Source organism: Corapipo altera, unplaced genomic scaffold, assembly GCF_003945725.1.
Source record: "Corapipo altera isolate COAL_440 unplaced genomic scaffold, ASM394572v1 89, whole genome shotgun sequence".
NCBI classification, from domain to species: domain Eukaryota; kingdom Metazoa; phylum Chordata; class Aves; order Passeriformes; family Pipridae; genus Corapipo; species Corapipo altera.
The window spans coordinates 176,953-321,131 of NW_020884968.1; the positions used below are offsets into that span (position 1 = coordinate 176,953).

The 144,179-nt window shown below is 39.8% G+C and overlaps 3 protein-coding genes across 3 annotated transcripts in view; 1 reads left to right on the plus strand and 2 right to left on the minus strand.

Annotated features, from left to right (window-relative positions):
• STAC (SH3 and cysteine rich domain) overlaps positions 1-9,591 on the plus strand; it is a 73,094-nt gene extending 63,503 nt beyond the window's left edge. The window contains exon 11 of the mRNA XM_027665044.1: positions 6,537-9,591. Coding sequence (XP_027520845.1) covers positions 6,537-6,635 — 99 coding nt within the window. The 3' untranslated portion in view covers positions 6,636-9,591. The remainder of the gene's footprint in view (positions 1-6,536) is intronic.
• A 60,558-nt stretch (positions 9,592-70,149) lies between these two features.
• Positions 70,150-101,429, minus strand: DCLK3 (doublecortin like kinase 3). Its single transcript, XM_027665039.1, has 5 exons — positions 101,279-101,429; positions 86,111-87,993; positions 77,575-77,707; positions 76,506-76,673; positions 70,150-75,550 (listed from the first exon to the last, which is right to left on the minus strand). Exons 1-5 carry the CDS (start codon positions 101,337-101,339, stop codon positions 75,354-75,356), a joined length of 2,442 nt encoding a protein of 813 aa, XP_027520840.1. The 5' UTR covers positions 101,340-101,429; the 3' UTR covers positions 70,150-75,353.
• A 23,814-nt stretch (positions 101,430-125,243) lies between these two features.
• Positions 125,244-144,179, minus strand: part of TRANK1 (tetratricopeptide repeat and ankyrin repeat containing 1) — a 52,627-nt gene continuing 33,691 nt past the window's right edge. Inside the window, 9 exon segments of the mRNA XM_027665036.1 lie at positions 125,244-126,630; positions 127,874-127,975; positions 129,023-132,105; positions 133,899-134,044; positions 134,912-135,044; positions 136,652-136,755; positions 139,576-139,664; positions 140,768-140,924; positions 141,541-141,681. Of these exon segments, the coding sequence (XP_027520837.1) occupies positions 126,518-126,630; positions 127,874-127,975; positions 129,023-132,105; positions 133,899-134,044; positions 134,912-135,044; positions 136,652-136,755; positions 139,576-139,664; positions 140,768-140,924; positions 141,541-141,681 (4,068 nt within the window). The 3' untranslated portion in view covers positions 125,244-126,517.

A 144,179-nucleotide genomic window follows, 5' to 3' on the forward strand; every position in this document is an offset into this window, starting at 1 on the left:
GACCTTCCTATTGTCCCTATTTCATAATAGGCTCACAAGGGAGCTTGAGGTCAAGGGTGCCTCATCATCTCTGGCAGGGCAGGAGGTAAAGAAAGGGATGAATCCATCTTGTCTGTCTATTACCTCCTCATTTGTTGTAAACTTTTTCAGCTCTATTGCAAGCCCAAACAATTTCTGAGGTTGAATGTGCATATTGTCAGGTGCTCTCTCCACATGAGAGAGGTTTCAGAGGAAGAAATAAATAAATATTTGTTGTGAAATATAGGGCAGAGATCAGACTGCACAAACATGTGAACGCAGGGACATGAGAGGAAAGGAGTGCAGCAAAGTAATTCCTCTCCACTCTCACACAACTTATGCAAAACGGATACATTTAAGTAGCTTGAAGGCCATTTTGAGTAATTTCCAGGCAGGATAGTCACAGCAAGGCCACGGGCACTCATCTGCTTCCTGCTGTCCCTCAACACAGTGTAGGATTTTTTTTTTTTTTTTTAACAGAGCAATTCTGCCTTCACTGTGGAAAAACTCTTATTGTGAAAAACATTTTTAATTGTTACTGGGAATTTTTTACTTTAAAAATTTATTTTATATTTCCAAAGCCAAATTTCCTTTCTTCTTTCTTCAGTCATTTCTCTTATTTTCTGTCTTTTATTTCTCCATAAAAGTGCAGCAGGGGAAGGTATAAAAAAAAAGTCATCTGAATGGGACTTGTGAGAAAACTTTAGAAGAATTTTTTTTGTTCATTTTTGTTCTATTGGGAGTTTCTACGGGATGCCATCATCCATTTTACCTGACTCTGGGCAGAGTCCAGAGTGCTATGAATGCAATATATCTACTGTGCACAAAGTACCAACTTGTTCCAGATTAGCAAGAAGGGGAGATTTATTCATTGCTGCCAATTCCTGTCAAGTCTCACTTTACCTAGAAAAACTCATTAAGTGGTCTAATAAATTCTAACTAGAGTATGGCAAATTGTCCCAATTTTATTGTGAATTTATTGAGTCAATTTCTATGTGGTTTGAAAGAGTCTAGAGCCATTCTGACAACAAAGGCAAGCAGGATATGCCGACAGAAAAAATTATCCAGAGAAAATAACGTGAATTTTTGTTGTATTGCTTGATGCCATCCATGGTTTATACTGCAGGTCTCTATTCCCTTTTATCTCATATGAATGTTCCCAGATATACAGTCTATTCTTGTTAGGCTAAAGCAATATGTTCACATCAACAAAGCCACATGACTACCTTAAGAAAAGCTATTTTAGGCAAGTAGAGATATTTTCAAAGTTTGAGGCACAGTGAGACTTTCTCTGAAATCGCTTAGCAGTTTCCTACCTTGGAAATAAAATTTTGAATTTCAGCTTTATCCAAGCCTTTCCGGCAAAGCCAATACTCAGTGGAGGACTGAAGAAAAAAACACAATTTACTCACCTATCTTGAACAATATGCACAAGCTAGTCTTCACAAAGGATCCCTTGAAAATTTCACTATGAAATATGAGAAAAAGTACTGCTTCAGAGACTCAAATATCTTGGATTTCAGGGTTCACTGACGGATTTGTGAGTTCTAAAATCAATTCAGAAGATGACTGGACACGACAGGGCTCAATTGGTAATCTGTGGGAGGGAGGTAGATATAGCCCCTGACATCATTAAAGTAAGACTATTAACAAGGGAAACCAAATCCAGCCAATTTCTGTGGCTTTCCACTCTTTTAAGCTGTCTCACAAACACAATATCCAATATATCATCAATACTTGGAAAAACACCTCTTAAAATATTTTTAACATTTTGGTCATCCTTATTTGTAATGAAGTGACAATAATCTACTGTTTGAATGTCTGCTTTTACTTCTCTTATCCTACTTAAAGAAAGGAAATAATCTTTTAAAAAAAACCTACTCACACCCTTTTCTGGCTGCCTCTGACACCTACAGTCACACTAATACAAACAACTTTAGAGTTGAGCTTTTTGTGATTAAATAACACAGCTGATTTTAATTTGCACGAGTGATCTTGTGCAATAGAAATTACCCCAAACTGTAACGTTTGCAACAAGACTGAGAATCAGAAACTCTTTTCTTTATCCAGGTGTGCACTGTGAGTTTACATAAAAGTCAGTGCAACAGATCCATTTTCTGATAGATATTCATAAATGTCACTGATGTAAACTAGTCCTGCTGGTGAAAGCATGTTCCAGCCAGTTTCTGCAGTGACACCAAACAGGCCACTACTCTTATGATGGCTACAATCTCCAAACCAGGCCTGTCAGCCTTGCTGTCCCCTTGGCACCGCAGTTCAGGGGGCAAACTTCCCTCCTACCCCACCACCTCAACACAGGAATTTCAGAAAGAGTGTTTTTAGGCACATTTATATTAGCAGCTATGTGCAGATATGAGGCAGCCATGAGGAGAGCCTGGGAATTGGCTTAAACATACCCACAAGACTAGGCTTAACAAGGCAGGATTCCAGGCTGGGTCTAGAGATCTGGGGAAAAAGTCTGGATGCTTTCTTGCTACCTGGCTTTTCACCTCATTTACTAGCAGGTACTTTATGTACCCACATTCTTGGGATATTCTAATAGAAGCTGAACTTCTAAGAGCGTGAGTCAGCTGCCTCTGAAAATCAGTTTCATCACAGTGACTTATGCATTAGGATTAAATTACTTAAACTTGGCACCGAAAGTGATGTTGCAGTTCTCTGTGTGCTCCCCAGCTGTAACTGCTGCTAAAAGGGAACAGGGTCTTTTTCCAGCTATCTATGATTTCCATTGACATCAGTCTTGCTGGGCAGGGATGGGCGTTCCCACTCATTCTGAGATACTGAGTGGCACACAAAATTTGCAAGAGTTAAAACAAGTACACAGGCCATTATGCATCTGGTTTAGTCCCGGTCTTCTTTAAAAACAAAGTCTAATGAAACGTCATTGAAGTCTAATAAAACCTGTCATTATCATTTACACAAGGACTGAATGGGTATGAAAACTGAACTGTTTATCATTTCCATCCACAAAGCTCATATAGGCAAGAACTTCAGTGCACTGGCAGTAGTAGATGTAGAAACTCACAGTGTCCCTGTGCAGTCATTCTTACAAAGAGAAGACTTGAACCTACAGATGTCTTGACCTGGCACTTTTTGTGCAGCTGCAGGACAGCTCTTGAAACTGTACTGTCCTCATAATCCTACTTCATAACGTTCCTACTTCATCAGAACCAGTCTGTGACTGACAGATAGCTTAAGTATATGGAAGAAAGAAGAGAAGACAGCTGCAGAAAATTAGGGCAAGTTCAAAATTACCCCCAGACAAAAAGAACTGGCCACTTAAGCTCAAATTCAAAATACAGGCCTTAAAAGAACAGGAAAGTATTAATGACCATGCAACTTAAAGAATCATTTCTTAATTGTTCATATGCCCCACCTGCTCAGGCTGACTGACTGATAAAAAATTCTCAGGACAGATGTTGAAAAGTTCAGACAACAGTCACGATCTGAACAGTTGTTTGGTTTGTTTAGAGTGTTTTAGGTATTTTTTAAGCAAAATGAGATGAAAGAGTGGGGAAGTGACTTTACAATATTAGATCCCACTTTCAAATAGTTCCAAAGATCACTTATTGAGTGAGAAATAGGCCAAGCTCTGGTTTCTTACTCTGTGGCTTATTCCACTACTAATCTCTTGAGCCAGAGTGCAACAGTTTGTCTCCATTTGTTTTCCTACCAAATTCACTGGAGAACGGTTGCTCTGGCTCACTTTTCTTGTCAGGCTAGCAGCCTTCCCCCCAAAACATGTCAGCCTGAGTAGGTGCCATTTTAAGCAGTTTCCAATTTTATGCAGAAAACCATGATCACCTGGCAGTAGCTGTGGTACCTTGTGCCTTCACAACCATAATTTTTGCCATCTGTCATCAGGGCTAATCCTCAACAACAGCTGTTTCGTCAGGTGGAATCCAAAACTCTGGATACTACCAGGCACTTATCTGGGGTTACGTTACCCAAGTAAGAAAGTCAAGAGCCAGATCCCCAGGCTACAACTTGAGGGTGAAATCCTTGGCAGCATTCATAAAAGAGGATGAGAGCAAAAGTGGTCAAAGATGGTGTTGTGTTCACTCTTTTCTGAAACTGCAGAATTTGGAGCAGGTCCAGGTCTTTGCAAAGCTCCAGCAGCTGTCACAGGCCCAGGAGACCTCCTGAGCTGCACATGATTATGACAGTGTGGCATATTGTGTCCAAACTCACTCTGCCCCTGAAACTTCCCCTTCCTTGGAAAGTAGTGGGAAAAAACTCTGCCATCTCGGGTCTGGCACATAGAGAGGTTAGTATCTTAGTGTGAGAGAATTTCAGCTGGAATTCGGGAGAATTCAGACCTATGTATATTAGTATGTAGAGTGAGAGAAGTTCTTACAGAAAGGCATTGTACCCCTCATGCCCAGTGAAGATTTAAAGTTATTACTGTAGCAGAACACTCTCACTGATATCAAGGAGCTCTCGAACCAGGAGCAGAACAAGGGGAAAAAAAGAATGAAAAAAAAAAAAAGAATAAAAACCACCGGAAAAAGAATGAATCTACCATAATTTTTCACTCCAAAAATACAAAAATAAAGAAAATCAGTGTTTGGAAAGATCAGCACTCTGTCCTTGCAATATGTTCTGCACAGAACAAAAGAGGTTAAAGAAAAAAATGCAGCATGGTTAGTGAGCACTGTAGACCTGGAGATGTGATTATTTTGGGGATTCTAGCAAAAAGCTAGATGTCTTTCAGACATCTTCAATTAGGAGAAAAGAACAGTGATGGAGTGAGGTATTTCTTTTTACCATTCAGATCTAGTTATGGACAAGTTGCAAAAGCTCACAGCAGTAGGGATCAGCTGAGAGGGGAATCTTTCCCACACTTGGATAGTCTGCCATACTTGACCATCCTTAGTCTTGTGCTTCTTTGCCAGCTTTTTCTCTCATCGTTGCAGTTTCCATAATCTTTCTCAGAGACAGAGAACAATACATAGCAGTAATCAGAAACTCCTTTTTGTGTTCATGTGCTTTACACCTCTGCTTTGAATGGTAATGTGACTGCAAGGGAAGCAGATGCTGTGCTGGGGATTCATGACATAAATAAGCTTTGCTGTTTTGAAACAGAACCTAAACTAAACAGCATCAGTTCTATACCTCTCCCACGCTTTCCATGTGATTTAGCCCAAACAATAATACATTATTCTTTTTAATTGCATGTCAGCCCTGTTGGTGTGCTCAGTTCTGCCCCAGGGACCTAATTCAGCTAGTGTTGAGTAGGTAGATTAAGTAAGAAAATTAATGAGTCCATTTATTTTCTAAAATTTTGTTTGCAGGTACAGAGATGCACCTCACTATTTCCAAATACTGGAGGTGGCAAATATGAAGCAGCTTCACCTCCTTCTTATGACCTTTCATTTCTCTCTGACAGCATCAGTGTTGTTAATAAATTTTATGTACGTAACAACAGGACAACCTGGCCCAGAGTTCAGATGAGGTATTTAGGTGTCACCCATAGCAATCATGCTGAAATGGATTTACCCAGGAACATTTCAGAGCTAATTTTGTTAATTTCATGCCCTCTGAATTATTCTAAATAAACACTGTAAATACTTACCAGACAGAGATGAGTGCTCATCCAGATAGATAGCTGACACTGACATCATGAGAAATCATTGAGTTGAGTGGTCTCAACAGGACCATTGGTTTTCTAATTATATTTTAACCTTGTTTGACTAATAGGAAATATATGGTTATTTGGCACAGATGTTTGAAAACAACTCTATTTTGTGTGGCACTGTGTTCAAGTTCCCAGTTTAAAGTACCTGTGCCGCTAGGTTTTCAAATGGCTTGACCATTACCAGATGTCTCAGGAAGGGCATTAAGGTGGAAACGCCTTCAGAAAATGAAAACCTTTACCACAGTGTAATATTTGTGCTATTGGAAAGACCATATGATTTCACAACAACTACCTCTGTTTGGAGTGGGTGTAATACAAACACGATCACAGGATTTGGGTCACACATTTTGGTATCCAGAACAGGCATCTGTAAGTGCAAGGCCTGAATAAGTAACATTATCCACTGCTCATCTGAGAAGTACCTGGGCTTCTTAAACTTGCAAAAGGAGAATATGTTTGCATTCAAGTCAGCTGCTACAAGTGACCCACCTTGGCATCATGATTACTTTTCACCACCAATTCCTCTCTCATCACCCATTCCTCTCATACACAGACAACTAAAGCAGAAGGATTACAGTAGGCTGAAGTCATAATTCAAGTTTCAAAATCTTTTATCAACCACAAGTTCTTAATGATATTAATGTCTCTGATATATATGTGCACTTCAGGGAGACGGGAGAAAGTTAACTCTCTAAATATATAAGTCTCAGATTCTTATCAAAGCAGAGTCCAAAAGGGATTGTTCTGCTTATAGAAGTAACTAGCAGGATGTCTAACCTACCTGATAAATACCCTGGAATAATTTGTCTCTTTGATCACAGCAAAGAGTTTAATATTTTCATACCTTCTTTGTATTCAGATTTGTGTGACTTCTGAAAAGGAACAGGATGGCTTTATCAAAGTATACAGCGGGAAGAAGAAAGGCTTTGTCCCCATAGATGTCTTAGAAAACATCTGATTTCAGCAGCCTACTCACTGCAGTAGGAGCCCTTTGTTGGCAATGCCTGTCTGCCTCATCTCACACTGTGTCAACCCAGCTGGGCTGTCTTGCAGATGTTCAGGGAAATAGTGAGAAAACTGCAACAACAAGAAGAAAAAGACATTAGACTGCCACAGCAACACTAAGAAATAGAAAAGTTGAATGTTTGAAAGAAAATATAGTCAGAAACCACCACGGAAATGAGAGGTCCTTGGATACTAACAGAAGTAAGGTAACGAAAAAAAAAAGCCCAGGCTGATTTCTGGTGCAAGATGGCTGCTGCAACCCTGATGGAGACAGACAGCTTGTTCTGAAGGACTAAACTTGTGTCCTGTTCTTGTGTCTTAGAAAATTTTTGGACTGCTTTCTTGTTTGAAGTGTGTATTTTTGGGAGGGGGGGGGGAAGTACCATTCAAACTGTCCTCGTACTACAGTCCAATGCTTGTAGTAAAGTGTGGCTGTAGTTCTACAGTTTTGTCCCCAGTATCAATTAATGAGTTTAAGCGTTTAGTCCTGGTATTCAGTCTCGGAACCAATCAGTTTGGAGACACCATGTGAATGTCAGTTCAAGAAATGCACTGTGCCCTGGAAGTTGGCAATTTTCTCTTTCTGTGCAATCTTCTTATATGAAAGAGTAGCGAATCTGTGTGTCCTTTGTTTTCTCTGTATATGAACAAAAGCTCTCAGCTTATGTTGGGTGTGGTGGCTGCTCTCATAGCTCACAAAAATAGCCAGTCCTCCAATTCACAAGCCTGCTTGGAAGCATCCCTCTGTGTTTCCTTCATCTGGTGAAGTGAGTAAAATGCTGGGAGAGAGCCACAGGCTTGAAACATTTTATATTTTTCTGAGTTTATTGCACTTAAAAAGATTTTATATATTAATCCTATTTATAAAAAATAAAACACTTAACTAACCCCTGGAAGACTGAAAGTGCTAGTAAAAGGACAGGCTGCACATAGGAGTGAAGTCTGTAATTATCAAAATGCGGAACCTGTGACAGAAATGCACTGAGTATCTTAGTTGTGTTCACACACTAAAGCTGTCCTCTTTATTTGCTAAATAGAACGTTTGCAGATTCATCAGTAAACAGACTGACATGAATTTCTCCTTGGCATAAACCACTGTGACCATCCCATGAGTCTTCTCCATCCTAGTGAGACTGTGCAGACATCTCTGTTTTGTCCATATAAACCTCCATCCTGAAACAGGTTTTGGGCACATGAACCTTTTGGTACCTGGATAGTAGTCTGTGGGACCTGTGGGTCTTGGCTGAATTCCACAAGTCAGTCAGTGCCAATCCTGTTGTAGAGCAGGGGTCCTATGATGTTTGAAGACAGGGAACCTAATTTCCAACTACTTAATTGGATGTAATTGCACCAAATACACTTAAGCAGCTTAGCATGTATTATGATGTAGAGATTAAGTCATATCCTAAAGCTCCCTGTTGAATTCATGCCGCCTTTGACTACCTTGAAACTGAATGCCTGTCTTTTCTGTGATTAATCCCAAATTGACGTCCTAAATCCTGATACTGTAAGCCAGGCTAGTATAGGCCTTTGCAAAATTGACACTATTTCTACAAAGGAAGTTACTAGTCCTACTCCCATACATTGAGGCAGTTTGAATCTGTGCTGCACAGCCCAGGTCTCAGTGGCTGAGTTGCCCTATTTGAATAGCTGATCTTGCTTTAAGCCTCATGAAATCCAGGACTACTCTACACTTGGCCAGAATTTCACAGAGCAGTTTAGTCTTCAGCCTTTCACAGATATATTTTGCAGCTCCTATGTACCATTTAACTGCAGAGGAGGAAGTTGCAAGGCTGCTGACTGGGGAAACGTGGCCCTTTGTAATGTAAGCAGTCCATACTGATTATTAACAACCTACTGGCTGATCAAAAGTATCTGATTCCATATCTTCTGTGGGAATATTAGCAATATTTTTCCATTTCAAACAACATTCACTCAGCTCATTTTCCTAAGTAACCAATAAACTCAGTGGGAGAGGATTCTGATAAGATGTAAAGATCAAGAGAAAAAGCAGTAGAGACACATTAATCCACTCTGATTTATAAGATTTTCTTTTATATTCACCCTTTCAAAGGAAAAATTCAAGTGTTTGTAACAATTACAATACTTGCTACTTTTGATCAGGTCTGTCAAGTGGACAAAAGGAAATCTGTATTAATCTGTACATATGTGCTATTGTTTACATGATTGCATCATACTGTGATTCCCTCCTATTTTGGTCTTCTATGACTTTGATTTATCCCTACAATGTGCATCATACTATTCAAAGAATTATATGAATAATACTTACAAATCACAATGGCCTTTAATCAGTGTCAATTTGATTCCTTTTGATACTGAGCAATAAATAATAAAGTGACTGAGTAAAAACAAAACAAGCCTTATGTGGACTGCATTACATCTGAGAAACTATTGCTTCTGAACCAAAGCTTTCATGGTTATCTTTAATTTGTGGAGGTGTTTTTGTTTTTCTGATTTTTTGTTTGCTTGGTTGGGGTTTTTCCTTTGTTTTGTGTTTTTACTGGGCTTTTGCTGCCATTTGATATGTAGATGTAATTTATACCTAATTTAGCAAGAAGCATATACCATACTTGAGTCTTACTTTAAGCATGTGATTCATTGTCTACTTGCATGCTTGAAGCTGAAACACTTTGTTGAATTAAGGTCATTTTACTCAAATTTATTTTGGATGCCTTACTCTGAGTCCAGAAAAGTATCTGATCTTTTTTTTTTCCTGTCATATGCAGTTGCAATAGGTATTGCTTTAGCAAGCAGTTAAAAATCAGACAGAAGATGGAATGGACTTTATCTGACATATGCTCAGAAATTTGAATTTTAGGAGATAAATGCTGTTCATATTTAATTTAATATTCTGCTTAATAAAGACTATGTGATGGTTGAAAGGAGAATAGATGTGTATGTTTCTTGTATTCTTTGTATCAGATTACATAAATTTTCAGGTATCCACCTTCAAGAACAGTCACTAAACCCATCAGCCACAGATGTTACTGAGCATTCCATTTAAAATCTACAGCACTTGCATTTGCTATGATTAGTAAAGCATTTCTAAAGTAGTTCTTTTGTGATGTATGTAGCATGTGTAGACTCAGAGTGAAGTTTAGTTGTCGGGCATCCTGAACATTTGTTTATGAGAGATCAGAATGTCTTTTCAGCCATTCAGCCTCTCATCACAGCATAAAACTGGCTGCAGAATGTTTCCATAAGTGCTAGGAGCAGTTGCTCAACGTAAGTTGAGTACAAGCTGCATGAATCATGATCTCCTCCCAAGGGTAAGTAACACAGCATCCCAGTTTACCATCACCTTTTTCTACACTTGTCCATTTTGACTCAGTGGCTTCTTCTGGAGATGGGTGCTGAAGTGCAACACACAGTCATCTGTGGATTCATTGCCCAAGGGGAACTAACACACTTATTCCTACAAACATTGTATATGTTTAGAATTGCTTACAGGCCTTTTTTTCTAATTATTTGTTGAGATTCAGTTGACTAAATATAGCACTCAGTGCCATCAGAGAAACCTGCACCAGGTCAGCAGACAGTGACATGAGAGATTTAGAAGAGCTGTGACCTTCTAAAGAAGACACTGGAGACCATGTAAGTTGTCTAAAATGGAACTAGACAGATATCTTTGGAAAATGCACCCAGCTCATTTAGTTTAAATATGTGCAGACAAGTCTGATTTATTGAGCACTTAAATTACATCTTTCCATAAAGGATGCTGAATAAATGCAATATGGCATATCAATCTTATCCCATTTAAATACACAGTAAAAAGCATCCTTGACTGCCACAGGGACTAGAGGTCATTATCCTGCAAAAGGCTAGTCAATGTTACTGTTCTCCCAAAGACCTATGATGTAATTTGTCTGATCTAACTGTAAATGTCTACAATTAAACGAGTAAATTAATTTGCTTTCTCCTTTCCCTAGAAAAGAGAGTAACAGGTACTTCAGTACTATGGTTCATCTGACTGACTGAAGTCTTCTGCTTTTGCAGAAGCTAGACTGTGCCTCACAATGCCTGTTTCTACCTATCAACAACCATGGTAGTGTTGGATAGCTGGGACAGATGTAGACCTTCACACACCTAACATCTGTATTACGGCAGAAGAATTCTTAGCCCTAATTTCTGGATGTGTTGGTGTAACATATATATATATATATATATGTATCTTGCACTTTTTACACTGTCTGTGAAATTACTGATTATGGTTATTATTAGAAATGAGAAAAGAGGTGCATTTTTTTCTATTTTTCTTTCTATAGCATTTTCTTTACTGGTTGGTGGGTAGGCGTGGCTTCCTAAGTAGAACATTTGAAATATAAAGAAGGAGGAGTGTGAATGATATTCCCATGCGTATTCCTTCTGTATTCTGCTTTACTACAAATAGGATCAGACCAACACTAGTGTTTAATTTCATATTTGAGACATTTCATAATAAATGTAGTCCCAAATTATCATCCAGATTTTGCACGCTACATTTTGTAAAGCAAGGAGAATAAATATTTCTCCCAGTGGGAATATATGTCATCACAACGTTGAGTTTTCCATGGCTAAAAAGAGCATCTGGATCTAAGAAGTACACGAGAGCTATTTTTAAAACCATTCTTTATATAGAAACCTGTTATGTGCCTGGAGAATGAACACTTGGCAGGGTATGTAAAAAAGAGGCCCAGAAAAGCTATAGTGGAACTGCTGCAGGTCAGCATGTATGTCCAACTCCCAAGTGGTCCAAGGAGCTCTATGAAGCACTTACCTAAATTAATGTCATTTTTTCAATCAAATAAGCTTAAATTAATTTCTTATTTTATTCATGTACATACAAGCAACACATAAACATATGCGAATATGTAGGTATATCTTACATTCATCAACATCCACCCAATTGCAAGAACACATCTTATCTTATTGTGCTCATGACTAGTTACGGTTGTAATTGGTGTCCAATATGTACTGAGACAGGAGCCTAAATGGACAAAGTAGTCTAGAAGTTTTATCTGTGTTAGACATCATCATGGCTAGGCTTCGTGAATGAAGATGATAGACAATGCATATAACATATAAAGCCAGAGTCAAAGCAGTTGAACTGGAGATAATGCAATACATTGAGCACAGTCAAAATGCTCACTGCTCTGAAATGCACGTCACTCATCAGGTAAAGATAGGACGGCATGCCACATACAAAGTGGCAGCCTGAAAGCATTGTCAGAACATCATGTAAATCATACAGCTTTGACCTGGGTGCCTCACAATAATGAGATATGGAAAATAAACAACAGCTTATCCTGAGAGACCTGAAAGAGAAGAAGCCTAGGGGCTTTAAAAAATGCTAGTCAGTTCCACATGCACACCATAAGACACATAAATTTGCCTTCAATTTAAGGAAGTAAATCAACATCTGAGTAATTACTATGCTACCAGTGGTTTGCCAGCTGACAGGATCAGGGACTGACAACACAAAACTGAAAGACCATGAGACTTGTTTCAGCTTTACATTACAAACAGCAAAAAATGACAGATAGCAGTAGGTAAAATTCACTGTTTAATAAAGCAGTGTGCTGTGGCACTGAAGCAAACCATTTAATGTGTGCTGTCTGTTCCATGTAGCCCTCTGTCCTTGGCAAGGCCAGTCTGGGTGGCCGTGGCAGCAGGTCCAACACCATGCTCTCTTCCGAAGGCAGCACTGCAGGTGCATGGGCACAATTGCAAAGCAGACCTCTGGGGTCTTCCCAGACTGCCAACCCTATGCCAGCAGAGCCCCTCTCCAGACGCTCTTCATTCCAGGAGTCATATTGCTTTGGTTGTAGGCTGGCAACTGCTTGCGCTTGTGACTGGCAGAAGAAAATAACCAAAATAATCCCAAGCAAACAGCAGCTGAACAAAGCAGCCAGTGTGTCAGCAGCAGTCCCCAAAACCTTGGAGTTGAGTCTGGTGTCCTGCACACCCCTATGGCATTACAAACAGCACTGTGAAGAGTAGTGGGGTTTTGTGCCTCCTTTGCTCCTGGTCCTTCTCTGATTAGGCAGGCTGCAGCACCTTTCTCACCAGCTATCCTTGTTTTACACTCACTGAGGACCCACACTCTGTCCTGCCAGGAAAAACCTTTCAGGCCCATCCAATGCAGTTACTCTGTTAAATGTTTGCTGTCAAGTAGTTGGCCCAAAAAAGGCAAGGCTGGCACTGACCCTGGCTCAGCAGCCTTCCCACATGGACATCTATGCACTGCTCAGAAAAACCTCTTTCAAAGGTATATGAGGCTGCTGTGAGCCACATCCCTACCAGCACTGGGGATGGAGAGGGTCCACTCCCACATCATCAAGGATGGAAGGGGAAAACTACTTTATTTCGAGCCTTTGGAAGAAGTCTGTGTATCTAGGGCCCTAGTATTACATGAATCATATTAAACATGGGAGAACAACTTTTGGCTCTAGCCCACTCACATTATTCATAACCCCATGTCTCCATATTTTGGCTCAAGAAATGCCAAATGAATGCAAATCTCTCCTACTTTCTCTTTCACTCCACGTCCTAATCAGCTGCTGCCGTGTATCTTTATGCTCAGCCTTACAAAGGTCTCCCCCCCCCAGCTTTTCTCCTCCTGCCATAGGCAATACTTCCTGTATATATTACCCAAAGTACAGTCAGAAATTCCCCCCTGCAGGATGTTGTTGCCAGACTTTTTTAATGTTGACAGTGTTCCCTGGTAAACAGCAGTTCCCTGCAGACACCCTTGTTCATGCCATGGACACCAACACCCAAGCAGAAGGAAGAGAGGGAGGGCAAAGGTCTTCATTAGTGTTTTTGTGGAATGACTTCAACATAAAAACCCTGATCTCCAGCTGGACAGCATCCAGCCCCATTGGTGTACCCGTACCTCTGTCAGAACCAAAGGTGGACAGCACAGCCATCAGGTTTGTAATTCATCCTGCTGCAAGGAAGCATAAGGTCATGTGTTTTTTTAAAAATCCTTAGTAGACCACTTAACCAGAAGTCACTAGCCCCAGATTGGTGCTGGGAAGCTGAATTATTTGATTAGTGGGATTGAGTGTGATAAGGCTCCTAATCAACCACAGCAAACTTGCTTGCCACTCTTCCCTGCTTGCAGGCAGAGCTAAAGTACATCATCCTTCTTTAGCAGGCACAGGGGAGACTAAGCTGACAGTACATGTGATATGTGTTACTGAAATACAGCTATCCACATTGGCTTAATTGACTAAGCCATTTGAAGTTCAGTTCTTCCAGGAATGAGGTATCAGCTGCACAGGTAAGAAACTCAGACCGCTATGGTTACCCCATAAAAATAGTGCCCAGATCCCATATGTTCAGTTTCTTGCTTTACCATGGACAAAGTAATTAATCTAATGGAAATGGAGCTACAATGACAGCTAATACTGTGATGGGACAGTTTAGAAAAGCCTATTGGAGCACATACATGGGGTTTTTTTGTATTTATACAGTTTGCAGCATTTTATCATGTAAATAAAATGGTAAATACACACAAATAATCCAAGACAAAAACAATAGCTTACTCTTAACCTTCATCTTATACATGTAGCTTTTAAATTGTTGTAGTTTTCCTGTAGAGGTGTGAACAGTCCTGTGATTTCTAGAAGTTGTGTAATACAGATTATTAGTACAAATGGCAGGCAAATCTGCTTTACTGACGTCCTGAAACTAACTCACAGGTGCTTTATGGAAGGAACAGAAAATCAGTTTAATTCCTGTACATAAATGTTCATTGGAATTGAGGAATTTCCTGCACTTCCTTAGAAGAGCAAAAGCTCCCACATGCCCAGACTGGAAGAAACAGATTTCTTCCTGAAGACTGTAGCACCAAGACCATTGCTATCCTCCACATTACTTGCAAGGCACTGTCCTTTGAAGACCCCAGAGACACCACAAAGAACCTGTTCTGACCCTCCATCTGAGTACCAGGAGTGTGATGGGACATGAAAACCTACATGCAGTGTTAACTGGGACAATTTCTGTATCCTGAACACTTATATGGGTTTTGTGCAAATAACAGGTGGCAGGTGGGGCATCCCTGTAACTACAACACACTTCATGAAGACATAATGATGTCTTGTTTGTAAGCTAGGTCTCAGATGCCCTGCAGCAGGGGTGGTGAATGCTACCTGTACACAAAGTACCACTTCCCAGTCTGAGGTCAGGCAGCATCTGCCCAGGGGTGGCCATATTGCATTCACAGGTCATGATGCTCTAGCTTGGTTTCTCAAAAATCCCAGTGGCCTTTACGTTGGCTCATGTGACATTAGTAGAAGTTGTAAAAATGAAGTCTGCTTCTCTGGATAATGCACACCCTCCCAATACACAAACCCAATTACCATAGTGCATCAGCTGAGACATCAGATGCTGGAGCAGATATACAGTTCTTCATCTGTCTGCACTGTACTCACTGCTCAGAATTCAGTTACGCAAAGTCTGCTAACTGAGAAGGAAGCTCCTTAATTTCTTGAGTTTCAAGAGCTCTTTAAGAAGTCTTCCTGCTTCAGTGCCCCAATTAAGCCCCTCATAGATTTAGCTCACTAGTCACATTTAATGCTAGCAATTAATGAAACAATCTGCACTAGGCCATAGGCATCAAAGGAGCCTCTTGCCTGAAGCACTGTCTCTGTGACTGAACTCCTCTGCCTGCCAGATCAATGCAGCATTGGGAGGTGAAGGTAATAGGAATGATCACTTTTTCTCTCTTTCCTGTAAGTTTATTCCACTTCCAGACTAAACCCTATCATCTTGAGCCCCAAAGAGTCCTTTTTGCAGGCAGGCATCACAAGATGGTGATCTTGGCATGTTTTAACTAAAAAATCAGTATGACTTGCAGAGTAATACCACTTTCATAGCCAAGTTTCAAAGATGTTGCCCTCTTGTAAGTAAGATTTCACGCTCTTTTAAGCAACATCACCATAGCTTTCGTCTCAGACCAGCCAAGGAAAGACCTGAAAAGTGGATGGAGGTAGCATCTAATGTAATGTTGTAGTCTCTGAGTCTCTCCAAGAAAAGATGAAGATTCAGCACCCACTGAGTGGGAATCCAAGCACAGATGGGGGAAGCGCCATCCCCTCCACTGTCTTGGGAGTAAAGGAAGGAAGAGCTGCCAGTGCTAATGAGATATATAACAGGCAATGTAATTATTCTCTGAAAGCCTGAGTGGGATGAGGCAGATGTTACTTTTAGGGTTCATTGCTTTATTAGTGACACTCGCTAACCAGCTTATGTGATACCCCCATAGGCACACCAGATTCAGACTCATATTAAATGAACTGGTTTGAGTAAAATCAAAACAGCATAGCTGATATCAAAGCCATACTCTAGGCTGCCCTATAACTGTGGGAGTCCCAGCAGGAATTGAAAACAGGGACATAAATTACTCTTAAATAAATATGCCATTCCTGCTTCTTTAGAATCTGTCTCTAATCTTTTACAACACCACAAGTCCCTTGTTGTTGAAACAGGATCATCAGCTTTGCACAGAGCTGTGGAGGAATGGGGACTCTGTACGCAGCTGCAGGCTGAGGAATAAGCTAGTTAACTCAAACCATGGTTTGAGTTTACTGTAGGAAGGAGGGCCCAGCTAACATTCACCCAGCCAGATCCAAGCGGTGCTGAGGAATGGAGACAGATCTCACCATAGTGGGAATGGCACAAAGAGACTTGGAGTTTGTAAAAGCCACAGTTACATGTCAAATTTTAGTCAAGCACTTTCAATAATGTTCAGCATGACAGATCATCACTCAAACAGGTAGGATGTGTTTGGGAACTCTATTTTGCCCTGGGGAAGATGAAGGGAAGCAAGAAGATTTTATGGATCAGTTTAAACCACTGCATCCCTCCCAAGTGAAATATCTCAACAGCAGTTGTATTCTGTTGATACTTGGTGATACTCGGATCTGTGTTCACCCATGCTGCTGAGGGCTGAGAACAAGTGGACAAGGGTGATAAAAACCCATTAAACATGGGACAAGGTAAGTGAGTAAAGACTGTAAAGTACTTTCAATCTTGTACCTCTAGAGCCCAAAGTGTTACCATAAGACAGATATTGGGCACAAACAAGTGTTCTGTAAATCACTATAGACTGAATTAGATTAACTCCAAGGGCACACAGGAGTAGATCTAAAATTGCACCCACAGAATGTGTTGCTCTTGTTCTTAGGCTTGTCTGGATTGTGGGGAGTAACATAAGAGCTTAAGGGGAAATAGTGTTAACAGTGTCAGCAGGCACAGAAGAAATGTATTTTGTGCCACCCATCTAATGTGACCAGAGAAAAGGACTTTTTCTTTGTAACTTGTGTTCCGTCATTTAAATATTTTTCAGGTAATTAACACTGGGCACCAGCAGAACTGATGTTCCTTGAAGAAGAGTGAAACATTTATTGCCCTTCTTGTCTTCCTTCCTGAAATGATTGAGGTGAAAGAAAGGTTAGAAAAGAGTCTTTTCTCAGTTGTCTTATTTCTCTTTCACATTGGTTCCAGGAATGGAAAGTCATTAATCACCTATCAAGACCATAGATAAGAGTTGCCTAGGGGTTAGGGAGGATTGTAGAAGATCATTTAAGCATGGCAATTAAGTGAAATGAGTAAGATTTCAGACTCTTTATTCAAAAGTAAGTAGCAGGTGATAGGTAACAGATTTGGGCTAGTATTAAGAAAAATTGAGTCAGGAATCTTAGCTGACAAAGAGGGAAAGTGGAAAATGAGTTATAAGGTAAAAAGAAAAAGCAGTATAAGAATGGAGAAAAAGGTTTAAAGTGATAATCCCAGTATATTTATTGGTTTAAGTTATTCAGCTGGAAACCTCTGACTCAGCCAGTCTTCCTAATTATATTAGCCATGTCAGTACTACATAGATAAAGCAGTGAGAGCCTAACAGCAGCCACCCTTGAGGCTCCAGAAGAAGAATGCTTCAGGCAGTGATTGCATTATGCACTTCTGTGACAAAGTTTTCTCTCCCAGTTAGACTCTGGGGAGATGCCAAGGATATATCCTGGAATGCTGCAGCCACTAAGTTGCATGAGGTCTCATTTTATCTTTTGCTGGTTTTATGCATCCTGTGCTTTTAGCACAACAAATTCTACCATCCTTCTCCTGACACAAGTTTTCCTCTGTGTGAAGGACTTACTAGGAGGCTCCTGGTGACCACTCACCTCTCTCAGATTTGCCTCAGACTCTCAGTGTTTTGGGTTTTTTTAGTGGGACAGACAATATGACTGAAACACCCACTGCTTATACCTCCTTTCTGAAGGAGGTGCCAAAAACTAAGGAAATAGCCTACTTTGAAGAGCCAACACAACTCAATAAAAACAGCCCACAACCTAAAAATACTGAAAAGATTTAGAGGCCTTTCCTTTGAAAAGTCTTACATTAAGAACAACTGCAGATGAAATGGTTTTTTACTGTGTTCAGCGGTAAAAAGACTGCATTGATAAAAGTCTGGGGGATAGGATTTGACCAACATACAATCATTTAAAAACAATCAGTTTTCACATTGGTTACTTTTACCTCTTTGTTAAGCTCAATATGTTCCCTACTAAATGAATTTGATGTCTCATACCCATGCAAAAAATTTTCTGATAGCATATGCAGAGCTGGAATCTCAAAAATACCAACTTAAGTGTCTGCAAATTGCCATTTCTACAGGAAAAGGTCATTAGAAAAAAGTTTAGCATAGCCATGGGTGTTGCTTTTTAGATGCTGTAAAGATGCAGTAGGGCTACAGGGTTATGTGGTGTCTATTTGTAGGGTCTGCTACTCTTGCTTGTTGAGATTATTTGGATTTTTAGCCAAGGTCTGGTGCAACACAGTGAAAACACACAAGGGAGTGGGCAGAATCCCAGTTTGCCATTGGAGCAGCTACCAAAAGAAAGCTTTGGTCTCAGAGGAAACTTTAGAAAGGAAAAGGTTTCCAAGAGAAAAAATTAATTAAATTCACTGATATTTTCAGCTGGCTACAAATTGTTACTATCTAGAAGGAAGGAGGAAACAGGACTGCAATTGTGTTTCAGAGACAGTCCTATGTTCAGAAGTAAAAATTTTTCTCCTGGCTGTTACCGAGTAACTCACAGTCTTTAAACTGAGGCAGAAGCAACCAAGACTAAGTTTTCAACTTCTCTCTGCCCAGAATGTTCATTTCACAGTGAATCCTTACAAGCAACCACCAAAGGTGAGGGTCTCTTTTGTTCTGGAGTGGTGGTTTCCAGATAAATTAGCAGCCTCTTAGTCATCATCCTCTCTTTCTCCTTCATTTACAAAAAAAAAAAAAACCAAAACCAAAAACCCACAAAACCAAAAACAACAAAAAATCCCACAAACATAACAAACAAAAAAAACCACACCCAAAAAAAAAACCAAACAAAAAAAAACCTGAAAGGATACCTTTTGAGTTGTGAGTTGTGATGGATGGCAAAATAAAAAGGCAACCGCCTCTTGGAACTGACAACTGATGTGTGAGGAATCCACTTATGACTTCTTATTTCCTGCTGAATAAAAGACCAGTATTAATAAATAATTGATTCCTTCTATTCAAACTTCAATATTTGATGTAATAATATTTTTTTGCATAAATATCCTGTTCAGCTGCTAGGCTGGAGCACACAGAGCCAGGTTGATCTAAAGCATCAATCTTAAGGAAATTGGAGAAGTTCATAATAAGCTCTCAGTCATACTTGCAATACAAAAATAAACACTGTTTCTGCATGACTTGACTCAGGCTCAGTCCGGAAAGACTGATAATACCTAGAGCAGCTGTGACTGAAGTTCACACACTGGACTGTCATTTAGTGGACATTATACTAATTACAGTCCTGCTGGCTTCACAGAAGAATTGTTCTGCTGTCTTTTAAGAAGTTTTTAAGGCTGCTGTAATCACATGTAGTGAAAATAAATCTCAAAGAACTGAAAATAGACCTAAAAAAAAAAGTTTGGGTAGCAACTTCATTAACATTGGGAACTTGAAACTAGCTTTAATGCAATATGGCAGATTCCACTTTCTAAAAATTAAGAGAGTTTTAGATATGTTGGCTGGTACAATTCTCTTTGCATGCACTATTACTGCTCAGTATATGGGGCATGACTCATGATACATCACAACACAGAATGATAGCTAGAGAAAATTGGGCTTCTGCAAAGTGAGATTAAAGGGGAAGAGCCACAGGAATAAATAATAAACTAGACAGATAGAGCTGGAGCATACAAATGAGATGTCTCAGAATAAGTTTCAGCCTGTTGCCCAGACCCTCCAGCGGGCTGTGGACATGTTTTATCTTTCTAGCACCCAAAGGAAGAGTCATATAATTATAAATGAAGCACGAAGCCACCTGCTACCCAGACCAGGTATGCTGGCACTTGAGGGTCAAAGACTTGTCCTTTTTTCAGCATCCATTTGTTTTCAGTCTTCTGATAAACAGTCCTAGACCATTAGCTAGCTCTGCCCACCTGCATCCTGCAAGGATGGACACCTGCAGCAACTCCCCTGTGGTTCAGATCTCAGCACTACAGCCCATTCCCACCCATCAAGCCTCCCACTTGCCCTGGATGCAGTGCATCCAAACACAGCCACACACCTCCCCTTGGGAGGAAAGCTGCACTCTAGCTTTGCTCCCTTAGCAGAGACATCTGTGGTACAAGTTTAAGTAAGTACCACAGTTTTTTATGTTTGGGTTTTTTTGTTTGGTTGGTTTTGCTGTTTTTTGGTTGGGGTTTTTTGTTTGTTTGTTTGATTCGCCTTTTTTTTTTTTTTTAACTTAATAATCTGACTTGAAAAGTTGTCTTACAGTTCTTCCTATGAATTTCATATTTTTCAGGTGGGGTCTTGTATGGTGTTATATGAGTTAAAGCACTGCTTATAACTAAGAAATCTTTGTGCCTTGGTTTAATGGAAAAGACTTTGTGTTCCTTTCCAGTATTTCATACTTCTCCATACCTACAAATGCACACACAGAGCACAGTGCATGGGCCAAGCAGAGCACCCCTTATCACCTCTGCTGCTTCCTTTTGGGAACAGAAGAGATGGCAAGTTTGGTAACTGGAAAGAAAACAAAGAGGGGATGGAGAGAGATCAGAGAGCAAAGAGAAGGAACAGTCCTCTCAAATCTCCTGCTGCTGAACAGGCTTTGCAGATAAACACACAAACGTAAGTTAATTATCAGGCCTTTTTTTTCCCCAAATGACTGTCTCTCAGTAGTAAGATGCAGAGGCTGACCTTATAATGGTGATGGTTTTAAATTAAATAAAAATAAGATGATAACTTCATAATGGCTTTTCCAGAACATAAGTGTCCTTCCACCGAAAAAAATAATAGGATGTTATTGTAAGAGCTGATAAGCTTTCACAACCAAATTGCCACAACATTGAAAACTAAATCCAGGCAACTCACGTATTATTTGTTATCCTTAGCTGCATATGCCATTTGCTGGACATGCCATCTGCCCTTTTTTATTGCCTTGTTTTCCATACTCAGAAACAAGCTGCTGAAACTTTTCTCAAAAATGCTAGGATATACATGCCTAGGAAAAACATCTTGTGTTGGCCCACCCACTCACCCTTCTACCTGACAGACGACTTTTGTTAAATTGATATCACAGAAAAGCCAATAGAAAAGATCACATCCTCCTTTGTGCGAGTGCATAGACCACTTCAGCATTGACCACCTTCAAAACAACTGGGAGCAAAATAACTCCAATAATGGTCTCCATTTTTCCGAGGGAAACAGCGGAACCCCAGAAGGGTAAATGAAATATCTATGCTCCATCCTTACTTTTAAATGATGACCTTCATTCCCAGTGAGTCAAAATACCAAAGATACCAGAGGGATTTTGTGTAAGTAAAAGTTTTAACTGTCAAGAACTCATGGCTCAAACTAAAGAGATCCTAATCCTACTTCCAATGAAGTCAGCTAAAAGACTTTCTTGGACAGTATGATCTGACCTCTCATTGCCTGTGTTCATCATTAGAGAGAACTAAAGAGCAGATTAAACAAGATGGATTAAGAATTTATTATTTTAAAACAGGTATGATGGAAGAGGGAGAGAATGAAGAGATGGAGATTGATTGATGCATTTGGGAAAAAGCTTAGAATTTCAAGACAACAGGAGATACATTAATGAAACATCATCATTAATAATTAGAATGTTTAAGGTGAATGCCTCCATATGTACTCCTTAAAGAAAAACATGCTATCCAGTGAAGTTCATATATATCCACCTAAGTAGATGTTACACCTGAGAAGGTGAGGGTGGTGTTGTACAGACTGTCAGTAGAGGAGAATGAGTTTCCAAGTCACTTCTGTTTGAGACGAATCATTCTGGAGAAAAAGGATGTTAGCACAAAGATACCATTTCTGTCTCTGCCTATGGAGGAACTCTAGTGTAACAAGGTAAAGACAATCCTTTGCTAAACACATTCTCTGATTCTCCAATAAAGGATGTACTTGCTGATATTAAAAACATGGAAAAAGTATAAACCATAGAAATCAACATGGAACAAATTTCAACACATAAAAATGGATTTTAGATTTCTCCTTGGTGTCTTTAATTTTCATTTTTTTATGTTCTACACATAAAAACTTTACACTGAAAATTCCAGTGAAAGATCTAGGACTGTCAGAACAGGGAGAAAGGAGTTTTCAGATCAATAGAAATTGTATTAAGAACTGTCAATGTTGATGCTGAAGTTCCAGTTCAGCAATGGGCAAATACAGCTCAGATCTTTTTGGAAAGTCATGGCAAAAGATATTGACAAGGAGCTGAATCACCTGTAATGATGGGGTCATCAAAACCTGCTGTGTGCTGGTGCCCACAGACTCAAGATCTTTCCCAGATGGATGAACAGACACATTTTTTATCTAAGACAGAGAAACTACAGACCTTCTGATCAGGCCTGTCACATGCTGAAACTCACTGAAAAGAACATAAACTCTACAGGTTTCCCACCCAGCACAAAAGAAGCTTCAGCATGATGTTGCAGGGATTTTACAAAAGATCCTAAGGCATTTAAAAAACAAGCAAGCATGTGACCTGCTGTAAGGGAGACGGTGTTATCTGTGCAGGTAACACAGATAAGTTGAACACCAGCTACAGAACTAGTTGCAACTTAAGTTCTGAAAAACCTAGTGCTGGAAAAGGCATAAAAAATTATACCAGACACATCAAAAATTACATTCAGCCAGATAGTCATTCAGAAGCTCATCGAAAGGATGGTTTCTGATTAATTTGTTCGCCTGGTGTTATTGCTTTCAGAGAGCAAGGCCAAGGCTTTTTCGTCCAAGAAAGACATAAAAAGCACCAAGGTCTCAAAGATGAATGAAAAAAATTCAGACCCATGTTTTGAGGAGCAAGGGTAGCTGACTGGTTGGACAAGATGCCAGAAGAACGGCAGAGTCGCAGTTAGAGGTGACTTGGAAAACATTCTTCGTCCAAAACTAAATCTACTAGCCTCAAGAAAGCAGTAACACTGCAAGACCAGGAATAAACCCAGAAATATGGGAGATAGTGTAAAGGTCACATCAGAACTTAACCTCTCTGAACTACTGTTGAAAATTCTTGTTATTAATCTGAAACATAAAATGGGAATGAACCACTGAAAGTCTCTGAGAGGTGTTTCACTATAAGTATCCTTGGACTAAGTTATTCTTCAAAGAAACAAAAAGGAAAAATTTGCCTATCCAGGAACAAGGAGTGGAAATGATTTTAAAAATGGTACTTATTTTTTCCAGAAGTGTTGCTCAATGTTTTCAGCATTAGCCAGAGTTTTCAATTCTCTAATCACAGGTAATCTCAGCTTTGAATCTGGTTAATAGTCAGACAGTCACTGGGAAGGGTAGGGGATTGTTGCGATCTGCTTAAATATTGCAGAAAAAACTTTTAGATTCGAATATTCCCTTGAGCAAAATTAAAACTCATACAAGTTGTCTGTTGATACCAAAACTGTTTTTATTAATTGCTAAGAGATGCAAAGAGAAAGGGGAAAAAATAAGAAAAGGTTAGAAAATGCTAAGATTACTTTTAGAAGCAGAGAAAAGATTACCACCAAAAACTACCTTTGTATCCGAGCTGGTCTGTAGAGTGGGGGGGAGAGAAAGAGAGAAGCAGTTTTTTGCCTTTTTTTTTCTCTGTTCTCTGCCGCCTTCGATGTGATGTTATCTCTTTAGCTGCAGTGGGTCTTAGTTCTCTGGAATGCAGTCAGGATGTGGGCCTCTGCTCACACTGGCTGGCCCCAGGCTGTGCGGGGGTCCAGGTCTACACCTCTCGACCCTCAGAAATATGGTCAGGGTGGAAAAACTCACACAAGTGGCACGGTGGGTCTCGGTCCACTTCAAGGCGGCAGAGGTCCAGTCTCGGGCAGGCAGCTTCCAGGTGGCAGAAGAAAAGGTGAGGGTGAGGCGGAGGGCAAGGGTAAGTTAGCTGTTATAGCCAACTCTCTCTTCCATTCCTCTTTCCCTGTTTTCCCCAAATTTTCCTCATCTTTTATAGTACTCAAGGAGGTTGTGTGTGGTTTCTTGGCACATAGCCCTAATTAGATGTTCACAGAGATATGATAACCATGAACAATACCAGGATCTTTTGGCAGGAAAACTCCAGTGGGAAAATCCTGGTGAGAACTTCTGGTGGAAAACTGACACAGAATTTTTGGTAGGAAGTTTTTGACAGGCAGAAACAATGGCAAAACATAATTTTTGGCATTTGTATGTTATCTGTCTGTTACAAGGATGAGGGGAAAGGTTTGATGCCACAGAGGTGTTAGTGCAGAGCAACCCTAATGAAGCCAGAGAAATCACAATAGTGTAAAACATGTCTGATGTAAAACATACATATATTGTAAAATACACATATTCTAACTCTGGGGATTGCACCCATGCCAACGTGACTGGCACATGAGCGAGCAGCACTGAGAAGCAGCCCTGTGTGCCAAAAGACACCCACTCAGCCAGTCCTGTAATATGAAAAATTTTTCTTCCCCAAAACCCCCTCTCCTAGCTGGTGAATGGCAGTGAGCACTTGCAAGACCAGCATTGAAGGGAAGTACCAGAAACTAATGCAACAGCCGCTTGTGTTCTCCTGTATCTTGAGGCACTGGTTTTGTGGAGGAAAAGATGGTGGGATCAGGCAGGTTCCCTTGGTGACAAGACCTGGCACATAGGGATTGGTCATATGAGTTTATATGTCCGTGGTGTGAGCAGGAGACATGGTGGTGTGTGTCTGTTGGAAATGAATCAGAAAATTCCTCATTAGTACTTTGAAATCAGCTTTTCTCCTGCATTACATAACTGTGTAATCTTTTAATATGGTCCTAGGAACTATCCTTTTTCCAGTACCCCATTTGACTTTGTTGTTGATGTCATGGAAAAAAAGCAGTCAGTTGTTTACCAGAGCATTTGATTTCTTATCAGCAGATCTGGCTATGAATAATTATATCACATATTAATACCATAGTAAGCCAGCTAATGGGCTACAGACGCCTAACAAATAACAGGATGAGAGAAGAAAGGGCAGATTGGCAGGAGGCTGTTTGCCTTTGCGAGGGTTGAATTATAGAACTGGCTGGGCTTCAAAACTATGAATCATTAAGAACATGCACACAGTAGTTTTACATCAGTGAGGTCTATTGACTGTAGAGGAGCTAATATTGATCTACTAAACATATGGGAGTAGGGAAGCAGGTCCCACACAGTTAAAAACGTGTTTTAATGTCTGTCCTTTGGATTGTGTTGGTTCCTTGAAGCACTCACACATTTCTAACATCATGACCAGACCTCTATCCAAAGCCTTTGAAAGGATAGATGTTTCCTTTCAGGTTCAGTGACAGAAATCTTTGAAACATGACTGGAAACAAGATCAATGTGAGTTACCGTGCTTATCATGTCTTGTATCTCCCTTATCACATTAACCCAGTTTGCAGCACCTACACTGATGTTTCAATTAATGGAGATGTTTCTAAATACATAAAAAAATTATAATTACATAACTGACTTGTCTTTTCTTAGTAGTTTAGATTTATCTTCATTTGTGCAAATGGGGCAAAAGTTTTGCTTCGCTAGTCTGCAGACATAACTGTTGTGAACTATGACATCAGCAAGGAGCCTCCTTGCTGAACAACAGACAGCACTTTGTTCTTCACTCCTGAAAGGAGGGAAGAATGAATGTTTTAGACAATGAAGCCATGACGACCCCAGGGAAGGGAAGTCAGACTATGACTGCTTTTCTACCCATAAATACACTCCATTGTCCTTTATAGGAGATAGCACAAATTAGCCCACTGCTATCAGAGGCTATTTCATGGGGTAACAACGAAAAAAAATTAAGCAGAAATTATATTTAGTCTACTTTATTCACAGGACTTAAAGACCCTGGACTAACATCAATTAGACCACGATCATATGGGCTTCCACCTGTGTGTTCTATCACATGTGTGCATACAAATGACATATAAACATTTAGCATGCTGGCAGGTAAACAGTGAATTTGGGAACTTATGTAAACGTTTGAATTTTCTTTATGTTCTCAGTTCATGCCACTGGTGGTACACAGATCTTTAACAGATATTTGCATCTCTCATCAAATCGTAACATTTGCTTGAATTTGTTCATAAAACCTCTCAGCAGCATGGTCTTCCATCCCTAGTGACCTGTTGCTGACACTCTCTTACTTTATTATTCTGAATATCACATCCCTGTCACCATGAGCCATAACACAAGGCTAAAAAGAATGGAAGTTGAACATGGTCCTCTTCTTTCATTCTGACAAGAAGGTGCACATCCATGAACACTTAACTGTCTTGGCAGCCTTCAGTAATAATAATCAGCCCTGCACCCTGTTGAAATACAGAGAAGAATCTTTCTGCAAGGTAGGGTTACCTGAAATACAAGACATTCTTCAATTCAAATGCTAATTTTCCATCTCTTCACTGTAAAGAAGTAGGGAGTATGTGATATGCATCAGTTTCAAGGCAAAGCTGTTTGCAACATGACCTCCAAACACTGTGTCCTGTCCACCGACAAACACACTGAGCATGATGGAAACCTATCATTTCAGGTTCGGCTATTGAAAATCAAGAATAAGTGTGATTTAATTTTCAGCTGTTTACAAAGGGCACAGAGCTTTTTCATTTCTCCTGTTAATCCAACCCGCCTCACTGAGAAACTGAGCCATAGCCCTTTGTGACCCATTTCATTCGCTTTTGTATAAGAGAAAGAGAGGGAGACTAGAGGAAATTAAAAAAGCAAGGGAGATAAAGTGATGTCTCAAATGACCACGATACTGAAAAAAATTCAAAACCAACAGCTTACCTTAAAGTTTCCCAGTCTCCAGTTTCCCAGACCCTCTCAGGAAGCCAAACTTCATACCTTGTTCTGGAGCACAACACAATTGGCCTCTTCTTCAGAGAAAGCACACAAGTTTTTAGACGATGAAGAAAAAAGAAATATTTGCTTTAAGATTAATCTTGCCATGCAAAGTCTCAGGGAAGGACTAATTTTGGGCTGATTTGCCACTTCCTTTGAACAGATGATTTGTATTGTAAAATTTGATCACTTGAAGTCACTCAGTCACAATCAAACTGTAGGTCCAATTGCATCTCTGTTTTCCCTAAAATGCTTTTGGAAACAAGTGAGATCACTGAAAATATAAGTTAATGCAGAATATATTAGACATTTACAGTCTATGTGCAGTCAAGAAATGATTTCACCATAGAGAGGAGAGTGTAAGCTAATGGAAACTGACTGGGCATGGTAAAAGTTTCCATTTAATATCAAGTGCATTTAATACAACTATTTTATACCTCTGAATAAAATGCAATCTTTTTGACTGCAGCAGACTATCATCTGCAGAAATGAGAAGAAATTCTGGCTTACAGAGCAAGTGATAAAAAAAAGATGGAAATCTTTATTTTCCTGAAATAAGATACAAATACTTCACTTAAGGAAACTGAGTAGCTTCCAAGAACTGGAAGTTATTTATGGTACTTATACAATGATCAGATTCACACCTTTTGCTATATGGTATATTTTTTAACATAGTTTTAAACATAGTTTAAGCAGTTCGATTAAAAAACAATCTTCTTTTATAGTGTCAATTCATTTATTTTGCACAGGGCTTCTAGTATTTCTAATTATTGTTGTAATACTCCTAAAACCTCTTAACTGTCCTCCCTTTCAATTTCACATTCTTGAGCTCTGACAAAATCCTGGTAAAACTTTCACATCAACTCTTCTCAAGCATTGTGGCTGTTGGATTTAAACCACTGCGTTGCACTGAACACCCTCAGTTTAACAGGTGTTGCACCTGATGGACCTTGAGCTAACCCTACAGAGGAAGCCAAGCAAGTCCAATAGGAAGGGGAAACTTGAAACCTGCTCTACCTGAGGCTGTGAGACACCTTCTGCCACAGTGCAGCCACTTGGCTTGCTGAAAGGGAAGAACTGACCAGGAATGGTGGGCAGAAACCAGAAGAGACTAGACCTTTCCTGTTTTGCAACACAAGGCAATGCAGCCCTTCAATAACCACAGGGAAAAGACTCACTTTAAAAGGGATAACAGAATTTTGTCTGAAAGAAGAACCAAGAATTTGAGTGGTCATGAAGAAGTGAAAGAAAACAAGACAAGATTCTTGCTCTGCTCCATCTGAGCTCTGGAGACCACGAGGCTACCCCAATTTCCTGTGTTTCTCATGATCAATCCATTTATTCAATGTCTGAAGTAATACAGTCCAGAGAAATAACATATCCTCACTGCTCCTTTTCACACTGATCCTGCACTCTGCTTAGAGCTTGGATTTCAAAGTTTCATATTCATTCCCTGTACATAAAGCTAATTACCTTGGCTAGATGGCAGACCACATTACTTGCAGAGTGACACTGGCAAACCCAGCAAATTAACTGAGGATCACACAACTTCACAAATCCCCTTTGAATAAAATCTTAAAGTGAAAACTCTGAAAAAAGTTGTCATTCTCTGGCCTTTCTCCACCTCCCAAAAGAATTCTGTCCAAGAAGGGAGCTGCAGAACGGAGATTACTATCAATAAAATCAAATTTTCAAAAGAAAGGGCTATAATGCCAGCTTCTTGGTGTGAGACTTTGGTTACCTGCACTGTTCATTTGGGGGTTTTAATAGCGATAAGTATGTGGGATTGGAATAGAGATTTGATCATAAGAAGTAAAATGAAAATAGGAGCCCATACACAGTAAGCATTCATGTGGCATTATTCATAATAGAAGCAGAGATCCTGCTGCTATTTCAATTAATGACCATTAATGGCCAAGAAAACCTGAAACTGATCCCCCAAGGAAAAGGATGTGCAATGCTGTCTCTTCCTGCCCTGATTTTAAGACTCAAACTGGTTCACACTGTTAATGGGATAAATATTCAGCATTTTTCTCTCCTCTACCATCTGCCTCTCCTATTTTTACCTTGGTAGGCATCATTACCATAATATAGTCTCGTTATGTTATGCATTGGACCCAGTTTTGAATGTTTAATAAGACATCCTGCCTTGTCCTGTTGAACCCAAAGGGACTATCTGTGGGGTGATTATTTACATAATTAAGGATTGTGCTGCAAGATGTGGAGTTGACTTAGCAATATGTACTGTGTATTTAATAATTTCTCTTAATATATTTATTAACCAAGTAAATATGTTGAAGCATAACAAAACTGTTATCATTTCACTGTCTTAAAATAAGTGAGGGATGCAGAAGGGAGGGGGAGAGAATCCTACACTTACAATAAACACAAGGAAGGAAGGGAAAGAAGATACCGGGTGAATGGGATACTGAGGAGGATAGACCCAATGAAACCCCAAAAAATTGTATGAAAGAGGGCTAAAGGACAACTATGATATTCAACAATTTTGCATAATGTCTAATACCATTTCACAAAATCCACTGTCATAGCTAGTTTGAGTTGCTTTGGATGTGAACCTGGACAGAAATTTGATCAACCAACTATGAGTTCAGGGTGATGACAGTATGCAGCAACATGTAGCCAAGAGATCACAGAGTCAGAATCATTAAGGTTGGAAAAGACCCCTAAGATCATTGAGTCCAACCATTAACACAGCACTGCCAAGTCCACCACTAAAACATGTCCCTAAGTGCCACATTTAGACATTTTTGGACACTTTCAAGGATGGTGGTTCTACCATTTCCCTGGGGAGCTTGTTCCAATGCCTGACCACCTTTTCAGTGAAGAAATTTTTCCTAATATCCAATCTCAACCTGGTACAACTTGAGCCATTTCCTCAAGTTCCATGTTCTGTTGTCCTGTTGATTGTTACTTGGAAGAAGAGACAGACCCTCACCTCGCTACAACTATTTCAAGTATTTTCAGAGAGCAATAAGGTCCCCCTTGACCCTACTTTTCTCCAGGCTAAACAACCTCAGCTCCCTCAGCTGCAACTCATCACACTTTTTCTCCTTCCCCAGCTTTGTTGCCCTTCTCTAGACACGCTCCAGCACCTCGATGTCTTTCTTGTAGCGAGGGGCCCAGAACTGGACACAGCATTCATGGTGTGGCGTCACCAGTGCCAAGTACAAGGGAACAATCACTGCCCTGGTCCTGCTGTCCTTTTCTGCTATGCAGCTTTCCAGCCACAATGAAGTATATGGTCAGATTCTGCCCATATCTGAAGTTTTAGGAGCCAGGACACTGTGGCAGTGTATTATAGAAATGAATTTAGAAGACTGATTGAAAAAATTGAATGGTAATGACAGATTTAGAAGAAAGGGAAAAGGGATGAAACAGAGTAAATATTACTTAAGGAAAAATACACACACTGGTCAGAATGAAAGCACATGGATTTAGAGCTGTTGCAGTATGTTTATCAGTGGGTATTTTAGTTCTGATAGTATGACATCATTACACATTATTTAGTTCTGTAATTGGAAAAATCAGGATTGATGTGCAAAAAAGTATTTTAGTACACATTTTAACAAAATAACCTTTGCAAAGGGTAAAAGCTCTAACATCAAGAGTATCAAGGAAACAGGTTTCTTAAGCAGATTGTCTAACTACCTTTCCATAGTCTCATGGGGAACCACCTCAGACCCAAAAACCGCACAGACACACTTTGGTGGCAGGAGTTTGTGTCTGCATCCTATCCTGGGTCTGTGCTCACAGGGGCATCTCTTTCCTTTGCAGATCAATGTCACAGCTTTCTACCATGCCTCATTGACATGTTTCTTGCCACCTCTGCTATGCCTTCCCTCTTCATCACCAGAGGTCACGAGGATTGTGTCAGTGCAGGAAAGTTCACCCTCCTCCTTGCCGCAGGATATGCTTGTTGTAGGATGGGGGACAGGGGATGTTGATGAGAGCAGGAGTGCCCCCTTTCCAGCTTCAGTTACTTGCCCTGAAACTGGAAGAAATACCCCTGGCTGGGTCCTTTCACACCTTCCCACTGGAATGGCAAGGAAAGGAAACAGAGACAAAGGAGAAATTAATTCCAGTTTGACTTCGGTGTTAGGACTGCTCCCTTCCTGCCAAATAAAAGCACCATGGTAACAGCAACAAGCAAATTAGTGAATTAGAAAACACTGATCTTTGCAAATTGTAGCTGTAGCCACAAAGCTCCATACAAGGAAAAAACACACATATTCAGAGGCACGTGACACAGATCTCATACAACTGCAGAGTTCCCTTGCCCAGTCAGAGAAGGATGCCAAATCACAGCTAAATGCAGGGGTCTGAAGGATTGATTTCAAATGGGGGACTGGTGTTTTGTCCACTCTGATTTTGTGCTTTTCTTGCCATCAGACTCTTGCCATGGGAGATCTTTGGGGGAAGAATTAATTCTCTTGTTCTGAATTTATAGTAAAAATCATAAGACTGTTCTCCATTACAAATCACACCTGCTTTTACTAGTGCCAGCTTCTTGCTCCAATAGCAATACTAGCAAATTTCAGAAAAAAAATCTGAATAATTTGAGCCTCAGCTTAGGAAAGCAAGCACAAGTAACTTTAGGTATTCATGAGGTTCTTGCCTTTTTTGAGAGATTTTTTGGCCTCCCAGCAGAAATGAGTTCTATTGGGAGATTCAACAGAAGAATAAAGATCGCTTTTCTGGATGCTTAAGGAGTATCTCTCAAATGTGAAGAAGCAAAGGAAAAGCAGAAACTTCCAAATGTTTGGAAAAATACAAGAAATGGGTAACCTAGTAAACAGCAGAGCTGCCCCAAAAGAGGGAGAGATTGTTGATTAACAGCTAAGAGTTGTGATGAAGGATGAACAGCTAAGTTTTAGCTGTCTTGAACTGGAGCTGGGGATGACACATCAAGAGGAAGTACCGGGCAGAGAGGATGAGATTTCATTTGGGCAGAAGCAGATGGGTCTGGAACAGAGAGATTGATCTGAGGCTTATCCATATAAAGACAGTAATTAACTTTGTACTTACAGATGAGTCAGGTACATGAGAAAAGAGAAGAAAACCACAGGTGGACTGCTCTACAAGACTCAAAATGTGAGCTAATATTTTCCTTCCCTGTTTTCATGCCCTTGAGATAATATGTTCACTTTCATGTCACTTGCTTCAGTGATTTCTGAAACACAGAAATCAGATTTTCCAAGCCCTGAGCCTTCAGATGCATCTTGCAGTACTAAAGTAGGGTACTGGAAAGAGCAGACATTTTCAGAAAAACAAGATGTATTTCGGTTTGGGGAATCTAAAGGGTTACTGACATATGTACAAACAGTAAGTTATGTATTAAATATTGCACATGAGTGAGAAACATTTTGTATGAGACTTTGAGAAGAGTAAAATAAGTCTTACTGGTGTAACTTACTGAGAAACCTGGATACTGAAGCTACTGATCTTTCTTTTCACTGACCAGATGTGGACTTCAAGTTATTTCTAGAGCCTAACAAGAGGGTATCAGGCTGGTTCAGGTGACAGAGGATAATTTCAACACAGGTCTTGTGTGGAAATTCTTTGACTCCTATAGATACTCAGGAAACAAGTATCCATCACAAGACAGGGTCTGAAGTGCTCTGTGGTCAGCTCGTCTTCACAGAAATGCAGTTGCTTCAATGTAGTTCCCAATGGACACAAAAGTTGTGGGATGACCCTTTGTAGTAGCAGTAGGAAACCTTGACTGCTACTTGAGCCAAAACCAGCAACCTATTTAGTGAAGTTTCAACACCTCACACTTGCCTCACTCACTGGTCAAAATTAGTCCTGCATAAGACTTTCTTGGAGGGCTTGGAAAAAAGACTGATTTTAGAGTAGTGCTTGGAAATGCAGTCCAGTTACAATACCTCTAAAAATCTGTGTTCTGTCAGAAACAGACACATCCATGCTGACTCCCATCATCTCAGTAAGCATCTGTCTGCCTCATGCTTTTGCCAAAGCCCCAGTGTCCACCAACACATAGCAGCCCTCAGTAGACACCAGCTCATCACCACCAATGAATAATCTCATTGATGTAAATATCTGCACATCCCCTTTGGTGCCTCTTCTTCCTGCAACATCTTCAGGTGAAGGCAACGCTGGTGCCCAGACCCCTGTGAAGATGTGCACAACACACATGCACTGGCTGTTCTCCAGGAAGCACCAGAGCAGCCAAAATGGCTAAGAGGGCACTAAGGCTGTATGATCGAAAAGGGTGTAGGTGTATACCTACACGACAGCTTGAAAGAGAGATTCTGTTGCATGTGAATTTTTCATCGCAGGTCTGTATCTTTTGAATAAACATCAGGTTTACTAGATCCAAATTAAACATATATTGCTAATTTAGTTTTGCCATTAAGCACATTTTACAGTATTCTTTATTAGACCTCTCTTGGCTAAATGTAACTATTTTCACTCAAGTACCAGAAGTTTCCTCAGCTTCTTTGTCTACCCTTTTCTCTTCAGGTCATTTGATGATTGACAGCTCAATGTACAGCGGGAACATTGGAGGCTAAGAGATAACTGTGTGCTGCAGTCAGAAGGTCCATGCTGCATAAAAATATATTCTCCTCATTATTACCTACTTGACAAAGATTTAAGAGGGTTTTGCAGCTAAGAGTCACATATAAAAAGACTACAGATCATTTTCAAAAGACAAATTACAAAAAGTCTGGCTAATTTACAGTGAGATATACTCACCTACATTAAGGAGTGGATGAAAGCACATCTGCAGGGTACACCACCACATCACAGAAAGGAAATTGGAAATAGCAGACAGCAGCACAGCTGGATGAAAATTCTAGGAATTACATATGCTTCCACTGGAAAATGGGAATTTGTTGAACTGGGAAACAGTAAAATCCCCAATATTTGTTTGTTTTTCTGTTTGTTTTACAATTAGCAAAAGGAAAGGCACAGATTGTGTCTGCAGGTGTGTGAAAAGGAAAATCTGCTGTTGTTGAGCTGCTACAGAGCACTGCTGGAGTCACAGTTCGTTTCCCCATTACTATCACTTTTCCCATGTATATTGAGCCCCAGCTGGATCAGATATTCCTGGAGCCACATCAACCTTCACAGAGACACTGCTGAGTAGCACCTACTGCACTACATCTCCCCAGCAAGGCAAGGGAGAAAATGTGTCATTGAAGGCACAGCACATCTGCCACTGGTGCCAAGAGTAAAACACAACCTTCTATCATACTCTTCTCCTCTGTCCTCACCTTAATATCCTGGTACTGGGTCCAAGTGCTTGTAATTTCATGGCAGACATAATCCCACATGGCACAACCTGAGAATCAGTGCTTGGCCAGAGAGCAGAAGTACAGCAGGGAGGAGGGTCAGGGATTTGAAGGTCCCATGAGGGTAGATCAGGTAGATGGATAAACTAATGGCAAACCATAATGCACAAAGCACAGAAGCACTCAAAGAGAAAGCTAGTTTTACATTCTTGTATGTTGATACAGATTATGGGAACCCACAATTATCTCCTATTTAATGTGTGACTTCTCTGTAGGACCAGCCATCAGAACCTCATATGCTCCCTGGTTCATCTGTATAATCTAAAGGTGCTAGTAGTGAACTTTGATGACCTAAGACATCAAAGAGATGCAGTCAATGCAGTAAATCACCTTATATTTTACAGAAAAACTAAAATCGGTTAACGGTCAGATGACAGATACAATTAAGGGCTATTGACAAGCTTTTTAATTCAAGTTGATCCCAGTGACACCTTAGTCAGCAAGCTTCTTTGTAGACCTCCTGTATTTAGATAAGAGATGCCAAACACAGCTTGAATGCTCCATTAAACCAAACTTGCAAGGAGCTGTGCAAGGGCTGTATCACTTCAGCCCATGCTTGCTTTGCTTTTAGTGTTTGGTTTTGAACTGAAAATGTGTGCTTTCCTCTTTGCCACTTTGAAACACCAAAACAAAAATAACTACTATAAATAATACTTTAAATAAACGCAGAAGAAAATAAGCATGCCATTAGTAAATTCCCCCTCTTGCGTAAATGGTAATGATTCCATGCTAGAAGTAATTCCCATGAACAGTGTTTCCAGTATCTCTTTACCTTAGTGACTCACTGATGTCTGTGTAGCACAAGCTTACTGCCTCTCCTCTGTGGATGCACTGTTCTCCTCCACATAGGTACTTTCAAAAACCTTGTAGGACATTTTGATCTTTGAGACAAATACACCTGTGTCAGATATGCCTGATGTTGGCAGAGAATTTGTAGGTAGGACACATCCTCCAAGAGTGTGTTCACACAGCCTCATTACCATAGGCACCAAATTGAAGAGGGTAAATCCTTGTGATGGGAGGCACTTGCAGCCAGGCTGTGATGTGATGCCATCCCATCAACCTAGATACCTGAAGAAGGTGGGCTACTTGGGGAACCTACAAAATAAGCAGTAAAGGGGCAGAAGAGCTGAGAAGACAGGATGAGCAATGATTCAGTTGTTTGCTTTTGCACATGCAAGGAAATCCACAAATCTCCTTATTCACAGCAATCCCAGTGCCTGTACCAACAACACATTTACCTCCTAGACCTTAGCTAACTCATATTCACCTCAAGGTAGCAAAAGGAACTTTTTTAGATAGGCTGCCTGATCCCATTTGCCAGCTTTCCCCATTGTCCTGGCTGGCCAGACTCTGTACAGAAGAAGGTCAGCAGATAGCTGTCAGAGATGACAACACTTCTCTCCCTCTCTGCTTTGCCATGCTGGTGACCTTTTCCAGCCACAGCTAACAAACTGGAAAGAGAACATCTGTTGGGGGACTGGTGGTGAGAGTGGGGCCAATGCAGCACAGCTGTGAGGCCACTAAAGAGCGGGGAGGACAAGCATGACAAGCAAAACGGGCTGTCAGAGGGCAGCTGAGCAGATGGCACAGCCATCAGCTCCGGGAGTGGCATGGTAGGCTGGTGTGCAGGTACTGCCTTGCACATAGATTTGTGAAAGAGTTTCACTTGCCTGGGACCTCATGTTGTTCATCTCTAATTCCAAAAAAGGAAAACCCATGAAGAAAGAAAGAGACAGGGAAAGAAGAGTATCTCTAGTGCGAAGCTCTCACTGAGTAACTTGTGAGGCTACATCCTAAAACAGAGGATCCGTTTCAGCTCCCTCTCAAACCACAGGAAAGGCATTCATGCTCTGATCCATTTCTCCTTGCTCAGCAAGCTACAGCTCTACAGCTGGTTCCAGCTATTTCCATTCTTCAGTTTTTAGAAAATTAGGAGAAATGTATTTTCAAACCTTCTAGAAGTGTTACCTCACAACCCTGTGGTCTTAGGACAGACAAGCATCTATAGGGTCCACTAAGCTGGTTTCTGTCTTTCTCATGTGGTCTGTGTATCTCTGCCTAAGAACGCAATCCTATCCTGCCCTTTCCCCTTCTCAAATAGGTTCAAGTAGACAAAAACAAAATAGTTGTTTTGTCAGTAGTAAGAACGTACATTTTTTCTGTGAGTCACCAAAACAAATGATATTGTACAAAAATTCCCAACAACTCTAAATTTACTAAGTGTCTGAGCATTGCTTATGCATTGCTCAGGGGATGGATGGGGTGCTGAGAGCAAACCAAATGTCAATGCCACTCTGAATACCATCAGCTGAATAAACTACTCATGTCATCAACATCAATAGGCAGTTGAATTAATAACAGCACCTTGCCTTGCTTAAATCAAGTCCAAGCTTTAGTCAAGCAAGGACAGTGAGGGAAACTACAGCCTGTAACTGCTACGGCTTGGAGCCAGAGCCCAATTCAATGGCCTTACAGCATAATGAAGAAGCAGGATGCTAATCTCTTAATTTCATCCCAGGTTCAGTACATCTATGCCCAGATAAAAACCAAAATTATATGATCCCGAGCTGATCTTGACAGGACTATTTCATGCAAGCAAAGGACCACACTAATGCAGCTGTATTTGCTCCATTATTGGAGTGTACAATAGATGTTTTTTAGAAAACAGTCTTGAGTACTCACTGGAACATAAGGAAATCTGGAGTTTTCTCCACACTGACATTACGATTTCTTCTTTTGTATTAACATAGAGTTTGGGAACAGAAAGTAGAAAGACAAGAAATATGGAAACTTATCTGATATCCTTCCTTCTCCACCATCTTTGCTGGATTTGGTTCCATGGAGTTTTCTGTGGTCACATTGTCTTAATGGTTCCTCAGGATGGCCCTTGTTCAGTGCCGCTGGTACCCCAGGTTGGTCACCAAAGGGTTTCAAATGCTTTTGCATTTGAGAGAAATACATCTAACTTTGGATCTCTGGTAGGAATAAGTGAAACAGAAATGCTATGTAAGTCCACACAGTCAGGCTGGAGGGGTGAAACAGTCTCAGGTGTTGTTAGAGCAACAATGTCCTGTCTGGGTTGCTGCACATTGTCATATACTCTTCTGGTTCTACAGCCCAGTCATGCAAGTGGTTTTTGCTATCATTACAAAACAAAAGGGAATCTTGAACTTTAGACTTAGACAGTGAATAAGAATAAAATCAACCAACGCTAAAGAGGAGTCCTACTGACAATCTCAACAGAGGGTGGAGAGTAGGAATTCAAGTCAGTCAAGCAGTGAATTAGGATGCACTGGTGGGAAAGCATAAGTTGTTCACAATACCACAACACATGTTGATGGTACCAAAACAGTCAGAGCGTGTGCTTGACCCAAGACTCATTTCTGGTGCTTTCCTGGAGTGCTCCATTCCTATACAAAAAAAATAAAAAAAAGATTGGACTTTTGGAATAAGATGAAATGAGTACCATGAGATTCACTTAGAGGAAAAAAGAATACAAACACTATCAGAGCAGTGCTCTCCATTACCTAGATGACAGAAAAGTTTTGAGGAGTTTTAAAATTATGTCAGTGACTGTGAATGTCCTGTTCTGTTTGTTAGAAGCCTTCAAGTCTCATCGGGAAACAGTTCATTAGAAATTCCTCTCCAGCTAGTACAAAATGTCTGCTACAATGACTCGAATATTCTTTAACCTTACTGAAAAGCTCCAGTATAAGCGAAGTGTGCCTAGACTTGCAGTGGCAGACATTATAATAGTTATTAAAGTGTATGTATGATCAGCTTCATTACAAGTGCTGTAATTTTAGTAATTAACTGGAGTGCTACTAGTAATGCAGTTCAGACAATGTGATAGTTTTGAGTTCAGTATTTCTAGAGAACAATTTATCCTACTTTTTAATAGACATCTAGGATACCACCAACAAAACAATATACTCGTTGAGTGTTAAATGGTTGTTGTTTTTAATTTTCTTTTTCTTGGTACCAGCATCAAATTCTCTCATTCAAGTCTTTGACACTACAAATCAGATCTTACCCTGGTTTGTTATCCAGTGGAAGGAAGTGGACAGTGTCTAGCAGGCAGTTAAATAGACCACATTCCCAAACACAGGGATGTCAGGCATGTACAGTGTACACCAGGAAGTCTGCTTTGCCAGCTCATCCTTTCATCCTCTTTCCATCTAGCTGTAAAGGGGAATCCAAGTTTCACTGTCTAACATCCTGGTACCCCACTCCACAGAGTAGCTTTATTCCCTTCTTTTACTCCGCTGGAATATCCCAGATGCCTCTGCTACTGGTAAGCAATCTTTGTGACTGGTACAACTGCAAACTTGTACACCTTTGACCTTCCTAGATAGTGTAGAAGAACAGATATCTATTTCTTATTTGTCCTTGGACAGTGAAAGAGGTAGCAGTAACTTTTCACAGGATGTCATTGATTTAATGCTTCTCCAGATTAATTTCAGCCTTATATCACTTTTGGGTTTTCATTTTCATCTTTGTTTTTGGGTTTTTTCCCAGTAAAAATCAGTGGAAGGGCTCACATGCAGATATCTTCATGCATTAGAGCTTACAAAATCAGATCCTGTTGTCATTCATTTTATCTTTCCATTTCAACCAGAAAATGCAAGCAGTAACCAGCTGTGGGTAAGGGTAGAATGGACTGTTATTCCTTGTAAACAGTAGTTTTTACACTATATTTGGAATTCTGGTGGCTGTAATTTCATTAAGTTTTGTAAATACCTGTGTTTCCAATGGAGGTTCATCTCATCCAGCACCAGAAAATTAAATGCATACTTACTACTCAAAGATACGGGTCATAAAGTCAAATATCTTATTTACTCTAGCTAATGGTCTGACAATCAGGAGCCATAGCATCTGGGACTAACACTTTTCGCATACCTCAAACACCCAGTGTTTATTTCCTCCCTGTAGACAGGCAATAACAATATCACACTCTGAGCAGCTTTCGCGCACCCCAGAGTTCAATGAGCTCCTGGAACAGACTGATGCCTATGCAATGAGGTATCAGACATCTACATTTTTTCTTTTTTGGAAGTTTATTCATCCTCCATTACAAATTATCTCTAAGATATGAACATTGCATATTTTACTTTCATCACTCAACATAAACCAATTAGATTATAGGACAGGGGTATATCAAAGATCATTCCTGTAGCATCTACAGACACCACTGGATAAGTTTTGCTCCTAGATGTAAATATTACCACACCCAGAAAATCCAGGAAATAAAATAAAACTCCTGTGAATGACAGCTACATGACAACTATTTAGACCAGGACATGACGAGAAAATTGGATACAGATGAAGCTCCAGGGAACGTTAAATATGGATGGGATAACTTGAAAGAGAAAAGATAAGATGATGTGTCACAATCTTAAAAAATGCAGTAGGTTGAAAAGTCCAGTACAATCAGAAATCTGCTACATTACCTTGTGAAACATACCTTGACAGTCTTTCGACATATTTCAGGCAAGACCTATTCATCTGAAAGGGTGACTCCAAAAAGAGGAGAAAAGAGAAAAAAAAACCTACCTGGAGATCTTTTTTTAGTGCTTGTATTTCAGAATGATGACAGCTAATTATAGCAACTGCTCTCATTATGGGTGACCTCTGCTCACAGTGTGTGGTACCTTGTTACTGGAGCAAGCCAGGGAATGAATTCAGTCACTTCAGTGTAAGTCCTGGAAACTCCAAAGCATACCAGAATCTGGCCCCCGGTTAGCTATGCAGCTGCCCTGTCCCCCAAAATCTCCACTAGAAAGGACTTACTGCTGTAATGGAAAACACTGAATCAGTACATCTCTGTGTGGGCTATCTGAGCCTAGAAAGCTACAAAAGAAACTGTAACAAAAGGGGAGGGGTAAATCAACATACCTCAGGTCTTACTTCGTGTTACTGTCAGGGATACACTCATGACTGATTTTCTGATAATGCACTAACGCTTAAAAGAACATTTGTATTCCTGACTTGTTTTTGTCTCCATGAGGAAATCCATGCCACGGACTCCTCACAGCTCAGTTAGCTGGCTACTCACAGACATCAAAGGAGATGTGAAACTTTGAAGGGAGAGGTTGAGACATCACTGTGGAAAGTGTGCAAGAGATATTTCTCTTGCATATTTGCTAAATGGTCACAGGATTAAAATTAAACCAAGTTATCTCTTTTCTGGACAGATAAGGAAAGTTGTTCCTACCTTTCACTGAGCTAAGGAATCAGAACCTTTCTTTCAGGATGCTGTTTGAGCATTCAAGTACTTCATAAGAAAAAAATCCTTCTAAACTTCAAAATATATTTTTTCTTTGAGAAATATTGAAAAGGTTATTTAGACAACGTGATGTTTCTTTCTTGATTTTTTTTCCAAATTGAATGTTTTCATCTCTGTTACAATTTTGCTACAGTCCAGTTTGGCTTCCATCTTCGTTCCATATGAATCTCCATTGAGCTCCAGGCTTTACTTTCTCATTCTAAGTCAAATTAATTGAATCATGTTGCAGACCTGTAGCTTTTCTTCAATATGGTGAAAGAACTATGATAAAGTTAAAGCCATTTGAATGTCATGTTACTGTACACCAAATTACTTTCCAGCAGAAAGTGGAGTTCAAAGGCTGTTGCAAAAAACTATGTTGAAGCTATTTAAAGTAGAAGAACAAAGATACTGGGTCAGACCAAAAGTCTAGCTAACATAATATCCTGAATCTAAAAATGCCCTCAGGAGATGGTCAGGGACACATGCACAAAAAAAACCCAACCAACCAACCAAACAAACAAATACAGACTCCTTTTTCCTTTTTTTTTACAATATGTGAAAATGCTAAAAAGTTTAATGCAATGTTCAATATGTGTATTTAGTGATAAAATACTCAAATATGATAATGCACATATGGACTTCAAAAGTAGTTTTGAAGCTTTGATGGAGCACTTAAAAGACTTCGCACGCAAGCAATGCAAAGGGTTAAAAACTACCAATTTGACCTAAAAGAGGAACAAATGTGCTTTTGTATTTATTGTGCTGCACAAGAAAGCAACCTCTTCTCTTAAGGCTGATACTAATATGTTCAGAAAACATTAGCAATACTATCAACCCAAAAGGTTAAGAGAAGGATTTACTTATCTGTAATGATTTATTGAACTGACAAGACAGTGTACAAATAGGGCTAGAAATGAATGGCCAGAAAATCTTAGAAGGAAATCATTGTGTCAGGGCACTGAGCAGATAGATCCTTTCAGTAATGAAACAAGTATTCTAATTCATAAATCATGTTTGTCAGGAATAAATAAAAGCAGAATCAGAGTTGGTACCTTCTGTCTTTAACACACATTAAGCAAAAAGGTTCTCTCCCTGGAGCATAACAAAGAAAGCATTACTACTCCAACAAGGCATGTCTCTGTGACATTTTCCACCTTTCCTATCGTGTTTGTGCTGTACATTATCAATATTGGCTGCTGATGCCGAGGTCTCAGTTGTCACCTAAGTCACGCTGCTGTGACTTGGATTTTAAGCAGCAAATTGTCAATGTCCCTCCAAGAGATGGACACTGCAGTAAAACCTGTCATTTATTTTAATGGCCCAGATGTCAGAGAGAAGGTTTTTCATGGCAGATGAAGCTGTTTTTTAATCCTCCCCCTCCACACTGAGACTGATGGGATTGCATGCTTATCCGTCCAGCAAAGCTCCCCACATAAATTAGCCCAAGCAATTTCCCACAAGGTAATAAACAAGTATCAACCCTCAGTAGATGGCATTACAGATGAGATATATCCAAGGATACATTATTTTGGTTCAGCAAATTTAAACCTTGGGGCAAGAGCAATACTTGACACGATGCAAGAACTGACCAGAAATACTTCCCAGATCCACCCAGGATAATTGTAAGTTGAGTGGCGTACTTTTTATTGTTGTATACTACAGCACTGATACAGCTTAGATCTTGGACCAGTGCTGGATCTTCACCTGCCATTAAAACTGAGCAGCTGACAAATATCACTGTAAAAAGGAATCTTCTTCGTTTTATGATTTAAAATTTAGACACCTGTGTTAAGGCAGTGGTCTGGTCACCCTCCATAGCTGACAGTCATCTCCATATTGCAGTTCATGCCACTTCTTTTATGTATTCCTGCCAGAGTGTTCTTCAAAAGTGCATCCCTTTTACTTTTTAAGAGGAAAAAAATTCACATATTCTGTTTGAGGTGATTTAATACAAAAATGCAACTGTTCACTTCAGCAATAGACACATTTTGTTTGCCCAAGACTGCTCACACTCTGGAAGTCTTCTTCAAACAAGAAGTGCAAACAACTATGTTGAAGCTATTTAAAGCAGAGGAACAAAGATATTGGGTCAGACCAAAAGTCTAGCTAACATAATATCCTGAATCTAAAAATGCCCTCAGGAGATGGTCAGAGGGACACACACACACACACACACACACACACACACACACACACACACACAAAAAACCCAAACAACAACAACAACAAAAACAGGGCATAGTTTCATATTTCCCTGAATTGTCTAGCCACCATTTAGCATAATTTTATTCTCAGCACAATCTTACCTCTTCAGGTACCCTTTGTGTCACCAGAATTAAATCAGTGAAGTTTTAACCAAAGCATGTGCAGACTTTCTGTATATCTAATTCATCAATAGTACAATTTCTTGTCTATACATGCACTAGATCCTCAGTGCAGTTACACATTCACATAGATGTGAATGTGAAGACATTTCTAAAAGTCCTTCTTTATGGAAGATGTTTTTATTAATCTCCAAGACCTGACACAAAGCAAAGGTTAAAAAGACTACCTATACACCAGACTACAGGGTAGTATCTTGACCTCCATATATTCAACATAACCAGTCAGTGTGAAAATGGGAAACCAGATCTGACAAAAAATGCTCAAAAATGCAACTATCCTGCAACAGATCTTGGTTTGGAGGAAATGTATTCAAAAGTTAAGTTGTTCACTGTGTGTCACTGTCTCAGATGGGCTCAGCTAATAGAGAGAATGAAAAAAACAAGTCATTCAAAGTGAATCTCAATTTCCAAATGGTTAAAAAAATTGCATATCATATGAGCCATAAGTAACAGGGGAGAGACAGGATTGTGCCATCAAGAATAACCCTTTTACATGAACCTTCTCCCTTTGTAGGACCTGCCTCTCCTAATAGGGATATGTCCTTAAAGCCATAACTTTTCAGGTTTGGGGCTCTATTTCATACACTGCTGTGTGAGACAAGACTGAGAAAACTGAGTCAACATTTCCCTTCATTGAAGAGAAACTTCACAATGACTCTTGTTGCTTTGGAACAGATCTGACAGAGGAGTCACAGAAAACACTGCGAGCACATACAGATGTAGACACAGCTTGAGCTGAAGGTATTGGTGCATTCTGTCTTTGCTCAGGACAAGAATATGTAGAAAAAGGTCACGAGGTTTGCTGCATCACAGAGATACCAACAAATGTCAGAATCTGAACAATGAGAGCTACTAAGGACTGGCACTTTTACAGGCAAGAGACATTAGGCGGAAGAGAAACCACCTCCTTGTAGAGGTGTCCTTGGCCCAGACAGGAGATGTTTGCAAATCAGGGCACTGTCTGCATGCTGTTTCAGCTTTCTTTCTCCAGTACTAGCAAACCAGTTCACAGATCCCCAATGATGTTCCCACAGATGATTTACTGAGCTGTTGACAGGGAGTATGAAAGAGCACACACTACACTTGTCGGTGCAGAGCCATTACAGAGTATCTGTCACCCTCCTGCAAGGCACAGAGCCACGTTCAGCATTTGGGTGAGCAGTTGAGGTAAGTGAGGCTTTTATTGCTTTCCTGCTCTACCTCGTGAACTTCCAGTATTTAGCAAAGTCTGTGAAAACTGACCAGGACCGGTGCTAGGAAGCAGAAATACTTTTGGATGACAGTGTTCAGGGATGTTCTCTGTTAGTCCTGTCACTAATGTGCCACTTCCATTCATTTCAGCTAAGAAATAATGAGCCAAAATACTTTTTGACTATTTTGACTATTTTAAAAAGCTTTCTTTTCCCCAACCACACATTAGTCCACACCACACATCACTGTTTCTCGCTGGCCACTCTATTCCAAAGAGAACAGGCCAATTGCAAGGGTGACTTAGCCTAGTTAAAAACTTTACTCAGACTTAAAGCTAACAGAATACTATACATTCCGCTGGCACTTTAGAGCAAAGCAAATTGATAGATTGGGAGAAAGAAAGACTTCATTGAAGTACCACAGTGTTTTTCTACTTTACTTACATTTCCTGCAACGCTTTGTGTGTAGAGAACTCAAACTGCTTTTCAGATATTAACAAATTATCTTTATTCATCCTATATAACGTGTCTTTCCTGATTTTGCAGAGGTATGAAAACATCACATGAGTTTATCTGATTTCCACTCCTGAAAGAGCTAAGAACAAACTTAGACTATACCAATTCTCAATCCCATCCTTGGGCCACGTGGAACTATTTTTCAAGTAGAGTACCATACAGGATCAACTCCCCTATATTACAACAGATCAAAATGAATCCTTCCCTGCATGTGAGGAGTAGGCTGGAAGATTGCTTTGTTCCTTCTTATCTATCTCACATAAATAGATGAAGGAAGGATAGAAATTGCTCTGTCTAACCTCAAGAAAATGTTTCCAGTTCCTCAGGTTTAACTGTGCTCTGACAAAAGTAGACAAGAAATTCCCTACATCTAAGATATTTGTTATAATTCCCCAATTTTTCTCCTATCCATTTACATGTTACATACACAAGCAGAGAGGGGAAAAGAGGGAACAAAACAGCAAAAAGAAAAAAAACCTTTTTTTTAAGACTTGAAAATTTTAGAATTCAGTTCATAGTTCTCAACTTACAGTGGTTCTCAGTGTAGGTATGGTAGTTCATCCAGTTCTAATCCTGTCTTGTGGACAAGCAGTGGCAGAACTTCCTAACTTTCCATCAGTGCAAAGGGGGAATCAAAATAACAGCTGGCAGTTTGCATCTTATGTGTGCTCTCCTTCAATTTTATGCTTGAACAATTCTAAAAATATAATTTTTATGCACACTTCCTCATAGAAAAACAATCAATTTCTTTATTTGCTTGCTCCCAAACTAATTGAAGAATTACTTTTTCAATTAAAAATCCAGTTCTCAAAAACGCAAAAAAGTACAGACTGCAAAAACACTGAGATGTCTCCAAACCTCCTGTTTTGGCAAGTGGGTGGGGACCTTCTTCCTTCTGTAGAGTTTTCTGAAGCCTTCACTACAGAAAAATTATATTGAATCAAGCTGGAAGATAATAATTGCCCGTTTTTTCCTGGTATCTGCAAAGTACTACAAACATGTTTTTATGGTTTAATTAAGGTAATTCTCCACTAGTACCTCCATATAAAACCACATTCATAGAGCTGAGATAAAACAAAAAACCCAACTAACAAAATAAAATTAAAAGCTCAAACAAACAAAACATAACAAAAAAACCACACAAACCACAAAAACCCCCACCAAGCTAAAAAAGGTCCCTCAGAATGTAGAAAGAAAATTTGTCATACTATCTACATCTCTTCATGAACAGGTCTAAAAAATGATAGTTTGTCCATTTCAAAGTTCACATAAATCTGGCATTATTGCAAAATACTAAGAAAACTATCATTTCTGTCAGAGATTCAGTTACCCCACTTACAATCAGATGCCTTTATGCTTTCGTGTGTGATTTCACTTCCCAACCTGCTGGGACTAGTCACTAATTGACTCTGCCTATCGTTGAACTTAATAGTCAATAATATGACTTTGCCTAATTAAATAGGGCAAATGTTCAAAGGATACATACCCTTCAAAAAACCTCACAGCGGTAAGTACCTTGAGAGCTGTTTTTATAGATTGTCCTCAGAGACAAATCCTTTAAATATTCCTTTAATGGAATATATTTCAACACCCATCTCCTCTCAGAACTTGCTCTCTCACTTTGGTACCCTTCACTGGCAAACCCACAAAAAGGAAAGAGAAGATAAAGTGAGCAACCAAACTAAACCTTGAAGACCCATTGTTCTGATTGGTGATGCACACACGTTGACAAAAATACAGCTGGAAGACGAATAACCTCTGTGAGGGCTGCTAGAGCAGGGAAGGCACATGGCAGCAGCTGCCTGGGACAGGTATTTGGGAAGCCCAAGTGACTGCCACAGCACCAAGGCAAGCACCTCATCCTGGAAATTAAAAGATCACTGTGCACCAACCTCCGATAGCTTCACAGTCCCACAGAGGCTTGACTGCAAGCAAGGTGTGTATGTAATCCATACGTGTGTCAATCCCCAAGCCAAGGGTGAAACACATGAGGTACTCAGCCATCGTGTTGGACTGTTGCTTGGGGATTCTCCACCTCCTGAAACCCTCCTGTTCACCAGCTGTAACTGCAGCACCTCCTCAGCAATCCTCACTGTTTTAAAGAGTTTTGTAGTGCCAGGACTAGGGGAGGCTGGGATTTAACCCTTTACATCATCAGTTGTAAGCTGAGCTCCTGACATCTTGCACTGAAGCAACCTTGCTCATCAACTTTACCCTGACTTTCACCTTCTTCCCACAAAGGGGATCCCAGACCAGAGATTTGGAAAGTGTTGGGTTGTGTGGAAGGGGTAAGTTTCCACTATAAGAAAATGTTAAAAAAGTATTCATGTCAAGGTTAGGGGGACAGAGGAGCATTTGGGGGACAGAGGAGCATTTGGTTTTGTGGTTTTTTTAAACCACCAACTGAAATGCCACATGATGCACAGGAGAAGTTGTGTTTTGGATGCCTTGCATTTTTATTTTCTGTCAGAGCCTGTGCTGGCTGGATCAAGCTACAGCTCCCAAAGTACCCTACAGTATCTCTTGCTGGTCTAGAGGGACTTGAGATTATAACAATTACAAAGCAGCTTTGGGAGACAGAGAAGCACTGTGGTGCTGGAGAGGAGTTTGGAGCTATGACAGCTCTAATGTAGCAAAAAGAAATATTCCATAAATGCTTTGAGTTTAGGCTGAAACATTTCAGTCTGGAAAAAAGAAATGCATGTGCATGATTTTAACTTTCAGTTGCTCCATTTTTTGAGTAAATAAAAGGCACTGAAAGACATACATGGAACATTTCAATCCATCAAGGAGAAAAATGTACAACAGATCTCTATTTTTTAATAATGTACTTTCAATAACCACTGTTCTGTCATAAAAAAAGAAAAAAAAAAAAGAAGGAAAAAAGCAGAAGAAATGGCAGGGTAGGGCTGCTTTACAGAATCCTTTCACAAAGTGGGTTGTGCCCTTTCTCCTCCCCACTGCATCCCATTGCATCAGGAAAGTACAATTGCTGTCAGAGTGACACAACTATCATGCTTAAGAAGGCAAAAGAGGAAGGTATTTTCTTGAACCTGATCCCTTCAGAGCTACTGCCATGCCTGAGCAAACACTCGGTGCTCCCACGGTTAATCCCTGGGAACATTAATCCTGCCTGTGAAGTTTTACCCAGGGAGTTTGTCGATAGGTGACAGTGCCTTTCATTGCAGCTGGATGGGTAGTGCCACCACACTCTGCCCTCCATGCAGCCCACTACCTCCATCCAACCCCAAGGAACCCCCAGGCTTATATCTGGAGTACCACTCCTCATCATTTGAGAAAGAACAACACGCTACCAACCTTAAGCATCGCTGATGCATGGGTGCAATTACCTTGTTTGGTGTTTACATGACAGATCAGTGGTACATCTGGTATTAAAACTCCAGAGTCCTGATTCCTTGACTCCCAGGTGCCTGAAGTAACTCATTCCTAGTGCCAAGCACACCCTTCAAACAAGACAATACTATTCCCCACAGTTTTCACGACACAGAATGCAGTCAGATTACGTTTAACACCAAGTTTCCATTCATGAATTGTTAAAGTCATCTGCAGATCTTCTAAGGGACTATTGTATCAGTAATGTTTATCTGTTATCATTGCACAGTTTTAAGGTAATTTTACAAGCAACACATTGAATAACTAATTTTCATGCCAAACTCTGATTAAACTCTCAGTTACTGACACTTTAGCAATAGAGTTTTCTATGAAGTTATAAAAGTAACCTGTTGGACATAAGGTTTATCTGAGAAAATTCTGGAAATTCTGGTTTTGGAAAAATGATGTTACCATCCTGAGGCTTCAGGACTCAAAAATAATATTTTAAAGGAATATTTCATTAAAATTGAGCTTACTATAGACAATCTAATGGCCCTTCTGACCTTCCAATCTGTGAATCAGGACTGATACTAGCTGAGGAAATCATTGGAAAGGAAGAGGAAATATTTCACATGACTGAAATTGTGCAGCAGTTTAGAAAGTACTATCCTCAATTAAGGTTTTGAACAGTGATGCCGTCATCTCACATTTTTCTAACTGGCTAGGACACTAATGTTTCAAAACATTCCTAACTGTTAATATCCAGAGAAAAAATTAAAACTGAGCCGTCAGGAAATATCCAGGACACACTAGGGAACACTGTGTTTGAAGCAAGTTGCTGTGCTCTCCCTGAGATTCCTGTGAGGGAACAGGAAAGCGGCCCAGCTCAGATTTAATAGAGCAGAATCTTGCTGAATGCAGATATTACAAGTAGAGTAAATCATCCTTCTTTAGCGGGTTATGGTTTTTTGGCCATGGGTAGCATCACTGCACCAGTCTTCAACCTCAAGAACTTGGCATACACCATGTTGCACCCAGGGCAGTGGGGAACTGCACCTGGGGCTGCAGCACGTTCAGTTACCAAAGCTACTTTACTCTTCTTGCTTGACTCATTTTTCCTCCCCTCTTGTCTCTTCTGTCTCTGGTTAGTATCTTTTCACTCCCCACTACAGACTGCAGGGCTGTGCCAGCTCCTTCCTCACAGTTTTTTGGGGGATAACACATCATCACTCCCTTCCACAGGGCAAACTTTTACTGCTGGGGCTAGAGAGCAAGAAAGAGAGAAACTACAGAAACTATACACACATTGAAACAGGCCTTAGACCTGCCCAGTGGTTTAACTGCATTGGTTTGTTAAGAGCTGTGCCTGGTAGAGGCAGGAGCAGCCAAAGAAAACAATGACTAAAGATTTTTTCTAAACATCAGTAAAAATGCATTGGTTTCTTAAACAGGTATTTAGGGAGATTTCGTTGCTCTGCAGCTCATGTGGTAAATACAATTTTGCTGTATAATGCACATATAGACAGCTTGCTGAGAACAGCACCTCTTTTACTGGACGTGAATTAGGTCCTTCCAGAATTTTTCTTTATAACATTTTGTGTTCATTTGAATAATTAAAAAGGTTATAGCCTTTGTAATAATTATCTCAAATAGAGACATCAATGAATCATTCATCAAGTGAAAGGGAGCAAGTGTTATATAAAATGCTTTAGAAAATTTGCCTTTGTTCTAGTAATTTAGCAGCTAGTAGCTACCTCATCTTCACTAACACACACATACACACACAGGGATTAAAACAAAAAGAGAAAAATTGGGCTTAAATCTACCAGAGACAAAGGCTAGAGGGTAAAATTTTCAAAAGAGCCTGTGTGGTTTACACACTCACATCCTACCCAAGAGCACAACTTTTGAATTTCCATGACACTTCTCTTGCAAAACCATTCTGCAGAAATCAAGTTCCCCTGTTGGCACTGCAGCCCCAAGGTACAAAGGCAATGGGGACATGCCCACCCACAACCATATTACGCTGGCCTAGAAGTCTGGACTCTTCTCAGAGATGGGTCCGTATAGAGATAGACCAGTGTGAGCAGAACAAAAGCACCAACACCCCATGCCCACTGTCGTTTCTCCAGGCTGAATGTGAGAGCTCTCTCTGGTGCATTTCAATCCAGTACTGGAGCTGACATGCTTCTTCTGCCAAAGGGTCAAATTTGTCCACTTGCACAGTCATATTTCCTTGCTTCATACCTGTGCTTTATCATCCTTAGCTGCTTAAACAGAAGGCAGATTGTTGCTATTGTGCTAGGCTGGGGATTTTTCCATTTCTCTCCTTAGCATGATGGGTAGCATGTTATTGAATAAACAGACAAGACAGATCCTGGGAAAGGTCAGGATTCATTACGAGTAAGAGGAAACAACTTATCCCCCACATGCATATAATTGGGCCTGACTTCCATTAACACGAGGCAAGCAGGCAGTTTCCGACTGGGTACCTCTAGGGAGTGTTATAAAAATAGCTGCAGGCTCAATCAAGCTTTATCCAGACGGGAGTGAAGGCTAGCACAATAGCTAGCAGGGAACCATAGAGGAGATTAGGAAGAGGTGCAAAGCAGACTGCAGGTGATTGCTTGCACCCCAGACAAGTGTTTGTTAAGACCCCCATTCATAGTTAAGACCCCCAACTTATTCTAGAAGGAACAAAACATGCAATCTTTCCAATTATTTTTGCGGCATCTTTTGTGAAGGTCTGATACTAAAGCAGTACTGCTTTTTCTTGCTAATACTCACATGTTTTTGACATTATTCTTTCCCTGCTATTAGTTTTCAGCCAGACAGAGTAGTCAATAACTCAGAAGGATTGGCTGGTCAGATGCCTGTTGGCTTTAGGAAGACAAAGGCAGTGTCACGATTGATGCTACAACCAATCTTCCACTTTGGTTGGATAAAGGCAATTGTAACCAGTGCTCCAAAAAATTAGCTGAAGTTTTTTGATGACCCTGGAAAAGATAGGCAATAGCAGTGTTTCACCAGTATGTTTCTGCTTTAAACTGAGACAAAAGACATAGAAACTCAGGCACAGTCTGCCACAGACAGTCCGAATCAATGTGCCCAAATCCAGCACAGATCAGGCTAATTGCACTGTTGTAACTCCCAGGATAAACAGCTGCACCTGCTTAAGATGCTTTAATTTAAGTTTGCTCAGCAGATGTTTCAAAACAGTGCAAGCACTTGGTATAGTCAGCACAGCCTGGCTTTGTACCAACACATCAGAACTGGTCTTGCTGAGAGAATCATTCATGAGAGGACAGGGCAACTCAGTGTCAAAGGCCTGGGCTTTTCCTGGCATCCTCAAAAGCTTATGTGCCTCTCCACTGACTTAATTTTGATAAGGACAAAAGCAGAAAACTGGATTTTACTCTGCACAGGTAAGAGGGACTGCAGCTATTGTGGTGTGATATTGTGGGAGTTGCAGGTACTCTGAGCTCACACACTTCCCTGGGCATAGAAGTGACATCAATGGAAAGTGGACACACCAATTAATTGGCAAGGCTGGTAAATGGGTGATAAAATTATAGGAGTGAAGAACATCACTAGCATGACTAAAACTTGTAAGCTACTGTGGGTAAGGTCCTCCAAAATGATGGTGGCTACGACTAGTGTGGTTTGGACAGGGAGGAAACACCATTTGCTCCTGCCAATTTAGCAGAGAAAGGGATTAAAAGGCTGTTTATACCTTTTATGTAGTTTCTTGTGTGTTGCTAATGCTTTCAAATGAACTGGAACAACTCTGAAATGCAGTAAAAGCCCTGACTCCTAGTTTAGCTACTGCAGAGAAGATTCTCAACCTTGAGAAATCCAGGTGAGATTTTCCTGCAGGTCTCTAACAACAAAATTGGTAGGAAAATATATATACACACACACACATCTGTCTTACAAATATCATAAGAAATGCAACACAGTATTTTGCCAATGACAATTGATTGGAGACATTGCTCTGCCCTCCAAAACACTCAGGTGGCTTTCCCAAGAGAGATGTGATTTATTTTTTTTAAATCTTTAATGACTCTCTAGTCACACAACAGGCAGTTCATGTAATTCATTAAGCTACATTGCTGCTTGCCTTGCCAGCAGCAAGTAGAAAAACAGAGACTTGCCCTTGCACCATTTTTGTGCCTATTGATTGTATCATTAGGCAAGAAAATTGGTTACCTCACTTCAGACTCGGTGCTAAATTATAGTCACTAAGGTTTGTCATCACCTTAATAGGGTATTGACTGCCACGAAAAGACTGTTGAAAATTCCTGTGTCCCAGGAGAAGTGATCATGAAGGAGCATTCCCAGCTCAGATATACTCTCAAAACTGACACACATTGTAATAAATTGTCATTTATACCAAGGTCAAAATTCAAGTCATTGTATGTGCTGCAAGTACTCATTTTAACAGATCAAGTAAGCTACCTGTCACGTACAGATTTCCCTAAGAGTTGAATTACTCTGCCAATGGGCAGCATACCAGCCTCCTTGCAGACAGAAGAGCACACAACGTGTTCACAACGGCTGAACATCCTAGGAGACAGAGATATTGCAGATTTACAGGAGCCTCCATTGCAGGGATGCTTCTCTGGTCCTGCAGTTCTGACTTCTGGGTTTTATCTCTGGCTCTGCCACTCCCTTTACTGAGGACTTTGGGCTCTGCTTACCTCTGCCCTGGTGAGAAATGGGGATTGTACTACTTTCACCCACCTGCAAAACAGTCCCAATTAAGGGAAAAATTGGTCAAACTCACTAAACCTCACCAGGCACAGGAGTAGCCTAACCTCAGGTCTGACTCATCCTACTCACAAAATGCATGCTTTGAGCTAGAAATACAACCAGCGAATAATCTACTCCAACCTGCTCTCAGACCCAATTTTCACCTTATAGCACAGTTACAATGGGAGTGGTTTTTTGGGGTTTTTTTTCTAGGCAGGTCAGCTTAAGATCCTTTAGCAGCCTCAGAAGGATATAGTGAGTCTGGGCTGACAGCACATTCGGACTTCAGCCTCAGGGAAAGCACATTATCACTGCTCTGCAAAATGTCCCAGCCTGCATTAAAGGAACAAAGCCACAAGGCAAATTGTGAAAGCAGAAAGATGGGCAAAGATGGCTCTTGCTCTGGTCAGGAAGATATCAGGCAGCCCAGAGGTAACATCTGTATCCTGCAACACCCCATGCAAACACACACCCTACTTCTGCTGGGCTACCAGTCAGTGAAAAAGTAGATACAGTCTTCTCAAAGGATCTCTCTGTTAAGAAAACATTCATCGATTTCTATCAGCTTCTGTATTAGGCTCTTAATTACTATTAACTTCAGCTGGGGGTTGCAAAGCAACTTAGCAGCAAAAAGGCTGGTAAATACCTCAACTGCTCAGTCACTCCACCAAGTCCATGTTTAGGCTCAGCTCAAGTTTGGGGTAGACATACAGGTTCTCACCTACTTAATCTAGAGAAAACAGATTGTCTGCTTTCTGGTTTTATCGCGCATCTAACAAATTAATATTTTTTTTCCACATCCATGTAAATTTTTCATGGGTTTTGCTGTATGAGAAAGTTAGCCAGTGAGTTGTTTGTATTTTCCAAGAAGCACTGTTAACAGTATATGACACCCCTGCCTGCATCGCTGCAATTAAAGTGCACCCCAGAAGGCCACAGAAGCTGGTCATATGCCACGAACCCCACAATGGAAGAAGAGCAAGACGTGGGGGAAAGAGGTGGATATGAGGACTCTGCACAGATGCAGTGCTAGGGCTGGAGGAAAACAACCTCTTTTCTCTAGGATTTCAGCTTCATTTTACCTAAGAAGCAAAGCTGTGCATTGTGCAATGAGAAAAATTGGTGGAAGACAAAGCACAATTAGCTCCCACCACGGGAGAGGCCACAAGTCCAAGGCAGGATGATAAAACGCTGAGACAGGAGAAGTTTCTCATCCCCTGAAGCTTCCCTCTGAGCTCCAACAGACATTAGGAGAAACCATTAAGAAAGGGCCTTATCTAAACTATATAACCTCTGAGTAGTTTATTGCAGGATAAATATAGCCTTGGCTCTCTGAACCACAGTAACTGGATGATTTTAGTATAGTTTCTTTGTAAAAATATTAAGAAAGCTTATCACCATTGCAGGCATTGAATTCAATGAAAGATTCACTCAAGCACAAACAGAATTCTAAGCAGCTTCAAGAAAAATAGATAACTTAGAAGACCTGAACTGTACCACAGGAATTAAAGAGTTTGAGGCATATTTATTAATGGAACATATACTCCCATTAGAACGATCCAATGTTTATTGAATTGGTGTCTAATAGCTTTATCAATACTGGGTCTATTTAATGGATAACTTTTATGATTTCTCTAGAGTAGAAATATTAGATTTCCAGGCAAGGACCCATGGATACTGTCAGAAAACAATTCTGCATGGCAAGCTGACACATATCTAATGTCCTCATTTCCCTGACATTTGAATTTCAAAGGAGATTCATTTTTTATGCTCCTCATTTTGTTTGTTTCCATATTCCCAAGAAGTTGCAAAGCTCAGTGCTGTTTCTGGCAGGGCATCCTCACCCCAGAGCAGGGAGAGTTTCCTGTATGCTGTCTTGAAATGAAAATGCAAACAAGCACACCTCCACACACAGTCTGCAAACTAACTTCTGTCTCAAAAATACAGCAGAAGAGAGTGATTGTAAGGAGAACAGTGTTGCTGCCCAGGGACCTGATTGTTCTTCCAGGTTTGTTAACACCTGCGTGCCTGAGCGCATGGTTTTGTAAAGAAGTCATTTCACTGACAGGTCCTTGCTTCACTGGAAACGGTGCATGGACAGTTAATGCACTAACTGGGCACCAACACAAGGAATCTATCCCTGCTGGGATGTGGGCCAAGGCTCCCTGTGTCTGTGAGTCATTCTACCACCCAAAACACAAGAGGTTTACATGAGTCATTGCTTGCAGTGAGGCAGCTCCTTCCCCAGCTCCAGCCACAGGACAATGCACATGGACACTACATCACTTCTACTAACCACAAACTAGCAGCACTCTGGTCAGTAGGAGTTGTTTGTCTTCTGAGGGGAACACACCTCTTTACATCCCTCTGTAAGATGCTCTAGGATACCATGCGTAGGATGGATGAATGGTCTTCCAGCTGAGGCTGTAAAACTTGAAACTGCACACTCTCCATATATGCTGAAGAGCTCACAGCATTTTTCACTCAAGGTGCTATTTGCTGGAAGAATCCTCAAAAAAAAAAATCACAGTAAGCAGCTTTTTCAATAGCACCTTGGGATTCTGAGTCCCAGTTTCACAAAGTGACATGATTTGGTTTGTCTAGACCACTCAGGTGCTTTAAAATCCTCCATCAACAGATCTTTTTTTACTTCCAATTGTAGGAGGAAGCAGAAATTACAACAGCATGGAGGTAACTGCACCAGGATAACAAGGTATGATGCGAGAGGGATGTAGGAGTCAACAGTGCTTGCAAATAAAGTTCCGAGAACTCTGTGCTGAGAGGGTGCCTGCCTCAAAATTCCCATTACCAGGAGAAAACTAAGAATGACAGTTTGCCTAAGAAAATTATCAGATTGATCAAATAGAATGGATGGGGAATTCCCAAGAGACTTGAGGAAAAGCATTGGCTTGGAATCAAATTGAAAGACACAGGAAAATTTGCAGCAGTGGGGAGACAAGTGGTAACAGCAGCAGGCAAAGCTCAGTCCAGCATTGCCAGAAAGTTAGAAAGGTTAGTCATAAGAGGAAATTTAGGCATTTATAGACACTAATTAACATCTTGAAAGTATCTAGACCTATGGTATTTCTATTGTGTTGCTAATACTGATGTTCTCCAATCGTTGGTTTACTAGGTGCCCATAAGTGCTTTGATCCAGATTTGTTTTAAACCATGTGAGTCAAGTAGTTGTTCCCTGCAATACACCAGGAATTTTCCTGACTCTAGGGGAGAATGTAAGAGGAGGATCTGGCTTATGGCTCCAAATCCCAAATCCTTTGCTCATCTCTGAAAACATGACTCACCCAGCAGTAATCATCCCTATCATCTGGAAGTTTAGAGCACCATTTCAGTGCTTCATGGAGTGCCTTGAGAGAAAAGATACCATATAAAAATATTTTATGTTTAACATTTTGGCATTCCATCTCATAAAGGATAATCAGACTTATATACAGGATAACACACTACAACATTATCTTATGAATCAACCTCATCAGAATTTAAGTGCTTCTCTAGCAAATAGGACAGAGCAAAACCAGAAGCCACCCAGATGATTTTTTTTTAATGCTATATTTGATTCCTTTTCAAACCTAATTTGTTTTATTATTTTTTTAAGAGCTGAAAGAAGTCAGTTTAGATATTTAGACTCAGGTGCCTTTCAAATGGGAGCAGATATACTCAGAGATCAAATTTTAAAGCCTACATAAACCTTAGGGGTTTCTGGAGATTCAAGCAGAACCATATTGCCATTTATGTTCCATTCAAGGCAAGACAGATGCAGTCCCAAATCCAAATATGCCTGGATATTACAGACTGCTTTAAGTCAGGCATTTTCCAAACATGCAATCAGCTGATTCTCTAACAGACGCTATTTGGCAGCCTTTTTTTTTCCCCCACAACAGCTTTATATAAAAGAGAATAAATGATCCTGTCCTGAAGTTTTGAATTCTTGTAAACTTGTGAGTATTGTTGATAACCCTCATAAATATGTGTTGAGATTTTTTTCCTTCGGTAAGTTTGTTATGCTCACTGGTCTTTAGGGTTTCTTTGTTTGTTTTTCCCAGGGGATTTATAAAGCTAACATTAAAAAAAAAAAAAAAAAGGAAGAGATAAATTTGTACACATAGGCTAGTGTATCAATTAAGTATCCATCAAGATTTGAAATACGATGGGAATTAGTAAAATTTGGTGGGGGTTTTATGTAGGAAACAAACTGCAGGAGAAATATAGCTCAAAACAGTGCCTGTAGCACAGGGACAGGGAGAGATGCTGAGAAGGCAGAGTTGCCTCTGAAGATTCTCAATGTTTTCCAAGGATGTAACCAGGCTCCAGGTAATGGACAGCAACGAAATTTGTTTATTGCCAGGATTCTTTATTACGCTAAGGTCTAAAGCTCCACAGTCTTGGATGAACTTGAATCAAAAAAAAAGTCTCTCCAAAAGGCTTCCCTCCAAAATGTATTCCTCGTAACCAGCTGAATGCTCTGCACAGTCTATAAGGCAGGATATCAAATCCACCTTTCAGTGGTAAACAAAAGGAGCAGACCACCTACCTGCTCACAGGTGACGTATGCACACAAATGTTCAACAAATTGCCAAGCTCACTCCGGACACAGGGTCATGGCCTGACACCTGGAAGCTACTAACAAACTTTCAGGTGCTGCAATGACCTACTTTTAAATGAAATCTTCACAGTAGGTGTAGCAAATTCACCTGTATGCTCTTGGCCTGAACATCCAGACCAGGTACTCATCACCTATAGGACAAATACATATTTTGTTCATAGTTTCATAGAGTTCTGGCCTTGTTTTACCTCAAGATGTACACAGCAAATTTTGTTTCATATGTAGCTTTTTTCTTCAAGCTATGCATGTAAACAGCTTCCATAACTCTTTCAAGAACACCTTGAGAACATAATTTCTTACTAAAAGCACATTCCAGACAGAAAATTCATTTTAATGCAAACCACTTACCAACAACTCAAATCAGCCCATTTAGTGTCCATGACACCGAATCAGTGCAATTATGATTTTTTCAGTACCCATATATCCTTTTACTTATACCAGTACTACACTGGTGTATCCCTCACCTGTGAACACACAGGCTCCCACCTCCAGAGGCAGCTTTTAGTGTCTAACACAGGATTTCTCAGACCACATCCTGTTTAGACATATCAAGATCTTGTGCCTTTTACCAAGAAACAGCCAGCAGTGCCAAATAAAACCAACAAGATGCTGCAGAACTCACAGCAGGGAAGAGAAAGAAAGAAGTGCTAGCCCAGAGAAAAGCCCCCTGCCAGCTCAGTGACAACCTCAGGTGGGAGGTCACCCCAAGGGCCTGGGGTATAAGCACTCCCCAGTGTCAGATGTCCACAGGACTCTATCCTTCAGGCACTGCCAGCACAGGAAGGGCTCCAACTTCCTACAGCTGAGAAAAGAAAACATAAAGAAAATTAATTTCCATTCTACTTGTTACCTTCACAGAATTTTGTCTTCCCTTGCTTACACCTTATTTTTGAGACAAGCCTTACAGCTCATAATCCACCTCAGGTCACAAATCACTGCCTCTGACATCTTCACTCCCACAACAGACCCCTTCTGGTGCAGGGTCTCCATCAGAAATGCTGACGCTTCAGTGTCCTGGGTCCTGCTTTTGGGCACACACTACAGCTAGTAGCAAAGTCCAGGGAAGAGACACACAGAAAGAGCAAGAAGTATATTCACAACTGTTTAAAAACCAAACTAGCTACAACTGCTGCAGAGCCAGCAACACCATTTTTTTGGTAGTTCAAGTTTCTTGGAATAAGAAAAATATATAAGATTAATTTTTTTTCATTGAAACTGAACAGTACATTTAAACTCAAGAACTGGAAAGTCTTGATCTACTCTAAGAACAGGAACTAGTAGATCCCATAACTGATTTCTTTCCCAAGTATGATCACTTTCATTTCATTTGATTTTAAAATCCAAAAATTCTAACAATATATGTTGCTAAAAGGGATTGTCTACCAAAAAAAAAAAAGGTAAGAGAGGTGTACAACACATATCCTGTCACAGTCTGGCACAATTTTATGTACCAAAAACATTTTTAAAAAATAATAATAATCTGCAGAGGGGCTGCCTCATAGCTGGACTTTTTATTAGCAAATTCATTTCTCCTGAGCTTTGGAAGATGGCAGAGAGACCTCTTGGGACAGAACGATGTACTGCAAGTACACACACCACATTACAGTGCTTTCTTGGTACCATCCCAGTCTTTTCCCTCTTTCCATACTTATGGGCTCTTTACATTAACATCCCCACCAGTTTTGTCCTCAAATAACAGAAGGAAACAACCTCAGAGGACCTATTATGCCCGTTTAGTAAGACAGCCCTAAAGGAGGGTCAATTTAAGCAAGAAGGAAAATGGATTTCCATCCATCATAAAAATTTATATTTATTTCAACAGACTTGAAGTCAGACCCCAGGTACATTTTCAAATTGTTTTACAAGCACCTGAATGTTTGTGGTTTATATTTTTTGTCTCTTGAAGAAGGAAGGAAGTGAGAATATAAGCAAGTCAGAGCTGGTGGAGGAAAACAAAACTTTTGTACCAAACAATAGGCACAAAAAAGCCAAAGTATGGAAATTTCCAAAGTATGGAAATTTATTGTCTCTAAAATGAGAAGCTTTTCTGCGTATTAAGGAGCTTGGCCTCCATTTGGACGGTTGCAGAACTGGGTGTATCACACACCAACAGTGAAGGTGGTTGACACAGAGTGCAAGTGTATTTGTAAATCTGTGAGGGATCTCTACATAACACACACTTAGCAAACAGGAATCAGTGATATCATCAGGTGAGCTGTTTGCATATCAGTGGTCAAAGTGCTCATGTACTCTGACTCAGATCTAAGAACAGCTTCATTGTTACCACAGTCTTCCTCATCAGAATGCTTTTATACACTGCAAGGCTAATTCGACAAGACTTGCGAAACAAATCTCAGTGATGGCCATTTCTGCCACAGGTTTAAATCCCAGATTCAAGAGTGCAACTCCCACAGTCAGTATGGGACAAGGACCTGCAGTCAGTGCCTCAGTGCTGCCTCACAGCAGTCGTCGGTGGCAGTAACAGTGGAATGGCTGAAATCCATGACTTGAGACATCAGGTCTCAAAACTTGGGCTGAAATAACCCAGAATAATACCTGTCATGACCCGAAGAATCAGGAACCAGAGGGGGCTGCAATTGTTTTACTGGATATTATAAGGGAAATATAAATATCTGAGGCTCCTCAAATACAAAAATAAAGGAAGAAATAAATTTGCTGTCAGACACTGGCTGTTTATCAGTCAAGAGCAGTGATGAGCCATTAAAGGATAACTGCACACGGACACTCCAGTGTTTTGTTCTGGTGTCTGGTTTGGTCTTTTTTGGTATCACCCATTACAACAGTAGCACCGGTGGTCAGTGTCTTCTGTATTGTGACAGACAACAATTTGGAAAGGCCAGTACTGTTACTGCACCTATGCCATACCCAAAATGAATGCTAATGACTCTGTACTGGGCTGTCATCTTCTGCAGCAGGGAGAGAAATGCTCCACCAGAACCTCAAAGGCCTTTTCTCTGCCAGATGCCTCACCTTCTCTTGAAGATGCTGGAGGCTGTCAGGAGAATCTGAGTGTAGGAACTTAAAGAAGAAGAGTACAATAAAAACTCAGTATTTGCTTCTAGCAGAAGTAAAACATCAGAAAAAAAGTTGAGGAAAGGGAGGTTGCTGAGATCCTAAGTCCTGCTCTCAGACTCTGCCTAGCAACAGCTCCCGCTTTCAGCAGATTCCTACCTATCCCAGTAATTTCAGTCGGTTGGAAATGGCTGGTTCAGGACCACAGTATCTAAGCTGCAGCAGCACAGGTCAGCCTTAGCATAACACTAGGACAAATCTCCTCAACTCTGACTCAGAGGAAAGCAAACAGCCCACAGAGCTTAGTAAGACAGAGAACAAAATAACACATTTTATCTCCAGCATCTCCATCCATTCTCAATCTATTTATCACTCAGGGACATGACTTACAAGATCGTTCCCTGTTCACCTCTGTCTGGATCCTTCTTTGTATCTGATAGTGTCAGATGGCACATCACTGACAATTGTTCTGTTCATCTCAGCAGTGGGAACAAATCTTGTATTTTGTCTCCAAAACAGACAAGCTGAATGGGAGGTGAGGGTAAAACAGTGGCCAAAACAGCCAAGTCTTCAAATTGTAAAAATCACAAGGTGTCATTCGCTGCCAAAGGGTGACTGCAAAAGGCATGTTTTTTTACCAGGGAAACCATGCCAGGAAAAGCAGGGTGTTGAGTTTCCCAACAGGGAAACTTAGAGGGATTCTCAGTAGGAGAAGGAAAGAAGACTGTCTTTGCAACCACATTAAAGCCTTTTTTCCCCCTCAGGAGACACTGTAAGGAGATGTCTATATTTAAAATGCTTTTTCTGGACTAATTTCAAAGTCAGGGGACTTTTGTGCATCCTGGAAAGGAACAGCTCTTCGTGTTAAAGTTCATTCGCAAATTATTGCTGCAAAAACCTCGTCTTGGAGCTAATTTCCGTGCCCTGCAGTGCCCCAGTCTCCCCATTTCTGTGCCAAGAGCACCACCCGGTGGCCTTCCCTGCCACGGTTCTCTTCCCCTAGTAACCATAATAAAACTGAAATACTTAAAGAGGAAGGAAAAATTAGAAGCCTAAAGATGTGCACAGAGCTGTACTGATAAGCTGGGCATAAACCCCTGTGTGCTTGTTGTATGAAACCCAGCCAATATCCTGAATTACAGGTGTCTTGTAGAAGAGGGAAGAGTCGCAGAGTGTGTTTTGCTGGGATCAGTTGAATGTGCAGGGCTGCAGAGGCTTTGAGAAAGCAAGTTATGGTCCTACTATGGCAGGCACTTGCCTTTTCCTCCTCCAGCACCTCACTTTCCAGGACAGTAAGTCTGCTGCCCACAGGAGGCAAGTACCACCGCGCCAAAGGTGCTGCATTGCACAGCAGCATGTCCCTGCTCAATGCACAGCTCCCTACACCCTCAGGCAGCCAAGACAGGTCTGGTGCTGCTGGTGTGGGCAGTGATGGGCAACCATCTCCCCTTTTTTACCCTCCCTTCACGATCAGTTTACCTCTACCCAGTGTGTTCCACAGGTTTACCACAAGTTTTTCTGAAGCTGTGAAGATCCTGAGGCCTAAAACTGAGAGTTTAATACGTGGTCATCAGTAGTTTTCCATATGCAGCTCCCAGGCTTTGGCTGGAATTGCACACTCGTTAGCTTCCCTGGGGCACGCTCACCAAAGAAGACCTTCCCGAGCACCGTGGGGTTTCTGTGTGCATCCTCCTGCTGCCTGAAGCAGGAATACATTAAATGATTCAGTCTTGGCAAGGGAGACAGCCCTGTGGGAAACAATTTATACAAGTGTTATTGACTGTTAATGGAAATCTTTGGGAGGAAAAAGAAAATGTACACTTCTCTTAAGATGAGAAAGGAGTATGTCCATATAACAAATAATTCCCAGTAGCTATGCCTCGAGGCCCATATATAAAGCATAAGAAAGGCCCCGTGCTTTTAAGTATACTGCTCTGAAAAGTTAATATAAGAGCTGAATGGATCAGAGGGTAAATTGAAAAGGGTTGAAGAAAGTCATGCTCTGCCTGGCATGGGAGACCTTATCAAGCAGGTAAGTGAACTCATCAGTTACCTGAAGTACTAATAAATGAAAAGACCTCACAACAACATGAGCAGGAAGGAGGCAAGGGTCAGACAGGGCTAAGTTGGGAGTTAGTAGCCTACACCAAACACCTGTGAGCCCAGCCTGGCAGAACGTGCAAGTTCAGGTCACCCAAGGCACCTTTAGCTTGCTAGGTCATGGGAACCACAGCAAAAGCATTCAGTCAGCTTATACAGTCCTTCACCCCTCTTTTTCTCCCCTCATTTCTTTTTGCTTTCCTTCCTTTCCACTTTCATTTTCCTTATGAATTTAGGAAGAACGCTTCCTATCATCTACAAATAGACCAGCTGGCTGGTCACACAGCTGTACCTATGACAAATACTACAAATGTGTGATAAATACATCCAGCATGTACTTGTCCTGTTTATCTTCTGGATGTCACTTTGTCTAAATACAGTCACATGATGAGAGGTGGTTTTTTGCTAAAATATCAAAGCCGCTTTAATAAAGACAGAATTACCTGAAAGGCTCTTCACTTCAAGAGACACTTCAAGACACCACAGTGCTATAAACCTTTATCATTTTAGTTAATAGAAAAATCCTCTCGAGTGTTTTGTACTGCGAGCAGTATAGTTTCTGGGGCAAGTCAGCATCATTGGAAAAAAACGAGATAAGTACACGTGCAAGCACGTGTTGTGTAACAAAATGTAGTGTAGCTTTTGTTTCCTAATATTGCAGGGGCCCAATTTTACAGGGTGACACTGAAAAGACAAGACCACACTAATTAGAATTGATTAATGGTATCACAGAAATTTCATCAGAATACAAAAAAAAAAAAAAAAGGCAGTATTTACTTTTAAAACATGGTAACTTTTTCAACAGGTTAATACATCTTCCTAAGCCATATCCTTTCCTAAACATGCTTTTACAAACTGCCTTTTTTTCCCCTCTGAAATTCATTTCATGTTGCAACATTTGTCATCTTGAATCTACAGCCATATGTCTTTTTCAAAGCCAAGCTTGCAGATTGTAGAAAAGGATGCAGGCAAGAAGATGGTTTCTCTGCAGCAGGTGCAAAGATATTACCTGTCGCCTACTTTCACTGTGAATTTCCATGAGGGTTGCTTTTGAAGCGAAATTTTGAAGAATGGCATTAGGATTTTTTTTTTTCTAAGCTGCTCTTTACACTCTCCTTTGCCTCCACTACCACAACAAGAGAGTCTCCGCATGCTGCTCCACAGCATATTTAAAATAGTCTTTGTAGACCTCCTTCTTCTTAAACCTCATAGTGCTCATCTAAGCAAAGTATTTAAAATCTTTATATAAAATGCCACTAAAATTCAGTTCTCAAATATATTTCTCCAGCAGTGTTGTCTCAGGCTATACAGGTTTGCATGTGCTGAAGCCACCCATAAAGAAATGAGACTGGTGCAAAGAGGGAGGCAAGACCCAATCTGGAAGTGTTTGTAGCTTACACACAGCACTGAAATGAGGTATAGACAGGGATGTAAGATTCCACTGTAGGGTTGATTTTGTCAGATATTTGTTAATACCTAAGAAAAGGACAGTAAACCTACTGGAGAACAGACCTGAAGATGTCAAAACTTCAACCCATCTCCCAATTATTTTCTAGCTGAAGGCATGAGCCAGCCCCATCCCATCTCCAGAGAGGTGACTGTGGGAAGAACAACCCTCAGATGCAGAAGGAGAAATGAAATAACATGTTCTCCAAACCCATTCTGGCCACGAGCAGAAGTAACAGAGCTAAGGTCTTGGCAAGAGAGATTCATTTCACAAGAGAAAAATTAGGAAACTCTTTCTAACAGTAAGAAGAGCAAAATACTCACACAGATTGCCTGAAAAACATACAAAATATTTTTCATCACACTCAGCATCCTTTTCCTTAAGCTTTTAAAGAATAGGCTAGCCAGTGTCCATAAGGAATACCACAAGAATCTTACCTTGGAAGAAGATGCAGTGGTGACTTCCTGAAATGCTTTCTAGGCCCCTATAGAGTCACAGAAAACATCCAGGGGACCACAACAGCAAAAAGAGCTCTCAGCTACCCCCTTTGAGCCTGGGGTTTTCCCTTGGCAATACCTGCCAGCTCAGGTCTCCCGTTTGCAACCTTTCTCCCCTCCTCCACACCCCATGGTAGACAACATGGACCTGTGGCAAATGGGTGCACAGCTCACAGTGCTGCACCGTATGAGTGTGCTGTGTACTGCTTAGGCTGCAGGAAGCACAAAGCAGCGAGTTGAGTACCCAAGTCCCACATTTGTTGCACAAAGTGGATTGGTTCAGTAAAGAAGTCCTACGGCCTGAGCTCATCACTGTACCTGGCTGGCTAGAAAAACTGAGTAGTAATTATACCAGTTTCCTATATCCATCATACACATAATGGTTATAATATTCATTACTATATGTGGTTATAACTGAAAATTGCTGCTTAGTTTTCCAGCTCCAACTGTCCTTAAACTCATGTATCCCAGACAAAAGATATTTAATCTTTTGAGTATCATCTACTGGCACCTTAGATACTAACCACCATTCAATACCACAGTAAGAAGAGTTTATGTTAGAATCATAGAATGATTTTGGTTGGAAGGAACTTAAATATCACTTAGTTTTAACATGCCAGCCTCCTGCAAGATGTAAAAGGCAGCTGTCATTCTCTAGCAAAAGAAAAGTGGAGATGAGACAGTCTGAACCCATGTTTATGCACAGAGCAGCCTCCATCAGTCCCTTGCTGCTCTCCTTGCTAGTACTGCTACTACTAGGGATTTTCTCTTTGCATTTCTTGGATTGAAACAGACTTGGATACAAAGAATGACTGTTTAACTTCAGGTTAATTCAAGCCTCTTTGACAAAAGAGTCAAGCAGTGACAAAATAGCTGGCTGTTTTAAAACCATCACTGACAGTCTTCCTTGCCTTTCCTTGGCTGAGGATTTCTTCTTGCAATTCATTTTTCTCTACCGCATAATTCTCCTTCCCAGGCTAACCTTTCTTAAACAGAATTTGCTTGGAGGAATCTACCCAATTAGACATTTAAATCAATTAGGCTGATTGACAGCAGGATTACGTCTAGCATACTCTTGATTGTGGATACAAACACTCAGCTGGAATAAATACCTGCCTCATAAGGAATTGCTGATGCTTAATTAGTTAACATTTGTGAAGTGCTTTGAACACGTGAAGTGCTGTACGTGCACTGTTATTCTCACTGTTCCTTTCAGTGAAGGCTTCAAATTTGGACATGGTAAAGACAAGAAGACAGACAGATTTTGAGGACAGAAGGGGACCTTGTCCCTGACCCAAGGCCACTGGGGACCGCAGCTGCAGGAGCAAGAGGACAGGCAGGGCTTTGCTCTGACTAGAGATCACTGGTCCTCTGTGCTCATGAAGCCTCTCTCATTCCTCAGCAGCAGCCCCTGACCTCCAGACCTCCACACCAGGACTTTTCCCCACACTGGAGCCACATCAGCATCAGTTCAGCAGGCTGAGTGAATCCTGGATGCCAGTCGTTCTGCACCCTGTCCTCCAGCATTCCTCCCAGGAAGGAATTCAGGTTGTCTGTGCTTTTATAGAAGTGTCATTCACTGAGGTATCAAGGCAATGATGCCTAATAAATAAACAGGAACTAAAGTTCATGAAAGCCTTTGAGGCTGCCCAAAAGCAACACTTTTATTATTACTAGCTGATACACATGTAGGAAAACTTCACAGTAACAAAAAAAAAAATATCCACACACCTCAGCAATACAAAGGATCTCTTTTCAAAGAGGCACACACCAAGTGTCACCTTGAAAACCTAAATATCTGTGGTTATATGGGGCTAAATATAGATCCAGTTTTGCAAGTTTTATTTTCCACCAAAAAAGACCACACCTGAAAGTCAGTAAACTAATTATAATAGCTAATATACCAATGAAAATAATTTCTTTTTCAGCCCACACAGAACTGTCCTATTCAAATTGCAGATGTATACATATACGTGAACTGAAAAACTTACAGTTTTTCAAAATATAGTTTGGACTGGCATAAAAAAAAAAAAATCCTCAGAATCCAAACAATTGTAGAATGCCAATAAGGAGGCTTCCAACCAAAAAACAAAGCTTATCATATCCTTACCCTTCCTCTAACAGTCCATTTAACATTGAAAAGAAACTGACAGTCAGTCCTGGCGATTACCTTGCCAGAATGAAGCTGTTGAATTCTTTGTCAATTCTCTTCCCAGAATCTCTTGTACATAGATTCATTAAAACAATCATCTGAATACACTGGTTTTGACAGCACATTTTGAATAACGTATTCTTTCTTTTCTGCCATGTGGAAAAATAGTAATACTGGCAGACAGCCCCAAGAACTAACACAACAGAAGAGCTGGCACAGAATACAGCATTTATACCATTAAAACACATGCACGTGCACATACACACACACATCTCCCCTCTCCAGAAGCTTCAAACCTGAAAATCTCAAGCAATAATTACTTGCAACTAAGGGACAAAAGTCTCCATCACCAGCTCTAATCCTTTGGGATACACAGGAATGCTCCCAGAAATACCAGGAGATCTTTTAATTTCAAAATATACATTTTGGAAGATGTTCATATTCAAGAATCTTTGCCAATGGCAAGTACATAGTAGCCAAGTTTAGTGTCATGGAAATATGACACTAAATGTTTCTGTTTTCCTTAAAACCTAGATTAATAACCAGCAGAAAATATTGTAAGCAAAGGTGGGATTTTCAAAGCAAAAGTATAAATTCTAGTATTATTTCATAAAAACTGATAATCTAAACCCCACATTTGTGGCTTTTAGAATTCCCACCATTGAAGCTTTAAAAAAATACTAAAAGAAATATTTCATCTTAAAAGAAATGCAGGTTCATTTTCAGCAACCATCACATTCAGTGGTCTGTTTTGGCAATTAGAGAACCAAGTCATTTTCCTTTCCATTAAGGGACCTATCTGCACATCCTTTTTCCAATTTTCCTTATATATCCTGCTGCCTTTTCCCATGTGAACTCTGTACCCATACAAACACAGGGTTTGGAATATTTTGATATAACCTTTTCAGTCATTTGCCACTAATTTATCTCAGAATCACAGAACATGCTGAGTTGGAAGGGACCCACAAAGATCATTGAGTCAAACTCTTAGCCCTGAACAGGACCATCCCCAATAGTCACACCACGTACGGTTTCATCTGTTGGGAGGGGTTTATTACTGTCACATTCTAACATCCAGCTCTGACTTTTGTCCCTTGAACATTAACTGCGTGAGTTACAAAAGCACATAAACTTCCATAAAATTCTTGTCTGCATGAATAATTGCTCAGTTATTTACACGGTGGAGCAGTTTTGGTTTTATTTCTTTTAAGGGATTCTTCTCCTGCCCTGTCATTAGAAAATTATTATCCAGGTGGGATAGTGCTAGTGGTTGTTATAGTATTTGCTTGGAATTAGCTATTCCTAGACACACAGAAGTAACTGGGGAGCCACCACAGGAATGTTATACACCAGCAAGGGAAAAGACATTTTTTACTTCACCCATAAAGCTTTGTTAGATTTGTCTACAGCATTGATTTACTTAAGAAAATAAAACATTTAGGAAAAAGTTACGTTTTCCTTCAGCTTTTCCTCCTCTTGGTTTTTTTTCCCCACTTTTTTCTTTCAGAATCTTTTTTTGTTTCAAATCATGAGGGAATATTTAACATGGTGTCCCTCTCTCCATCTTTATTTGAAGAAATAATACCTTACCAGGACACATGCTGGCTTTTAGCCCAACAGCTAACATGTTCACCTTTTCAAGGAATATTGGAAATACTTGTCAATAATATATTTTTCACCCGTCAGTCAGCATGTGAACAATATTTTGGCCAGTCTATTTTCAGCCAAACTGAAATGAATAAGATGCATTTGACCCATTTAGTTCCATCCTTACACTAGGCACAAAAGTTTCTTCTGCACCTGGTAAATAAGAAATTTATATACTGTAGTATTGCAATGTCATTGAAACTGTCAACATTGCAAGCTGGGTAGCTACAAATGCTTAGCATCACAAAATTGCACTCTTTTTGAAAATCTAGCAATAAAGTTTTCTTGACAACTTACCACAGTGGTTAACAATCATACACTTCCATTTTCTAAGAAAATTTTCTTCATTGCTGAAATCCTTTATGTTAAACATTATCTAAAATGTTTTATGCTGAAGTTCTTCATTAGAAATTCCTTGTTACAACACAGTGGTTGTCACTGAAATCTAGAAAGCTTCACTAAGACAGTAATGACAACACAGGAATAAGTTTTTGCTTATGATGCAATATATTTTTCCATTGATTAGAAGGAGCAGCACTTTTTCAGACCTGCACTCCTTATCCAGTATAGCAATCTCAAACAGTTCCTGCTGCAGCCTCTGCTTAGCCCTAGTAATGTACTTCATGGCTCAAATATTCTTATTGCTTGAATTGCTGAAACACTACAGGAATCATCTTGCATTTCTCTAATTTTTTTAAATGCTTCCAGCTCTTCAGATTCTGAATTCAGAAAACAAAATATACTTCTGGTGACAATTAAAGGTTATTAGCTCTACTTCTTTTGTTTTTCAGCTGCTACATTATGAAAACCATTCTAATTTCAAAAGATAAAATTCTGTGGGAATACAACATCTGACTTTTATGATAATCACCCAAAATTACTGCACTGCTGGACACTGTCTTCAACTACTTCTGACACAGGAAACACTTCTGAATCCCACTTGTAACAGCAAAGCATTAAATCAGATTTAATTAGCTGCCTATACAAATTTTCAAAACGCAGTGCAATAAATTTGTGTGATTATCATAAAAGTCAGTCATTCCAAAGAGTTTACAGCTATTCTTAGAGTAGTGAAGAGGCTGTGATGTCTTTTAAGGACCAACATGCAATAAGCGATTCTCACTGGCAGCCACTTTGTCACACGTGCTCACATGAGGAGGAGGTAACTTCTTCAAAAACACCATCAATATAATAGATACAGTTATATTTCCACTGCTTCAGATGATACTGCAGGTCTGCAGGAAAATAACATTTTTAATAACAGAACTGAAATATACACAAGGTACTAAGAAACCATGTCCTTTGAAAAAGCCACATTTGCAAGCAACTCAAATTCAACTAGAAAGTCTGTTTCCACAAAGAAAGCAAATTTTTTCTAAATAAACTTGCGTTTTACAGAACAAGAATAAATGATGGGAGAAATCAGTTCTGTGTGCATTAAGCCTCGATGAAATCAGATCTGCTTGCCATGACTGCTTTAACATCATAGCAAATATGATTAATGCAGTATAGGGGGTAAAAATGGTGGGAGAATGAATCTTAGCCCCAGTTCTGCAAAGATTTGTGTTGTTTTTAATGAGATTACATGCAGCAGTAAAGAAAAGCACATCTGTAAGTATTCAAAGGACTGCAGCATTAGAATGGGTTCTTTGACTTATAAAGGACGTTACACACAATACTTACTGAAATTGCAAACCTTTTAAAATAAGCATTTCCCAAAGAGAGAGTCAGAATAAAAAGTAAAAAACAAAACAAAACAAATCACACAAAACCCAAAATCAAACAAACTAACAAACAAACATAACCCAAAATAAGTAAATAAAAAACCCAAACCACAACTTGACCACACAATTGTTTCCCAATTTATTGGAAAGAATTGAAACATACATCCACTATATATTTTGTCTTTATTAGGGGAGCAAGGGAGGGAAGAACAACAACTTTTCTGCTGAAATCTATAATGTATTTTAATTTAGAAAATTACACATTCAGCCTAGTTACAAATAAACCATATTGCAGAACAAACAGTGGCAATATGCACTGTCAGCCCAGTTAAAGTGCCCGTATTCCTTTCAGGAGCAAGAATGTCAACAGTAAAGTATTACTGGTGGACTTAGAGAGGATGGAAAAATGCATGCACAGCAACATAAAAAACATTTTCCATACACTGTTTAAACTAAAAGAAATCCAGCTGACAGAAGAAATTATAGGAAAAAGATTTCAGAGTGATACTTACAGGTCTTTGGGAAGATCAGTTTATAAGTACAGCAAATTTACTATATCGTCAAGCAGACCGAATAATTCCCCAATCTGGACACTTGCAGAAAAGTAAGCAGTTGACTTCAGAAAGTTCATTTACGACAGGACCATAACCCAAAAGGCCCAAGCTCAGAGAAAACATCCCACTATCCTTCTTTCACCCTACAGCCGAAAACTGCAGTAACGGAGATATGGGAAATCCACCTGTAACACCAGTCAGAACAGAGGTGGCAGATTTAATGGTATTTGAATCCAGCTATTCCACACAGCAGCTAAACAATCTCAGATGAAGAAGAAGGTCCTTGACTAAAAGAAGTTAAAGTATCTGTGTCTCAGAGGAAACCGTTTCTGCTGTACTGCCAAGCTTCAATCACAAGTCTCTTGGGCAGACATTTCTAAAGAATAGGTGACTGAAGATATGAGCAACAACCAAATTCCCACTGTTCATTTTCAGATGGTTATGCACTATGCACTGTGAAATGCCAGTCTTTTGCACAGCTTTAGATGCCTAAACACTTTAAAAAAATTTTGATCATTCCCATTTCTAAGGCCAGAATTTCCTGAAGAAAAACATTAATGTGCAGATTTCACCATCTTTCAGTAATGGGAGTCATCCAAGAGGATAAGAAGTAGATGACAGTAGGTAGATAATAGGTGATAGAAAATAGGTAGGTGAGGTCTAGGATCAATGAAATGTAACAACATACGGGAAAGTGAAGAAGTAGACCTTGATGGACAAATGGAGGAGATATCCAGGGACAACTTTATCTTCTGACAGTGGAGAGCACACCACTGGAGAGAGTTACTACTTAGTTTGTCAGTCACAGGCAGTCATTAAAAGCCTGGATTTAATGTTCAGAGGCTTCTAACACAGTCAAAGAAAGTTTATGATGCACAAAGCTAGTAACACTGGCTTTTAAGGATACTCAAAGTGCTTCACAGGACCCTTTGGCTGACCCCTGGGAGTAGCACATCCTTACCAAAACCCCAACTATCCCTTAGTGACCCTTTTTGTTACTATTGTAGTTGAAAGACTTGACTGTGATTTTAAGTTCTGACCCATTAATAAAATAAAAAATCAAAAAATTTCAAAGGAAAAAAAAGCAACTCTATGAGGAATATGTGTCACTATGAAATGAAATACTGATGACTCAATTCTATGTGTTTGGATCTTTGTGTTTCACAAATCTGAGACATATTACAGTTAGGGTACGAAAATATGCAAGTATGCTTAAAAGCTGCAACCAACTAGAGAATAGCCAAATCAATGGTTATAAATGATGGAGAGCCTCTGGTTTGCAAAGAGAGAAAAATTTTTGAATAGTCAATACCAGATAGCAAAGAAATAACCCTGGAACAACTAGAACTCAATCAACCAACACCTTTAAGAGGCATGAAAGGATTCCTACTCAGCTGATCTGCAAAAGCTTGTAGGAAACAAACAAGTTCTTCCCTTCTATTGCCTTAGATCTAGCAAATCCTCTGGAAGTGGAACTTTCCTATTGAGGTCTGCAATACTAATTCATACTTTGCACTTAGCTTTTTCAGGTTTTTTCCTTTTCTTGGTGGTATATTCAAACTTTCTTCATTGTTAGCATTCAAAGATCTGGGGACAACATAACTTATTTTACTTTCAGTGGACTATAAAGCCAAAGGAGAGTCTAATCCACAAAGATTTAAGGAAAGGCAAGGAGGGATATTTCTTCTTCCTAACAAATCAGCAAGAACTTGCTCTCTTTGAGACTTTAATGTCCCCCAGCTTTGACCTTCCTCAGACTTCCCACAGACAGAGGAACCAATCAAGAAGTGCAAGCATAAAGGGAAGATGACTCCAGAACCCAAGGAGACAATATACATTAGAAAAATCATGGGAAAGGAGGAACAGTGATATTCCTCAATCCTAAAGTGTGAACTTGGTTTATGTATTAGAAACTGTCTTACAGAGCATGACGATGAGGTCTGCACTGAAATGTCACACAGTGGGAAGAGAAAAGCCTGAGAAAAGTCAATATGAGATGAGGGGACATTGAAGATTTTTGAGACGGGTAAAGGGTTTTCACACTTTTTTGTCTGAGTCCTGTCTAATATTATTTACTTTCAACATCAGTAAGCAATGCTCGAGGCTGAGCTCTCCAAAATCATATGGGTTCTCATTGTTACAAGTAACTTAAACCATAATATTTGGGGACCTGAATTCCCTACAACAGCACAGAAGCAGAGCAAGAACATCAGAAGCAATGAGAGAAAAGAAGGAGTATCTAAGTAGGAGAGAGAAAGAAAGAGATAAAAACCCTGAGAAGCACCTGGAAGCTTTTTCAGCCTCCAACCTGAAGAAGGAGAGCCTAATGCCACATGTCTATTAGCAACACTGACAAACCAGTGCCTTGGTGTCGCCACAACAGCATCTGTATCTAAAGATGCAATGCAGTGACTACCCAGCACAATCCGCATTTAGTCTGTCTAGAACCCAGAGAACTTGAAAGAAAAGCAAAATCATTGAAAAAATACTTATATAATAACAATATATATAATTACAAGCAAATTCTCTATCTTCTGCACTATGAATAAGGCTGTAGACAGGTTCTTAGAGGTGAAAAAGGCAACTTATAACAATCTCCAAACTATCGGATTCATTGCTAATTAAATATTCTTTTTGTCACTTCAAACTTTATTCCTAAACAACTATATTAAAAATAAGATAATTACAAAATATAATATTGCACATCAGAAGCTATTTTTTCCACAGTTTCCTATCAAAATAGACTTAAATAAACAGACGAGACATTATTACTAGTACTTAAAGAACAGGTAATGCGTTTAGAATATTAGGTTACACCATAACCTTAACTCAGGGAAGCACTTAAATCCATTCTTCTTTTCAGAAATAGGAAAAGTCTTCCTGAGTCAGAGACTCCAAAGCAGAAGTATGAAATATCATATAGCTACCACTTGGGCATACAGTAAAGATTTAATTAGTTGGTTTCACTAATTCTTGAACTCCACAGCAAGTCTTATTCCAATAAATATTAGAAATAAGCCAATTCAATTTAAAGCGCAATTCTCCTTTGAGAGTCAAGTGGTCTCTATTTTCATATATAATTCTTGCAGCAGAACAGTACAAGATGAAACAGAAATATGATGACAGCACCCTACACTTTTTGGTTATTCAGAAAGTTCGCACAAAATATTAACACTCACCAAAAAATAATATTCTGGTTCATATAGTTATGAACGTGTTCTACTAATTCTGAAATGCTTCTGACACTTCTCATTATGAAATACATGGGCAGAGCAGCAGGTCTCCAAGTGGAAAATACCCTCACTCCTTTCTCAAAGCTGTGTATTCAATGCTAACACCACTGATATTCTAACATCAATATTATTTTCTAGCATACGGAACTCATGGACAAAGAATTATTAAATGGACAACTCAAGTGCTTTTTGAATTTGATTAGTTAACCAAAAATTCTGAGATTCAAAAGCTGTTCCAGGTCCCGGGCCCTTCTCTGGACTGTATTTTTCCTCTCAGGATTTCTTTAAAATTACATCCAATAAAAATATAAAAAACCTACATGCAATAGAACATCTGACACTTTCCCTGGGAGACCTTTCCATAGCCAACAAGTTGCTTTTCCTCAAGTTGGACTTTGGTGTAATTTCATCCCATTGCCCATTCTCATGGAAGCAAGGAGAAAGAGGCCCCAGGGAGGGTAAGAGGGGGGGGGGGAAACCCCAACAATTGCTAAACTACACTGAAAAAGAGTATAAAAGCAATTCAGCTGTGAAGTGTGTTGATGAAAGGGGAACTGTGAAGGCAAGGGTTAACTTTAGTCATAGTTTCCCAGCTTTTTCTTCTCCATCAGCATGGAAGAGTCACAGACGCACATGGATGGCTCCCAGGAAAAAAACGAATGTGGAAAAATGCTTGAGTTATCATTCCATAATTATGACTTTGGGAAAAGAACCAAAGTGCCCTTTGAAACGCTCATCTTCTTACTTCCCGGAGTAGAAAGAAAAGCCCTCTGAAAGTTGTCATTATCACAGTCTTGAAAAGGTATCAGTCGTGATATCTTCCCACTTCTTGAAAACAAATAAAACTACCCTACTACGCAGCACCATTACCGTTTAACAGAAACATTGTACTATCTGTTACCCTGACCCTGAGAACAACCAGCGAGAGATTTTGCCAAGGCAGATATCATAAAACATCACATTTAGTCTATAAGGATTTTTCTTCTCTCACAACTTAATAGATATAGTATCTGGCTGGTTATTTAATATATTCTACAGCTAAAGAACATATTTACTTTTTATTCTTCTTTCTCTGTGGCTAGAAGGAATTAGTGGAAATATAGTTTAAAGAATTAGTGCAAGATGTATATGCAGACAGTTATTCTGAAAACATTATAAACAAAAAACTCCTGGAACATATCATACAAAAAGGATGAGAGAAGACTCATCACTAGTGTCAGCCACAGAAGCAAACATTTGTCATCTAAAACATATATAAGAGCCCAAATCAGTATTTAAAGAAAAATAATAGACACCCTCCAGGACTTTTCTAGTCCCAACTGCTATCAACAGAGCACCTGGATGTGAATTTGATCTCTGTCCTTAAGAGTCTCAGAATAAAAAAAAAAAAAAAACAGGTATGGAGATAGCCACCAACAGCTATACACTAAAATCCCAATTCATTTAGAAAAGAAAACATAAATGATTTGGTAATCAATAAAAAGAAGACTAAACAAGCTTGAATAGACTTCATGTGTTCTCATCAGCAACTTCCTTTCGGCGCTGGGCCCGGAAATGGCGCTCAATATTTATTGTCACTTCCCTCTGCAAATTCCTGCTGTTAGTTTTTCCAGCTGTTCTGATCCAAGGGTGCTGAAGTACTTGACGTGCTGTGTAGCGCTTCAGGGGATCCACTATCAACAGCCTGGTTATGAGGTCTTTTGCCGCTATTATGAAAAAAAGAAAAGGAGAGAGAGAGGTGAAGTACAGTGATGTGACAGTCCTGTGCAATGTGCTCTAGGATGATCCTGCTTGAGCAGGGTGGTTGATCCATATGGCCACTGTGGTCCCTTCCAGCCTCACCCATTCTGTGATGCTGACAGTTATACCTACACAAAATGTCCTTCTTATTTCTTTTATTGGTTTTACCATAATGACCTTTGCCACTATCCTCAGGGAATATTCTAACAACTGGATTTAGAATTAGTAGCAGAAGATATTAAATCTTCATAACTGATGTCATTCTCCCATTCAGAAAGAGAGCAGGAAGTGAAGGGAATTTAATCTTGAAAGCATGCTGAAGGCATCAGGCTAGGTGATTAACAGAAATCACCTGTGCATTGAGTATCTCATCCCTTAACGATCACAAAAGTTGTAAAATGCTGTGGAATATGTTCTTTAAAAGACTGTACAGGGTGCAAGGGGGTTTTAGAGTTTCTGATTCTGAAGAGTGCACAAAATACACTGTACTAGCCTATGCGAAGGAAAAAGCTATGTGCAGACCCCATTGATGTCAAAAGAAAATCCACACTAGAGGGATGCAGGGCAAGGATTTCATTCTCAGCTTTTGAGATATTTGCATATATCTTTACAATCTAATGTAACTCTTGAGATTATTTTGGTACCTTTTTCTACAGAGACATATAAGCAAGGTGAGGAAAATCCATGTTCTTGCCTAGAAAGGGAGCAATCCATTAAAACATTCAGAGCTAATATTCAGAAACACAGACATTGATAGTACCAGAGGACTAAATTCATATCTAAAGCAAACACAGAATCACACAAGAGAGACCTGTGAGACACCCCATGTTCATTCAGCTCACTGTCCTGAGCAAAAGAGAGATTTCCCCACTCCAGGGAAGAAGACTGTCACTTAGATCTTCTATAAGTGCAGAATCTTACCTGCAGAAATATTGTCCCAGTAAGGGGAAAGGAACTCATAGTGACCCAGCTGTATGATCTGAAACAGCTCATCTTGATCACGGTCCTGACTACGAAAAGGGGGAAAACCGCAGAGCAGAATGTAAAGGATGACACCAGCTGCCCACATATCTACTTCGAGCCCATAGCCTAAAGAAGAAGGGACAAACCATAAATTCTGGTTTAGAAAGAAATCTCACAGTAGGGAACTGTTTCTTAGAAACAGAATGAAAAAGAAACACAGAATCTCTGCTCAGTTCCTCAGAAAGATGAGGTCAACAAAAGAATAAGTGGCTGGTACACCATGCTTACAAGCTGCCTACGATTAACTACGGCTCTCACAAAGTGTCTCTCTTCCTCAACATGTTTCACAAACACTGCCTCACAAGGCCAGTGTCAACTGGAGACTAATTGAGAAAACACAGCATATATTTCTAAAATAGTTCTCCTCAGATTCCCTTCAGAAAAGCACTAAGAGTGCCAAGTTTCCATTGAAACTGGATATAACTGGAGATGTGCAACCCAGCTCCACAGAACAAAAACCAGAAATAGCTTTACTTGAGTCATCAACAAAACTGACTTCTTTCCAGGTCTGAATCTTTCTACATATGAAATCTAAAAAATTCCCTCTGATGAGAAACATGTTTTGGCTTGTTACATAAATTTAACATACATGTTCGCAATGATTTTTTATCATAAGGCGTTTTGGAAATGTTTTTGGGTTACAGTCGTGAAATGGGGCTGGCTACCCCTAACTTACACCATGAACTTTTGGTCACTTCCCCACTTCAGCAACTACCATCTATCATGCTTTATGGCTTATCTGCTTGGAAGTCAGTGCTATATTCACATAGGCAGTAACAATACAAACACGACTGATTTCATGCTTGTGTTTGTTAAAAGCTAAAAGTTTTCCTTTCCCAGATTACACCGCTAACCAACTTCCTACCTTAAAAACATTTATCAGTGGGTTGAAACACTCTAGAATATTTCCATTATTAGAAACTTCAGAATAATTGTATGATTTATGAAAAATTGTATATACACTCACCCTTCTCAGCAAGTATTTCAGGGGCAACATATGTTGGTGTTCCACACACTGTAAATATGGGTTTTGTAACCTGCTTTGCAAGGCCAAAATCTGCTAGTTTCAGTGTAGTAGATTTATCTGCATTGTGCTGAACCTATAGCCAACAAAATATACATATATTTAGTCCAGATGCATTTTAAGACAGTAAAATATAAAGGAAGTAGTTAATAAAACAGGAAGAAGTTCTAATAACAGTACTAATAGTGGAAACAGTCTTCAGAATGTGGGGGTTTTCCCTATATACTAAGAGGTTGCATATATTTTAGAGGATAAGCAATTATCGAAAAAAGAAAACTTCACTCTACAAACTCTGGCACACTGCAATTTCCAAGAAATAAAAAGAAGGAATACAAAAAATAACAAAGAGTCGATTAAATGTTATTATTTCCTCTTGGGAAAGTAAACTGTTCTTTTTCCTAGGGAAAGCAAAGAATGCTGTGGGCATCTTTATGCTTAAGTGCAATAACTTTATACTTAAGCTACTGACTTTATAGTGTCATTTGATGTTGTGTTTTAGCACCAGACAGCAACTAAGTACCATACAGCTGCTTGGTCACTCATCCCCCTTTTCCCCACAGTGCGATGGGGAGGAGAATCTGCAAAAATAGGGGTTGAGGTAAGAACAGTTTAATAATTGAAATAAAGTATAAAAATAATAACAATAGGAATAGTAACAACTGTAATAAGAAGGAAAGAGAGAGAGGGAGAGGAATAAAACCCAAGAGAAACAAGTAATGCGCAACACAATTGCTCACCACCCACTGACCCCCAGTGCAGCCTGCCCCCCAGCAGTGACTAGCAACTCCTGGACAACTCTCTCCAGTTTCCCTCAGTTTATTTACTGACCATAATATTCCGTGGTAAGGAATATCCCTTTGGGTCAGTTCTGGCCATGCTCCTTCTCAGCTTTTGGTGCACCTGCTCCCTGGCAGAGCATGAGACACTGAGAAATCCCTGACTTAGGATAAGCACTGCTCAGCAATGACCAAAACATCACTGTGTTATCAATGCTATTCTCATACTAAATCCAAAGCACAGCAATGTACCAGCTACTAGAGAGAAAAAATAACTCTATCCCAGCCCAAACCAGGATACATGGAAAGCGTACCTCCATCATACTGGTCTAATAATAAAAAATAAAACAAAACAAAACAAAACAAAACAACAAAAACTTTACTTTCTTTCCAAATTACTCTGCTACTCTACCTGCTGTCCTGAAAATAAATTAGCAATGGTCACCACATAGTAAGAGCTGAAGAAAAAAATCCATGCAGAATGACCTCCAAAATAGGTCTTTTCAGTAGTTCTCATCTCCTACATCCACCTGGTAAGTAGTCAAAACATTTTTTCCAATTCTAATTCTGTATGCATGTGTCTTTAGCTTTAATTTGTAATGCAGCTAATGAAATGTTATTTTAAGAAATAAAATATGTTAATGACAGACAGTGGGATCGAGCACAAGCTCAGGAAGCTGGCATACATCACTAAGCTGAGTGATGAGTTTGATACACCTGAAGGACGGGATGCCATCCAGAGGGACCTGGGTAAGCTCAGGAACTGGGCCCATGGGAACCTCATGAGCTTCAACAAGGACAAGTGTAGGGTCCTACACGTGACCTGGGGCAATCGCCAGTATCAGTGCAGACATGGCTGTGAATGGATTTAGAGCAGCCCTGTGGAGAAGGACTTGGGGGGGTTGGTGGATAAAAAATTGGACATGAGCCAGCAATGTGCACTTGCAGCACAGAAAGCCAGTATCCTGGGCTGCATCAAAAACAATGTGACCAGCAGGTAAAAGGAGGTGATTCTGCCCCTCTACTCTTACTCTGATGAGACTCCACCTGGAGTGGTGCATCCAGCTCTGGGGTCCCCAGCACAGGAAGGATACAGACCTCTTGGAGCAGAGTCCAGAGGAGGGGCACTAAAGAGGGATGGAGCACCTTTCCTATGAGGAAAGGCTGAGTTGCAGTTGTTCACTCTGAAGAAAAAGTTCAAGGCAGACCTTATTGTGGTCTTTCAATAGTTAAAGGGGGCTTATAAGTAAGATGGGGACAGGCTTTTTAGTAGGGCCTGCAGCAATAGGACAAGGGACAATAGCTCTAAACTGAAGGAGGGCAGATTAAGACTAGATATTAGGAAGAAATGTTTTATGATGAGGGTGGTGCAACACTGTCACAGGATGCCCAGAGAGGTGGTAGATGCTCTGTCCCTAGGAACATTCAAGATCAGGTTGGACGGGGCTCTGAGCAACCTGATCTAGTTGAAGATGCCGCTGCTCATTGCAGGGGGGTTGGACTAGATGACCTTTAAAAGTCCCTTCCAGCTCAAACTATTCTATTATTCTATATTCAAAGCCCAAGTCATAAACAATGCAGCAGGATAATTAAATACATTAGTATGGTTAATACCAGTGACTGATATTCAAACTCTTTGAGAGGTAAAAAATATCATGAATTTCCTTTAAATGAAAAATTGTTTGTCTCTAGAACCATGGGGAACAGATCAGCAGCTAAAATGCCTGCAAAAAGGCAAAGAAAATATGGACTTTGGTTTTGAATGGACAAACTGGAATATAATGAGACAGGTATACTCCACACTTTAACACCTCATACTTTGCCATCAGACACTGTTTAAGAAAGCCAAAAATTCAAAATGGTCTCTATTATAAGATAACTAAGGAAACAGATGGGACAAAATTTGCTCTTGTACATTACAGATGACAAATCCGTTTATCATCTTTACTGAAACCATAAGCAGTCATCCGATTTTGATTAAGTAAAGCGGTTTGGGGCTTTTTATGTTTTTAAGAATAAAAGTACTACATTACAAAATAATACAATATAGCCTACTAATCCCTTTTTATCATCTTTATAAAAAATGCACAAGTACAGGCTGGGTGCTGATCTGCTGGAAAGCAGCTCTGTGGAGAAGTAGCTGGGGATCCTAGTGGACAACAAGCTGCTGTGAGCCAGCAGTGTGCCCATGGAACCAAGAAAGCGCACAGTGTCCTGGGGTGCATCAGGAAGAGCATTGCCAGCAGGTCGAGGGAGGTGATCCTGCCCCTCTACTCAGTCCTAGGGAGGTCACATCTGGAGTGCTGTGTCCAGTTCTGGGCTCCTCAGTACAACAGAGACATGGAGCTCCTGCAAAGGGTCCAGTGGAGCGCAACAAAGATGATTGGGGGACTGGAGCATCTCTTACAAGGAAAGGCTGAGGGAGTTGGGCCTGTTCAGCCTCAAGAAGAGATGCCTCAGAGGGGACCTTATCAATCTATATCTGAAGTATAGTATCTGAAGGGAGGGTGTCAAGAGGATGGAGCCAGGCTCTGCTCAGTGGTGCCAAGCAACAGGAGAAGAGGCAACAGGCAGAAGCTGAAACACAGGAAGTTCCATCCGAAGATGTGGGAGAACTTCTTTAGTGTGAGGGTGACTGAGTACTGGAACTGGTTGTCCAGAGAGGCTGTGGAGTCTCCTTCTCTAGAGATAATAAGAAAACGTCTACACACAATCCTGAGTAATGTGCTCTTGGTAAACATCCTTGAGTAGGGGGCTTTGATCATGTCCAGTGGTCACTTCCAACCTTAACCATTCTGTGATTCCATGATATTAAGCACTCTTCTAGTTTTGATTAAGCAAAACACTTTGGGCTTTTTTCTTGCTTTTTCAAGAAAAAATATTTTTCTGTATGAAACTGAAAATAAAGTTTACTACAACAATACAGCCAAAATTTCTGCAGGGAAAAGTGAAAATGCCATAGCCATTTTCTCTATTATATTAGGCAACTACATGATGATTTTTTGCCATGATACACTGTGGACACAGATAAAAATGAAAAAAAAATTATAAAGGGAACACTTGCTTCTAGAACAGCATCTATCTACAGAATTTATATTTTAACAATAAGGTTAACAGCGATAGGATGCTACAAAAATTCACAATTTCAATGTTCAATTTTATATGTACTATGAAAATATGAGCATGAATGTATTTTCCTATTGCATACATAATTTTTTTAAAATTATAAATGAAAATTATGTCACATGGAATTTCATGTGACTCCATGCTACTGTACTAAGACAAATAATACTGAAACGTTTATATACATTTTCAGAAACCAGTAGGTGGGTGGGAAGGATGGAGAACGCACTGGTCTTAATCCCAATCCCAGAATCATTAGGAAATTTCTTGCTTTGTAAAATGCACTTTTTCTTTCCTCAGGATGCCTGACTCCTAATCTCCCATCACAGCACAAGGTGGCAACAGTGCACCATCTGTTCTTCCAAGACAAAACAACTGAGAGTTCATTTTACTTAACCAAACAGGTAGGAACAGTATGCACCATGGGTATATTTTCACAGCTTTGTGACAATCACTTCAAAGACAGCATGTAACCTGTCAGTATGCCTGCAAACCCCAGCCCAGAACTCCTCAGCAGCTTCAGTAACACTATGCTCAGAACAAATCAGTCAGCTCAGAGCATTCCCTTCATCCCTAACTTTGTACTCTCCAGTCTACCTTTCTATCACCTGGCATCACCTTGAGCATGCAAATATGCTTCACTGCAGAAACAAAAGCTTCTCAGGTTCCTTTTATTCATTCCTGAGGCCAGACTACTTATTCATAGTAGTATTACAGAAATGTACAACCTGCTCAAGAGAAATCTAGCCTCTGACATCCACAGTATGTATTCCATGAAATGGCGAGTACAAAGCAAAAAGAGTAACATTAAATCACACTAGCCTTTCCAGACACACCTAAAAGATAGCTATTACTCTTTCTGCATTCAAGACTGAAAAGAATTGTTATAAAAGTCCATTTAAAAGTGCTGCCTCCCCATAGAGTTAATTAAAGTAAGAAAGACCAGTATTCAGTGCACTTTCTGAAGACAGCCGATTTAGGCCATACAACTACTTAGGTCTTTCAACTGCAAGGTAAGACAACATCTGGTGGCCTTGGACTAAAGGCAGTCAGAATTGCTCACTACTTTCTCAAATACAAAAGATATGGTAGGATATCAGAATATTGTCTCAGGATTTCTAGCTGTCCCACCCATACAACCAGAAGGTTATAATACAAAGCCAAGTTCATCTTCAAAGGAGGGAAAAAATCATCTTTTCCTTTTCTTCTGTCTGTTGATGATTGTTAGTACTTAATATTCTTGTCTGGTTTCATATCTACCTTATGAAATCCATCAGGGTGTTCAAGATGATAATTTACAGCACTAATATTTCTCTGTATGCATATATATATAATAGCACAGATTCTTCTTATGGAGATCATGAAAGCAAGGTAGCCCATGGGATGTTTGGTATACTGGAAATAGATAGAGCTTAAGAAAAATTACTGCTTACATTTGAGTTTCAGACATCTCTTGCTGCTAGCTAGAAGAATCTCCATGAAAAATCATACAGAAAACTTCCTATGTAGGTTTATCATACTGAAAGTTCTTGACAGGTAAGTGGTTAAACAGGACTTTAACTCACATGCACTCAGACAACTGACAGTGTTTTGTGTGTATGTTAATAGAGTCACAAAGTTAAAGGACAGAAAGACTATACTTGAAGTTCTCACACTTTTATGAAAACTTGAGAGAGAGATACAGGGGTGGGAGAGAAGCCCACATGCATAAAAATCTGTAACACTTATTTACGAAGTTGAGTGTTAAACAATTACAACATTAGTATGGTAGGGAAGTGTACAGGGAGATAAGTACACAATCAGAAATACAGCCCTATCCCTTCCCCCTAAAAGGAGGTGCCTTTGTGGCTGGAAAAACACCACCACACTTTGGCATTAATTTCTCACTCACAAATCAAGAAATGAAGAATTAAGAATCTGTAGAATTAAACAGTCCCTTATCTAAACACGTGGCCAGCAAATCCTGCTCCACCAGGTAGCATTAAAGTGACTTCATTTGTGGGACCAAACACACAACACAGCCCATCCTTGGTAGCAAAGGTTCTCTTGCTGAACACCTAGTCCTAAATGAGGTGATTCTGTTAGCAGATGGGAGGCAGTCGTAGCAGCTGTCTTCACACCAGCCATCAGACAGATTTTGTTTTTGTAGCACAAGTCACAGCTATGCTGCAAAAAGTCTGATCATTGTGGGCAGACACAATAGTGAAAGAGGGAGGAGAAAAAGCAGAAAGGATGATGGCCTGGTACAGAAGTTTATAACTAGAGCATAGTTCCATAAGAGAAAGAAGTACAGTAAATAATTAAATCAGGTTTCCAACTCTCTCCTCTGTCAATAATTTTACAATTTACTAGACATCAAAGTGTATTTCTACCTTTTCTTCTGTAGGGACAGAAAAGGTTTTCCTTCTTTCCCCAGCTGCTTATTTTCGGAAAACTTACGGAAATACTTTTTCCCCAGATTGCTGCTTCTCTGGCAACTCTTATGAAAATTAGCCAGTATGTTCAAAAGTCATTAAGTCAACAGCCTAAAAATACATACCTATTTTTGACCTCTGTGTACAAAGTCTAGGTAGACTTATCCAGAATCAAAAATCTTCAGTGTAGCAATCTGCAGTGAAACAATAGGTATCCCCACAACCAAGGACATCTCTGCAGGCTGCTGGAAACTTAAAGCACTGCACTTCATCTCCAGAAGGGTGCCCCCAGCCCCTGACCCACTAACAGCAGATAAACCCATGAAATTTGCTTCAATACTGTTTGTTACTGTTCAGCACTGGCTTATGTTAAGATTTGTGGCAGCTGTCCTTCCTACTTTGCTTCTACCACTGCTCCAGCCACTCTGAGGAGACAGAGGTAGCACATTGAAAAGTCAGAAAAACCTGAATCTTGCTCAAATGGCCCGTATTTATAAGGATGCTTATTAGACAGCACAGGACCTATCCAACACTATCAAGAAATTATAAACTCATCCGGCTGGTTGAATAGATTAAAAGGATGCTTTAGGTACATGGTATCTAATACTTGTGCTCACACTCAGTTAGCAGCAAGGTGAAACAGGAACAATTTTCTTTCCCGTAGTGTTTAGGTAGCACTGTTCTTGTATGACAAAATACCTACAGTCTGAGAGCTGGTCTGTCCTTGAAAAATATATTCTGGCTGTCAGAATGGGCAACATGATTATTTCAGTGCTACACAACAGCATTCTGTTTTGCAGTTCTGTGAACTAAATGTGAAAACAGCCAGAAGGGACCTGTACCTTGCCCCTCTTTGCTTACCTACATCACAGTACGTATTACAGAGAGAAGTGACGCATCTACTCTCAGGTGTTTCACATGCACTAGCTTGTGTTCAGCAAATAGGAAGGAGCAGAACCTGGTTCATAATGGAAAATCAGCTTATGGGAAAAGCAACTGCAGTTCTAAATGAAGTTTTGTTCTAATGGCAAACAAAACACAAAGGCAGGCCCTACACTTCTTCCTGCAAACCACCCACTTGCACTCACCACCTTATATTTACATTCAGACCCCATAACAAGAATTTTCATCAAACTAAGCAGGACACATAGCAGGACCTAATATAGGTGCTATTGCTTAATTAAAAGATTTGAGACCAAACCATTCCAGCCCAGCCTTGTTCAACCCCTGCACGTCCTAGAAGCTACACTGGTGTTTTTCTCCTCAAATTAATTCTCTTAAAAGCATTGAATGGCACACAGGATTAAATAATCTATTACCTTTTTTGTCTGCCTAACTATGATCTTCCACAAAAGCAGGTCAAATGCTACTTGTTAGAGACTGACAAATATTTGGTATTTATCTGTTCATCATGAAATTTGGAATACAAGAATGTAACACACACTTAGAAAGGGAGAGTTGTTTACTGTTAAGGTTCTTTCTACAAGGGGTATCTTGTGGAACATCAATACTACAAACATTTCTACGCATATTCACATGTGAGTAACTCCATTGACTTCAGTGCTGGATGGAAAGAATGTATCCTCAGAAATGTGATGGAAATAAGAACTTTTCTCTTTGGCATGAAGTTACTATTTGAGCTGACTTTAATGCTGTATTCACCAAACCATTCACATTTTACTGTCAGATTATTTCAATAAACTACATCATACTTCTGCTTCTGAGAAAATAAGTTGCTGCAAGATAGAAATCACTACAGTAGAGGATTAGCACAGCAGTCAGAAAAATATGTAACTGCAGTGGACAAAAAGTCTAACAAATAAAAATGCTAAATTAACAATTTTAATAAATATTGTTCTGCAAGGAAAATGCCTTATGATTCATCCTTGCACACCTAAAAGTAAGATGCTAAGTAACAGGCCTGATTTCAGAAGAATATAAATGCTTGCTACCCCTGAAAGCCTGATAATTTTTACTTAAATTTCTATCTGCAATGCACACTAGATCTATGTAAAGAAAAACTACAACTGTAATTTCACTTCAAAACTGTACCCATTTTTCCAAACAGTCCTGCCACAGCACATTATCTCTGCATAGTATTTGCTTAAAAATGTTCAAAGAAGGAAAATAAATTCTGCATATATGCAATTGTTTGACAACACTTACCAAAAGATTTTCTGGTTTGAGGTCCCTGTGGACAATGTTCTTGCTGTGAATATAAACCAGTGCTTCACACAGATCAGTGATCATGACAGCAGCATCATGCTCTGTGAACTTCACACTTTCTATGATTGCATCAAATAAGTCCCCTCCTGGGACATACTCTAGGATTAAGTAGATCTCAGCTTCTGTCTCATACACCTCAATTAAGCTTACTATATTGGGATGAGAGAGACTCCTAATGATCAGAATTTCACTTTCCATCATGTCCTCTTTCCCCTTTAGCTTGGATTTATCAACAATTTTCATGGCGTAGATCTGATTGGAATCACAGTGGCGACATTCCTTCACCACTGCAAAGTTCCCATCCCCAATAGTTCTGCCAATATCATAGTGTTTTTCCACATCAGTTCTGCTTTTAATGGCATACCTCCGGCTTGTGCTTTCCAATCCCTGAGCCTTGTTTTCCTCTTTATTCACTCTGCGCTCCCCTGTTTTTTCCCGTCTAGTCATGTCACTCTCTCTACGTGTGACATTCCCCTCTCTTCTGGCAGCTTCCTCTTTAGCCCTTTGTCCCTCTCTGACCTCCCTGTGTGTTTTAGACAGTTTCTCAGCATCCCTCAGAGTGTCTTTCTTTAGCCAACCACTTTGGTTCATGACACAGCTACTTCCATTATCTTCTTTCACTTCATGAGATAGATGGAGCCCTTCTACAGCATTCTTCCTGATTTTTACTACTTCCTTCCCATGGTTTTCGTGCTTCTCCACATCCTTCTCCATGTTCCTTTTTTGCTTCTCCAGCCCTTCACTAACAATCTTTTGTAGGGGCTTCCACATCCTCCTACTGCCATTATCTTTCCAGCCAACTTCCTCACCATCCAGACAAGTTTCAGAAGATTTTCGGCAGTTCCTGATTTTTGCATTTCTTTCTACCTGGTACCTCTGACATGCGCCTGTATTCAGGTCTCTGTTTTCAAAGGAGGCCTCAGCCTTCCTTTCCCTTTGTAACTTTTCTCTGGCCTGCCTTTCCTGTTCACACTTCTCACACCTCAGCACCTCCTCTGAACTCTCTTCTAAACCCTCCTCAGAACTCCTCTCATGGATAAGGTACCTCTCACTTTCTCGTGTTTTCCTAGAAGGCTTCACTCCCTGTTCACCACTCCAGCTCTCTCTAGTCCACTTTTTTTTGGTTCTCATTTTTTCTTCTTCTTTTGTCTTGGTTTGACTTTTTCCTTCATGCCCAGCTACCAGTTGGGGAGACATGCCATCGCTGCAGTTCTTGGTAATTTCTGTCTCATCAAAGCCACTGTCTACTTTCAAAGCCTTGTCATACAGCCTGCTCTTCAGTTTTCGGGACTGCTCCTCATTCTGCTGAATGGCAGCACTGGCAGCATAAGGATTTTCAGGATAAAGTTCTTGTAATACCACTTCCAGGTCCTTCAAAGTGAGGGGCTCCCTCCCCATAGCTATGAACGCATCACCTTCCCTGAAAAAGTCAGAAACGCTTCGGATTTCTCTGCCTCTCAGATTGTAAAGTTTTCTCACACGGTCATTCTTCCAACGAGGAAATCCCAGAGCTTCTGAAATGTCAGCCATGAGCTGTTCAAAGGTCTGGACTGACCTCCTGTTGAGAAGCAAGGTTATCCTTCTGAGCGTGCGTCCCCCGGGTTTCACCACTGTAATTATCCTTGGCTTCACAGGGCTGTGCTCTGAATGTATCGTGTGAAAACCCTTGCGGGGACTGAAAAATGAGGACCTATGGCTGCTTTCACTCAAACACGGCTTCCCATAGTTCCCACGACCAATAGGAGGACAAGTCCCATGTAGTTTCCTCTCTTTTACTTTTGAGCTTGCATTGTGTGGCGAATGGTCCAACAAGCCTCGGCGTCCTAAGGCAAACAAAGAACGGGCATATTAATTATTTTGCATCATCAGACTTTTCTGAGCAACCATTTTCTGCATGTCAGTGTATGTTACCTCAGAGAGTAAGGGTAGGTGACTTCAAGGCTTATAAAGAACTTTAACTGCCACTAAGGAGTATCTCCACATACATGCAATTACAAACACTGTCAAGTTTGTGAGAAAATGTAAATTCATTTTGTGACAGAGAAATGTCATTAAAAATAGTAATAATATTGAAAACCAACAGATCTTTCTTCTAATTCCTCTCATCTTTCAGAAGTCCTCAAGAAGTACCAGGATTGCATTGAGTTTCTTTAGCATTCTCTTTTGAATATATCTACCATGACCTCACTCCTTTCTGAACCCAATTACAATTTTGGTCTCTGTAAACCCTGTGGCAACAAGTTCTAAAATTACATTGCATGAAGTAAAATAAACTAAATACTCGTGTTTTAAAATTACTACCAGATGGTGCTGTATGTGTAACCTTACATTTCTATAAGTAAATATCTCCTCTTCACCTTCCCTGGACCTTCTATAACAAATAAAATAAATTGAATTCTTTTTAAAAGACATTACTTTTGCTGTAACTTTTACAGCAATTTTATAGATCATCTAATAGTAGTGTAATGTAATCTTTTGTCTTAAAAAAGGCCATCTTAGTTTTGTTTGATAACTGGAGTTCTGGTTTTCCAATATTTTGGTTTCACTTTTTTATTCTAAAAGTTATGTAAAATCACACGAAGTTCTGAGTATTCTCTAGGGACATTAACAATTTTCCATCTGATATTTCATCTTAGAACATCAACCAAAGAAAATGGCACCATTTGTTACGCCTAATTGTGAAAAGGAAGAACTGAAAACATAACATATGGTTATGGACAAACCAAGCTATAACACAATTCCCTGTTTATCAATACAACAATAAGCTAGGAATAAAAATGTCCCCTAAAAGTACTCTGATCTCTTGTACTTGTTAGGATTAAAACCTGATTACAATGCCTTTATTTTCAGCCTCAAGAAATAAACTTTCAGAATGAGATTACAGAGAGCTTCCAACTCCATTTAATAGCCTCCCACTTCAGTTGGGAATAAACATTCAATATATACATAAACTAACAGGACCAAGACAAAAGAAAGCAGCCAGAATGTTTTCTGAACCATTACAAGGAAACTTCTATACCAAATGGCTTATCTCCCAGAGAATCCTGTCCATTCTCATACATTACTACGCTTGCACAGCCATAGTGCAGTGGGCAAATCCTCAAAGGAAAATCTGCACATATGAGTGTTCCTCTCGGTGCTATAGGCTTAAGCTTACTACATTTCGGTTTTGAACTGCAGAAAAGCCATTTTCAGTATTTCAAGCTATACGTTTTTATTTGTCCTTTTCATCAAGGGAAAAGAAAATATGCCTCCTCGGCTAGAATGACAAACAAAAGGGAAAACTGCAACAGGTGCTGCAGCATTCACCTGCTCTGTCTGAAAAAATAGCGTGTCCAAGAGGCCAGGGCTTGAGTGGTGAAAGCACATGAGGAGACACCGCTACAGAACTCCAGTCTGCTGTTGGCTCTGCTTGATATATGATGAAGGACACTTCTTAGTTGTGATACTCTCACCAGCTAAGCACTGTGTGCCCCCTGGCACGTCCCTTAACTCTTGGTTTCATTTTCTTCCTCTGCCAAATGAGATAGATGCTTCTCCTCCAAACAAACATTACAAAGAAGCCCAGCTGCCAGCATGCTGATTGAAGACGTAAGCATTATATAAGAGCTTTGTGTGACTAATGCTTGGTGGTTGTATAAGTTATTTCTGTCTTCATTCTGCTTTTTAAGGATGGTCCCTTGTTATCAAAAGATGACTACATACGTGCTAGAGATTCTTCAGCAATCGCATATTTACATTCCACCCAGAATAAAGCTTACTGTGAATGGGGAAGAAAAAAAAAATCAGCCATAATAATAGTTCTCTGAAATCTAAATCAACTCCAGAACATGTTACTTACCAGGAACTGATGAAGCTCTGAATTTAATCAATGTTTCCAGATTCTTGCGTACACACTGTCATCAAAGCATTATCTTGCTTATGGGAACAGTGCTTAACATTTTTACTGCTTATGATCTTGGTACAACATAAAAACAATGGTGCGCCAATGACTTTTCCCTCAGCTTATGTTCCTCCCAGCTATGCTGCTATTATCATACCTTTCAATAAACCACTGATTTTAAGTGCTTGGCTGCACTGTTGATTGTTTCAATTACCTAAGCATCAGTTATTTTTCCTTTCTTCACTAATTTGGCTAAGCTTGAAACAGAAGCCAAGTTTATAGTTTAATTCTATAACTAATGGAATAAGAGCAGTTTTATGTCATTATTAAAACAATGTAGGAATGTGTTTTTGTGCTTTTTAAACTGGCTTGATTACTAGCAAAAAACAGTCTGACAAAAGCCATAAGTTAATACACAACAATTTTAGGAATAAGAATAGTATTGCATATTTTTCTAAGATGAAAAAAGAAAATTACATGAATGCTTAAATCAACGCATAAAAGAATCTTTTAATATTTTCCAAGAAAAGGAGAAGTGTCAAGTTCTGTCAAAGGGGTGGTCACAATGATTATAATATTACATAAAATTGAAAATTCACTTCAATTGCCTGTTACAACTATTTCAGTCATAGTTTCTGTTGTTTCTCAGTTATGCTATATTTAACTGATACACATGAAGCAAGCCTCAATCTGTCAGGAAAGTGCACACACTCAAAGCAGTAACAAGCATTTCTAGAAAGCTTTCAGAGGTCACACACATACCCAAATCCTTTAGCTACAACTTCTATTGCTTCAAAATCATGTTTCCATATTTATATACAAGTGGGAGAAGGAGGAAGAGGGAGGTGGTATCAGAAACACACTTCAATGAGTTCAAGTACTGGCAAATTATACATCAGAGAATAAAAGGTGCTCTTTCTTTTAACTGTCCTACTGAGAGCTAATGATTATCAAATATAAATATTTCTTAGAACTGTTAAAATGGATTCATGCATGCATGAGTGTGTCTATTTTTATCTGTATACACATCTATCTATATATGCTGGTGTATCAGAGTATCAATGGTACACCATGGCCGAGGGGGATGCTGAAGCCTGCTGCTGTGGAAGGGCAAGGGCAAGGCAACACAGCTGGTCAAGGACACCTTGCATCCCACCAAAACTGCACACATTGGAACAGAAAAAACAGAAAATGACCTCACAGAGCGATACAAATCTCCATATGATGAAGACATGATGGTCTAACAAGGCAAAAAATGACACCAAGTCACTAGAGAAGCATGGAGTATAAGACAAACTGGGATTCGGGGGCTCAAACAGGTAGCAGGAACAAGAAACTCAGCACCTATGACCAGAGCACAAGTGCTCCCTAGAGAGAAAATGCATTCCTCTGAAAGGAGTACAGTTTCTGTGTTCATTTTTAAAATTTACAAATCATTTGTGATCGTCACAGTCCTTCCCACTGGGGGTAGGGGGAGTGTGGGAAAGCATGGGGAGAAACCACAAAAATTCCTCTAGAAGACCTTTCCTTGGAGTGTTTTGGATCATACTCTGGACTTGGAGTAAAATAAAGTGAATTCTGAAGACTTGAGCTCTGAAGAAGTTCTGTATACAGAATTTAAAGCAACCTGTATCTTAAAGAATTTAATAAGCTCAGTTGTTTAGAGCATGGTGCTAAAAATGCCAAGGTTACAGGTTTGATCCCTGTACAAGTCATTCACTTAAGAGCTGGACTTGATGATCCTTGTGGGTCCCTTCCAACTCAGAATATCCTGTCATTCAGTGAATTGCCTGGCTACGCTCCCTACAACAGCAGAGTAACAGGGTTTGCCAGAGGTCACATATTGCAATTAAAAATGTATTGCTGCCATTTGTCTTTCAAAACTTATCCCTTCCCTTAACCAGTCCATAAGTTTTTGTTCATCTTGAGTTCTTCTTGGCTCTCCTGCTTGAGATTACAGTTTCAGTAATTAACTGAATGGTCTACCCAGCAGCTAATTCTGCTATCAACTCACAGGTTGAAGTGGAATTAAATTTTTAAAAGGAGTTTTACCACACAATTTAAAACAGAAGGCAGCATTGAAATAGGATCTAGGTATGGCATTGCTTTCTGTGAATAAGATGGTGTTATTTAAACTCTGTAACTTCTTTAGAAGGCTTCCACTTACAAAAGCAACTGTGAAAATGCCCCAAATCATTAGCAGTATTCTTCACACAACTAAAGTTGCACATGACAGAAACCATATATCTGGGAGTTGTTTTGATGTGTTGGTCTCAATATAGGAAAAACAAATACAGGATAAACAAAACACTGCTTTAATGGGATGGGAAAGAACAACAGCACAAATGCCTGTTTATTCCTTAAGCCCTAGAAATTCCTGCTGAGGTAATTAAAAAAAAAAAAAAAAAAAGAATAATCTTACTTGGAACCAAAAACATTTAGTTCATGTCACCATACTAACAAGTGTCTTCAAGTACTTGAGTGTCAAGAATGTTTCTGGCATTGAACTGAGAGCAGCCAAGCATGTAGCTCACCCAGGTTACCAGTGTGCATCAGCAGTTGGTCCCAGGATGCAATCCGAGTCCTCTAGAAACATCCCATCTTGATCTCCTCTCCTTGCTGTAAATTATTAAAAGTTGCAACTTCCAGGGCTAGTGTACAGTGTTAGTGTCCAAGACTGAAGTAGCAGTGTGGCAAGTCTCAATTCACTAAATTAGATACATGGAAACAAAACATGATCACAAGTGTTCTTTTACAGCAAGTAAATTTTACATGGGCATCTACAGCCCTAGTGTTGGAAACACCATTGGCAAATTTTTCCTCTGAGGAGCCTGTGTAGCACCCTCTCCTTCCCTGATGCTCATCCTCACCTCCTTGCCATGTTGTACAGCATCTTAAGGAAGAGGTTTTGTTTGAGTCAGAGCTCGTGGTTATTTTAGCAACAATGACAGACACACACACTTGTATCTGTTTTGACCAGATAAAATCCTTAGTAGAAAAAGAAACTCAAATTTCAGAAAGGACTGGATCAAGACAGCGTCAGATGTAGCAGGACAGTTGCTGCTAGTTCCAGGCTTAGCGAGCTCCAAAGGCTCACACAGTTCAGAGGTATAAAACTGAAAAAAGAAACATAGTGAAGAACTGGACAAGGAGGATAAGAGAAAAGAAGTTTTAAGAGGGACTGGGACAGACCCCAGGGAATGAAGCAAACAGTGCCATAGTCAGGCACTATCTGACAGCAGTTCCTATGAACTTTGATACTGTATGATAGCAATTTCCCTGAACTTTACAGACACAGTGGAAGGAGATGAAGAGTGTAATAGGGAAGCAGTAAAATGTGAGAGTGAGGATAAGAGTGGATCAAGAAGTTAGGTAGAATGCCAAACTTTGACAAAGGACAGGACTGGAAGTCAGCAATAGAACTATCCTTGCACGGTCTGCTCCTTTGCAGTATCCATAAAGGACATGTACGTGCTTTTGTTGTCACTTGCCATATTAGTTCACCTTAATTTACATTTTTTTAAAGAACAGGAAGAGCTACATGCACACAAACAGCTGACTACATTGAAAGAACCTTAGCAAGCTCATCAGTTAGACAGGAGAAAAAGTTATCAACTATAAACTGTGTATCAATAGAAGTGTGGCTAGCAGGTCTAGGGAAATAATTCTTCCCCACAACTCCACTATCATGAGACCCCCACATGGAGTACTGCATCTTGCTCTGGGGCCCCAACATATGAAGGATGTGGACCTGCTGGAGCAAGTCCACAGGAGGGCCATGAAGATGGTCAAAAGGCTGAAGCACCTCTCATATGAAGACAGGCTGAGAGAGTTGGGGTTTTTCAGTCTGGGGAAGAAGGCAGTTCTGGGGATACCTTGGAGCAGCCTTCCAGCACCTAAAGGGGCCTAGAAAAGAGCTGGAGAAGGATTTTACAAGAGCATGGTGTGATAGGATGAGGGGGAATGGCTTTAAACTGAAAGAGGAGAGATTTAGATTAGATATGAGGAAGAAATTTGTACTGTGAGAGTACAGGTTGTTTAGAGAAGTTGTGGGTGCCCCATCACTGGCAATGTTCAAGGCAAGGTTGACGGGGCTCTGAACAACCTGGTGTAGTGTAAGGTCCCTGCCCATGGCAGAGGGGTTGGAACTATATGATCTTTGAGGTCCCTTCCAACCAAACCATTCTACTTTTTGAAATTACTTCCTCCTTCCATACAAGACAGTTAAGAAGTGTATACAATTTTTCCTACATCTACTCCAGGGTACAGCAGATCCTATTTTACAAGTAAACTAGATTCAAGGACTGTGTTGGAAAAAAAAGAGTAAGTAGAAGAGTTGAAAAGTGTGTGAAAAACTATAGGAAGAATAATTTCTTTGCTTAAGGCAGTGCAGCCCTGAAGAACTGATTTTGTCTCAATCAATTCCATTGAGTTTCAAAGCAATCAACTTAATCTAGATTTCTCAGAGATTACAGTCTGGTACCCAAAAGAACATTCTGAGACCTGATCTGCAAACCTGCTCAGTGCTCACAGCTGCAAGGGCATATACTGGAAGAGGTACTTCAGACAAGGTAACACAACACAACACATAGACAATGCTAAGTCATCCCAAAATTCAGGAACCGGGCATGTCAAGTTGCTTTCTTCTGCAGATTAAAGTACTTTTGATTTTATTTTTTGCACCATGATTCCTGCTGAATGCAGTACCTGCCCTCTCTTTACAGGAGTCGCAGATAGGCTAACCCATGTTTGCTGCTGCAGCAATAACCATGACAGAAAAGCCCTCAAGTTAATAAGCCTGTATTAAAGAGCAGGGTTCAAAAAACACATAGCAGGAGGCATGAAGAGCCAGGGTAAACAGTAAGTAGGTGCTCATTAGATACGCTCTGCCCATCACATACACTGATGGAGCCATAGCCCTTGGGGAGAGCAAAAGCAGCATCTGAAAATGTAATTAATGTGCATATCTTAATACACAGGAACATGGGGTGGGGGAATAGCAGTCCTAATCAATAATCATAAAGGCTTGACTTTGTAACATGGCCTCATAGAAATGCATTTTTTTAATACATTGAAGAAATACATTGAACAAACCTTATGTGTTCAGAATACATTTGATGGTAAGGCAGTTATAAAATATACTTTGCAATAAAATATTACTGCAAATTATACTGTATATAACCATGGCTTACTAAGCCAAATAAAAGAACCACAGTCAAAGTATTTTTAGATGGTCAAAGTGTATTTTATTCAATTACACTAAAAAAACCCACAAACCCTCATCATGGTATTTGCATGAATTCTTATCTGCATTAGCTACTGGAGTAGAAAGAAAACAAAACCATGTTCAATACTACAAATACCACTTATCAGCCGGAATCTTTCAAAAACAGTTTTAATACTGTAATGAAAAATAAATTAAAAGGAGGGAATGACTTTAATTTCTGTAACATCTTTTATGCTACCCTAATGGGCATCTCCAGTCATACTCATGCCAGCACATTCATGTCCAATTTGCACTAGTGTAGTGGAGATCAATTGCTGAGCCAGTCTAACCCAATTTTTAGAGAATTAAAATCACTCAGCAGTTCAGACAGTATTCTAAGTTCACTGAAGAAAAACTAATTTGGGCTCGCATACAAAAAAAAAAATCAGAATAATATCTCTATCTCATAAATATATAGTTTTAGCCCTAAAAGATCATAAGAAGTTAGTATGATGAGATTACAAGTTCATTATCTTTCACAATTTCACATCAAGCATGCTTAAATTTGCATGCAATATCATTATTTTTCCTTTAACTGTCAGCCCTGTAAACTCAGCTGTGTGTCAAGTTGGCTTCCTTCTGTCCCACATGTCGCCAACAGAACTAAACATTCTCCCGGCCAAATATGTCTGGTCCCATTAGGTGAGTTGCCAAAGTGTCAACTGCAGGGAGAGAAAATGTCCTTAGCAGCTACACCTAGAGTGCAAGAGTATGGAAGATGCACACCTTTGTACCCACTCCCTGTCCTCACATAAGGGCAGGCAAGACTACTTCAAAATTTTGCAGATCTTCAACATACCTGCTTTTTATTTTAAGAACAAACATACATTGTGTCATGCAAACTGGAAACGAGCTCTTCAAATCTTTCAGTCCCATAAACGCCCATTCTCATCTTTCCCCAGTCTTCCCTCTAGAAAGAAAGAAGTGAGTCTAATTCCTTCTCCCTGCCTGTTTATCTCACTCCCTGTTCACTTCCAGTTTTGGGACACAGACCTCTGAGTTAATGGGAGATCCTAGAGGACAAAGAGCACCAGAGCAGCTGAAGGCAGCAGATGTTGTAGCGCAGGAGTTCCTAAGATGGGAAGGACTACCTAGAATGACAGTCTGATGGGAAAACATTGCAGCTGGCTGGACTTCAGCAGAGAGATGGAGACAGAGTCCCTCCCCGTTGGAACCCTAGCTATGGCTATGTGAACTCTGGATTTTCCATTCTGAGGATGGATGGTGCCTCTGCTCCCAGTCCCAATGTGGGAGTCATCCCACAGAGGAATGCATGTGGGAGGCCCAGCATCCCAATGGCCATATTTAGTGTATGAGAATCCCAATGGATAAGTGACATTTCACAGCCACTTTTCCTTCCTTCTCCTCAAAGGAGATAAACTTTGAGTTTTCTTAGTCTATTTTTCCCCCCTTTTCCTTCCCTAAATGTTCAGAGTCCCTTTGCAGTCTGTGCTGGCCCTCTCCTGTCCAGGTCCCCCCACAACAGAGCAGCAGCATCCAGACTGCTACAGGGAAGTCTGGTTTGCCCTCTGTGTTACACTTCCCTTTCCAACCTGGCAACAGTGGTTGGGCAAAAATTACCTTCCCAGGTGCTTACCTCCTTCCCACTGCAGGCCCACAATCACTCCACTGTACAGTTTCAGATTTTTTAAAGCAAGCCATTTGTAATTAAAAAAAATAAAATATTTACAGCAAACACAGATGGTTACTGCCATGTGTTAGTGTTAAACTGAGCTGAATCACCCCCAGAGCAGCAGATGAAGGTAGATTTCAGGGAGTCTGATAATGACTCACAAGTGTCATAATTTTTACTTTTTTTTTGGAGCAGAACCCCACTTTCATTATCTTCTTTCTGACATTTTAAGGGTAGCAAATTAAAAAGCAAGAATAAAGAAAGCCTTATAGAGATGTATACAGATGCATAATCTGTAAAGACTATGTGAAATGTAAGACTGCACGTGAAATGAATCAGTGCCTTTGGAGGTGTGAGGCTCAGTTTAAGTTGCATAAAACCAAAAAAAGAATATTATGAAACTGCTCATTTATTTAATTTCTTTCAAAGATGACAGGCTGTGTATTTTACTGGGAGAAGCCATGACTACTTTCTGCAGTTTGACTGCTTTAGGGTCTGCCCCAGTAACCAGGAAAGTCAGCTCTGCAGATCAGGACCCTCCATCAAGAATCTTTCAGGAGAGGGACCAAACTGACAGAGGGAAACCAAAACATCTTACACAACTGCAGTATTTGCCAGAATCCATCTGGCAAAGCCCTCAGTGTGTTTCTAAAGGATCAGCCTACAAGGAGTTTCACTTTCACGCTGATGCTCTTGACTCTTGAAGTACCATATACTTCCAAATTAATTATTCATGTTTCATCACAAAGTAAGCTTTTAGCTGCTTTTTAGTCCTGTTAGCCAACAATGCCTCAGTCAAAGGAGCAGGATTGTGTTTCTTGTGGGGGATTTTATTTGCGTGTTTCCTAAATCTCAACTTGATGACTAATCAGTTGCGACTGAGCAAACCCAGTGAAAATAAAAGAGCCTGCAGAGGTGTCACTGAGAGTTTAATTAAGCTTCCAGATCCTTTATAACCAATAACCTTGTTGCCTAACTAAAGGAAAGACCCAGCCAGAGTCTGATTCTCCATCTGGTTTGCAAAAGGGGAAATTAGACAAAAGTTTTCTTTGGAAATATAGAACATTTAAGAGATGTTAACTCACATATAAATGTAGAATTCCCAACCCCATTATTACAGAACCACTTTTTCAGAAGAGACTCATATAGGAAAGTCAACATTGCAAAATAAATTGTTTCACAGAACTTACAAAAGAAAATTAGTTTCTCGGGAAAAATGTAAGCCAGTGTTAATTAGACTCAAAAGCATGATGACAAAGCAGAAAGATCAGGATTTTCACACCACCAGACATTTCTCAGCATTTCCATTAACTACATTATTTGGGGTCATGAGAAAACTAAAACCCCGAGAATAAGTGCAGGCTAGCAATATTGATGGAGTGGGAGATGGTGTTTATAGTGTTTATAAAATGTCTACTGAGAGTTTCTTCTAAGAATATATGACATAATTGTTTTGCATTCTTACAGTAATTAGACTGAGTAAACAATGCTAGAACAGAGGGAAGATGCTAAACATGTCTTCCATTTGCAGTGAAAGGAAGCTACTGCTAGGTAAGATGGACAATTTGAAAGCATTACCAAAACTCCAAATTGACATTAGAATCAACCAAGGCAGTAGCTCCCCCTCCTTTTTTCATTGTTTCCAGAATCTAGGGAAGACTACAAAAGGACAGACTCCATACCCTGAAATTGAGAAAAACGTGGAAAACAGTATACTGTTAAGAAGAGAAATGTCACATTCACCTCTTCAACTACCACATTTTCAGATCTGATCCAAGTTGCACTGAAGCTAATTAAAAGATTCACATTAGCTTCAGTGAGATCTGGATCAGATCTAACTGAGGCTCCTAAAGTCACCATAATGTTCTGATGCTAATTATATTTACAACAAAATCTATATAACGCTAATTTCAAATGTTGTTAAATGTCAAGGAATCATCAAATTAAAGGAAATGAGAAAAAGCAGTGACAGCAACCAACTCAATTCACCCCAGAGCTGTTGCAAAAGAAGGAAGGATCATGAACTTTCCTTATTTCTACAAAACTATAGATGTTTCTGCAGAAAACAAACTAAGCAAAGTAATCTTAGAAATGGGGAAATGAATCCCACACAACTTCCCTTAGTCACCACATGCTGAAAATCCTGCTGATGCCAAAATTGTGACGCTCTGCAGAACATGACTAGAAAAAGCAGCAGTGCAGACAGATACAAAGAATGTAAGTGACACTACCAGATAAAGATACATTCAAAAGTCAGGTTAGCATGTCCAAGGTAATTAACTTGAGTATAAAAAAAACTATAAAGACAAGGTAACTTTAGCACAGCTCAAATTCAGAGGCTTGAACAGCTGCCAATAACCTGAATCAAACCAAGTTATCTTATCTTTGCCGACAGTTTAAGTCCAATTAACCAATTCAGGTTAATGAACCACAGATGGAGATTTACCAGAAGCTAACTCTCAGCTGACGTGTCCTAACATCCTACAAAAATTTTCATGGAAAAAGTCATGCCATTTCAGGAGATCCACACCCATTACACTACAAGAAAGAGACTAACTCAGCAGGATCAGTTTTATCTGGAGAACCGCAGGGTGGCTTCCTGAGATACAAAATGCAGCCACCTCTAGAGAAGAGCATGATAGAATTGCTATAACTACACTTCTACTACATAAAGTAGCTGTAATATATGTTTTGTAAGCTTCATTTCACTTGTTGACTGTTTTGGGAGTCTCTTGGGTTCCCAACATTTCAAAGTGTCAAAACTGCATTCAAACCATATAAAAAACCACAAGAACCATCAAGAGAAAAAAAGAGGGCTAAAGGAGGTGAGAAGACAAACTTGCATGCAGACCTGCATATATGCACATTTTTGTACCTTGTAAAGTTAGTAGCAAAAGCATATATAACGAACTGTATCAGATTGGGTAATAAATTTTTAGTTTATACCCTCAGATAGCATGGGTTTCAACCTAAATGCTCAGAGGAAGAAGCTTCAGAAACTTGTTACAGTGTTGCAAGAGGTTGGTTTGTTTTGTTGGCTTTGTTTTTTTTTTTTAAAAAACAGAAACCCTTTAGTACACAGTACAACAAAAGCTTCAGTTTATGGGGTTGTTCCCAAACACAGCATCTCTCTCAACCTGAAAACCGTTCCATCAGCTCAAACCAGTGGCCCGTCCAGTCCTGCTGACTTTGTGTACTGAATGTACCCTGAGGAAGGCAGAAGATAACACTGCACAGTGAAAAGTCATGGAACAGTTTTCCTATAAATATCTGTTCAGTTATTAAATAGAAGCAAACAAAATGATATAGGGGAAGTCAGGGGATGCAAGGGCACAGCCAGCATTCTTCCCCAAAGAGGTTTGGCTACCACGTCACAGCATCCCCACCTGACACAGCAGCCCTCCCCACCCTTTGAGCCCCTGCCTGTGACCCGTGTACCTCCAGCTGTAGTGATTTCCCAGTTGAGGGGAAAATTCACCAACCCCAAGCGTATTTTAACACAGAGTTGTGCAACAGCTTAAAATCCTTACACTGAATGCTATTTACTTTTCTGGCACAGCATCGGTGTGCTCTCAGCGGCCCAAAAGCATTCTTTCTAAGTGAACTATACTCATGCTGCCTATTAAGACTGCAAGTTACTTCTAATCTTCAATTTTATGGCAGTACAGAAGACACCTGCATGCCTTTTGGAATAGCAAATAGTTAACTTCACACTCAGACTTCAAAGCTTACTCTGGTACCTCGCACGGCTGCTGAGGTGGTCTCGGGAAGGGGGCACAGATGGCCCGACACCCACCCAGCAGCAGGGACTCGCTCTCCGTGCAGTCGTAGCCCCTTGCTCTGCTTCCCAAAGTAACCCGCTTCCCAACGAATCCACTTTACTAGTCTCCGCGACGATACAAAACAGGGAGGTGAGGAGGCTTCTCTTTAATACAAAACACAGGTAATTAAAGGAACACGGTGAAACAACCATCCTCAACTTCGCGCCTTCGGGGACCTCTTCTTCCCTCCCAAAGCCCTCGCCTCAATCCCACGGCCGAGAGGAATCGCACCTTCCTCCGTCAGTCTCAAGCCCCCATTTAAAGCCCAAAGGCCACCGAAAGCCTCCCTCGCTCACCGCAACCCCACGGACACGCAAGGACCCGGAAAGGAACTTTCGCCGCCGGAGCCGCCTCATGCCGCCCTCACCCGGGGCGAGGCGCCCCCAGCTCGCCCCCTCCTCCCAAAAGGAGCCCCTCCAGCTGGCGACCTGCCGGGCAGGGGGGTCCGGCACTGCGGCGCGGGGGCTGCCCCCTGTGAAGGGGGCCGAGGGAAGGGGGCACTCACCGGCGCAATGGCAGCAGGAGCCCGCCGCGGGGTGGAGCGGGGTCGGGGCGGCGGCCGGCATGGTGTGGGGGGTCGGCTCGGTTAAGGTAGGCTCGGCTTGGTTAAACTAGGCTCGGCTTGGGCCAGGAGCTGCCCGCACCGCACGCACGGTCCCTCCGCACCGCCTCCCGGCTGCGAGGGCAGCGGGAGGGAGGGGACCCGGCGGGGAGGCGGTGCCGCGCACCGGCCACACCGGCGGTCACACCCCCGCACCCCTCCCCGGCCGCCCTCCCGGGGCAGCCCCGCCGGCCGGCACCGCCCCACGGCCACCGCCGCCACAGCCTCAGGCGGCCGCCCGCCCCCGCAGCCGCTCTCCTCCCGCTCTCCCCCGGGCCCCGCTTCTGTGAACGCCCAGCTCGGCCCCAGCCGGCGAGGCGTCCCCGTTTACCCCCTCGGGGACGCCCACCCGCCCGGCACGAGGGTTTGTTGTGTGGCGGGGCGTGAGGCGCTGCTGCCAGCCCGCTCACGAGTGAAAAAGCCTCAGTTGTCGCCCCTTGCGTGCCAAGTAGGACTTGGTAAATCGCTCGATTTGGCTTGGATTAAAAAAGACAAGCGCTCACGCGATGCGAATAAAGCGTGTGTTGGACGCGTGAACAACTGGTTGCCCAGCATCTTCGTGAACTACGAGAAGGGATTTTATTTCATCCAGGCTGCCCCATAGGATGCCGGCTGGCTACACGGCAGGCACATCTAAAAAATACGAGAATAAAGTGATGAGCCACAAAGCTGATTTAAGGGTCGTATAAATAGATGTTTGACCACTTACCATACTACAAAAGGAGATGCAACTTGATGAGACCATATACATACCTTCATAGGGGAAAATACTAGGTGCTAAAAGGCCCTTTAATCTTGTGGTGGAAAAGAATAACAGAGTCAGTGTCTGGAAGCTGAAGTTGGACAAATTCAAATCAAAAATGTTATCGATGGGAAAGAGTAATCATTGGCACAAATTGTGGAAGGAAACTGTGTTTTGTTCTCTGAAAATCTCCTACTAAAACAAGATGTCTCTGGAAAATACACAGTGTCCCAATAATTTTACCACAGGTAAAATTTAGTCTCCAGGGATATCCAGTAGGTCAGGCTTAGTGTTCCATTATTCTGGCCTCAAACTGTATGAACAGGACAAAGCAGAACATGCTAAAAATACATATATTGTCCAGCTGCCTTGTTTAATGGCTTGTCTTCTGTGATTTTACTTCTGGAGTATTTCATCATTTTTGAGGCAACACAGTCTGACACAAACACCTTTGAAAAAAAGATCTTGATCAATATTTATACTGAAATGTAGTTCACTGTGCTCTTTAAGAGCTGAGTATAAAGACAGTATAAAGCTCAAATATCTTTTCTCACCCTTTTACATAGAGTATTTCTATTTTGCTAGTCTATATGGTGAATGAAACCATGTAAAATAAAAGCATAAACAAAAACTATCTTGTAAACTAGTCAAAACTCAGGTTGTCAAAACCCACATTACATTATAATATCAAATTTCTATCTGAAAATGTATCATAATTTCACTTTCATTTGAAATCTTCATATTTAAAATCTCAAAAACTCTCAAATTCTATATTTATCTTCTCATGTTTGCCTTACTTCTTTGTCTAGAGCTTTTTAATCCTGAAGTCATCATTATCTGTTTGCCCTGTGTATCAAAGTTATTTTCAAATAGTAAGTCTTCGAAATTAGAACTGCCTGGAAGAGCATAACTAAAGGGTTGTCTTTCAGTCATTTTTACATGTGCAGTTGGCTACCTCTTCTGACACACTCAATGCCCATGTGAGATCTTGGCTTCACTGAAGTGGATGGGAGGTGTCTTCTGCTATTCCCCATCTTTCACGTGGTTCTTTAAACAATGCTACCATTAATTTCTGCAGTTGTTGGCATCTCAATGATTTAACCCTGTCTTTAAGAAATCAGGGACTGTTCAGTTCCTGTCTCTGGAACTCCTCCATCAGGTTATTCCACACTTCTGTGTCTGACTTTTTCCATCTGTAAAATGCAATAATGACACCAGTTAAAGGGATTTGCAAAATCCTTAGAAGAGCTAAGTATCGCTCCTAATTACCTGGTATTAATCCGTGCAGTTGGTTTCCAAAATAAGACTGTAACATGACCTAAAAATCAACACTAAATCTGTTGTACTCACATTTCTTATTGTAGAATGCAAAACAGATGAGGAGTGAATACAGACTTCTGAAAACACTTCATTCCTACTTGCCTCTTGAAATTTGTCACCTCTGTCAGTCAGTGAAGCTGATTTTCCTTTAATCCACTTTTTAACCAGTCAGTGATCTTAACCACCCCATTCACCTACTAAACCATCTGCAGCTTCCTTACCATTTCTTAATAAACATACACAAGAACCATGATATTTGATTCTCAATAATAGCCTTTTAACCCCAGTGCTTAATTTCACAGACTGAAATTACAGGCCAATGACTAATTAGCAGAAAGTTGTCAAATACATGTCTCCGTGTGTTGCACACCCAGCTCATACATAGTATTGACATATGGAGATGACTGACAATAGGTGTGTTGATACAGCCTTGGAAATGGATGTTCAGTCTCCTTTAGTAGGAATCCTACTATTTTTGACCTTGTCCTAAAAGCAACAATTTCCTTCTGTCTTCGAAATCATTTCTTCTCTCCCTTTCCCCCCCCCCTTGAGACCCAGGATTCTGCTGGCACCTATTCTGTTTCAAGGGTTGTACTTAAAGGAGGTATGTAAAACAAAATATTCTACTGATCCTCTTAAGGAATTATCCTCTCTAGATGGTCATGCTCAGAGATTGCATTTTATGTTTCTTGTCACATTCTTAAGAAACTATAATTAAAGTAAAATCCACATATTTTCATGGTGGGCCTATTAAGTTGTATCCCAGATATGATTATCCCTTCTGCTATCACAACACACTGTTTTGAAAATGATAAATCCACTGTACACATTTATCATATCAAGTGAGGAAGAAGTGGCAAGAGTTATATATATTTATTTGCCTCCGTTTTACATAAGTTAAAAGAAATTACAATTGCTTTTTGACAAGAAAAAAACAGCTACTTTAAACTTAATCAGTTTATTCACAACATCTGATAAGAGCTGTCTTCCTAATGTCCAGAAATCTAATCTAGGATATTTAATCAATCAGCATAAAAGTAGCATTTTCATAATGTGGTTTCAATAATAAAAACGTTAGTTTGTCATTTGTATGTGAAAGTTGTTCATACACAGTGGTTTTCCAGCTTGCTAATAGTCCTTGAGGAGGCAAATAAGGCTTGAAGTCTCGGAGCCCAGTGTTATAATGTAATTCGTTCTTAGTCTATAAAGAAAAGTGTGCGTATTATTTTCAGATGAATCTGAATATCCCATGTCACTGGGATATTCCAAACACCCAGGAGCCAGCGGTTGCTTTGGGCACATTAAACTTTGTCACAACATGTGGTGTAGAGTAACTTTCACTGATGCAGAGCCTGAAATGCAGACATGTGTGACAGTCACTCTGACACCAATGCTACTGGCAGAACTAACAGGGATGATTTCATACTTGCAAAAAATATCTATACTGTAAATAAGACAGCAGTGACATGGCTCCCTTAAAAAAGAACCAAACTAAAAAAGAAAAAGGAAGAAAAAGCCCAATATATGGTTTTAATATAGAAATAAAGAAAAAATAACCCTGACCTTTACAGAGGACAAAAAATAAGACTGAGTCCTCTTTAAACCACGTATCTATCTTATGTTCTGTGTCTTGAATATATGAAATACAAGGGGCAAAAGAAGCAAATATTTCAGATCTCTTCAATAATAAATCAAACGCCATCAGTAAAATATCAAAAATTACAGGCATTATTCAAATCACAAGAAACAAATCCCAACCTATATGTGAACAACACAGGCTGTATCCTCCAACTCAAAAATAAATTTAAAAAAAGAATCAAAGAATTTATATCCGTGCTAGTCCTTAGATGTATGCTAAATGTAATGAAGAAAACAGTTCCCAATAGAAACCAAGTCCTAATACCAGAGTGGAACCAAGACATTGTATAATTTTGCCAGAACAATGATGTTACAGGCAATTACACAACAACTGCACTGAACAAACTCACAAGATTAAAAACAAAAGATCAGAATCCAAAGCTTCCTCAGCCTCAGTCAGCAGGCCATCAGATATTCAAAGCAAAAAACAGATTTTGGCAACTTATTCCCTAATCAAGAAAATTATAAAGAATATAATTCTCTACTTCTTTCCAGAATTAACTTTTTGTTTAAAGGGCATATTTAGAAGAGGGTATTGTAGTTTCAACAAAGTAGGTTTTGTTATCTTCCTCTAACATACTGCCTTATTTCAGTTTCTGAGTCATGAATACACTTAATCAGTGTCAAATTCAGATAATTAGAAACTGCAGTGGAAAAGGGCATTGATAATAGATGTATTATAAACGCCAGTGTTTTGATGATGTGGGATAATTCTCAATGACTTGTTTTAGAAAGTGTTTATGTATTAAAGATACATTCATTGGTATCCAGTGAGTAGATATTGTGATTGCCTGACACCCTCTGACACTCCAGGTTTCTGCTTTATCTGTGCTAAACAAATAATACAGGATTATGACCTTTGCCTTCTAAGCAAGATTCACAGAATGGCATGTTTATCATTAAGAGAATTCTCAAAGGAGACATTTTATATTTTATTTATATTTATTATATGTTACATTTAATAATGTCTTTTATTCAAGTGTTGCAAAGGTCATCAACATTGAGTGAAATCTCACACAACGATGCGAGGCACATAGGAACTTCATTAACAGATGACCTGATCAAAACCTAGAGCTGGAAAAAAACAATTAAGATACATAAACTTTAGTATCTTAAATTAATATTAGAAGTAAGAAGATTGAAACACAGAGAGACTCAATGAGGGTCACATAGCAAGACACAGAAATAGAACACAGACCCAAACTGTCTGACTTTGTGTGCCTCAATATTTACCATTTTTCTTACAATATTTGACTCTGGGTGTGTTTTTCTGAAAGTACCCTAGGTAACACACCTACATAAGGTCTTTGTGGATTTTTAAGAAGCCAAATCCCCTGGTTGACAGTATAGCTTCAAAAACACACTCCTTTCCTTGCTTAGAAGTTTTGAACATTCTCCCTGCTGTGAATACTTCTATTTGGTACATATCAGCTTTTTTCATGCCTCATGTAAAATGAGGAGGAACCTTAGCTTCTTGGAGACATTGATTTTCACTGCCACTAATGGCTCAGGCAACAGAGAATTTAACTGCAAAGAGTGTGAGACAGTGTTTGTACAGATACATTTTTAAATGACACAATTCATAGTGTTTGGAAGCAGGCAGTTTATACTTACTAATCATGTCTATGTTCTTACTGTAGAAATGGATCACTACCAGAAAAATAAAGATGGATGGGAAAAACAGACCAGTAAACCAGAAATAACAATGCCAGTCTGACACTCTCTTTTAACCCAAGGTTATTTAATCTAACACAGGTCAGTATTGATGAACATGCCTGACTTCTGAGTGATGCCAGAGCAAAGCAGCTCCTACTGGGAAGGCAAGAGAGGCATCACTGATTTTCTGGGCACCTTCTCAGGTAACTTGATGGGCAATATATGTTTCTCTCCCCATGTTCAGCAGCTGGGCTTAATGAGTATATTCAGTTCCTCACTTCTGCACTGAATGAAAAGGCTGGAACAAAGAAAGTGTTTCTGTTTCCAGAGGTGGATGAACAGGACTCAAATTGCCCCGCCTCTGCTGCATCTTTGGAAAATGTGGCTACAGCCTGTCATGTTCATACATGTACATGCATGTACATGCAATGTACAATGAAAGTATGAGATACTGCAGTCAGTGTTCTGTGTAATATAATTGTAGATCTCTCTTAAATTCATTCTCACTTACCTTTTGAAATAAGGACTTGTCACACAAACAATGTCTATTATTGGTGGGAAAAGCAAGAATTTGAAAACTGAAGATTTGATCTGAGAAACCTCACAAATAATGTAAAATGTGAGGTTTAGCACTGTCATAAGAAACATCCCATCTTCTGTGCTTTCGTTAAGAATACTTGAAAACTGTCTTTTGTGCAAGGTTCAGTCTGATTAATAATGCTTATGATTCTTAGAAAAGGGAGGAACTCAGGCACACAGAGATTCAGCATTTTGCCCCTTCTCCCCAAGGAGAATTCACAAGGAAAGCCTACACAGGAGGTGATGTCACAGATGCAGACATCATTGGCACTCCTCAGCGGGACTCCTCAGCCATCACATGAGGCAGGTCAAACCATCTGGAAAGACAGGACTAGCTTGCTCTTACTGATAGTTGAAGAGAGCCAGACCTCTCTCTGTACAGAAACACAAAGCCCCTGCAACAGGCTCCCAATAGGGAGGAGAAATCAGAGCGTGTAACTTACCTTCACTTTTACTACACTAACCCTCAAAAAATTGTCTTGCCGTCCCAGTTAATCAATCCATTATTGTCATAGCACAGTAATACTAAGAGATGACAATGTAAAGTGACCTGTCATTGCACCTGGAATTATACAGGTCCAACAGTCTGATGACCTGGGTCCAAATTTACACTTCAATTAATCACTGATTGTCAATTATAATAGGAAGAAAGGACAAGGTTAAGCCACATGGAATGTTTCTAACTTATTACAACCCCCACAAGGAAAAGTTAACATATTTTTGTTTGTATGACTCATAACCCCTTTCCTATCCACAGGATCCTGAATTTAGCTATTTAGTTCAGAAAAACAGGGAAATAAAGACCATTTGTGATCCAAGTCAGTAATGAAGAAAGAAACAATCGACAAAAGAGAAAAGTGTATTAAAGAACAGAATGTGGTGGGTGAAAAAACTGCATCACTTTGACAAGGCCAAGACACAAGACACGCTTGTGCATGGTAAATGCATGGAGTGTTCACACTTTTATGCCAATGACAAGGTAAACACAAATATACCTAATAGGAATGCAATTCTCATGAGAAATCACAGCCGAATGACAATTCATGAGTGTCTGAGAAGCATGTGATGAAGCAAAATTCTTAAAATCAAATAACACCAAGGTTGTGGATTCGATCCCTGTATGGGCCATTCACTTAAGAGGTAGACTCAATGATCCTTCTAACTCAGAATATTCTGCGATTCTGTAAAACTACTTTTTTCCCCACTTTTTTCTCTTGTCTCAATAATGATTTTAGCAACCTTGCATAAGAGTAAATGAACACTGCTCAGCTGTATCCAAAGACAGAGTATTTCAAGTGTTTTGAAGCGTTTTCTAAGTTTATTAAATTTTTATAATGTTTCCTTAAAACTTTGGGTTTTGTAACAATATATTAGAAATGCAATATTTTAGTTGGATCAAAAGATTCCCATTGGGAGGCAGGGGACTGAGCTCTTTTCTCAGCACAGACAACACCGATCTGCTCTGGAGCCTGGCACAAGTCACCTCATTTCATGGCACCTGTGTTTCCTCTTCCACCCTTTGCCTAATTAGCTATGATATTTTGGTGGAAAGGGATAGAGGAGACAGGACTGTCTCCTACAGCGTTGTAGATACAAAAAATAGTACCTTCAGGCTCCACTTTCAGCTAAGACCTCTTGGTATTACTGAGGTATAAATAATAATATTGCATTGCAAAGCACCCCCTAATATTTAGGGAAAGATTATGTGTAAAAACAGTCACCAGCTGTTCCTTTTCTGCATGCTTAGGATGACTGGTGCCATTCCATAACTTCTGGGAGCCCCAACTAGAATTAGCTATTTATTCTTGACTTTGATGAACAAGATACCAAGCCAGCAAGAGAACTAAAACAGGAGAAGCTGTTCTAGCAACATTTTATATTTAATTAATCTCACAATCTAACAACTATTTTTTGAAGTCTTAGCTACAGTTGTATGAGAATTTGCACTATCATAAAAAAATGCTCAGCCCTCCCAGTTGAGAAAGAGTATCTTGAAAATACCAGCATTACAGGTTGAAGAAGCAGCAGAAAAATATGCAATACTGGCATTAACTGTTTCCAGACTGAATTACCAAGGAAGAAAGCCTTTTGAGACTGTGATTTTCTCCCCAATTTCTCATTTTACTTTTTCCCTCTTCTTGTACAATGATTTTGACAGCAGTGACTAATTTCTACCAAAATTGACAAGAGAGTAGACATTTGAAATATAACTGTCTTGTATACGTTTTGTGAAAACTTAAAGCCGGCTAGTACACTGCAAGCCAAATTATTTTCCCTCCAGAGAGCAAAGCAACCAGGATGTAGCTGCTCTTCACACATGAAACTGCTGACAACCCACTGGCAGTCAAACATGTGTAATCATCCATGGGCAGCTTCACATTAGCCCTGGCCCTGCTTTTCAGGGCTAGTGTTGGTAGCTGGTGCATCAACAGCACATGATGGAGAGCTGACATTGCTTAAATTGGAGGAAAGCATAAGGAGGAAGATAAAAGACTGGAGGCAAAGGACAATTCACAGCAAACCAGGATTGCTATGAAAACCCACTGCTCCCAGAAAAACTTCCTTGATCTCACTGGTTTTCTGATAGGGACCACAACAGACATACTGTCCATTTGAAGACAATACAGTAAAATGAGCAACACAGCATTCGCTTTGATTTCTCAGAAAAGCACTTTAAAAGCCTTGTCACCTTTTTGATAGCACTTTTCTTTGCTTTCTATGCCAATATGCAGCAATACATTATTTATAAGCTTTCGAGCTCTTTGTGCATTAATTTCATTGCTTTCCTGATTTAGTCTTGCAAAACAAGAGTGCAAGAGATGCACGTAACTGGACAAGGTGAAAAATCATGAGATAGTGTGTGGTTTTCTACCAGCCCTAATGAACTTGCTTGACCCCAGAGAACAACAGGGGAAGCTGAAGTACTAAAATTACTTCCATATAGCTGCCAATGTACTCATACTCAAGTAAAGGAGAAAGATGTAAAAGGCAAGAGCAGGCAGCTAAGTGCTTTATTAGGATTTTTGGTGGATATGGTGCTTTAGCACACAGCCACATGGCAACAAGACAATTTTTTTTTCTGGTTTTGTTCTTCTCCTCATGGTGCAGTGAAAGAAAGTGGAGAAAAATTTGAGAGGCATCCCAAACCATGGCTCCTCAGCCAAGAAGACTGCCTGGTACAGCCTTTCCTCTGCCATGTGTCCTTCAGACACAGTAATAAGCTCACTTAGAGGGAGAGGGACACATAAAATGGTGTGGGCACAATCAGTCATTCCACCTCCCAGCTCAGTCAGATCAGAGCTGCCCCTGTCTCTGAGACATTTTGTTGGAACAGAATTTGGCATAAGATGCTCTGTTTAAAAAGTTTTCTGCTTTCCTTCCCTGGCACAGATTTGTGATTCCAGCTCATTCTCTACTGCTCAATCCAATGCTATTTGTAACATCTTGCTTTGACGGGATATTCAGACTGAAACAGTTAATGCAGGTGCACCACTGTAGAAATGATGTTGTTACCTGGTTAAATTAGCCATTCTGCAAGATGTGAACATCACCTTTTTATCAGACCTCCACCTCCACTCAAATTTCATTCCTAAACAGCTATACTAAGATTTTAAACTGCTTTGAACTAAAAGACCTGAGACTAGACAAATTTTCCTAGTGCTGAAAGGGATGAAATTTTTCTGTACCTGCAGAATAATGAGAAATAGTGTATTGACATGAATGCTTTTTCAGTCTCCTCAGGCAGAAGACATGGATGAAGTATTAACTGTACAGACAATGATATTTATTGTTGTGGTTGCAGATGGCTACAACCTTTAATTTATACTTTTCTCATTTGCCAGTGTTTCTGACAGTCTCTGTCTAAACCAAGGAAAATTAGACTTGACATTTCAATGGTGAAAAGGTGAGAAAAGAAAAACAGGTTGCAATTTCCATCCCTCTGAGAAAATTCAGTCTCTCTAAAGCCATCTTAGCTCTACTGCAGATCACTTCACAAAATCCCATGTGGCATCTCACTTCAAACAAAGGCACCACAATGCAGTGAGAGCCAGTTGCCTGTATCACTTCATCTAGTTAAACAGTAATTTGTCTTAAAAACAAGTAAAGTCACCCAAAAATTTAAGTTCACCTCAAAAATGTTCTCTGCAAACAGCAATTATCCCTCTCCTGAATGATCCATAAATTTTTCTCAAGTAAGGAAGCAGAAGTGAAGCAGTCTAAAGTAAGCAAATGCTTTCTAATCCCTCTATATGTATTAGAAACAGTTCTGTGGTGTTGCACTTGTTCTCAGCTTGGAAGCTTGGGGAAAATATTCTGCTACCCAGGCAACTTATTCACATCAGCAGGAAAGCCCTGTGGATAGTATCTGCCAGCTAATCTGAATGAGAAGTCCTACTTCTCACCAGCTATGTCTTTTATTTACTTAACAAGATACAAATACAGCATCTGTCTTACAGTTTTTGTAGAGAAGGAGTGACATTTACTATGAAAACTTGATCAGAGTTGTTAGCCAGTGCTTTATCCTCCTGTGCCTGTGCTGAAGATCACTGAAAGACTGTGAAATACACTCCTAGGATGCATTTCCCTTACAAGAAGCTGGTGCTGAAACATGTGTTAGACATTTGTGTGAAACTGCAGATGCAGATGTGGATCAACTTACCCTCATTTTATCTGAGAGTAATTAGAATTATCTGCTGAGTTTTGCCATCAAATATGAATAAAATAGCAAGTCAAGTAACTAGAGATGTAAAAAGTCCTAATCTGTCTGCTGAAGCCAAGCAGATGAGAAGCTTTTATGGACAACTTTTCTCATTTTAGGGACAAACACAGAGACACTACTCTTAAAGAAAAAATGAACATTCCATGTATAAATTTTACCTACTTCAAGTGACTGGTTGAGGATATAAGTACAGAGTGTATTACATACATAGATCATACATGTGCCAATGCACACATTGTCATAGTCAATATGGTCCAGTGTGTGACAAATTCCCAAGAATCAGAGAGGAGGAACTGAATCCAGTCTGTGCAGAACCAGTTTTAACACTATGTTTTGAAAAGAGTGCAGGCTAGCTGTTCCCCTGCCACTGGAAGATTGAAGGAAGCTACATCCCTTATTTCACTCTACTCAGTGCTTCATACCCTGTGGTGAGTTTGAACTGCACTTGAAAATCAAGATTGTAAAAAAAATTACCACCATAGCAAGCTGATAAGGGAAGGAGCATCACCATGTGAACAAATTCTTGCTTCATATTTTAGACTTGGTTTTTTTAAGGCAGTAATGGAAATTCATTTATTTTAGACATGTAAAAAAGTAAATGTTTCAATCAAATTTCTGTGTTACAGTAATACAGGCACCTATATTGCCAGAGCATAGAAAATATCTGGAGGCAATATCAGTTTTGAATGTTCAGTGAGCACTTCAAAGGAGGACAATTTAGAGAGAATCACGCTGTGGTAAATAAGGAAAGTTTTCAATAAGAATTCTTTCAGAATGGAGTCTATCTGAGCCTGGGATTTTTTATGTCCACTTTTCTAAGCCAGAATTTTAAGGAAACCTGAATATCTCTGTTATGAAGTCCATGAGTGGGTGCTGTTAATAACTCCAGTAGGTTGGGAATGATTGCACATGACTTACAGCTTTGTTTATTCACTGCATATTTTCTTAGATGACGTGGTATAAATCCAAAGGGAAACAATTAGTATTCATGTGCTGAGAAACAAAGCAGTGATGGTTCTTTTACTTCTAAATTCTCAGAGGAGTGACTAAGGACTAGATTTAAGAAAGAGATGAAAGTCATTCAACAAAACTTAAGTTCGCCAAACCAAAATCACATTCTTAAGCATCTCCCCTTCCCCTTAGCCATGTCTAAGTTCTCTCAGCACCTCTGTTTTATCCAGAAGCTGTTTAGCGTACAGTGCATAACCACAGAGAGGTGAGCAGGCTTCAGCACCAAATGGCCCCAGCACTAGGCTGCAAGATCTTGGTCCTTGTACCTCCTTCCTTTCTCACCCAGTAAGTCTCTTAATGAAAGGACTAGGTCTAAGATGGAACCTTGCCTTCAGTTTGTCTGTGTTATGGTCTCAAAGTGGCAGATATTGGTGGTCTGAACATTCTGGGTGAGAAAAGGCTGTTTGTGCTAACATTTTGTGTACAAATGCTCCCACCATTTCACTGTTGTCTTCAAGATGGAGCTCTAGGAGATGTCTTAGGGAGATGGATCCCATGTAGACACCTCAAGCAGAGATTGACTCTTTCCATTATTTCCACATGCCTAGCTTGAGGCAGCTCTACATTTTAGCTGAACTCATAAATAAGTGTAATGGTTGCACTGGATCACATCCTGACAAGTTTTATTCTCTACATGAACTGCATATATTTCTGAACAGAAGATTTTGGATTTCATTGTGGAGCCAAGCACCAAGCATTTGAGTACCTAACGCATTCACTGAATACATTTGCTTTAATGTGCTTTCACTAAAGAGAAGAAAGAGAGAGCGAAAGATGTACATTCAAGATCTCCACATCGTTTTAGGTCATCTATTAACTGTTCATTACTCAACTGATACCAGAAAGAAAACCTAAATAAAATAAACCCACAAATGCAGCTATCATCAAATGCACACAAAGCCTACAAGAGCTCAAAGAGAAAGGTAACATATGGGTAAGGCTGAAAAAGCTAATTTTAACATGATTTAGTTCAGCAAAGAACACATCCTGATTCAAAATGTGGCTTTATTCTTATCTCACATTGGTTATACTTAGTTATTTTTCTGAAGATTGATTCTCACTTTTAGCAATTATTAAGGCATGCTGTTTGGCAAGTAAGTAAGGCGTTTTTACTAAATTTGGTATCTTTTCTTTGGTAAGTAGAAGAATGTATATTAGGTAACTTAATTGTTAGACTGTATTCTATTAGAAAAAGGCAGATAATGCTTCTTGTTTCTAAGGGGATTCCTTCCTATTCACGATTTGAGTTAAGCTAATTTGGATGGAAATTTCAATAACATATAATAGGCAAAAACTTCACTACTTCAGGCAAGTAAATATAATTACATGGGATACTATGAATAAAATCAAAACATTTATTGAATTATATTTTGAAGTTAAAACTATTTGAATAAGGAATTATTTGTGGTCATACGTCCTTCAAGATAATCTAGAAGCAGAGGAGGTTAACTCCTCCTCTTCAAGGTTGCCATTAGATTGTAAATTTTCTTCACCCAGGTTTCAACACCTAATCAACTTGTCAAGTTCTAATGGTCCTTGTATTGAATTTAGCTTTTCATGCAGCAAAAGGCATATAATTTACTGCTTCAGCAAATCCTAAGCACTAAATCACTAGAGGTGATTTCACCTATTACATTGACTGGACTTCTGTGACTGACAACAATTTCCTAGGCAATTCACAAGGATTTAATAATTAACTTTAATCTGCAATATACATTTTCATAGCAATATGCAGGTCATAAGCAGTAAACACATTCTAGTAGAAAATATTCTTGACAGTGGGCCCATTTGCATGTCTTTTTTGAAGCCACCATTATTTTATTCTGTTATTTCAAGCTAGGGCAGAAAAATAAATCACCAAATATACATTTTAGTTGCTTTGTTAACCTACTTCTAACTTAGTCTGGGAATGGGCCAGTTCATGCTCTTTTACTCTGCTTAAGATATTTTTCTTAAGCAGAGTGAAGTACATGAAGCAAAATAATTTTCTATCATTGTTTACAAAGCTGGTTTTGCTCAAGGCTCTTTATCTCTTCATATCAATCAGCCAACACTAATATGTGTGACAGAAAGTAGGACAGAGATCCCCAAAGAGGGACGAAAAAATGAAATGACAAATAAGCTAAAAAAGATGCAGGGTCATTTCCCTGTCAGCTTCAGTGAAATACCTTGTTTTATGAGTCAGCACTGAAGACATAAATAGTTTGCAATTATATAAATAGTTTGCAATTATAAATATAGTAAAATTATGAATGCCAGACATTTGCAGAACATATTTTGCCACCTCAGTTTAGTAAGGCAGGAACAAACAGGACTGATTGGTTTGAGATATCACAGTTAAAAAGCAAAAACCCAGGAGATGAATCTATGTTTTGGTTACCTAATCAAGCAGCCAGAACACCAGGCCCTTGTGCGACACAGGCAGAATCACCTCAAAAGAAAAACAGTCAAGCAGTCCAATATTTCAGAGGGTTAGCTTAGGAAATCCTCAGAGAAGCACTCTCCCAGCCACAGGAATAAACACTTTCAACAGCACGTAAGAACCTGAGAGAGCAAACAAGAGGTTCATTGCCCTGCAGCCTTCAGTTCAATACTATCGACGTCCAGCCCAACTGGCAAGAGAACATCCCTGTTTTGATTTCGGACTAGATGAATAGGTCAGAGTACTTCAGAAGGTACACTTCAGTTCGTACATTGAGACCTCACTGCCCTGCAGTAAGACGTGAAAAATCTGACTCTGGTTTTGCTTGTTTTCCCATTACAACAATGAAGGTAACCTGATTTTTACCAGATTTACTCAATTTTCCCTTAAGTATGAACAAGATTAAGATGTGTCTGGAAGCATTTATGCTGGGTGCAAATATACCCACATAGTTACTTCCAGTGCAGGGACAGCAGATCTTACAGCCCTCTGAGCCCATGTTTAAACATTTCACCCAAAATACATATATCTTCACGTAACTCTGGTTTTAACCTTTTTTTAAGACAGCAGTGCTTTTCTAAGGAACTGTGGAAAGCTAATTAATTTATATTGCAACAAATTATCAGAGGTGGTATTTTTATCCACTTACCCCCATTTAAAACAATTCTTGAGGGGGAATAAGTAAGATTCTGCAGGTGGAAACAGTACAGGTACTCTCACTTAGAGATTCTCTCCTTGCCATTTTCAGATAAGAACATTTGCTTTCCAGGAGAGCTTTAAAGTCATCAGTGCTAATGAAAATGACAGGTAAATTAAGCCTGATCAAGGAAAGCAAATGACTGTATTCCAGGGGGAGGCTGGGTCAGGCAGAATTGTCCATGTTAATGCCAGGCAGCTAGTCAAAGTCTGAACAACATATAGGGAGTGAGGTCCTGTAAAGGGAGCAGAAGATGACAGTAGCATGCAAATCAATATTCTTGTGCACCTAAATGCTGTCATGCACTCTCTATTCCTGAATTTCTTCATCTCAAAATAGGAATGATCGATATATGTCCACCGGAATATCATAAAGCTCAGCTGTCTAATGTTTGTAAAGCATTTTAACAGTCTCAGATGGAAGCTGCTCCACGGAGAACTGCCTCTATCTCCTTGATGCTGCTACACTTTTTAATACACTCCTTTATCAAATGGTATTTCATGCACTCTCCCTTGCAGACGAAGCAGTGAGCGAACAGAAATGACAAAGTGCGCTTCCAAACTTCCCTCCCACTCACCTCTCCTCCATCTGTTGGAGAGAGAGATTTTATTTGCTGCAGAAATGCTGTCTGGCTAAAAATGTGAGCACTTTTTACAGCATGATCCCACTCTCTCCTCCACACACACCCACTGCCCAAGTGCTTCATTTTGAAATATGACATTGCGTCTTAGCTAATCCTCTATGTAAAAAGAGGCTTCTACAGTACATTTTATTAGGTGATGACTAAAAAGCTGCTGTAGAAGCCCACATGGTGTTCACTGCTGATCATCTCCACCCTACCTATAAGGAACGGAAAGAAACAGAGGATATCCAACCACAGACTATGTTTCTTTCTCTTTTCCCTGTCACAAACAGTCCAATTCAGTCATATGCTTCATTATTGACAAATTCTGAGGTTTAATTCTGAGTCTCATGACCAGTTGGTATTTCTCTTTAATACTTGGCTCCTAGAAGGAAGTGCTCACTTCAGATTTTTTGTTTCTTTGAAAGAAAGCAGTGAGTCAAGCACCTCTGGCTGGGGAGGAAAATTAAGTTTGTATGAAGACACTTTAAAAGATTCAGGAAAAAAAGGTATATAAGAAAGCATCAAACTTCACTAAACACACAATTCAATCCTATGGTTTTAAGCCCATGTGCAACAATTCTAAATTAGTGGATCTGGCACTACGAGGAGTGGGGGAAAGTTTGTGGCTATGAATACAAAATTGTCCACCACGTGTAACTAAACAGAATATCAAAACCTGCGTTCAGTTAGTATCCTAGTCCAGATCTCAATGTCTGGTCTTGAGATGCTGCTGAAACAGAAAGCACAAGAGTAATTAAATGAAAAAGGGAGATACTTTCTCATTTATCACTGAGGTGAAACCTCCCAACTTCGAAAAAACCTCAGCTTCATTTTTACTCTGAATATTGCAGCTTTCATAAAGAGAAAAGTTTTTATAGTTTGCGACTTTTTTCAGTTTGAATGGTCAAAGGAAGTATTTTTCCCAAGTATCTCTAATGGCCTATCCATCAATCAGACTAGGTAGACAAATAATTTTAGGTACATTTTCAGGTAATTTTTTAGTAATCTTTGCAGAATTAATTACTAAATAGGGGTGGTTGTGATGTCCAGGTGTTAGAAAGGTGAATTACTTTTTGATGGAAAATTGTCATGTTAAGGTTTAGAGCTTGACATGTTTTAATGATCTCCGACCTAGGGGGAGCTCAACAAAGCTTGGAGACAAGGATGTACTACTGATAGTGGGCACAAAGAATGAAGAATTTACAGGCCACAGGATATTTGGCAGAACTCCCAAGATAAGGAAGAAACTAACAAAGCCAATTCAGCAGCTGTGCTGAGATCAGCTCCAATGGGGTAAAAGGTAATTCCAACAGAGGGAGTCTGCGACTACTGACCCATGGACCGCTAACCCAAGAAACCCAGTGACTGAAAAGAAGGGAAAAACTGAGTATGTGAACTAATCAGTGTAAGAATTGAGGGAGTCATTTAACCAATAGAAAGTAGAATACTATTTCATAAGAGAATTGTGTAACTTGTAGCCAAGGAACATTAATGCCTTTGTTTGCTGAATGCTATCAATAGTGAAGAGTTTTGATTGTCATCATGCTGGCTTTGTGGGTTTGCCATCCAGCACCCCTTTCTGTACAGAACTATAAATAAATCAAATACTTTGACTCTCTGTGGGGATTGGCCTTGTGCACACCAGGCGAAAGTACCCTATTTTGGGACAACACTTGGAAGATGAGCATCAGACAAGAAGTGGCATTTTCTCTTCTTTCTTACCCCAGTTTTAGTTACAAGGAACATGGAGATGGAAGTTCATACTACAAATTTGAACCTGGAAAGATTGTGTCCTTTCTTCCATAAGGACATAACTTCTTCAGATTGTGCTCCAGCAATTCCGATCAAAAGGCTTCAGTTAGAAAAGAAGATGCACCACTGTTGCCAATTAAAGGCCCAGGCTGTATTACTAGGTGGTTACAGTTCCTATTAAAAGCTCATTACACCTAGAAGGAAATGTTTTCCAGTTGGGGAATTGTGACCAGTCTTGGACAAGCTTCAGCCAATCCTGACAGCTGCTCAAGAGAGTTATACCTCCTCCTGGACAAAGGGCATTTGTCTAACCTAGGTCCTCAAAAGGGGAAAGTTCAGCATGTTTATCTTGTCAATTCACAAGCCACAAAAGCTTCAAAAAGATCCTCCAGCAAAAACCAATGGAATTAGCAATTTAGCAACTAGACAACACAAAGTGGGCAAGGTGAGGGGATAAAGAAGGACTTATGTACTCAGGTTGGTGGTAGAAATAGGCAAAAATCTCCTCTCCACATGCATATTCAGTGCTCAGTAAAAATCAGCAATCTAATTCACAAAGCAAAAAATACTCCACACAACAACCAAAGTCTTTTCTTCGCCCTACAACCAGACTGTTGCAGAGCATAGAGCTACAAATACCCCAGCTCACAGGTACAGTTCATTGTACTACAAGTTTATTCCTTTTTTAAACATCAGACATCTTCAGCCAAAGTGAAGAATGGTGAGAAACTGTGAATGTAACATCAGGAAATTTCTTCCTATTAGCTGGTGTTTAATGTTGTCTTAATAACATCGGCTTGAACAGCAAAGGCATTCAAAGTCAAGAAAAAGTGGGAGTTGCCCAGGTATGTTTACAGAGACAAGCAGAGCAACTTGGAAAGCTGACAGTATTTTTGTCACTTATTCATTTCAGTTTGATATTTCTGTTCTTTATGCAGGTTTCTAGCCAAGAGTTCCTTGTTAACTGTTCAAAGTGCATCTTTTAAGGAAACTTGACCATGTTTTATCTAGGAACTGTGGAAAATGTGGTTCTGCATGATTTGTTAAAAAAAAGTATTTAAGGGCTTTATATCTGCCTTTATATCATGTTTCAAATAAATACAATAGCACTGCTAACTTATTCCAGTGAAAAATTATCATACAAGATAATTTGTATTATTTTGCAAAAGCAAAGCACCAGTTGTCCTAAAGTTTCCCAGTTCTAAAATTGATAGTTATGTAAGCAATATTAATATCTGCATTTAATGGACTCAAAGGCAGGAATAGCCTCATCAGTATGGGGATGGCCTGTGAAGCAGCATTCCTTACCTTGAAGATAATGTCACTATGAACTTGACCCTGTAAAGCAGAAAACTGAATGGGGGAAAGGAAAGGGCTTCAGAAGAAAATGGGAGGGATTAACAATTGGCCAATATCAAACCCAAGATAATAGTCTGCACTACACTTGTGGTCTGACCCTGTACATCTATTATACACCGAGAACTGCTGTATTTTGACAAGGCTGAGCAGCTCAGCATGTTGCATCCCTGTAAGTCCAACCACGATCCAGAAAATAGGCAGTTCTTTCTCACCATCTACTTTAGTTCAGTAAAGTACTCCTCAAGGATCTTGCATACCATGGGCATCCCTGTAAAATGGTCACTATTGACTAACTTCTGAATCAGAGCATTCTCCCAGGGAACGGGAGATCAAGGTTCAACTCCACATCCACATTATCACTTAGCAGAAGATGAGTCTGGCCTCCAGGCTGCTGGCATTTCCATCTCCCCTGCTGAGGCTGTTTCACTGTGCAATGAATTCAGCAGTCATTTATCAAAGAAAAGGGACTCAACCTTTTGGACACCTGGACACCAGGCACCAACAACACTGGAGGTGCAGGTCCCCTTCCAAGGTCTGGTGTTTTGGGTTTTTTTTTCACATGTAGGATGACTGTGTTGACACCTGCAACTTCAATGCATGTATTCCTTTCCTGAGTGGGTCCCTCTTCCACCCTCTCTCTGGCCCCAAAAAATCCTGAATTAGGCACTTTCAGCATCAGCTGCAGTGAATGCTTCTCTAGGCAAGTTGGCATCTGATGGCTCAGAGCATCCTGCTAGGAGGGCTGAATTCGAAACCTGTCCATCTCAGCAGCCTAGAGAAGTATTCCAGCCACTTAGCCGTTACATAAGTTTTACATCTTCCTCCAAGCAAACTTTTTTCTGTCTGTCTCCTGGGGAAAGTAAAGAATTCTGATCTCTTTTTTAGACAGGGATATGTCTGAAAGTTTCCATGCTCCACACTTCAGATTGCTCTCCTACTCCCAGACTCTCCCCAGTGAAAGCTACAATGATACAGAGGGTCTGAAACTCACCTGCATTCAGCATTTTCCTTTCTGCGTGTCTTTTGACATCTGAAACATCATTTCAGATAACCAGCACCTTCCAGCTCAGTGCTCTTTTGCTCCATAAACCATAAGGAAGTACCCAACTTTCTCCATAGAAAATAGCCACCTTACCTTCTCTGCTTCAGTCTTGTCAAGCTACTCTTTGTTCAAGGGCTCTTCTACTTTTGGGAACCCTCTCCAAAACTACTAGAAATGTAAATTTACTCAGAAAAATGCTGTATAATGCATGCAGACTGCTCCAAACTACATGAGATACTGACTCTGACTGGGACATCACTAATACTGGAGTAATTCAAAGCTCAGCATACCTAAGATGACAAGGCAAGTCAGCAGCAGATCTCCTTGGAGTGTTTTGCTCTATCTTGTCTATTTCTAGGGAAGAAGCCAATTTTTAAACAGCTTGAGTGTTCTACCCCTGATTGTTTGAAAATAAAAACTTCACTCTGTGATTTCACAAGTGTTTCTAGCACAAGACAAGCAAAAGCTAAAATGAATAGCTTACAGAGAGGCATATAGCACTAAACCCGTGAAATGTAACTTTAGTAAAAACCTACTCCCCCCTTCACAAAAGGGAATTCCAAGGATTTACTTCTACAAGATGTAATTAAAGTACCTTCTGGAATTACTATTATTTATTTGCCTGCAGAATGTTGTAGAGGTAACCTAATTCTGTCAATTGTTTGCTAAAGTTTCTGTACTGGTTTACACAGGACAGTTTAGAAACTGCTTGATCAGAAGCCCAATGAAAGTAATTTGTAAATGTCTGGACTATCAACATTATTTAAATCATTACAATTGCACCTTTAAACCATGAAACTTTGCATGCAGACTAAGCAGAAGATGAGCTGTAAGTAGGTAAGAATCTTCTACCAATTTCTTTCCAAAGAAATTGGAACTATTTCCACAGATCAAGAAGCATAGAATGACCATAACAGGATTCAAAGACACTTCAACCCATCCTCTTGCAACTAGGTAGGATGAACACAGCAAAGATAATGGTATAAATATGCACTGCCTATGGACATGCATGTATCATGTTCAGATGACAGAGTTCTGAAAATAGCAGAAATCCATGTCAGAAAACTGAAATAAATGCTCTAATTATCAGTGTATTTGTTTGCTATGGCTATTAATCTGACAATTCAACTGCTTTGGTATTTAGGTATCTGACTCTTAAGTGTTTCACATTGATGTTGAGTACATGTACAGTCAGAAATCTTGATGTACGAATGTACTCATGAAAACTACAAAATAAAGTATGTAAACTCTTCCACTCCCTATCACAGCAGCTCTTAAAGAATGAGCATTAGGAAAGATACTCAAAATTTCTGCCATCTACTGTATCAAGATAAAGAGTAGGGGTGTTGCCTGGTACTTTGACAATACATTTCTGAGTTACATGCTAATACACAGATGTGCCATAAATCTAATACTAAGGTGTCTCTGGGTCTTGCTGTGTAAGTGCAGGTGTGAGGGGTTTAATGAAAACTGAATTACAGACCATTTTCGGTTGGAAGAGATTCCAAAGATCATCTAGTTCCGACCTCCCCACCATGGACAGGGACACCTTTCATTAGAGCAGGTTGTTCAATGCCCCATCCAATCTGGCCTTGAACACTGGCAGGGAAGGGGCATCCACAACTCTGGGCAACCTGCTCCAGTGTCCCACTACCCTCACAGTAATGAATTTCTTCCTGATATCTAATCTAAACCTACCCTCTGGTGGTTAAAAGCAATTGCCCCATGTCCTATCACTACATATCCTTGCAAAAAGTCCCTTTCCAACACTCCAGTAGGCCCCTTTTAGGCACTGGAAGGTGCTCTAAGGTCTCCCCTGAGCCTTCTCTGAACAACCCCAACTCTCACAGCCTGTTTTCATAGGAGGGATCTTAAAGACTATCAGAGAATATTCTGAGTCGGAAGTGATCAACAAGGATCACCAAGTCCAACTCTTAAGGGAATGGCCCATACAGGGACCAAACCCACAACCTGGTGTTGGTAGTACCATGCTCTAGCCAATTGAGCTAATATCAGGGTATATGGTAGAAGCTCCAACCCTCCTCGAGACTTCCTCTAGCAGGTCCACCTCCTTCCTGTGTTGATCAGCAATGATCATTTCACTGAATATAAATATAGTAGTGTGTCCCTATCTATAATTATTTTAGTTGCCACTTTGTTATTGCTGGTTATATTTCTTTTAGCTCTTCTTTTCTGCATTTCACTTTCTAAATACTCCAACAACAAAGACAGAAGCTCAGTAGCAACGGCTGTGGTCCCCTTTCACATAAGGGTGCTTCCTAATTGGTTTTCAGCAAACACTGGCACAGGGATTGCTGGCAGAAAAGCCTTTTATTTGCAGAGATAAGAAAATTTCTTTTCTCCTATGTTTTCAGTGAGCTTGCAGGCAAAAGCCTTCCCTTTAGGAATGACAGCAAGTGCTTAAAAATGGCAAGTGTTTAAATGATTTGCTGAGTTAGAGTTTGTAACAGCTAACTGTTAGGAAAGTGTTTTGGAATAAAACTGTGGACAGTATTATGAAACAATGCTTTTAAGAGAAATAAAGGAAAAAGTTGTAAAGTACACATCACTTATCACACAGTCCTTTGTAATAATATGAGGTTCAAGCAAGCAAGAGATTTGTTTCTTCAGGAGTTTGGAATTTGGACACTTGTCATCTTCAAAACCATACCGCTGTCTTCCAACCACAGCAAATAGTTCATTCTTCTTTTTCATTTAGGTGTCACTTTTGTATCACCAGGGAGAAAGATTTTAAGTCACCAGTTTCTGAAATTTTGAAGCCTTTTCTAAATTCTTTTCAACACGGCTTAGACAGGCAGAAGTGGGTGGATTAGCTCGACAGCCTGCATCCACTGCTCAGTTCCAAGGTTTCAGTGCAATATGCATCTCACACATACCAAGGCACATGTCGTGGGTCTTAAGCCCTTTGAGTCATAGGTGTTAGCTGGTACCAGAGGTGAGAAAGATTAAAAAAAAAAAGAAAAAAAGAAAAAGACACAACAAAAAAACCCCACACCGCAAGGGTTTATCTGGACAAATTCACTTTGCTCATTAAACTTGCAAATAGGATTCATGCACTGAGATCACTATTATCTGAAGACGCTGCCACAGAAAAGAAATGTTCATGTTTATTTATGCACACCAACATAAGACAAAAAACCCTTAAAGCACTGATATTGGACTGAAGATCAAACTAGATTTCCCATCTCTGCTTGAACATTACTGAAATCTTGGCCTAATATATCTCTGTAACCATAAGCTCTGAAATTTGAATTGCCAGTAATTTTGTCTAGCAGCATTTCATATGTTACTGAAGTAAGTTCCATCTGGGAGTGCTGACAAAGAATAACCAGTGGATTGCATGGAACTACAGCAAGGATCATAGGTCTCTGCATCAAGGAAAGGTACCCAAGATTAAGTTCTTCGTGTAATGCAACTTCCCTTCTTTCTTCTTCGTTTTCTCTGTGCTTGATGTTTAGTGATAATGTTTAAGCTTCTTTTTTTGCATAAAGTATAATCACTAGATCTTTAAAATGTGGTCAGCAAGGATTTTGAAATTGTTATTATCCTTAAAAAGTTTAGGTAGCATTTACTGCTGCAAATGTAAATAGTGAAGCTGAAAAACTAATCAGGAAAGTTTCTCCGAAATACCTATCATTAGAGAAAACAAAGCCAAATAAGTTACATTAATGATCCAGTTTTCTTAACTCTTGACTTCTATGCAGTACAAATGACTTGCATTACATTTCACCAATGTATGTTTCTAAACCATCTTCTAGACGCTTGCTTAAGCAATAAGGTTTCTTTAGGAAGAGTCTTCTGGCAGACAACAGCAATTACAATGCAATAGATAACTATTACTGCTACCCACGTTGCTCCATTCTACAGCACATTTTCATTTTCACCCATGTAAAATGTCTTATTTCCACAACACTGAGCATAATAATAAGTGATTACGTTTTTGAAAAGAAGTCATTATTGAAACAATTTGTTATGTATACAAAGAGGAACCCCTTTAAAAACAAAATATTTCAACAACTAAGTAATACTCTAACATGTGTAACATGCAAATGTATTAATTAAAAATGCTGCTAAAGGACATTACATATTGTGGTTTAAACCCAGTCAGCAACTAAGTACCACACAGCATCTCGCCCACCCGTCCATCCTCCCAGTGGAAGAGGCAGGAGAATCAGAGAAAAAGGTAAAATCTGTGGGTTGAGATAAGAACAGTTTAATAATTGAAATTAAGTAAAATATAGTAACAATAATAATAATTTTAATGAAAAGTGGAATAAAACCCAAGAAAAAGTAGTGATGCACAACTCAATTGCTCACCCATCACAACCAACGCCCAGCCCAGCCCCCAGCAGTGACTGGCCCCTCCCAGCCAACTCCTCCCAGTTTATATCCACTGAGCAGATGCTTTATGCTATGGAATATTCCTTTGGTCAGTTCAGGTCAGTTGTCCTGGCCATGCTCCCTCCCAGTCTCTTGTGCACCTGCTCTCTGGCAAACCATGGGAAACTAAGAAGTCCTTGACTTAGGGTAAGCACTGCTCAGCAACAACCAAAATGCCACTGTGTTATCAGCACTATTCTCATCCTAAATTCAAATATTCAGCACTGTACCAGCTACTAAGAAGAAAATTAACTCTATCTCAGCCAAAACCAGGACACTACAGTATGCTGGACACACAGAAATCCCAAAAGTAAAACTGCATCAGCATGAACTGATACTCTGGACCCATTTTACAAATCCCACTCATGCAGTCATTCACATATGGCTCTCAGAAAGCATTCAAAAAATAAGACAAGACTAAGTGATTTAAAAAATCTTACAAGTTTTATAAAAACATTACATTACAAAAAGACTTTTATCAATTAAACCTTACAAAGTACTTAAAATGTGTAATAGTCTTTTAAACTAAGATTGTCTATTTTTCAATAGGTACAGGTAAAAGTTTATATCAAAACTTTATCAAATAAAAGACAATCCCTAACTTTCATACCTATCTAATCAGAAATAGGTACACAGTCAGAAATATGAATGTGTTTAGAGATTACTGTTCTTGTCTATAAAAATAGAAAAGAGAGAGACTGTAAGTATCTCACCTGAACACTCAAAGTTCTAAACATAGCAAGATCTTAAAATCAGAGAAACTATCCTTCTATTTTTCTGAGTATTCCAGCTCAGAAGAATGACGACGAAAATTAGCAAGAAAGAACAAAAAGAAGACTGAGCGGAAAAATACCCCTGAGATAAGTCAGAAACAACTTTTTTTTCTACATACTTGGTTCTTTGGCTTTTGTTACTTTTAAGCTACCACATAGGTTTGAAAGGAAATTGGTCTTTTCTTAGGTTTGAACAATTACATTATCACAACACAGGTAATTATTCTGACATAATACAAGCAATAAGCAACAAGTAATAAAAAAAATACAAAACATAGAATAAGTTCCTCTTTTTCTTTAGACTCTTTCCATTTGTGATCCCATCTCTCTGTTCTTTTTAACATTTTTTCATTCTAAAATTACATTGTTAAGAGGATAGAATAGCCATCCAGAATAATTTTTCCAATTATAATTTCCCACATCTTCCTTTTTTTCTTGAGATTTTTTTATAGGCAAGTTCTTCAAAAGCCATGCTTTCCTCTTCCACTTCATTTTCCAAGTCTTTATCATGCACAAAGCCTATATTAAAAACAATAAATTAATGCAGAATGGAAAACCCAAACATCTTTTCCTCTTAACAGGATGACAAGCTACCTCATTGCTATTTGGTGCATCAGCAATATACCTTCATACGTGCAGAATCATGTTTAAGAAGTATTTAGCTCAATATTACAATGTGGTTAAGAGCTCTGCAAGGAAGTAGGGACTATTAAGTCACTTGCTGAACTAGTAATTATTTTCACCATGAAAATCTGTTTCTGTTGTTACTGCCTTTGACTTTTTTAAGAAGTGTGTCTCACCTCTCTCAAGGCTGAGTTTCAGCAGACAATACATTTGCTTACTGACTTCAAAAATAGACTATAATGTTGCTTTTGAGATAATACGAGAGCTCCCAGGTAGTCTTATTACCTGTATCTTTCTTGGAATAGGAAGATGGAACACCAGGCTTTATCACAACCAAATTTTCTAAATTAGAGCTACTTTAATGCTTTACATATAGTGCTATTTGTAAGTCTGATCACTTCATTGCTGCCTATTTATGAAATTGTTGCAATCCTACCACCTAAATATGTGTTTAAACCTGAACATTTAGGCAGGCACAATGAAGTCTTAAACTTGCCCTCAGAGGTTTGTGATGCAATAGACTGCATCAACATATGTTACTTTTGGTATGAAACCAAGAGAAGTAAAAGCAAAACAAAACCAACTGCATGTAATATTTTTTTCCACAGAACTCTTCAAAGCAAGGTAAGGATTAGTTTTGTTAGGAAGCTGGTTTCCAAGAACTCATTAAGGCCCATTAAGTGCCCATTAAGGCACTGCTACATCAGAGTTAAGAAATAGCACCATCTTATTGGTAAAGATGAAGATGGCTTTTCTTCTGTCCCCACTGCCCAAGTTTCTACTCTGAAAACTGCACCTGAACCACAGTTAGGTGTGCAGCTGTGTGTGTCTGTGTGCAAAAACACACTCATCCTCTGTGCAGGCTGGGATCCACCCAGGGCCAGGGAGGAGGCTTGCTCTATTCTGGCCACTCTGTAACCAGCTGCAAGGCTCATGCTCTGTTTTAAAGAGCTACTGAGGAAAGCCTGGTTAACCCATGTTTTCCAGAGTGCCCCTGTGGAAGTGCCCAGTTCTTGCTGCCTAGAGGGTAAGTGAATATCCACAACGCTGCTGACTGGGAAACTGCAGTGATGCTAAGATAACATTACTGAATAGTGTCCTCACAGGGCACAGAAAGCTGTGCAATTTGAAAACATACCTTCTTCTTTTATCCTGTGAGAGTCCATTTTCTTCAGCCACTTACGAGCGTCATCAACGGTGACAACCAATTTGTTGGCATGTGTGGTTATTATTTCTTCAGCTGAAATGGAACACAATTAACATTCTGTAAGAACTCTACAGCAGCTAAAAGCCAAGCACAAAACTCAAGAAAACTTCATGGACTTAATCCATATGTAAAAGCTTTCCATTAGAAGTAAAGATAAACCTTCCACATGAAGATCACAACCTAAGATTTTGTTACAAATTTAACATATTTCACTGATCAGAGTTGCTGAACATACCCAATACTACAGTATTTTCGCTACTGTCAGACATCACAGGCAAAATGACAACTTGACAGGATTGGTGGATTTCTCTGACTGAAGTCAGTAAAAATGTTATGATTTAAGTTGTCACTTTCCCAAAGCAAGTGCGCCAAACAAGTTTGCTCCTAGGCCACTCATTCGGTACTCATTTACTCATTTCGCTTGCAAAAATCAGCATAGAATAATGCTTTAAGCATATGAGGGGGAAAAAAATCTAATATCAAAATATATATCTCAAGTAACATAATTTAACAAACTTTATAACACCAGCGTTGTCTCTGAGTACCTGACACCCCACAGATTTGAAGTTAAGTATCCCTTTTGTTCAACCCTTGCAAAATTACAAGTTCCAGAGCAGACTAGTCAGAGATATTCTTAATCAAAGACTCCAAGTACTCCTAACACTCTACCCTTGCATACCCAAATTACTATGGCTGGCAGAAGTAGGAAACAGTAGAAATAACAGAAAAATTCATAAAGATGACCTTGTCTAATACAACAGGCTGCTGTAAAAGTGTGTAAGTTTAGAGAACACAGCACATCTGATCATGTAGTTAAAATTCACTTGCTTATCTGTAAAAATTCACTACTATTTACTTTACCTGTACTATCTGATGCATTAAGTTGTGATTGGAAGAGGTTAGAAAATAATTTTCAGTATTTCCAGCTGTCTCGGTTCTTCTTTTCCTCAGCTACCTGAAATACCTAGAAATACCTTTCTCTTGACCATATTAAGATTTTCAAATGGAGCTTTGTCAGGTCTAAAGGTTTGGCCAAAAATGACATATTACATTGTTTAAAGAACACTGTAAAGGTCCTACCTTTAGCCCAGGCTTTTCTTTCATAGATTTCCTCTACTGCATCTGAAATTTTCTTAATATTCTCTTTGATTTTTCTCTGGCGTAAGTTGGAACCTTCTTTATATGCTAAATGGTCTCGGGTGTAAGACTTTTCTGTAATGGCCTCCACTACTTCCAGTCCATCATATATTATTGGATCTATCTTTCTTCTGAAAAACTCAGCATAGGATCTGTAGGCAGCATTATTATTTGTGTGTTCATCTGTGTTTCTGTGCTCTACGTAGGCCTCACTGGCCACAGAAACTGCATTTCCTTCTGCATGCAACTTTTCTTCCCCACTGCTCTCTGTTGGTGTCAGAGATTCAGAAGTATCTGCCTCCATGTTTTCCGACCTGCTGAAATAGTTCTCAGAGCTCTGGATAAATCTGACTCCACAGAGGTCGCACTGGGTTTGGTCAATATCTGCTTTTTTGAATATCTCTGACAAAAATTCATCATCTTTCATTGCAACAGGATGAGCTCTGGAGCAGGCCTTCCTTTTCCACTTCACGTAAAGGGAAACAAAACTGAACACACGATACAGCTGGCGTTGAGCAGATGCTTTCTGCTCTTGCTTCTTCTGCTTGCTGAGTGCAATGACTTCCAGGGGATCCTTTTGATCCTTTTGGTCCTCTAAGCAATGAACTCTTTCAAGTTCCTCTTCTAGCTCGTCAGCATATTCTGTTTTATCCAAAGAGGTCATAAACCTGTCAAGGTTTATGTGTTCATACAGGATGCCCCGTATGGTTGGATGCCCCTGACTGTATGCAGCGTCCCACTTCCAGCGGCAGTCAACCAAGTACTCTGCATCTCGCTCCATCAGCAGCTCTTGCAGGCTTGTAGCTATTTCTCTTACATGTGTAGCATCACTCACTTGTTCAATAACCCTCAGCAATCTTTCAGGAACTTTAGAGAGAGTGTCTTTTCTCATTGATTTCAGCATCGCCTTGATTTTAGGAAAGTGGTGGCATAGGAGGGATCTATGTTTAGAACTCTGCACCTGGTCAGCATTCAGTAACATCACTAAGCACAGCACTACAGTCCGCTCAGCCTCCCCTGAAGTTATGCAGTCGGGATCCCTGAACGCATCCAGAAGGACATCAAACCTTCCATGAACGCCACACAAAACTTCTGCTAGATAACAGAGATGAAATCTGAAATTCTGTACAGCTACATATGTTTCCTTTGGTCTGTACTCCTGTATAATAGAAAATGTGTCTTTCAGTTCTTTGTTATGGTCCTTGCTTCTGAACAAAAACTCCCAGTAATGAAGGAGAGCAATGTAACTCTTTGGAAGGCAGAGAGTAATGTTCTTGGACAGACGCATCAAGACAGCACAACAGAGAATATACTGCAATTCCAACAACATCACCGTATTTCCTATGCTTGGAATCAGGTATCTTGTGCACTTCCTGATCAGGACATTCATAAAACGGAAAAAAAATCTTTTACAGTTTTCCGGGTTCTTATGAACATAGAATTGCTCAAGTGAATTTTGAAGAAGTCGAATGAAGCACAAGTGTGTTCTTCCTGCATTTTCAGCATTTTTGTCAGGTAGCAACATGCCATGTCTGCCCTCTATTCCTTTGGTCTTTCCTCCTTGGTCTCTAGTCTTTGGGGAACTTCTTGCCTTTGCCAAAGCAAAGTTTAGCTCTTTGTTATAATCATCCTCTTCCTTAAAAAGAAGTTTCTCAAATTCTTCAGGATATCCTGAAGATAAGATAAAAACTTTCATGGCACTTAGCCATAAGTCAGTTGATTCTCTTCTAGCGGCAGTGCCTTCATCATTAAACTTAGATGTGATGTACTCCTTCAACACTGCTCTGCAGGGTTTGGAAATAATGCTACTGAATTGCAGTATTTCTTTACACGCCTTTGGGTTCTCAGACAGTATTCTCAAATGAAAATGATCAGGAAAAAACACTTCTAGAAGGGCTTTACACGATGCATATTTGTCAGAAGTCAAAATGTCAGCAAAGCTTTTGCACTGATTCAGTAGCTCTTCAGGGAAAGTGCATGTGGCTTCTAAGAACAGCCCCCTTATTGCCACCAGATGCATTTTACACTGAAATATTGTCTTTGCTTCGTGGCGCAACAAGGGCCTATGGTAATCACAGGTTCTGTCTCCACAGTTCAAGCCGGCAATGAACTTCTTACAAATATCAGGGTAATTCTTGTTCAGTAACTCACGGGTGATAGAGCAAAACCTGCTTAACAAGTGCTGCTTCAAAGCTGATTTTACCTCTTCTGTGCTTACTGAGAAATCACCTTTTATCTTCCTCTCTTTTAGATGTGGCTTGTCTGACAAAAACTTGAGAATGGGTTCAGCTTCATTTTGAGACACCTGGCAACTGTCACCTGTTGGGACAATCCCAAAATAGGCAAAGCATAACTTCACCATATCTTTCTCTGCATTGGTGGCTGCTCTCTTCAAACCCCTAACCAGACTCAGAAGAGCCACTAAGCCACGCGTTGCCATGAAGAGGATGTCCTGGCTAGGAGCGCTGAAACGAGATAATGCAAAGAGAGCTTCAACAGCACCAGCAGAATGATTCAGAGATAGGAACTGACGGAACGCGTTGCTCAGCTTTGTGAAGTCTCCCTTCAGAGCTCCCTGCAAAAACATAGCCTCAGCAATGCCAGACTTCTGCCCAGTTTGCTCACAAAGTTCGAGGGCTTCTTTTAGGATTATCTCCATGTCTTCCAGGTCTGATTCTGAACAATGAGCCACACTGGCACGTGCTGCAGCGAGCAAACATGATGCACGAAACTCTTTTATAGCTGTGAGGTTGGCTGCTTCCAGAGCAAATCCATGTTGTTTCATTAGCTTTGCAGCTTCCTCCTCTCGACCTTTCCTTTTCAATAGGTCTGCTGTTTGGCGCAAGCATCCACGAGACTTCAGAAACTCAAGCTGATCCTCTATGTCAAGTTTTGAGAGGACTTGCATCATTTCCTCAGTCCTGTTCATACTCAGGTACTTTGCAGCTGCTTCCAAATACAACTGATTTGCTGTACATGAGAGTTTGGAAACCATTTGTCCTTTCGTATTCAACATCTCTTCATATCTGAAATAACAGATACATCAATTTACTAACACAGATGACTAATCTAGACAAAAAAAACCACCACTGCATTTTTAAAAAAACCTTAAAACATTACGCAAATAGCTGCCCCTAGAAGCCTTTCCTTCAAAAAGGCCAATTATTTCATGTGATATGTCTGCCAGGCGATAAACAACCACAACATCTTAAAAAAATCTGCAAAAAGAAATGAATTACAACATAAGGCTGTCTGAAGCAAGATCATCAAAACTTATGGTACAAACAAGATGCAACAGTGAAGCATTATTCACACTGTTGAAACAATGTACAAATTACTTTAATCACACTTTATCAGTGTTAATCTTCTATTCTTAAAAGTAAGCCTCAATACAGAAGACAGAATGAAATAGATACGAATTCAATGAACCCTCCACAGGTCAATATAGATAATATCCTGTAAAATTTACATAAACTGGTCAATTTAGAGAACTCTTTCAAGTCTGTCATATGTATCTACATATACTTTGTGTGGGAACCAGTTAAGCCGGCAGCACCTGCGTTCAGTTAAATTAGGATCAAAAATGATCCTAATTTGGCCTTCACTGGTGTTTTTGATAAAGAGAGTGCTGTGTTCTCAAAGCAAAAACCACTTTGAATGGTCTGCATGATAGAGTGTGTTTTTCTCTCGTGGCTGAACACAGCCACCACATGATGCAAGGAAAATGTGTGGGATCAAGGCACCAATTTAGGATGATCCTGGGAATTCAAGTTAACTAAAAGACAAACACCAGGTGCTGTTTATGAAGGAACCCTAATAAAAGGGGAATGCCAGACAAATCCCAAAATCGAACTCTGTGTGGTGGCAGCCTCATTTCTTTTAGCACACATAATCGCCCTATCTTTGTTGCTTAGTGAATGCCTCAGAAAAGTATCCAGTTGCATCTTTCATAACATGCAATTTAAAATATTCAGTTATTAAGTATTATTGGTTGATGTAAAATTATTAAGGTACCCCCGAGCCAGTTTTGCAAAAGTGTGCTCTCCTGTAAGTTGAAAATGAGTCAAATTTTTCTGTTGTGTGAATAAATTATCATTAGCCTTTCATTATCATCTTTCTCATGATAAATGCAGGAGTGTAGATTTTTTGTACCTATACTTATAAATTTGCATGAATGATTTGGGAAGGCTGAGTTAAAAATTCCTTAGTTGGGAAGGTGACTTAATGCTTGAACTTTTTGATTGAACGATCTCTTTATATTCAACAAGCTTTAATAATTCAAGAAAACAGTTACCATTACTAAAGGTACATCACAAAGGATTGCAGTGAAGGTGTGTAATTGCAGGTCTTGCTAGAATTTTAATTGGTTTACATATTCTCTAAAAATCAATCGATTTAAGTGTACTAAAAAGTGTGGCCAATAAATGAATCATTTATGCAAGAATGTGCTAATGAGGTCACTATTTCAGTCTTAAGAGGGAAGTATTTAATACTTCTATAGAATTATTTTGTCATATTTACCTTAAGAACATAGTTCAGAGGATTGGCTGAAGGAGAACTTGCATGACTAATACTATAGACTGGAAAAAATTTCCAGGAAAATTAAACTAGTCACTGCACCAGCTGTGAATGCAGTAGAATCCTTTCACCACGTTATCATTACCCAAGTAAGAATTCTGACAATGTTAATTTAACTTCATATAAAATGAAGTCACCAGCCAAAAACCCTTGTGAAAATTTTTCAGCATGTTAGTCATATTGTGTTGAATTTGGAAGTGGAAAAGAGAATTATATTCCAGTACCATCTTGGAAGACATACCTTTCAACTGCCTTTGCTGCTTCTTCATAGAGTTCTTCCTGACAATACATTTTAATGGCCAGATCAAATTCCTCAATTTGTTCATAACATCCAGATGCTTCTTTGTAGCACTGGCTTTTCTGATAGTAAACTGCAGCATCCTTCATCTGCAATGCAGAAGTCAGTAATGAACCTGAAGTGTTCTAAACAGCCAAAGCTACATGAATAGAACAAATCTAGTAATTCTATCGTGTAAGTGTCTCATAAAGAAATACACTTAAATAAAATGTAATTAAAGTATCTTAATGTAATCATATAAATATTAAAGTAACCATCGTTAAAACTGAACAGATTTTAAAAAAAACAAACTTTATGTCTTAAAAACTAGAATGGAAAAATAAAGGTATTATCCAGGATTTTCAAACTACTTTTTACCCACCAAGCTCTGCCCACTGTTAGAAAACACCATACACTTCTGTTGACTAACAAATTTCTCAGAATCAACAGGATTAAATTTAAACAGTTATGGATTCAGAATGAGAACCCTAATTTTTTATCTTAAATTTCAAATATTTGGGAACAAATACTTTACATTCTTTTAGTGGAAATACACTGCAAATAAAAAATAGTACATACTGTTAGCACACTACTTCAACCCTTGCAAGTTACAAGGTTCCATTTAGATGGCTGTAATCAGGGAAGTTTCAGTATCATCAGAGTGCTGAATGAAGTCACAGCTTAAGTTTCATGAGATCAGTCATTAACTTTTGACTGCAAATGACTGATGATGACATTTGAGGAAAGCCAAAGAAATAAACCTGGCCTGCATAACTGCGTTATTCTCTTCTTCATTCCTCTTCTGCCTATTCTCTGACAAATGCTTCCTTTTGAACAGCACAGCTTAAAAAGCTCATTTAGTTCAGCTACTACCATGCCACAGAAAAATACTATTACCTTATGTGTAATATGAGAGGAAAAAAAAGCTGCAGGAAAACGAAAGTGATAAGGTGAGGATAGCTTAAAGGATTTAATACCTTTCCTAACTTTTTACACAGTTCTGCACAGAGCCGGAACTCCTTTGATTGGTACAGACATTTTAGTGATAATTTCGGTTCTCCGCATTCCAAGTAAGTTTTAGCCAATGTCATATATTCCATCTTTTTTTCCCTGTAGAAAGCAAGACAAAATTACCGCTTACATCCAAATTAAGTTTAGGGTGATGTGATCTGTCACTGAATCCAAGCAGCACTGGCATCATGTGTTCTTCTCCTTATACAACCTGATGAGCTATTACCTTACAATTAGTTATATTTTGGGCTGACATGGCTTTGTCCAGAAGTCTGTTCCAGAATCTGGTTTCTGTGGCAGTAAAAATATTTTTTGTGGGTTTTTTTTTTTTTTTTTAGCTAGAGTATAGGACTGTGGTTTTGCAACACTTTTCTAGCTTAACTTGTTCCTTCCTTTCTTGTTTTAACCCCAAGGTAATCAAAGACAACAATCAAACGTGTTATCAGCTGTTGTTTTGTATAACTCAACAATCTCAGCATTTCTGGTATCACTGCGTGCAAGTGATCAAGACTGAATTCCTGATTCTCAACCCAGAAGAATCAGAATTGTACAGAGAATTTCATAGTATAGAGCACACAGGAATCTTACTTAACCTTTTTACACCAGCATTAATACCTCTACTAAACAAAAAACCACTTTAATAGCTTCATTATTACATACATTCTGTCAAATTAACACATCCCAATATAATGAATTCCTTCTCCTCAAACTTGCTTCAGTTTACAGGCACCTAAGCATACAGTGAACTGAAAAAAAGTTTTATCAGTCTGATCACCAATTTCTCTATGATCACTAAATTTCATGAGCATCCTTATACTTTTAACCAGGGCCACTAATATAAAGCAGGTAATTACAAAAGATAAAACCTTGTTTAACTCCAGTAATAGCATTTCTCTAGACCTTCCCTCTTCTTCTTTCTGTGCTAGCTTCCTCTGATCTAGTCATTCCTTACCCACTCTGCTATCACTGCTAGTTTCTGGCCTCCCCAGCATAAAAAGGAATTTATTAACTTAGATCTAGAGCTCTCCCCATTAAGTTTTTTCTTGTCTTATGAGATGAGTCCCAAACAGTTTCCCAGCCTCTCCAGGAAACTGCAAACTCTCTCCCCATCAAACCCTTAAGATATTTTACTCAGCTGACAGCATGAACTCAATGATTAATTTCAAAATCTGTTCTTTAAAACTGTCCTTCAGATTTAGTTCTGCTTGTTTTGTTTAAATTGACTCTAATTTTACCCCAAAGCTCACTTTTTGCTAGCAGCTTTTCTTCCCCAATGTACAACAATGTTCCTTTCTCTTTGCTAAACGAATATGCAGTGGGATTAACTGAAATTGAGCACTGCTGATGGAGTATGTTCTTCTATCTATATCAAAGAATATAAAGCCTCTTGAGGTAATGCAAATCCTGTTGCTTTTCTTTCACATGACCAGCAAGTCCTTTCAAGGGCCACATTTCATTTGGACAGCCTATGGTGTACAACTTCTCCACTACTCCCCAGAGGGAGCAGTGCCCCAGATCCTGTTGTGCTAGACTTTCCCATTTCTTAAATCTCTTTTGCCACCCACAAATATGTGAAGACACCTAATCTGCATTGTTCTCTGATGTTTCCAGTCCAGTCCTACAACTGGGGTGTGAATCTCCCCCTCCAGACTCCAGTGAGGTCTGGCACCACAAAATGGCACTTGCTCATCCACACTGACACTTACCTAGGGCTGTTTTTCTTTGCATGCACTTTGAGAACAGCGTCATGTGCCAGGGCCAGTTTTGACTTCTCAGCTGCTCCACCCTTTTGGTAACATTTGGCTGCCACCTGGGGTGAAATCATACACAGCATTCACAGATGTGCATCCAGTCCATGGCTTATCACATAAAAGCAATATTTAATTTTAGTCACTGCAATGGAAAGCAGAAAGAATGGCAGGGTGCCTGGAAGAAGGAAAAGGTAAAACATTGCAGTATATTTTTAGGACAAAAAGAAAAGCTTTAAAGTCAGTCCACATGTGACTATCAAAATTAGAGTATTAATTACAATGTTTTACATGGAAGTAGTGAAAGCAGAATTCCTGGTAGGCTGATAGAATAAATAGCATATGCAATTTGAATGATAGGCTAAACCATTAACTGGTAAGTCACCAGACATCTACTACATATTAATAAAGGAGGAAAATCAATGTGTGCAAAGTGAAATCATAAAGCATGGAACATTTTTCATCCTTTGATCATACCAGGCCCTTTCTGTGATAAACTAAAAAGAGGTACCAGGAATTACCATGCTCCTAGCAAGGTTTGTTTCATTAGCACCCTGCTTATTCTGCAACACCATGATTTCTTTATTCTATCCACTAATTTTGTATTTGCGTCTGTTTGGAATTTGTCCATTGCAAGCCACTCTTAGAAACGCCAAATTCACCACATAATTTCTTCTTAAGGTAGCAATGATAAGCAAAGATGAAGGTTATAAAGAAAGTAGAACAGCAGATAATATAATTAATACATTTTAGATTCCAAGATAAATTTTTTTTTAGCTATGTTGTTTTTTTTATCTAAATTCTTTTCTGTCCATTTAGGGAATTGCCTTTTACTTTCAAGGGGAGATAACAACTGTCTGTATAGTGGCAGCTGATTGCTTTGATTTTTTTGCCTTGTTATAATTATCTATTTTCCTTTTGAAAAATTCTGTGTTGCTACCAGCAAAACACAGAAGTTTTCTTTTTGCCATGATCAAAGAAAGTACCCAAAATTCCCTCTCTCGACTGGCTGGCGATGCTTTGCCTGATGCCTCCCAGGACACAGTTGGCCCTCCTGGCTGCCAGGGCACTCCTAACTCATATTCTACTTTCCATTGACCAGGACCCCCAGGTCCTTTTCTGTAGCACTTCTCTCCAGCCTCCAATTCCCCAGCCTATACACACAACTAGGGTTGCCCCATCCCAGGTGCAGAATCGGGCACTTGCCCTTCCTAAACTTGATACACTTGGTGAGTGCCCAGCCCTCTAACTTACTGAGGTCTCTCTGCAGGGCCTCTCTATCAAGGGAGTCAACAGCTCCACTCAATTTAGTATCCTCCTAGTTTAGTATCGCTGGCAAACTTACTTAATGTACCTTTAATTCCTGTGTCCAAATCATTTATAAAAACATTAAAGAGCACCAGCCCTTAAATTGAGCCTTGGGGAATCCAACTAATGATTGGCCACCAGCTTGATATAACTCCGTTTACTATAATTCTTTGAGCCTGACTTGTCAATCAATTTCCCACCTAATGTATTATGGACTTGTCTAGCTGTGAGCTGGACATTTCATCAAGAAGGACACTGTGAGAGACAGTACTAACATCTTTGCTGAAACCAAAATATATCACAACTACTGGCTTCTCTTGGTCAACTACATGGCTGACCTTATCATAAAAGGTGCTGGACAGCTTGAACTCTAATCAAGCTTCGGTCACACAAATTTTCTCCCTACAGTGACAGTATCTCTGTTATCCTCCCATGTCACTTCCCTTTGCTTCCAGTGTCCATAAACTTTCCCTTTCTGTGTAAGTTCTAGAAGAAGATTCCTGTTCAGCCAAGCCAGACTCTGCCCCACTTGCTTGACTTCTGATGCTTTGGAATCACTCGCTCCTGCACTCTTAAGAGATGGCTCTTAAGAAGTGCCTAGCATTCATAGACCCCAAGATTTTCAAAAGCAAATTCCCAGGAAATCTTACTAATTAGATCCTTCAGCAGCCCAAAGTCTGCTACTCCCATATCCATGGTCAAATGTTTGCTGGTCGGTTTTCTTCTATAGCCAAAAATTTGAAACTCAGTTACTTTGTGGCCACTGTGACCACGACAGACACAAATCACCACATTACTCACAAGTCCCTCTCTGCTTACAAACAGTAAATGTAGGAGGGCACCTTTTCTAGTTGGCTCCCTTAGTACCTGCACCCAATGGTTATCTTCTTCATCATGCTCCAGAAATTTCCTGGACCTGTTGGTGTCCACTGTACAATATTCCCAGTTGATATCTGGGAAGTTAAAATCACCCATAAGGACAAGGGTATATATCCCTTATCTCCTTGTAGAATAATTAATTGGTGGTGTCGTCCTAGCTGTGTTTTGCTTCTATCCAATTACCTGTCATCCCATATCTGGACTTGTATTAACACTACCAATTTAGGAAAAAAAAACCTGTAAAATCTCCATGTTCTTTAAAAAGGAAGGGAATGAATCCATCATTTTACTGCCCAAATTAATATACTTCCAATAAATCCTTTCCTTCTCCTACACTATGTGCAATGATAACATCAAGAATATAGTTTAGATTCACAGATTTCAATCAATTCCAGTCGTTGTTAATAATTGTTTTTTTCCAACTGTCTTTCATTTGTGCATATTAAAATGTTTTCCCCTCATTGGACTGTAAACTTTTGAGTAGTGAATTTAAGATTACAAACAACAGGCTTGTTCTGCCTCCTTACTTCTTGTAAGTTATTGACAAGTAGTCTGTAGAGACCCACACAAATCTCAAACTAAGACAAACTGCTACACAGCAACTGAAGGTTTACAGATGATTTTATAGATACAAAGAAAAAAAAAGGTTTCAGAATAAACAAGAATCCTTATTTCAGATAAACATATGTTTCTACCTCCCAGAACTGGTGTTTAGCATAGTAGTCTCCCTGTGCAATCCATTCTTCTGGAGTTGAAGTTTTAGCAAACATGCTGTCATCTAAGTCTAGAAGGGCAAAGAGTAATTATGTTAAAACGGATAAACCACAGAAACCACGTATCATGTACCAAAACTAAGCATTAACATCTTATAACGTTCCAAGCTCTATGATTTATGCTCACACCAGTAACAGTAATTATGAGTTAAATGTGTTTTATGTCTCTCAATCAGCACTGAAAATCAATAAGTTGGGTTTGGTTTTGAAAGACCATTAAAAATTATGTTTGTTTTTTGGACAAATCTTTGAGTAAACGCACTCTCTTTGTAGAAAACAAATTATTTTAATTGATAAATCTCTTTTAGCTGAGATGTTTTTTCTCTAACAGCTTTTGTTACTGTGCAGGTGTGAGGCTATCATCCTGTTGTGTGAGGCTATCAGTGAGAACACAGCATCAAAACAAAAAACATAGTTTGCCTGGAGACTGGGCTGGTAAGGGGCTGAAACTGCATTAACATAGCAGAAAATGTGACTACAAATTAAACACTGAAACAGCTCAAAGCTATAAATATCTGCAGCCGTTCAATTCCATTGAGTTCTCCCTCCATAGCAGCTGGCTGAGTGGCAGCAATCTCCCTTTGAATAGGAAAGCCTCTCACCCACTGAGGCTGAGAGACCCCTTACCCAACACCAGACACCAATGGGTTGGTAAATGACATTTTTGCATGTGTGTAACATTAAAGATATGTATAGCAAGCTTATGTGATAATTGTTGTATCCCATGCTAACTTTAAACGTAGTAAAAAACAGAGTATTGACCACCAATCCATCTGTACTTAATGAATATTTTATATCTGAATTTACTAGTTAGAACTCAATAAACTAACTACAAGATCAGATCTGTCTGAGTGATCTCTGACTTTTCTCCTGTGACAGCAATGAAACTTATACTAATGAATTAGCAATGAGTTATGCTTTAACATATGCAACTGATTTTAGAGACAAAAGAATTAAGACTGAAATAAGTGGAAATAAGTGGAAATTTGCAAGGGCAGTTATCAGTGCATACTGTTAGAAGGACCAAGGAATTTAACCTTCTTTACTATATGGTCTAAAAGCAAGAAAGCATAAGTAGGCTGTCCTGTTTAAGAAAGTTTTAGGATAACTTTACCTTCATTTTCATCTGTTTTGACAACCTCAACAAATTTTCTTTTGATGAAATACTTAAAAGCTGGAGCCCGTTTATCACAGTCTTCATCAAAGATCCACAGATTTACTCTGGCTCTTGTAATGGCAGTATACAATTGCTTGAGTTCTCCATTCAGCATCTGAACCAGAACAAAAAATAAAAAAAAATAAATGAAATGCCAGATGAGCTAAATTGTTAGAATGAAACAGACTTTGCAGTTATCACAAAACAGAGAATTTATACAGAATGCATAATAAATAAGGAAGTTTCTTTGAGTAAGTAAGTCTAAATACTAAATATTGGATTTTACAATTACATAAGCCATCGTGCAGCTAACTTGCAAGCAACTACTGCCGTAAATCTAGCAGCTCCACATACAATCCTGAAAATATCTGACCCACTAGATTCTAAGAAGTTTCCTTAATTTCAAAGTAGTGACACCAATCGAAAAACAGACTACAGAAATAATAAATATTGACAAGCTGATTTGCTATTTGCTTTAACCACAGTTGCTTTTTAAATATATCCAGAAGTGTATGACACAGGTTTTCTTCTCTTATCAAACTACATTTGCAAAAAACCTCTTAGCTTTTAAAATCAGTATTATATTATACAAATATGAACAACTACCAAAAAGGCACAGCAACCTCGATAAACATGAAACTACAGGATGAAAGTATTTAAGAAATTTGTCTGTTTCTAAGATGTAAGAATTTAACTTGTCCTTCCTATTCCCAATGTTACGAAAAACTCACCTTGTACATTTCTACATTAAAAGGAGATTTTTTCTGCACACCGGCAGCATCCTCTAATGATATTTCGTTTAGCAAGTTGCTTCCCATTTGCACATCCGAATCAGGACTATAAGAAGATATTATCTTCCATTCTTTGCTAGCCTAAAATATCAAGAGAATGAGGTTTACTTGTATACAGTACCCACTACTGCCTGCATTGCAAAAGATAAGGCTGTATGTTGTGACCAATCCATCTCTACTATTGAAGGCAGCTCAGAGGAGATGAGTGGGGAAAAAATTTTCTCATGGAAGAATGTAAAGAATAATCAACTTTTATCAAGAAAGTCAAACTTCATCTCAACACAATCTTTGTTTGAGATACTTGTCTGTATGTCATGGTTTGAGATAGCCCCAAAATCCAATTCCCTAGCTCCATCCCCCCTCCCACATCTCAACCTAATGTGAGATGGGTTTTTCCAGACAAAACACAACCAGACTCAGAATGGGGGAAAGGGAATATATTACAATGACTGTACAAATAAATACTATAACACATTATACACAAAATCACAACTATCTCTACCATGACATATAGTATTTACAATGGATCAGATCTCCTCTCCCCTCCAAATAAAAGTCCAGGAGGGAAAGAAGGACAGATCCCTTCCAGTCTCTCAGGCAGCAGCTTCTTCTATGGCAGCAGGTTCTCCTCATCTCATGCATGCAGCAGTAACTGGATTGTTGTAGCTGGATCTCTGTTCAATACACACAAGGGGGTCTCCAAGCCCCTCGGCTCTCCTTCGGTCCAAGTGAAGGCCTCACCTGTGGGCTGCCAGCAGGGACCAGACTCGCGTCACCACAGGTATATCACGAAATGCAGGGGCATCTTCGTGAAAGTCCCTTCCGCAGGGGATTCAAATTCCCCTTTGCAGAGCTCCGTGCTCTGTCTCAAGGCTGCTGGCTTAGCAGCAGCAGCGAGGGGGGCCAAGGTCAACCCCCCCCGCATTCCTTCTCCGTCCCGGTCCAGCTTCAGGATGCCTTTGAGCTTCTCAGCTCCTCTCTGCAGTGCATGCTGCACTTCAAGGCTCTTTCAAGCAAGAGTCCATCATCTTCCTCTTTTCCAGGAGGTCTCAAAGGAGTTTTAGGGGTTTGGTACAGTTCCTACCCCCAGAACTCCAAAGCTCTGCTGCGGGCTCTCTTCTCCTCAACTCTCCTTCCAGGAGTCTTCTCTGCGGTGCTGCATGTCTCTGTTGCTCCGTCTTATCTCTTCTGGCTCTCTGCCACCGCTTCTCCGGTCAGTGCCAGCTCGGCTGCTGCTTTCTCCAGCCACTGCCCAGTTTGGAGAAAACATCTCCCAGCTCACAACTACAGGTACCTAGCCCAGCTGTATGCTGTTCCAGGTCCCCGTAGCCCCCATCTGGGGCTGGGGGGCCCCAGAGGCCCCGAGGGGCTCCGGGCCCCTTTCCTCGTGGCTCCTACAACAATGGCTACTCCTTCTAACAACCAAACTACAACCCTTCTCTTCCGGTGCTTGTGATATGTTTTCATTTCTGCAGGAGTGCTCATCGGGCAGAACTTCAAAACTTCCAGGGGTCTCCACCCCTGGGGGTTACCACTTTTCAGCCTCTGGGGGAAAACAAGGTTCAAACCACTACACTGTACCAGGTGATCATCAAGGCATATACACAACTTCCCCTAAAACAGCTAGTAGAGAGTAACATCTTCCTGAGTTGCCAAGATAAGAGTGAAGACATGCCTCAGCCCAACAGAGTATGTGAAAACTGAGCAACGAACAAAAACCTGGAAGAGTGCAACTGGCTTGAGCTGGCTTCAAGCTATGTATTACTTCCCAGGGACTGGGGATGGCCAGCATCATGATGGCAAAGCTAATGGGAATACATATATATATATATGTATGTATGTATGTATGTATGCATGTATTCATATAGGGACTGCTAAGTGGAATCACGTTTTTATTGTGATTCTGATGTACATTGCCACTGTTACACTATGCCTGCCTGGGGATTTCAGGATACTGCTGTATCACTTATAAATCCAAATCATATGCAATATTCAATATATCAAATAAGTAAAATTTGAAATTAAACATTAAAACCTCCTTGGGTGGACTATACATTTTCAGCTGAACAACCCTACAATGGATGGCCCATCTGTAGAAGAGATCAGGTACTCTCCCCCTGGATGAGGCTCAAGTTTTAGTCCTAGGGATGAGGATTTTCCTACAAAACCCCATACCACAATAGGCAAAGTCACTGAGGGGGGATGTGCTGATTTCTGGGCCAGGCAGATTCCTGCCAGCTTGGGGCAGGGTGAAAGGTAAATGGTGGTGGAATAACACGTATAAGTTGCCAACTGTCATGCTAAAATGTGCTAAGACATGTTGGAGACATCTTGGCCTGCAGGTTAGGATGGGCAGCAACTAGGTCTCCTTGACTCTACAAGACTGACAAGCTCAGTGAGTTGCAGACCAGCTGGCCCACAACTCACTTAGCACCAAGGAGACCTTGCTCCACTTGGAGCAAGAAGGATCCAGACAAACAGAGGCAAGATGGTGCTGTCCTTTTTCTGGTGCACCAATAAGTCAGTTCTCTGAACAGGGACCAGATCATTCATCCTGGCAGGAAAAGGGAGCATATTAA

What these genes read in the sequence shown, in the direction of transcription:
- DCLK3 (XM_027665039.1), bottom strand. Translation starts at nt 101,339, where the DNA reads ATGCCGGCCGCCGCCCCGACCCCGCTCCACCCCGCGGCGGGCTCCTGC. An exon ending in TCAAACCAGAAAATCTTTTG is followed by an intron (nt 77,708 to 86,110) that starts GTAAGTGTTGTC and finishes TGTTGGCTATAG; the next exon opens with GTTCAGCACAATGCAGATAA. An exon ending in TGAAATACTTGCTGAGAAGG is followed by an intron (nt 76,674 to 77,574) that starts GTGAGTGTATAT and finishes CTTCTTCTTTAG; the next exon opens with GCTATGGGCTCGAAGTAGAT.